This window comes from Echeneis naucrates, chromosome 20, assembly GCF_900963305.1.
Source record: "Echeneis naucrates chromosome 20, fEcheNa1.1, whole genome shotgun sequence".
NCBI lineage: Eukaryota > Metazoa > Chordata > Actinopteri > Carangiformes > Echeneidae > Echeneis > Echeneis naucrates.
This window is the reverse complement of record NC_042530.1, coordinates 10,781,725-10,925,117: the sequence shown is the minus strand read 5'-3', so window position 1 is coordinate 10,925,117 and position 143,393 is coordinate 10,781,725. Positions and strand designations below refer to the sequence as shown.

General features: G+C 40.2%; 7 protein-coding genes across 7 annotated transcripts; 3 read left to right on the top strand and 4 right to left on the bottom strand.

Annotated features, from left to right (window-relative positions):
- Positions 1-4,592: 4,592 nt before the first annotated feature.
- On the top strand, positions 4,593-17,461 carry dap (death-associated protein). The gene is made up of 4 exons (XM_029529561.1): positions 4,593-4,786; positions 5,736-5,832; positions 11,802-11,844; positions 14,987-17,461. Exons 1-4 carry the CDS (start codon positions 4,732-4,734, stop codon positions 15,104-15,106), a joined length of 315 nt encoding a protein of 104 aa, XP_029385421.1. The 5' UTR covers positions 4,593-4,731; the 3' UTR covers positions 15,107-17,461.
- A 4,341-nt stretch (positions 17,462-21,802) lies between these two features.
- On the bottom strand, positions 21,803-34,736 carry ankrd33ba (ankyrin repeat domain 33ba). Its single transcript, XM_029529329.1, has 6 exons — positions 33,995-34,736; positions 25,867-25,996; positions 25,483-25,623; positions 24,742-24,883; positions 23,896-24,094; positions 21,803-23,234 (listed from the first exon to the last, which is right to left on the bottom strand). Exons 1-6 carry the CDS (start codon positions 34,424-34,426, stop codon positions 22,689-22,691), a joined length of 1,590 nt encoding a protein of 529 aa, XP_029385189.1. The 5' UTR covers positions 34,427-34,736; the 3' UTR covers positions 21,803-22,688.
- An 8,285-nt stretch (positions 34,737-43,021) lies between these two features.
- Positions 43,022-46,472, bottom strand: ropn1l (rhophilin associated tail protein 1-like). Its single transcript, XM_029529526.1, has 5 exons — positions 46,342-46,472; positions 45,497-45,620; positions 44,499-44,660; positions 43,700-43,875; positions 43,022-43,076 (listed from the first exon to the last, which is right to left on the bottom strand). Exons 1-5 carry the CDS (start codon positions 46,470-46,472, stop codon positions 43,022-43,024), a joined length of 648 nt encoding a protein of 215 aa, XP_029385386.1.
- A 1,309-nt stretch (positions 46,473-47,781) lies between these two features.
- Positions 47,782-59,725, bottom strand: nup58 (nucleoporin 58). The gene is made up of 13 exons (XM_029529402.1): positions 59,335-59,725; positions 58,742-58,908; positions 58,392-58,661; positions 57,949-58,114; positions 57,715-57,780; positions 57,186-57,360; positions 56,907-56,986; positions 56,518-56,636; positions 56,172-56,254; positions 55,735-55,936; positions 50,452-50,535; positions 49,676-49,774; positions 47,782-49,252 (listed from the first exon to the last, which is right to left on the bottom strand). Exons 1-13 carry the CDS (start codon positions 59,412-59,414, stop codon positions 49,083-49,085), a joined length of 1,761 nt encoding a protein of 586 aa, XP_029385262.1. The 5' UTR covers positions 59,415-59,725; the 3' UTR covers positions 47,782-49,082.
- A 721-nt stretch (positions 59,726-60,446) lies between these two features.
- mtmr6 (myotubularin related protein 6) lies at positions 60,447-72,896 on the top strand. The gene is made up of 15 exons (XM_029528930.1): positions 60,447-60,625; positions 63,001-63,132; positions 65,217-65,379; positions 65,539-65,696; positions 66,659-66,787; positions 68,126-68,260; positions 68,814-68,946; positions 69,097-69,206; positions 69,438-69,563; positions 69,660-69,709; positions 70,014-70,107; positions 70,229-70,335; positions 70,885-71,019; positions 71,122-71,248; positions 71,574-72,896. The coding sequence occupies exons 1-15, from the start codon at positions 60,602-60,604 to the stop codon at positions 71,928-71,930; spliced, it is 1,980 nt and encodes a 659-aa protein (XP_029384790.1). The 5' UTR covers positions 60,447-60,601; the 3' UTR covers positions 71,931-72,896.
- A 7,520-nt stretch (positions 72,897-80,416) lies between these two features.
- Positions 80,417-85,345, top strand: amer2 (APC membrane recruitment protein 2). Its single transcript, XM_029529207.1, has one exon. It carries the CDS (start codon positions 80,542-80,544, stop codon positions 82,621-82,623), a length of 2,082 nt encoding a protein of 693 aa, XP_029385067.1. The 5' UTR covers positions 80,417-80,541; the 3' UTR covers positions 82,624-85,345.
- A 1,645-nt stretch (positions 85,346-86,990) lies between these two features.
- LOC115060999 (beta-1,4-galactosyltransferase 2-like) lies at positions 86,991-90,569 on the bottom strand. The gene is made up of 2 exons (XM_029529208.1): positions 89,562-90,569; positions 86,991-89,036 (listed from the first exon to the last, which is right to left on the bottom strand). Exons 1-2 carry the CDS (start codon positions 89,943-89,945, stop codon positions 88,368-88,370), a joined length of 1,053 nt encoding a protein of 350 aa, XP_029385068.1. The 5' UTR covers positions 89,946-90,569; the 3' UTR covers positions 86,991-88,367.
- Between the last annotated feature and the right edge of the window lie 52,824 nt (positions 90,570-143,393).

Sequence of the window (143,393 nt, the reverse complement as noted above, 5' to 3'; positions counted from 1 at the left end):
GAAAGAAGGGCGGCGCCTCATTCAGTGGCAGGATGGATGGGTAAAGAAGAAATTCAAAGGATTCTGGTAGAAACAAATCAAACCTGTTTACCACAAACATTACAAGCACCTGCCATTAACTTTGTTTTTCGACAAACAACCTATTTTACATTACATTATGTGTTGAGTTATGGTGGTGGGCATGTGTGATGAAAAATTGGGTGTCATGTTCATGCTTTAGCCACAGTTTGCTGAAGCATAACTGAGAATTTGCACCAAGAAGTGTGGCAAGGGCAGAGTATGAAATATGATGGCAACTACATTACAGAGGACTGAGATAAACGGTTGAGGTTAGTAAGTGTAGTCGAGGAGTAGTGGGGGGAAAACATTCAAAACAGACAAACAGAGCTTCAGCGCAGTCGTCTCAAATTCTCAAATTTGAGCCAAGTTCATGTACCTCTGATTTTTCATTTCATCTGCTGCAATATATTTTGCAGCAATCTTTACTGGCTCGGCACGAAGGGGTGAAAATGTGGCAACATGCCCCGCTGCAGCAACATGTTCAATAGCACTTATGCCACGCCCTGCAGGTATCGTATTCACCTGCAAGGCGTGGCGTGATTTTTCTGTTGCAATCTTTCATAGAGCACTGAGGGTGAGCACTGCTCGTATAAACAGCCCCAGACTACCAGATATCAACAATGAACGTAGACTTTGTGCTGCTGTAACTAGATTCACTGTAATAATTTGACAGTGAATGAAGAAATCTGATGTTTCTCTTTCTTTTGGTTGGATGGACATATCCCTGTAAGGTAAGTCGGGAGTAATTTATCAATATTATTTTAGAGCAACTTTATATATATATAGACATATACATGAATTGTGTAAGTCAACACTGTAAATATTTCCAATCCGTCTGTATCTAACATAACTGTCTGTTCAGACCGTTTTCATATGTTAATTAGATACATTTCATGGCAACATTATAGAAATGTATATAAACCGGCTGACTTGCTGCCTGTAATGGCAGGAACATGTCTGCATTTGTGGGATTGTATATATAGTTGTGTGTGCGTTTTATTGCAAAGGAAAAGCCAAAAATATCACACTGACAGAAGTATTTTAACCATTTTCTAGCACACTTGTAATTTAGCTCAGTCGCCTCCTCTTGGCCTCTTGGTTCCTGTTTGAAATGATTCTTCAAAAGTGATTGTTGTCCGTCTCTGGTAAATTTAACTGATTGACCGCCTGCCTCACAGCTGACAATGCATATCAAAGCAAGAACCAAAAGATGAAAAGGACTACCTGAGGAGCTCAGAGAGAGGGCTGTGTCAACAGGCATGTCTGCGGATGGATACAAAAGAAACATTTCTGCTGCATTGAAGGTTTACAGTAGCACAGCCACTGCAAAATTTTTAGAAATTGAATAAGTTTGAAGCAGCCAGGACTCTGGCTAGAGCTTGCTACCACTCCAAACTGAGCAATTGGTGAGGAGGTGGCCAAGAGCCTAATGTTGTTCTGGCTGAGTGCATGGATATGGGTAAAACTCTGACTAAAGGCCATCATTATTCTCCGACCCTGAATGGTGGAGTTCTGCAGACTATGAAAAGGAAGCCTCTCTTCAGGCGTCTCTCATCACCTGCCCAATACCATCCCAAGAGTGAAACACAGGCAGCATCATTGCGGAGGGGATGGTCTGGAGAGACATGTAAACGGTATTCGATTGACAGTACCATCCAACCTGATGGAGTTGAGAGGATCTGCAGGGAAGAATGGGAGAAAATCCCCAAATCCAAATGTGCAAAGCTTATCACGTCCCAAAGACTCAAGGCTGTAATCGCTGTGCTTCAACAGAGTACAGGATCTGAATATGTATGTCAAGCAGATATTTCACTTTTTCCGTTTTCATTAAGTTCTAAAGTTCCAAAACTACAACATTTTGCTTTGTCATTTTGATGAATGCAGTCACACAGTCAACATATTTTACCATGACAGAATGCGACCACTTTCTGCAACCCCTTAATTTGATCCAATATGCAGAACACAGCACAACAATGATGTGAGAGCGATGAATCTGTGTGTCCTTGGTGACATTAAAATTATGCTTCTTTCTCTCGAGTGCACCCAGTTTCGAGGCAACCGGAAAACTGCCCTCACTGCAAGTACCCAACTTTTTTAAGTGCTTGTGAGGAAAAATAAGTTTCAGATTTATTGTTTCCCAGCTGAACTTGACCGAAGCCCTGTGGTGGAGAAGAAGAGCAGAGGGAGCAAACTTACAGTGATCAATAAAACTCCCACTCCTTCGAAATTCTCTTCTTCTTCAAGTGCTTCTTTGCCGTTTCCTCTCCATTTCCTCCATTTCACTTTGACTGTGGTTGATATCAACACGTGCAATTAAGTTACGGATGCATGATTCTTTGTTACAGGCACAGTAACACACCCACACCATAAGGCACCACGCCAGGTATTGAACAGTCAATGCTGCAGAGCAGAGCGGAGCAGAAGCCTTGGCTATTCATGTGTGATAGTGCTGCTGCAGTGTCTCCCACCGCACTACACGTGTGTGTGTGAGAGAGAGAGAAATGTATCAAAGTATATATATATATATGTCAGAGGCATGACTCTGTGTGTGTGTGTGTGTGTGTGCGCACGCGTGTGTATACACCTGTCAGCTTGAGCAAATTCACTCACCTGTGACGTCCTCATTCTGTCTCTCTATAAGCCATCACAGACAGCACTCTTCTCAAGGGCCCAGGAAACACACATACACAGAGTCCTATCAGCAACGGGCAGGTGCTGAGATCACTGACTTCTGAAGAGGATTTCACCAATGGCAGTTTGAATATGTGCCATGTATTTTCACCCATGAACAGTCTCCCTCTTTCTCCATCTATTGTGTGTGTGAGTATGTCAGAGAGAGGGAAGACAGAGAAGGGGGCCGAACACTTGAGAGTGATGGGTTGAGAAAGAGTGACAAAGAAAATGTGAGAGAGAATAAAAAATTACCTGCATACAGATTCTGTGTTTGTCTTTTGCTTCAGAGTTGTGCGGTTTTGGTGTCTCTTCATTCTTCGGTTTTTCTGGGACATAACAGGCCAGGCATTGTCAGAGTGACAGCACTGATGAATACTGCAGGACGCAAACTCCCACTTACACAACTGGAGATGCCTGTCTGACGTTGAAAAGCTGCATTCTTCCATCTAGTGGCCACACATGTGCACACCCTCGCACGTATTGATGGATATATGCAGTGAGGAGCAGAATCGGGGTGGGCTGGTTGATTTAGCTGTCATCAGTTTTACGTTACAGTAAACTAACTGTTTTTATTAGTTTTAGTGACATCATTCATTTGGACAGAAAAACGTGTATCCTCTCAAGCATACATTTTTGATTGGGGAAAAAATAACCCCTGTTGTGTCATTGTGTTTGCTCATATGGTTGCTCAACACCCTACTCAGGGAAATGAATGCAAGTAACAGATTTCTTGCACTGATGACAAATATGATACTTGGACCACCTCTCCACTGCCATAACCCATTGCTCGTCATCTTGTGCACGTGTGTATACACGTGCACAAGATAAAATGTGTGGTGATAATTAATTGTCACATAAAACATGAAGAAACAGATTTTGGAAATTGATTCATTTAATCTGTATTCCTAATATATTTTTTATTGTTTATATCAATGAATAATTCAAATGTAGTAATTAATCCAAAATGGTATGAATGCAGCTTTCTGTGTGTGTATACATGTGTGGACTGAAGGTGCCCTGCACATCACTTCTGATAGTCTGAGAGAAAAATGTTGCTGTCGCTTCACAATGAAGTACAATGAATATAGACAAGTGAACAAATTTACGCCTTTTCCTTTTCCTTTCCTCAATGCAGTTTTTTTAAACATAATAAAATTTGGAATTACTAGCACAAGAACATGTTGATGTCAACGCAGGAGCAAATGTTTTATTTAAAATCTACTTTTATCCCTCGTTTTATTTACATTTCAAATTAACTGCCTCAAAATAATTAGACTGTAACTACATACTGTAGTTTTGCTATACCTCTTTGTAATATATATCTACATACATACATGTATATATTTATATTTATAGTTATAGTAAAGTTTCAACTAAAAGATTCAGATTGTACATTACTTCAGAATGAAACAAAAACAATATTGCCAATAAAGTCATCCTTCAGTGTTAATAAATGAAACTTGCATAGGCAAGATAAGTTCACGACGACTACCAAGAGAAATTAAATTATCCCAAATCTTTGTGACAGTATAAGAAGTTCTACCTGCCCATGTTGGAGCCTTTCTTTGGCAATGCCAGCTGGGATTGGCTGAAAAATAAGCAGTATAGATAATGAATGGATGGACTCATGATACTGCTTCAATAAAATATGAAGAAAAATCAAACCGGAATGGACTTAAAAGAACTTAAACATCTTTAGTGACCAACCCTGACCGATCATCAAAAAGAGCGCCTGGATTGCAGCGGAGACGCGGGTTTTATTAATTCCCGATTTTATAAACGCACCTTCGAGCTCAGTTTACGGGTGACGTCAACGCGCCCCATACGTTTTTCCAGCTCTTTACGGGCTACGTGTGACGTCACCACGCAAGGTTTCCAAACAATGCTCAGGAAGAAGCCACGTTGACGGTCCAGGCTGAAGTGTACGGGCACAATTTGCAGGCAGAAAAGAGCAGGAATAATTCGGCCACACGCTTCACACTCCACATCGGAGCAGAGATGTCATCACCGCCAAAGGAGAAAGTGGAAACCAAAGGAGGACACCCCCCTGCAGGTAAAAACTCCCCCTGAGGTGTTGTGTTGTTTTTGAAGGCCTTAGTTTGTGTTGTGTCACGAGACAAAAATCACACAACGACGGTGTGCAGCCTCTGAAGTTGCGCACACGGTGACTAGCAACGTTAGCAACATTACATTTGGTGGGATCTGCCATATTTTCCAATGTCGCACATTTGCATACTTCCTGGTTGACGTGGATCTTCCCACATGGGTGAGCTCACAGGCTCATGTTGTAGTGATCGGGGATAGTGGGAGTCATATTTCAGGGTCCCTGCTGCGGCTGATGGGTGCTGGGTGCTGGCGGTGACGTGGAGGTCACAGGCCTCCACAGGCTCCCGTCCTGTGCATGTGGGCTGGAGAAAACCAGATAAGGTGTACGTGGACATGAGGGAGCAGCGTGGAAGGGCAGTGAGCCACAGCAGCTGCGCGACTGATAGCACAATAAGATAACAAATGCCCCATGGCACCTAACCTGTGAAGGGGAGGAGGGGGCAAAGGACACAGAGGCGGTTTTTAACACGTAGCTTTGACACCCACACCTCTGATATTATCACCTTTGTACGGAGGTCAGAGGTGACGCTCAATAACAGTGTCTGTGGAAGAGAACTGAGTGTTTTATTGATGGTCAAGTTTGAGGCAGATGGTTTTAAATGATGAAGAGCCATCTTTAAAAACCGCTCCATGTAAACTGACGACCAATGGCCTCATCCTGTTTTTGCTCCCTTGAATATGTTTCTGATTAAATGAAACAGATATGACTAGATCCTGATGTGATTTATAAAGTTCAGTTGGCAGGAGAGTAAACAAAAATAATGTTTTCCACATAACTCTGCAATTATGGTTTGTCTGAAGTCAGTTTCCTAAATGCTTTAAATGACTAAGTAGTTGTGTTAGCCCATGTAGTAATCAGTGTGTGTATTTGTTTTCTCTTTGTGTGTATGTGGCAGTGAAGGCAGGAGGTATGCGGATAGTGCAGAAGCACCAAGCAGCTGCTGCCCCAGAACCTCCGCAGAAAGATGACGACGAGGAGTACGTGAGCAGCAGGTAACACAACCACACAGACATGGAGAGTCATGGCCTGATGAGCCCACAGGCTTGTGACAGTCCCACCACAAAATGGATAACTGCCTCAGATTCAAATTGACCAGAAAAGTCCAGAATTACAACGAGAGAAATAAACTATCATAAAAGGATTCAAAATGAAACCAAGAAGATAGACAATGATGTCAGTGACGTAAAATGAATTTCCCTCCGGGGATGAATATTTCTGATTCTGTAAAGAGACAAAAACTAACTGCAAAATCACAGAAAATGACCACAAAGAAGTGCAAAGCAACATAACACAGCTGTTGCTTTGTTTCTCTTTGATTCTGAGTCTGGATCCTATAGGAACAAGAGGTGGGGGCCTTTGTCATGTTAGCATAGTTAAACCACACGCGAGCGCCTATACCTATTTACTGAAATTAAACCAGTTCAATACTCTCTGCAGTCTATTCATAAGACAAAAGTAAACACAAAGCAGTTAGATGGGGAGACCATCTGTGCATGTACCACAGTTGTTTGTAAGCAACAAATGTACACTGTGCAAATTGCCAGCTTAGCAATTGAGCTGCTTTCACTTGTCTATACAGCTACACTGTAGGCAATTTAGCAGTAGAATTGTTGTGTACTGTTGCTAGCTAAGTCAGCAAACAACATAATTACTGCATAATTACAGCATTAACTTCAACAGCCCATTCAGCAGTCGCTATTGTTTGCAATGAGCCGTCTTGGTTTGCATATTTTGTTCTGTTTCCATATTAGCACTTTTGGCTTTTTCTGCTTGAATGCATGGCCTGTACTGAGATCACCCTATGTGTATGTGAGTGTGTGTCTGCGTCCGCGTCCGCCTGCTGCTACGCCCACATATGTCTGCTCAATATTCATGAAGACCCATCAGCTGTGTGTGTGACGGTACAGGTGGCATATTCACACCACATATCAGTTTATGTGTGTGTGTGTTAACGAGAGGTGATAAATGAGAGCTGACAAGCAGTGTGCAGGGTTCAAGAATACTGCCAACTGCCAAGAAATGTTGTGCGCACGTACTTTATACATGCAGCTTCTCACACACGTCACTTTATTAACTCTAGCGTGGAGGTTACGTTTTCATCTGTGCATGTTTGTTCAATTCAAGCTAAACAGGAAACTATCTTTGTAACATTGTTCATCAGTTTCACAGAAAAATTGATCTTGATATAATAATTTATGTTGTAAATATTAAAAGTTGCACAGTGGTACAATTAAAATCTAAATGTGGTCATGTTCACGATTCAAAAGCTTCGTCAAGGTAGTCTATGTGGCTTTTTAGTGTGTCATATGTTCGTCCTTCCTTTTCATTTTGCCAAGATGGGCTGCAGTTGGCAAAGGCATTCGCAGGAAGTGAAACAAGAGGTCAAGTAGATAAGAGTACAAAAACAACATGCAAGGCTGGCTTGTTCTGTTCAAAGGTAAAGTTTAAGGACAGAAGCACTTATGGGTGTTGTTCTTCTCTGTATGGCAGACAGTGATTGTTGTTTGACTGCCGTCACAACTGACTTTATTTGCACTTCCTCACTTGATTGTGTTGTCTTGTCTCAGGATATGAGGTCATCATGAGAATCGACCTGGCGTCTGATTATTTTTCAAATAATCCAAAAAGTTTTTAAAAAGCGATAAATGATCACAGTCCAAAGCCCAATTATTTTCATTGTAAATTCACTTAAAGCACACCAAATCAGCAAATATAAATAATAAGAAGCTTGGGCAATGTGTGGTGTTTTTAAGAAATAACTGAATCGATAATTAAAGTAGTCAACAATTAAATTTACCACGTTCAAAGGAGTCTCTTGCACCTCAGCCCTTACATTCACAGGGCCAGTGCTCTTAGAACAAGACACCGCAAATAGTTTGTTGTTCTTGGGCCACTTCTGAGTGACTGAACGCAGGTCAGTAGTTTATATTCATTCATCCATCCATCCATACCGCTTTTCCGTTTCCGGGTAGTGGGGGGGTGCTGGAGCCAATCCCAGCTTACTCTGGGCGAGTGAGGGTGTAGTTTATATTATGCAGTGGTATACCATCCAGGCTCAGTCATTCAGAAATTACCATTGAACCTTTTGTAATCCTTTCAGGAGATATTACAAAGGGCAGAAAATGTACGAATCATTCGTATTTAAAACAAATAACCCGCTGCACTCCTACAATTACATCTACTCCTTTATTGCTTGCTTTGGTTTCTTACCAAAGTTGGTGATGAATGTGTTGTAATAATTTGCACTTGTGGAGAAGCCAGTGAAATGGATGATTTGTAAATTCAATATAGAAGTTTGTGGATTTAAATATATCTTTCCCCTCATGCATTAACTGAATGTTGGCCTCGCTGGACACATACAGGGTTTAATCATTGCCTGAGCGTTTCTTCCTGCAAATATGTCTTTTTTAGAGGTTGCAGCCAAAGGAGAGGAGCCATTCATTTGAAAATATAGATTAGACGAAGTACATTTTAATCAGTGCAGAAACGCATTTTAAATCAGCTTGCAGCTTGATAAACTCCACTTGGCCTGGTTGTGGAAATCTAGGTTTGCTTTTGTCGTGTGAAATGTTTATCTAACAAAAAATGATGTTAGTGAATGAAAAAGAGAGGGTCAAAGTCACTGCACTCCATCAGTCAATGAAACTCGCTCACCCATACTCAATCTGACTGTCCATCTCAGTCTCATTGATTGACATCTAGCAGGTGGCTGCTGGATAAATTTCACATTAGTAGGAGCCAGTGAAGCGTTGTAGTTGAGGGAACACCTGCCGCACCCAATCAAGTTTAGATGGACAGATGGGGCAAAGGAGAGGGAGGTACCCAGGATTATGGCGAAGAGGAGAAACTAGGGTTCTTATGGCAAAGTGGTGCCCCAGCAGAGGCCCCCCCTCTGTTTGCCAACCATCAGGTCGATGTGGTTCTCAAATGCAAATCAACATTCATACATGAAAATAAATCATTAGATTTATTGGCTGCTCACACATCGTTTTGGATAGTCAGCTCAGTGTGTTAATAAAATGAGGTGAATGTAGGTCTGTGTCAGCTGCACTGTCACATCTCCTACGTGTTTTGGTGAGAGATGGATATGTTCCAGAGGTTCAGAAAAAGAGCGGGCGGTGCTGTGTGCACCCTTGACTAAATCACTGCACGCACGCACACACAAAAGTGCGCATTGTATGCAGGAACTGTGGTGAAATATGCGGTAAGCTGACAGCTCGTGGTGAAAAGTTGAGAGAGGGGGAAGGGAAGAGAGGAGGAGGAGGAGGAGGAGGAGGAAGGAAGAAAAGGCAACAGGCATCAGTTTCTATGGCAACCATCACCTCGCCCACAGCAACAAACTTCCTGTTCTGCCGAAGCAGAGACACAGAGAGAGGGAGAGAGATGGGTGTGGAAGTGGTGGTTTGGTGGTTTTGAAATTGAAAAGAAGGCGAAATCACCAAACCATTAACTTGAATTTCCCTATTTGACTTATTTAGATCTTAAGTCTGGATCTCCCTCCTTCCTTTCTGTCCTTTCTTGTCATCTTTTCCTCTTCAACTCTCTCTCTCTTCTGACACAGTGAACACCTCCTCAGGATTCCCTACAGCCCTCTACTGCCCCCTGCAGGCTCACTCTGCTTCCATATGCAGCCACCTCCCTTCCAGTCTTACCAAACCACAGCGCAGAATTCTGTCTCCCTCTCTCTCTCTCTGTCTGCCCTTTGCAAAGCTTCACTTTCCGTTCTCTAGGTAGACAAGAATTTTTAGAAAGGCATCAGTAAAGAATCTAATGGCCATTTCTTTTGTCATGCAGTTTCATTAATCTGAGATTTATTAAAAAAAAAAAAACTATAAATAAACAGACGCCTGTCAGTGCAGTCTCCGTGTTTAACTCCCAGGTCAGGTGAAAAACTTACACTCATGCCTCATTTTCAGTCTGCCTGAAAGATTTTTTTTTAATAATTTGAAAGGCGCTAGATGCTCATTAGCTGGATGCCTTAATTAGACCCACCCTGTCTCATCTGCCTCCCCTCTGCCTCTCTGGCCTTAAAGCCCCATCCCAATTACAAGAATCTTTCATCCTTTGCCAGTCAATATTTCAGAATTAGTCTTCAGATCGGTATTGAAGAGAATAGAGACGTGACAATGCAGTGTGGGGCGGATACCAGCCCACACGCTCTTCATGTGAACACAGTTCCAACCGAGTGGGCCTGCTCCCCTCGACCCCTCTGTGTCTCACCTCACCGCAGCTTCAGCTGGAATAGAAACTGATGCACCTCTCATACAGATGTGCAGCTTTCACTCAGTGGTACATGAATAAATAAATACCTAGAACACATAAAGATAATTGACCTGTGATGTGCATCATTCAAAACAAGTTTCCACACCACAGAAAAGCTGCTTGACTGGTAGCGGTAGTAACAGCTGAGTGTTAATCAGAGAGCCACTCTTCACTTACCTACCATAATGAAAGCAGATACCTCTTCTCTGCAAGTTGGTAGTCTGTCAGTTGCGTTTAAGCTGAAAGTTGGTCCAACAGGTTTTTGCACACTAAACATTCATAACAAACTTCCTGTCAGTTTTCTTTTCATTCGGCATTTCCTATGTGGAGATTTCTTCTCCATTTATTTCCATATCATTCAGTTATTCAAATCTGCACTTTCGTGCCAAATGCTTTGCTGGAAGCTTTAGTGAGACCTCTTCACAGCACAGGAGAGCATTTATTTGAATAAGAATATTGAGGTGTTAATATGCTGTAGTTAATTGAATTGCTAATTCAAGACCTCAACCTCCCATTTCTGACAAGTGGCTTGTTAGTAATAATCATCACATTCCAAACACTGAATGGCAAGGTAAAGATTTTCACTGAGATGAGTAGCAGGAGGCCATTTGGTGCCAAGATGTTGATTGCAGATCGAGGTTAGTCCAATGTGGGAATCCATAACTGATGAGTTATGCATGGATCCAAAAATATGGAAACATAAGTAGCAGATGTGATGGTATCCGGTATGATTAGACTCTGGCTCCTGAGGTTGCAGTTTGTCATCTGCATTCGAAACTTTTAACATTTATTCAACATGTTTGGGTTATTAATGAGGTAAGCTACAAGTTGGATGTGCCTGCTGCGATAGCTAATGACTTTGAAGGGAGTTTTCAAGGTGGCTACCACAACTGTGCTCTTTTGCCAGGGGTGACAATGGCGTAAAATTAGCCAGTGCTCGTTTGTCATGTCAAGGTCGATACTTACCTCTGGTTCCGCATTCCTCCTCCCCATCTTTTTCTCTGCCTCCATCCTTTCCACTACATCGGCGTGACTGCTCGCCTCCCTCTGTCCTCCATGTTTTTCTCCCATCCTCTATCAGTCTATTACTATGTTGATGTTTTTCTCCCATGTCCCCCATCCTGTCCTTTTCACTCTCTCTCTCTCTCTCTCTCTCTCTCCGTCCGCTGTGACCTGTCCTCTTCCTTTTCCTCTCCCCCTGTTCAAATCCTTTTTTTTTCTCATCTACATCCTCTATTTTTTTCTAATTTTCTCTTGCCCCCCTGTGCCTCCCTTCTCATGCTTTCTACCTCGAAGCTGTGAGCCCCAGTGCTTGGCCAGGATGAATGGGTGCTATTTAAACTGCTGGCAGGTCCATCCGGAGTGTTTATGTGTGCGTGTTTGTCTGTGTATGTGTTTGTTTGTTTCCAGAGAGAGTAAGACTGTGGGTGTTAGGTGTTATGACAATTTAGGATGTTGTGTTTTGGCTTGTGTTACTTTTGGGGCTTTGAATGGAGCCAAATGGGCAAACTTTTGTAAATATTGCCATACTGTATCTACAGTAAACTGCACCCTTGGCCTGCATGGTGTATAACTGAATGACACACACACAGTTACAACAGAGTAGAGCCTGAAGCACCCACCCTGGATATTGCCCTTTGATGTTATGAACTTTACACGTAATTTGTATGTTTTATTCTTTCTCTTTATCTCTTTTCAGTCCACCAAAGGTCCCAGTGATTGTGTCTGGAGTGGTTACAAAGGTAAGGCGCATACACAAACACACACCAGCAGCAGTGAAATAAGATGTTTTTTTTTTTATCTGGGAAAGGAGCTCTACAGGGAGAGATAGAAGCTCAGTTCAGAGATAAAACAAGGCAAATAAATGAACAAAAAAGCCGGGGAGAACACTGGAGGGCCAAATGAAGAGAAGGGAGCTAAATATGACAAAGGGATAGCATTGCAAAGATATCTGTAATTTAAAATCACATGTTAGCATCTATTGTGAGATAAAAAATTTTGTTGATAGATTAGTGAAATATACCCAGAGAGCAAATGAAACGCTATTGAATAACCATTCATTTTATCTTGTTTTTGTTGTCCCATCCCAAATAAGAGAAAAATATCAACACTGCTTGACTGAAATGTTATATTACACACAATATTGGCACTACAAAAAAAATAATGTTGGGGGATTTCTATACATTTATATTGGTAAATGAACAAAGTTATGAACCTGCACCACATTGCACAACATTAAAAACTGACCACCAGCACAAGCAACACTTTTCTGACTCACAAAAATAGAAAAAAAAAAAAAAAACAAGTGATCATTCAGTTATGTAGTATTACTATGTGCATCAGTCACAGTGTTTGTGTTTTTGTAGGTTTTATCTGCCTTGACCTGCCGCTTTGAAAAGTGGACTAGTCTTTGAATAGCAAAGTTTATTTATTTATGACTGTATGTCTGAGATTTATTGTGTAGGTGTTTGTGTGTGTGTGTGTGTGGGGGGGGGGGTGTCCTTGAGTTCTTAGACAGCTCCATTCCCTGTGTTGTGTGTCGGTGTGTGTGTGTGTGTCAGGCCAGGCAGATTGTCTGTGGAAGATTGCAGTGATATCAGCAAGGTGGCAGGCATCCCATTTATCCCCTGATCCTCCTCTAGCCTTCCCTTTCCCCCCTATCATTGCCATCAAACGCAGAGGCAAGCGCTGACCAAAGTCTCAGAAAAGCCTTTTAGGAGCTAAATGTCTCAGGAGAGTTTGTTGTCTGTTGCTATTTTTTTTTTATACAGTAAAATAAGACATTTCCCGTTTGTGTATTTTCTTTTCTCTTTGAACTAAATAATGAGATTCAAAACTGCTGTGGTCTAATAACTGTTACTTTATGTAAGAAAGCACAGGCTAGAGCAATTGAACTTGGAGCTGTAATGGAAAAACATTACAAGAAGGTCAAGTAATAAACATGTTTGTCGTGTCACAGGAACCTTGAGTTAGATGTGCAGATTTTGCAAAAATGACCCACAGTTATCCTCCTGTTATAGTGAAAGAAAGCAAGTCCTTGTCAAGACATCGAATGAAAATAAACATGGTTGGGTGGTTTTTGTATTGTAAACAGTTTCTCATGAGATGCTAGAAGTGATGCATTAATAAAAAGGTCAGTCTTTGGCTTTTTTTTTTATGTACATGTTGAGGCAAATATAATCTAATCTTTAAACATTTCAAATTCACTTCAAGAAAAAAAAAATATTTTAATTGCAAATATTAAATATTAAGCATTATTTCTCCTGACAGATAGTTCAGCATTGTTAGACCAATGTAAATGAGGAAATATGCCCCGCCAATCTCCCTGACTTTATTCAGTATGCCGCAGTTTATTTGTTCCATCCATACTTTTGCTTCTGTGGGATGGAGATAGAGAAAGGCTTTGAGCTTCAGAGAGAAGAAGGGCAATTGGAGGTCAGGTCTATCCACCTCCTTTGCCGTTAGCTGTGGAATTGGCTTTGAATGAAAGAAACACGCACACTATAAATGTTTTGTGTCCACCTACACACACACACACAGAAAAACTAGCACACAACCACACAGAGACAACAAAACCAACACACATACAGTGAGGATTGGGGTCAGGAAGGATGGGTGGGTGAAGGTTCAAGTTCAGCCAAAAAAACCCAGAGATGCAGGGAATGTGCGTTTCCATGAGTATGTTTTTTTGCAGCGCGTTGATTAAATTGGTTATATAAACTTTATCTAGTTGGACCTCTTAGAATTGGAATTGAGAATATGAAAGTGCCATGTGTTGGGCTATTCTATTTATTTATGCTGCAGTAATAACATTCACATCTGGCAACATCTGGACAGTTACCAGCAAAATACCATCTCAACTAAATACTAAAGTCTAGTGCTGCAGATGAAAGAATTAAAACTGCCAATAATAATCCATGTAATCATGCATACAGCAATGTAATGGGAGCTTAATGCATGCTTTAAACAGCTGCTTTTCCAGGGCTCAACACCACAACACTGTTAATTTCATTCATCCTTGAGCCAACGTTTCCTTCTTAAATGGGGTCAGTTTGAAATCGGCAACCCACAAACCAAACCAGTGAAGAAGAGTGGAGACATGATGGGTGATAAAAGGAATAAACCCCGACACTGACAGAAGGAAAAGAAAAAAAAGGAAGGGGGGAAGGAACCGAGTCATCGTTGTAGAAAGTTGCTGATTGAAATGCTGCATTCCTATTTGAATGATCTGATTCCTGCTTTGATCCAATTTAAAAATCATTGCTGTTTATGGGAATATTTCCTGGAATAAGAGATTGAGGTTGCAGAGCAGATGAGCAGGGGCGGTTAGTGCTCCATACTGCACTCTTCATGCACTTTGGAGATTTCCTCATTGTTTTTATGATTATTAGAGCAACGGATTTAAATATGGGTCATAAAGTCACATACTGTATGCATGCGTAGGCAGCAAATTGCATGTTACATTACATAGTTTCAGACTTTCTTCTCATAAACAACCATTTGGGTAATTCTAAAAAATATATATTTAAACACTATCCAACTGTATCCTTTGCATTGGTGATTTCTCTAATTGGTGTAAATTCTACATGTATTACTTTTGTTTGGTGAACATAAGCCTCTTACCATCACAACACTATTGTTAGGTTAACTGGATTAATATTAGCTGTATTGTGTGATATTGCAGTGGCAGGTTTCTAATAGAGAAGTGGCAGCTGCTAGGTGAAAATAAAGCCCAGCTCACAAATTTAACATGGAGAAATTTGAAGCAAATATTTGTGTTCCCAGCAGTACTAATTGTGCATGAAGTAACTATACGCTTCATCCAAAGCAATGAATGCTGCTGAGTCTTCTCCTCTAACATCCTGCTGCCTGTGTTCTGTTCAGGGTGATAAGGATTTCACCCCAGCAGCTGCCCAGGTGGCTCACCAGAAGCCCCAGCCTTGCATCCCCAAGCTGCCCCCTGCCCAGCACATCAACCAGCACATCCACCAGCCCCGCAAGTGAGCCAGGCGGCACGCTACAATGGCTACGCTAACTCCACCAGCCGGCCTTCCTAACGGAACACACAAGATGCAGACATTTCCCAACTAGGCACAGATCTCCTCCAAATAATCAGTCATTTATTTTTGGTAGCCTGTTGCGGGACAAGTGTGAGGATTTGGCCAGCAACAGACAACTATTGCCAGTGTAGCCATTTTAGAAGTCCCACTCTTATATCTCCGCTGCTTTGATGCTGTATTCTTAGGTCTGTTTCCTCTCCTTAAATTGGATTGCTTTGACAGTTATGTAAATTTAAGAAGGTTTAAAATGCTGGAGGGTCTTCTAAAATGGCTAACATTGATGAGCTGAGAAATTGATCTTGGATCTGAGTCTGTGGGGGGAAACTCTCGCTTTACCGATGTACTGACCAGTACTACAACAATGCAACCAGCCAATCACAGCAACCAGTCAAATCCGGCCAACTAATCAACCAGTCACTTTGCAGTGATGAGCCCAGGCTCCAACCTTCTACCTATGATTATCACAGACCAAACAATCCAATAAAAAGTTTTATATTATCATGAGAAAGCCAAAAAGAGAACGCAAGATAACTTAAGAATCACCACTGAGACTCTTGCCAAAGTGCACATGTACAGCGTGGACCAGAGGAAATAAAACAAGCCATTTACAGGACAGCATTAACCAATTATTAGCCTGAATGCTGATGTTACCAGCAACTGTGACAAGCATTCTATATGAACCCTTCCCCCTGATCCCCACAAAAACTGTCGCCCAAATTTAGTGATGTAGTGATTGATTGGCCTGCAATTTAAATCTGTAAATAAAGTCACTCGAGGGAACAAACAGTATTCTTTCAGCGTCAGAGATGGCTTATAAGGAGAACAATTAAGAAGTAAACCATGATCCATTCTTCTGTAATGATAGCTTTCATTACTTCAATAGCCACTTAATTCACATCATTACTGTCACTCAAGATAGCCGCTTACTGTTACAGCTGAAGCGAATATTGCTTTTTCATCACAGCTAAAGCAAGTTAGGCTTTGCTACAGCCTCTGTTTATGTAACTGGTTATCTTTTTTTGTAAGCAAGTATTCACCAATTTTAATGAAAACCTCAACCTGCGTCATTCCAAGTGCCTCATTGCTTAGATTTGAGCAACATGGTCATCTGCCACGCACCATCCCAAGTCAGCTGGAATAACAACGCTGCGGAAGGTGTGGCGAAATCTAAGGAGAGCTCATTACTGTGCCGCAGCTGCAGGATGCCTTGTGTTTACATTAAATGACCTTAATATCGCAAGGGAGCAGTGTGCCTCAATACAAGCAGGAAAAAAACATTGTAGGGAAGAGCGGTTTAGAGGAGTGAGCCTCTTGAATGTAAGATGAACATAATCTAGATGTCTAAGGTAAGAGTGCCCAAGTGCAAAACTGGCAAATTCTACATTCCATAAAAGTGTGATTAAAGATGCACCACAAGCATGTGAAGGTTTACTGGAAATGCAGTGCTTCTTATAATCCAGAGTGCATGCAGATATGGATCTTGGCATATCAGAACTATCTTATCACCCCCTTAAAATCTAGATTGGCGTTTCCCTTGAAATGATACATATCAACACACACCACCTTTTTCCTTAATCACCACCTCCCTTACACAGTCGAGTGTTACATGTGGCAACACTAACGTTTAGGTTTCCAGAAGAGACAGAAATTTTCCATTGCCAAGAATGAATGATCTCCTGTGTTAATTTAAGTTTTAAAGAGTTTTATTTTTGTTTTTCCTGAGATCCTTTTTTTTTTGTGAGTAAATTGTTCAAATTGTACAAATCATAAGGCATTGAGTGAACTTAGGTATTAGGTGTGGTTGTCATAGTAAATAAAGATGTAGACTATCTTAAAAAAAAAAAAAAAAAAACTCTTTCTGCTTGTCTTTATTTGAGTGAAATACAATTCAGCTGAAACATTTGAATAAGAGAGATTATGTATCTCAACTCAAACTAAGATTAACACTGTAGTTCTAATGTGTAAATTTAGGGGGGGGAAGTTTTAAAAAGTTCAATCTACTCCTGTTCAACTAGCGTATTTGATCATCCATGGTGAATTTGCAGCCTGTGCTGAGGGATTAGGGCTCAGCTGGTGTTTTGAAATGGAACAAAAGCATCTCTCCAAGATATGTCTGCTGTTTTTCCACACACACACACACACACACACACACACACCACAGTGCACCAGGTGTTCAGTGCATGTAATCCATCTTTACACAAGCATCTGCAGCCAGATGTTGTGTCAACTTATGTTATCCCAATAAGCCAGCCAGCAGCTAGCTCGGTTGTTACCAGACTGTCAGCAAGCTGGAAGACCCCATTAAAAAAGATGCAATCTTCTCCATGTTTGTATGCTGTTCTCTTTGTGTGGCGGGCCTCTCATCCCTTTCCATGTATTATTAGACCAACCTGAGGAACGAGAGAGCGGAGGAAGGAGCTAAAAATGCATCATAGGGCCGTGCACAACAATCAGTCTGAAATTCACTAAAGATATCAAGATTTATTCTTGAGGAGTTTTGACATGAATTGGGTGTCATTGCCAGCTGATAAACATTAGGTCACAATTTAGCACAACACTGCAAAGATGAGTTCACTTTTAACTAAGATCACTGATGCAGGACAAGCTGCCAGTCACAATGCAGAAAAAAAGAAATCTTCCCAGAAAGTTCCCATTAATTTGATAATATTTCTCTGTATAACTTTACCTTGTAAATTAAATTATTTATTAACTAAGCAATAAACAACTTACTCCCTGGAAGTCCATCCATCCATCTGCCGCTTTTCCGTTCCCAGGTCACGGAGGGTGCTGGAGCCAATCCCAGACGGGGTACACACCGGACAGGTCGCTCCCTGGAAATATAAAAAATAAATAAAAATAAAAAAAATATATATATATACAGCAGAGGTGGGGGTTATAATGTGAATTTAAATTTAAAGCATCTTTATTTTCATAAAACTTCAAAAAAGTTGTCTTTCTGCATGTGGTGTGAAGCTGTGGAAGTGCTGGACTCGAGTGCTGTCCAAATATGAGCCAGTTCAAAAATCTGCTCAAAAATATGGTTTTCATGAGATACAAGGAGGAAGAACGGCTGATTGATCACTGAACATTTACTTTTTGTTTATTATTATTTATTTTCTACTGTCTGTAATTTCTAGATATATGCATATATACATATAGACACCTACTGAAGACAAACTAGGATTGACTGACTGTTGAGTAGTGGAGAAGGATTACGTGAGATCATGCTTCTTTTTGGACATGAAGTCAACATGGCCTAGCATTTCTTTTCTTTTCGCTTCAACCATTTCAATTTGTTTTGGTTTTTTAGAATTTTATACATGTTTTCTTCACTCATCCAAGTATGAATTACTAGGCACGCAGGTTTACTTTTAGCTTATGAAATCTGTATTAAACCCACTCATTGACTGGCTAACAAACATATGCCTCTGAGCAAGGCACTACCTCATGCCCGTGCATTGTCAGGGAAAGAGGCTACCTGTCTATGTTGGTCTGACTGTAAAACATTTAACTTTATCTTCCAACACCATTAAGCAGTCACTGTTAAGGCACTTTAGCCTTGAGCACCAAGCTATTCACATTTAGAGGCAATTTGTTATATTGGCCTTGAGTATAGACCACCAGCTGTTGGCCATGTGGGCCTAAGAATCATTAAAAATGGTTTTAAGTTGTTGAGACTGAAAGCCTTACACAGATGGCTCAGTTTACTCGGTCAACAGGCAACAGTGGGGGGGGGGAGGTATTTATTTCAGTCAGGTCAGGACCATTATGGATGTGATGTACTTTGTGGACATGACAAAGTCTCAGTGACATTTTGGCTGCATTTATATGAAAATCTAACTCTTTTCTGTCCACTTTATTTCTTTCTTTTTTAAGATTTTTCAAAAATAAAACCGTTCATTAACAAAACTAACCCATTCTGCAATCTTGTAAAAAACAAGATTTTTTTTTTAATCAAGTTTGGTGATATCAATATATATCTGAAAGATCTTTTACTTTTTTTTTTTTTGCTTAAAGAACTCTTTTGACAAGTTTTCCTCACTTTTTATTAACATGGGCACCACCACAAGTTCATTTTCCGTTCGTACATAAATCATTCTAATGCTGATTTAATTTTAAGAGATGATCATTTATTCATACTGCTCAGTTTTTCAGATATGGAATGTATTAAGAAGGACCTACTTTATCTTTGATTGCATTAGAGTATAATTTTTAAGGATACTAAAAAAGGAAGTTAAAATTATGTATATCTCTAATACCTTGAGAAATGAGAGACTACATTTGGATCTTGGTAAATCAGAGAAAATATGAACAAATTAATTGAAAGCATAATCTTTCGACATTTATTGTTGACACATTTGGTTCACTACTGATAAATTAGCAAGAAATTAAATAATTCAGTCAGTATTATTTATAATGATTGTTTCTCTGTGCCATATATTCAGTGACATGATACTGATGAGATCAGGCATGGATACGTTTGTTTTCTTGCATAGCAACGTTCCTAACTGAGTTTCAAGGTGGCAGCCATAATAAGAGCTGGTCTAGTTGCCACCATCCTTCCTAAGTTATCTCTTTCAGCATAGCTGACACTGGACCTTCCTTTACAAACAAACAGATAAAGCCGTCCTGCACTTCCTTGCAACAAAATCAAGGTCAAGTAAGTGTTGAAAAGTAATTTATCTCACCAAAGCTTTTCACTCACCTGAAAGAGCAGGAGCACAGATATTCTCCAGAAAGTGGCAACAGCTCAAACACAGCAAGAGGCCACATTCAGTGACCGGAATGGTTAGAAGTGGCAGCTAGCACACAGCTGGCAGCCAATCAGCTGTGATGGCACCCAATCCTGTCCTAAAGTGTGCACACTTCAATCGGGGTTAACTGCAAGCGTTGATAAGACAAAGTTAATGGGGTGAATGATATCAAAACTCACAATTTTTCAGTTTACATCTGCTGTAAAGTGAGACATTTGAACTCAGGTGTATGTGTGGACTGAACTCACTTTTGAAGCCAGATCCAGGTGGCCCCATAATGAACTGCAGCCCCTGGCTCTTCCATGCAATGAAATCACAAACACAAACTAGAATTTCAACCTGGCGTCTCAAACATGTTCTGGAAATAATGCCACGAAGAACAGAAGATGGTTTGAGAGCAGACATACACTCTGGCCAATAGTAGCTGGATTTTCCCCATAAATCGTCTTGTTGGGGATATAGAAGTTACAGCTGGCACATCCTGTTTATCCCACTCAGAGAGAAGGAAAATGATGTGTGTGCAGTATTTCAGTGACATCCTATCTAACTGACTCAATATGTCTTAGTGGGGGATTATCATCATGCTTAAATATGCACAGCATATGCTTAGATACACCATAAAACACGCAGACATCTTTACATGTAGTACCAAAACCCGCCGGCAGAGGGCCCGGTGACCAATGTTCCTCCAGCGCTAATCTGTTGGGTCTAGAGTTTGGTCTAGACCTGCTCTAAATGTAAAGTGCATTGATGTAACTTTGTTATGATTTGGCGCCATACAAATAAATATGATTTCATTTGATTTTGATTTAATCCAGAATCAGGTCACCATTTCTAACTCCTACTTTGGAGCATAACAGCATGACATAATAGCTGTTAGACCAGTGGAGAGTGCAAGATTTATTTGGCCACTTCAAAAATTCTGCGAAGGATTTAGGTCAGTGTGGCAAAGGGAAGGGGAACTAGTGACACGTCATAATCTCAGGTTACAGTCTAAACCAACATCTGTTGAAAATAGAGTGATGACCTAAATATTATCTGATGAATTATCACAAACACAGTATGAGTGAACTTGGACAAACTATGAAAACACAGCTTGTGCTGTTTGTGAAAGTGTTTCAGCTATATTCTGTCTTCCTGAGCAAACCTTCAACACCTCACCACTAAACTGGAGAAAATGCTGTGTACTGATCTTAATTTTACATACACCAATCCTGCAACCACTCAATAAATTCAGAGTTTGGTAAATGTGCTCATCTTTTGTCATGTTCCAATTACTCTGTCTGGGGAGTATCTAAGCAGGTTGTTATTCTAAAGTCAGTAAAGTTCATTTGAAGAAATGACTTGGTTAGACAGCAGCCCTGTAACCCTTTAGCAACTCATCAATATGCATATTAGATGCACTCTCTTGGATGGCACTTAAGATGCAATCACTTTGAGGAGTTAGGACCGTGAAATTGTGCTCTCAAAAATCCTGACAATGTTATATCACTGATCTCCCCCGTGGCCCCGTGTGTCTACTCATGGCTCATTTTTGACCCATTATTTTTATCTAGTCTTGGTTAAAATGGGAAAATGACCTTTTGCACTCTAATATGCTTGCTGTTTTTAATAGTGGGTACATATGTGGAGGATTATTGCTTCACTCTGCTGCTACTGTCACATTAATCAAGGCTCACCCTATTTTCTTAGAACTTCAATATAAATTTGACCTATTTCTAAAATTGTAATGACTGCAAATCAACCATTGTTACCTTCAAAACATGACACAAAAAAAATCCTAAAAATAGCATTTGTTTTGATGCTTGATTAGAATGAATGAATGGATTAACGGCTGATCACAATCACATTCAGATTTGCAGTTAACAGATGTATTTATTTCTTTCCCATCGCCCACAGTCACATCACGATACCTCATACTTCCAGGTATCATGTGGGTTCACAATGTAAACATCTGAGAGCGTTTAAATTTGCTTCCCACCTTTTACATCACAAACGGTGTTCTGCTTTTCAGGCTTGGTTTCAAACATTAAGACTCGGAAACACAACATTTTGCAACAAGTTAAAAAAAATCCATATTGAATAAAGAATAAAAAGATTGTCATCAAAAAGCAGTAAAATCTATAATATAAAATATATATGTGTAAGCAAAATACATTCATGGGTTTCTTCTGTAAGCATCTAAAAATATTGCTGTCAAATGACACTGGATTCTATAAAAGCTATGTTATACCTTCACCTAAACCTCCATTTGTTTTCTCCACCGAATGTTTTTAAGATTTGATAACTTGTAGAATGAATTGCTTCCATTGTTTTAGACAGAAAGATGGACTTATTTCTACTGTGGTTAAAGTCTGAAATAGCACGTGATAATACGTGTCTGCTCCAATGCAGAATAACACACTACAAAAGCGCTGCTGTGTTAAGCACCCAAGGAGTAACAAAATATAGACTGAGCTCCCATTAAAAGTTATAAATATGAAAAATAAATTATCTAAAAACATTTCAAGTATCCAATCCCCTGGGAAATCACTGGCTGACATGCCAAAGGATGCTGAGCAATGAACCCTTGTAACATACTGTCGAAGCCATTTTTACCAGGCCAACCTGCATCTCTTCATTGAATGTAATTCTGAGGATGAAACCATCAGTCCTCTGGGCTCATCATGAATTGAAAGATTGTAGGAAAGCATCGGCGTGAAATCTTTCCGTCAACAAAACTCCTGAACTACGCTGGGGTTGGTGTTCATTACATCCTCTCAGGCAATGCTTTTATTTCCTTTTCCCAGCAGTGAGGTGTTTCTTGGTTACAGCCTCCAGTCGCCTTCTCTCTGCCTCCTCGGCTTTCCTCCTCTCTTCCTTTAGCTCCTTGTACCGCCATTTTGGGATCTGCAGGAAGTGTCCCCCTCCATCCTTGGAGCTACTCTTCTTCCGGACCTTTTCTGGTTCATAAGTTGGCGCCGGTGCCTTGGACACCCTCACTTTAGGGATCCTGAAGCCCGGCCTGACACTGCTCCTCCTCAGCGCCATGTGCATGGGCAGGAGACTGGTTCTTCGCAGTTCCAGTGCTTCATTATAAGCTACAATACCCAGGCTGGAGCTTCTGTGTCTAGGTGCCAGGCTCTGGGCCTGGAGGCTGGCCCGGCGGTCACCTGAGTTCTTGGCCACTAATGTGACCCGGGAGTTCTGGAAGAGTTTGAGGTGGGTGTCTACTCGGTCAGGGTCGATGGAGCGGAGCTCCTTGGCGCGCTGCTGGCGGATGATCTCAGGGACTGCATAACGCCGTTTTCCCACACTTGGAGGACTGTCAGGACACACCTGAAACAAAACCAACCATCTGTTATGATATCAGTGCTATAATACCAGTAGCTCTGCAGTAGCAATAATAGTGATCATAACAGGATTCTATGTGTTTTATTACAGTACTGGTAATCCTGCATAAATATCCTGTTTAGCGGATAAAGCTCATTTCCTTTAATTACCATGAACTATCACATGAAAAAAAACAGGACTTTTTTTTCATAAAATAAAAGATAAATTAGTGCGTCTTAATGGAATTCTTATCATTAGTTTGCATGCAGATAATTTTTTATGTACTGGCAGACATGCTTTGAATGCAAAAACACTTCAGTGGAATTTCATGCCAGTGGAAGGAGATTTGCACATTTCATGTGAACAAGATCATTTGGCTCCACTGGAAGATCAGTAAATGAAGTTGAGTATGTGCAGATGTAACGTAGATGAGAGCTGCTTGACACGTTCACTTGAAAAAAGTGATGCCTTTGCACAAAATTATGCTTGCATGGCGTCACCGTTTATCTCGGCTTATGTGCAACAAAAGCTTGTTTTTGGCACTACGTGCGGAAGTTGTTGGTTTGAACAGTTGTTTTCCTTCATATGCTGCTGTGCAGTGTTTAATGCTGATCATGGATAACTAGATAACAGTCATTAATCATTATCGACGGTGTCAGTGCTTTACCGTATGGCATGCTATTGCAATCACAGGGTTCCTCATGGCCGTCGTAATTGAAACCATGTGGTCGATGACACCGTTGTCTTCAGGGTTGGTGACATTTGCGATGTTGAAGACGTTCCGTACTGAGTCAGACAGGCGTTTCAAGCAGCCACGCGGCTCCTGGGCTTTGGCCACCAGTGATGCCAGCAAGGGCCACTCTAAACTGAAAAAACAAGATTGCTAAAAATCCACTGCACAGACACAGAAGGGTTTACTATCCATAATCATAAAAAGATATTGCATGCTATCACAGGATTCCTGTAAACTTTATCTCAATATATACAGTTTGATTCTATATGGTGTTATAATGCTCAGCACGTGTATCACCCTTTGTTTGTCTCCGACTGTAGATTTCCTTATCCACTTTTTCACTTTGTAAGAAATAAAACTATTAAATTCTGACTCTGTTCGTGACCTTGGTTTGCATATCTAAAGCTCCCATGTTGCACCATTTGTACTATCATCTGTGGGCATGTGGTTTCATTGTAGGAAATGGTGTGCTGGGTTATGGAATATCAAGGTCAGCTCATAGTAGGACACTCGCAAAACTAATTGCAGTGAAACTGAATGTATCCAAAAACATGGAAGAGGAAACAGGATTATTTGTTTCTTACATATTCAAGCCACTTGGCTCCTTAGGTTGTGAAGCGTGAAGAGAAAGTGCTGGTTCAAAAGACAAAATAAGTTTTTCAGCCCCCTTGAAAACTCATAATGTAAAGGAGATTTGTTTATGAATAAATATCTCCCTCCTTCCAGTTTTCTCATTTGGAATCCAAATTTGAAATGTTATGAAACAGCTGTTAGTCTCACCTGTATGCGTCAGAATACTGGTGGGGAAGGGGTCGTTCCATCAGACGTGTAATCAGCCAGGCGGTTTCATAACGCCCCGTAAATAAGGCCCACTCCCTGGCAGTCAAGTGGCGGCCAAAGTCTCTGGCATTCAGAGCAGCCCCTGGAGGACACAGCAAATAGTTTGAAATGCCAATGAAAGCAACATCACAGGAGGTGGATACACAAAGATCTGGGTTAAAAGATAACAAGGAGGAGATGGAAAGAGTCAGATCTGCTCAGAGGTGGAGAGGAAGGAGGGCAAAGCTATGACTGAAGATTCAGAAGGCAGTGTCAAAGGCTGCTCTCTGCCTCAGTGTGCTCAGGACAACTTACGCACATCTGACTGGTCCAGTTACTATAACCCCAAAGTTTGGATGGATCGATGTAGAAATATCACTGCGATAATGAAAGTAAGCCTCTTATTTGGCATAAATATTTTCAATTAGTTCCACTCTGGCTAAAAAGAGAATATTCATCCAAAAACACACATCTCAACATCTCAATTTTCCATCTGTCCACAAAATTCTAGAAGATCTCTCCAGTTTTCCAAGCTGCCATAGTGGCAGAATAATGGTGGAATAAAAACACTTCGCGGTGGTGAAATTTGTGGGTATGAAATTCCCAGATAATTTGGAAAATCTTGCTTGTAGCTACGCTGCATTTCTGATACACAGGCGTGTGTTTTTGAGTAGGAAATCCCATCACAAACATTTGCCTCACCTGCCATCATGAGCGAGCGCACACATTCCACCCGGCCCTGCATGGAGGCTTTCATGAGAGCAGTGAAGCCGTGGCAGTTTCTCCTCTCAATGTCCAACCCAGAGTAGTAGTTCAGCAAATAGTTGGTGATCGTTATGTGGCCTTGAATGACAGAGGGGCAGATAGGCGTTACCATTGGCTTGGAAAAATAACTGCTGAATGCGCATTCACATTTGTCCACTGTATTTTAGACAAGACCTACATCAGCATTCCAGTGTAGAGTTGTGTTTGTGTTCATCTGTTTCAGCATTACTTCCATACTGTGTGTGCATGTACTGCAAACCAGCTTTTAGCCAAATAAATGAGCCCATGTTTGACATTTGTGTGGGCATACGAGGAACTCACCTGCTTGGGCAGCAGTGATTAGAGCAGTGTTTCCCTCACTGTCCTGCCAGTTGACATCCAGATACGGACACTGAGACAGCGCTATGACAACATCAACGAAACCCTGGTAACATGCAATCAGGAGTCCTGTCTGGGATAGAAAGTGACAGGACAGGAAGTGGAGATAGGGAAAGGGAGAGAGGCGAAAGTTTAGAATCAGCAAAACTGGTTCAGAAAAGTGGATTAAGTCAAACCGCCATGCTGACATGTAGGAAATGGCGCAAAGAAAAATACAATCATGGAAGTGTTAGTAAGAATCCATAAGACTGGAGAGAATTTGTGGATCCTTCAAACAGAATATCCATGAGTAAACATGACATCTGTTATGGTTTCATGGAGGCCTGAACTGTCTTGAGCTCAGTGGAAAAATAAGCTGTCTTTCAGCGTGTGCATAAAACCTGTTTGTGTGCTTTGTGTGTGTTCATGCCAGAATAGGTGCCCTTTTACGTGAGTGTGGATGAATGAGTAAATGTTAGTCTGTGACTTTAGGCGAGTTTAAAAGTATGAGAGTCGTGGAAAACTAAGAGTTGTAAAGTTTGAGTAGTTTCCAGAAGGTGCATTCCTCATCTGCCAAGACAAACACGTTTACAGCCGGCGAGAAAAGAGAGAGAGATGGTGAGCGGGGCAGTTTAGAACACACAGTTCTTAATATCTTATTTAAATTGTTTAAAGATTAGCACGTGAACCAGTTCTGCTCTAAAGAAATTTCTTTTGCTGGATGAGTCAGCACTTAAATGGACCTTTTAATTAATTTTTTAGCAATTTTGTAAATATATAATATGAGAATGAATGTGAACCTCAACAAATTGCAAAAACGTTCAAACACATGACGTGCAAAGCAGTAATTGTCTTGAAAGTTAGAATCAAATGATATGTTCATGATAAAGAATATTTCATTTATTAACTGGCAAACCACTTAACCCCACTGAGACTCTTTCTTGGTATTGTATTAAAAGCATGCGGGAAATGTAGTTAATTTGAAACCAATAGTGTACTGCCTTTGCGGTGTGTCATACAGGAAAGGACACGGTGAATTAGTATCAAATATCACCTCCCAGTTTCTGTGGTCATCGAATTAACCTGACTGCAGGGAAAGTCGGCATATAAAGACACTACATTGTATTGAACATCATTTAAATATAAGCATGTTGCCACGAGGAATGAATGAAATGGGAAAATGAATGCATGTAAAGTATAGTATTAAGTGAAGTAATTAGAATTTGTGCCACATTTAATAATCCTTGAGCTGGCTTGATTCATCAACCTGCTTCTGTGTCGTGATGTTCTCTTCATATTAAATGCACTCCTAAAATATAATTAATGCTCTGCAATTTTTGACAAAACAAGATTTTTCTTATACACAAGGAACATTGCAATACTCCAGGATATTATCCTTTGGAACGTTGGTATGGAGGTGAAGTTCAGTCCCACTGAAATCAATGAATAGAAGATTGATACAGATTAAACCTGAAGGTTCAAACTGTTTGATAAAGTTTCTGCCAATATCCCCTACATCCACTGCCCACATAAAAAAAAGACTTACTGTGTGTGTGTGCAAGGGTTAAGTTGTAAATGGCAGTTAAAAAATAAAAACTTAATGCCAAATACCTGCGGTTAATTTGATAGTATTCATTGTATAGAAATTGGGTGTGATTGAATTTAACCAACACCATAGATACACCACCAGAGATATTGTTTTCATCTGTAAACAAACTGAGCTTTAACTTTTGGCTACGAGAAACGAAGCTGTCAGCCAACTGGAGATGCAGCCACATTGGAGCCGTCAGCTCTGAGAGTTTTCGGGGGGGGGGGGGGTTGTAAAGTGGATGGAGGTCCTGTGGAGTAAATGGTGGATTGTCTGGAAGAAGTTCACGTATAATGGCAGAACTCCAAATAGCTCTATCTGCTCCATCCTGTTGAGACACACATGTACGCCTCGTCTGCTCCTCTCTTCGCTGTCTCACATACGCACATCCTTGGCAGCCCTCCAGCCTTGCTGTGATGTACTTTAGAAGCCATGCCCTGCAGCAAGTGCGGAGCGATTTCATCAGACGATGTCCTATTTTCTCTTTGAAACTTTCTCACGTACGCACAAACTCACACATAAGCATTTAATTTCTTTCTCTCCCCTTTTGTTCTTGCAGACACAAGTTTTCAACTCAGCACATTCCAATAGCACACACAGGAATGTATTTTCGTATTTGACGAATCCATTGTGCGACTTGTCCTTGTGGTCGCTGGATATGTTGAAATGTGTACAGATTACAAAGACACAGGAATTGAAAAAAAAAAGGCAATTGTGCTACACAATATTACCCACTCAATGACTAACTCGGGGGCTAAAAGAATAAAAATAACACCACAATCTGGCAGCTCAACAACCCTAAAATAATCAAGAGCTGTACTACCAGGGGTGGATGAGTGTGTATGAAGTGTCCATATTTGGAAAAAAGATAGAAAAACAGTAAAAACCAAAACAGAGAGTGATTCAAATCCTCACCTGCACATTTTTAAACCGACTTAAGGTTTAGGTCATATTGAAGACAAAGCATATATATATTTCTTAAATAGATATCTATCATTAGCAATTTAAGCTGCTACAGTATGTGATGGAGAAGGAAAAAGTGGAAACTAGTTATCACCTTGACCTGTAGTCCCTTCAAAACCAGATGTGTGTCAGTGGCAATGTCACGCAAAATCAATTGTTACTGTCCTGCACTGTAGCGATAAATGCTCAAAAGGTGACAACTTCAGCCTCAGGCCAGATCAAACCACGTATTTAAGGTTTTTTGGTTTTTCCTAAGTTGTTCTCTTGTGCGCTGGAAACAGTTTCAAGCTTTCTGACCTGACCTACAGTTGGCTGTAAAGTACATTTACATGCAGCAAAGTACCAAAAAGCCCATAGTAAAGAAGACTATCTCATAAAGCTTAGATGGAAGTAATGCAGGATTATAAATACTTAAACATCAGCTTTGCAAATATTTAATTAAAAAAAGGAAATGCATTTTATAATTTATTAATCACAAGAAGATGCATAATGTTTATTTAGTAACACTGAAACTTTAATATAGCCTCATTATATGATGACCTGTTGCTTATGATATGCTAAAGGTGTTATTTTTCCTGAAGCAGATATTTTGATAATTAAACAGTATCATTATCTACAAGTGATATCAAAATCCCCATGCAGTCCCCACGAGGAGTCACTAGTATCAAATATGTGATTTTAGTTCTGGTCATGACCAAAGGAGTACACGGGCCATCTACAATCAAGGTCAATAGACTTCAGCACAAAACAATTCTGGTGAACTCATTAAAGACAAAAACACACACACTGACACAGACACCCATAAACACAAACACACACACACACATGCAGCTATCCACACTCACTAAGTAATCTGGGGACTATCCAGAGCTAGGAATAGAAAGGCTTAGTGTTATCAGGGAGAGAGACAGAGAGAGGGGGATGGAGAGAGACATAACCAAGTATGTACAGTTAATGTGAGATGCTGTAATAATTGGCTCTAGTGAGAATGACACAATACCCAGAGTAACCCTTACAACGCATCATAATCCTCACAGTAAAAACAGGATTCCCAGCCGATCTTAATGTTATCGAGCGAATCTAATTCAAATAATAACGTACGTGTTTATGAGCACAGATGAATGGATGAACTTAATCTGATGCTGAAATCACAGAAATCAGAATGACTAACTGAGCAAATTCTCTAAATCTTTTATAAACAATAATAAAACTAATTCTTTTTTCTTAAAATGGGTTGTAAAATGCATTGAACTAATTAGATAGAAAGGAGCTCTATCTGTCTAATGAAGCCCCTCAAGTCCTGTGGCATTATCCTGGTCGAATGTGTGACTAATCTTCTCTGCAGCTTTTTATACAAACACAACTAGAATGGCATCAAAAACAAACTGTTTAACATCCACATAACAACTAAACCCTTGTGGGTTTCCTAAACTAAAGTGACTGCCTAAATAAACCTGAATCTAAATTCCTCCTTGTTTCCTAGTTAAGGATTTAGCCACACCTCAGTTTTTTCTCCAAATATGTTAAATCTTGCGAGTCATCCAAACTGCACCTCTGCCGCCTGCATAAAGCAAATGCTCAACTTTGCATTGCTTCTGCAATTTACAGCACATCTTTGCATTTAAGGGCAGGCACAAACAGGCAAACACACACTTGACTGCCCTAAATCACACACACTACTGGCATAGTAGGCCGTGTTTCTGTCAATAACCTCCCTGTTGCTCGGTCTGCAGCTGTGCTTTCACATGGCTGTATCAAATCAGATATGTATGACTGTCGCTTTGATTTTTCCACTTATCTATATTAGCTAGCAGCATCATGCTCGTTGCCATCTACAGTGCCAAATTTCTGTCTCCGCCTGCGTGTCCCTCATTTGGCCTGCTTGCTTGTTGGCGTGATGTTTGATGTGTGTGTTGGTCAGCGGTCCTTTCTGTTTGTCAGACGCTCTGTGGTTGATTTTGTCACTGGCACTGTTTTGGCAGGCGTGGATGAAGCATACTGTACTTGTCAGTTTGTCGGCTAATCTCAGCCCGTTTAGAGAATCTGGCTTTTTAAAGGAGTGTGTGTCTGTGTGTGAAAGAGATAGAGGGGGAGAAAGTCAGAGAGGTAACAGTCAGTCAGGGTGGCCTCATTCAAGTTGACTGGATTCTGAGTGTGTGTGTGTTTGTGTGCATGTGTGTACCTATATACTGAGTTTGTGAACATGTCAGCTTATCTACTCTATGAAGGACACAATTTAATTTGATATGTGTGACACACACACACACACACACACACACACACACCCCTTATATTTATTGCTTAATTCATCTTTGACTTTTTGCTACACAAACCTCACAGCCATTGCAGACACACCACTGAATATACTGACAGAATATATAATTACTATGTTTTAATCATATAGAGGGAAAATTAAATATAAATACACTTGTCATTAGGATTCTTGCTAAATTTAGTATAAATGCTGTTCAGTTGAAACATGGGCTGGTTTGTGGTCTTCTAAGGATACAAGGGACAGACTGTGTGTTTATGTAAATATTTAGTCTGGCTTATTTTGTTGCGAGTGCAATTAATACTGTTTCAATATGTGCTTTCAGCAGTGGAGAGGAAAGTTTTACTGCTTTTCAAAGCTTGGACAAGGAAAAAGGAAGTTTTGCAAAAAGGTATAATAAGGGTTAAAAAAAAAAAACTAAGAGAAAAGATAACTTGCATATGATGCAAATCTCTCTGCCAAAAAAGTTTGCTTATGAGGCTTGAAATATAATCATTTAGAGTGTGCTATGCTGTTCTTTGGGTGGTGCATATCCAGCTTCATAGTCTTACAAGCCCTCATTGAAAGATTTGATTCTCACTTCTGTTGTGTCACACAAGAGTTTCTATTCAATACCTGTTTAGTGAGCATTATCCTTCAATATGGCAGATGTTTCATCCACATGAAGGATAAAAGGGGCTTCACTTTTTGTTATGAGTCTTCGTTTTTAGCCACGCTGATATAGTATGGTCAGGTGTTGTCTAACAATTACAAAGATCCATGTGTACACTTGGCACAAATAGCTGCTGTCCTGATGTTTTCAGCAATGCTTGACATCCCACAAACACACATCAGTGATAGATGTGTTTGTCTTTCTGTGCAGGAGCTGCTGAAAGACTACAGGCCTCCATCGACCACAGACTCAGGGTCAATGTCATGCACTGACAAGTTCCAGCCTAGAGCAATCCAACCGTCCTCTGGGTTGCAGTGTTGAAGTAAGCCCTAACCTTTGACCTCCCTGCTGAGGAACAAAGAACCATGCATGGAATGATATGGTTGAGTCTTTTTCTGCAGTGTCCTCTAAAATAGTTGCTGAAATATGCTGTCTATAACCCCTACTATATAAATATAATGGAGTAGTTTCATCGACTGTAAATATAGCTCGACAAAACCACAGTAGTTCCTGTATCAAATAAGACGCCCTGCTCTCCCGCTTTTAAACTGCTGCTGAATGAAAAGGGAAACATATTATACAAATCTGTAATGTCTCACCCCTCTCTGTTTTACACATCTCTTTGGGGAGCTGTCTGCTATATTAGAATGTTAAAATCTCTCTCAGGATGTTGAACATATGTATTCACTAATGAGCTTTCTAGATTCATATCAGCATGCATTTCCAGCGGGTGTGTTGCTTTATCTGTGTTGTATCTGGGGGTGTGTGCATTTCTTAAAGGTCAGAGGTCAATAGCAAATGTGCTAACACACCCTGGTTATCCATACAAACATAACCTTCTTGCTTTACATTTCTCCCCGCTACACACACATTGCTTGCAAACACGTGTTTTCCTGGTGCAAGCCAAACTCTTGACCTTTCTTTGTTGAGCTTTTTGCAAAATGTGTATAACTCTGCATGCATCGTTCTGTTGTCAAACGACTGTTACATATACAGACCACAGACATCAGTAGGAATATGGAAAGCATGATGATATAACAGGTGCGTTGTTCAGTTGCTCGCCCAACTGAAATGCAAATGGTGAGAAAATGAGTGCATCCAGTGGTTTTTGGAAGTCTAATAGCTATCAGGCTCATATTGTGTGTAAACTGTGGAAACCTGTTCGAACAATATTTTCTCATCCGCTACCCTTTGGATTGCACAACATGTCGTCAGTCACAGCCAATAACTGCTCAATCTCAAGAAACAAGCCTCAGGCAATCCTTGACAGAGAGGCTCTCTGTGTGACAAAAACATCAAAACAGTCCGATGCTACATGCAGCGGCGTGCCATTTTTCTCCTGGTCTCCATGAAATATAAATGAGCGAAAACGCTGAAAAGTCCGTCTTCTACGTTCAATCTACACTTTTTTTTTTTTTAATCAGCATTCATATGTGAAGCTAAAAAGGCATACTTTTCCTGAACTGGGAGCAACATTTTACTGCAACACAGTGGCATTAACTGAGAACGATGTATAATAAGAACAATGTAATTCAGTATACAAGTTCAATTAAAATTAGTGAAGCCTCCAGATAATTAAAAACTACTCTTGCATTCTATTGTTATGGATTTGACCGTTTGCCCTGGGCTGCAGGTCTTTAGCTGGAGTTATTCCCCAGCTTTAGGAAGGAAATATATATATATATATATATATATATATATATATATACACTGACCACAGGGCAGGTATGTTTCCAACCATTTATTGAAGCAGTTACTATTTTGATGAATTACCTTCAGCTAAAAAAAAAAAAACATTAGCCCAACTGTCATTTTATGAACATGATGGAAAACAAATTCTAACACCCAGCCTGTCTGAATATTATGAACATCCATAATATAGAATTTCCATGTAGCTTTGAATTAATGTTATAAAACTAATTCAATAACTCGATTCCACGTTGCGCCGAAACTTGTAAGTAATGCTACAAACCACAAACTGAGTTCAAATCAAGAAAGTGAAATTGCAGCCCAACACACGCACACACACACTGAAATGTGTGCACTAACACAGAGGATAGTTTGTTCTGATGACCCTCAGAGACTTCATGGTTTTTAAAGAGCTTCAGTTTGGTTGCTCTCACACTTCTGCAGGAAACATTATAAGGCACTATATTTAACCCAGGCTCCTTGTAGGAATTTGACGCTGATATTATTATTCAATGCATTGTTGGTTATTGAGACTTAATTCGGTGTTAGAGGCCTGTGGGCGGGTATCTAAGTTTGCAGGGCCACTGGTCAGCAAGTGCTCATAACACAGTTAATCACATGACGTGCATTAAAGGCATTAAAGAGGTCAGAGCAGATACTTTTGCAAGATCTGGAAATAGGTGAGGAAGCCACTGCAGCACTAATATTCAACGTGAAGCCCCGTATCTGATCATGTTGCACTGAGTGATCGTTTGGCAGCATTACACAGTTCCTTGCTTCATAATATCTGCATCAATATACTATCATGTGCGATAAACTAAGGAAAAACTTCTGTTTGCTGTTTTCTGGCACTGCAGAGGTTTTTGCTGGTAAACACGTGTGTTTGGGTACTAAAAGTATTGGTTGTATAAGAAGTTCTGCCTCTTACCCGGTTGTTCCTGTCCGTTTCCTTCACCTCCTCCTCCTTCACTCCGTGCCGGATCATTATCCGGACGATGGCCGCGTTGTTGGTGCAGCACGCCTGGAAGAAGGTCAGCGGCTCCGGGCTTTCCGGAGACGGCGTGCGCTCCGAGTCCGCGAACGCATCATCAGGCGGGTAGAAGGAGTCGTCGGACGCGATGCTCCGACAGTCGTCCATGTCCTCGAAGTCAACTTCTTCAAACTCATCGTCGTCGTCGTCCTCCTCCTCCTCTTCCTCCTCGTTGTCCTCCTCGCAGGAGCCCAGGTAGTCGTCGTCCTCCTCGGCGATGGTCGGGTGGACCCGGGCGGCGCTGCCCGCCGCTTTGTGCTGCTGCTGGAGCTGTTTGAGCCGGACCGACGAGGCGCCTCCTCCGTCACTGTCGTCCGTGATCAGCACCATCTAAACCCCGGGCCAGGGCACCGCCGTCCGGGCATGAGACTGGCTGTCTCCTTAAAACAGGACTCCCCCTCCAAAAAAAAAATAAATAAAAAAGTCAGGTACATCACCTAAACGACACCATGAGAATGGATCCTGGCTCTAGGACATGTTGGACTTGTTGACATGTCCAACTTCTGCTGGAGATGTCCTGCAGAAAAAGCCGAACCTGGAGAGGCTGAACTTAGTTTTCCGCTGACAGAGCTCATGAATGGAGGCTTTCTGAGAGTCCCAGCAGAGGAGAAGTGCAGGGGACCCTGCTGTCCCGTGTGTGTGTGTGTGTGGGGGGGGGGGGGACAGAGGGACAGAGCAGCCTGTTAACCGACAGTCTCCTAATCCGATTAGACGGGACCTTTCTCTCCCTTTCTCTCTCTCTCCCTCTCTCCAGGCTGATCAGGGATTAAATCTCCATCCCTCTAAATGAAACATTAATGTCTCTACAACATCAGTGGAGGGAGCTAAAATATTTTTTCTGCTATTATGGGTCTGTTTACAAGTGTGAAAATATGATCATTTTTTCCTCTGTTATGATGTAATGATAAATATTATTATATTATGATATAATAAAACCAATTGCTGATATTGATTCAGTTCTCAAATGGTGTAGGAATTTCCTCCCTTTAGCCTGTTAGCAGCATACGGGAACAGAAAGTGTTCACACCTATAAGTCAGTTCAATCGCAGATGTAGAGATGTTCGACGTGATGTATTTGCCTCACAACTCATGCAAATTGAGTCCAAGTCAAAACAAGGAAATGCAGTCGAAAACATGCACAAGCGTGTGCTCCGGTACCTCAGTGTTTTTAAAGACGTTGAGGTTGCTTGTGAGGCCTGTCATCACCTACAGCGGAGGTCTCCAGCTCCGGTCCTGCATGTTTTAGATGTTTCCTGCTCCAACACACCTGAGTCAAATGATCAGCTCGTCATCACACTGATCAGGAGCCACTAATTTGAATCAGGTGCTTCTAAACCCTGCTCTCATTTCCTTTTATTCTTCAATTCATTCATCTTCTACCGCTTATCTGTTTCCGGGTCACCGGGGGTGCTGGAGCCAATCCCAGTTCCATTTCCTTTACAAAACACAATCTTCTACATGTATAAACCTACTATGGAAGTCTACATCTGTCCGATTAAAGCCCCACAAGGAAAAATACGGCATTTCATCACAGCCTGTAATTAGTGGTATATCTAAATAAAACAGCACTAAGGTTCAAATGAGGTGATGGCAGTCATTAAGCACATGGATTATATTTTCCATCACAACATGTAGCAGGATTTTAAAATCAACCTCAGTAAATTCTGTTAAATCCACAACTCTTTGTAACCAGTTACATCTCATAAAAAAATACAATCTAATTTGCATGAAAATATATTTTTGATCAGGTGAGCGTAAAATACCGACACTACAAATTGGCCAAACAGAAACCTCAAAGAGTGGAAATGAAACTATAATGGGCACTTTTGTACTGATAACTTTAAATGGTTATTTTAAATTTATGAGGAAATTCATTGAAATTCAATCTCCTTGTCACCAAGGACACAACTGAAGTCAGTGAAACTTGCTGTGCTGTTTCCACTTAACTGTTTTGTAGTAAATATTTTCTTGTTTTCACTACAGCAAAACCAAAACAGGGCAAAGCACAACGAAATTAGGATAATTTGTTTTTACCGGTCGGTCTGTGCGTTCACCACATTTTAACTATCTACAGAAAGAATATATGGCTCTGAGTTTCTGAGTCTGAGGTGCAGCAACACATAGTTACTTATAGGTCACAGCCAGATTTACAGCCATGAAACCTCGTCTCTGAGTAATTAACAACTTGTGTTCGCTGAGATCACCTGCTGTGGAAAAATGAGCGCATAACACTCCCAGTGTGCACCCATTATTATACCTTCACCTACCCCCAGCTAAGTGCTCCCCCCTCCTGTGCCACCTCCATCTCTGTGATGTCATTCGGCTGCTGTGAGGGTGGCAGTCTGTGCTAGCAGCCTTTGAGAAATGCGTATCTGTGAAAAGAATTACTGTCTGGGAAGGCCACACAGACTCATAAAAAAGATGGATGAGAAATTAGAATTCCTCATCCGCCTGTATTAAAGTTATTATCTACTGCAGGTGGAGTTCAGGGGGAAATTTGTAATCGTCCATTTTCAATGCAAACACCTCACAGATCTGCCTTCAATTCCCTGATTCGCTATTCATCCACTAATGTGGGTACTGGTCCCAAATGTGTTGATTTTGTGTGAGTTACATTGCAGGGTCTGGCCTAAAACCTATACAATTGTAATTTTAAACAGAATTTGTGCTCATAAAATGAAATAAAAAACAGGTTTCACATGTTTTAAGAATTTGTTGTACAAACTGACGGTTTAAAATTGGATATATAATATTGTAATGAAGATGAAATATATCTTTGTTCACATAATAGAGGTAGAGGTGTCTGTAGCCTTGTAAAGTATGCTGTCTTGCCCAGTGACCTTGATCTATTACATTAAGTATTCTGTTAGCAAAACGGTTCCAGTTATTAGCAGCAGGTCAACGATGTCTAGCGAGGATAAAATTGAAGGAAAAAATTCTTTGGTGGTAAGATGGAAATAAGCTAATATTGCTTGGCAATAAACAGATGTTTCAGAGGTTGATAGTGAATTGCTAGAGCCAGTTAAGTTACGACATTTCATCCAAATTGCAGATGACTCAAATTTAAAAGCAATATTTCCCAAGCAGTATGGAGAGCTGTATGAACTGACCAACTGTGAAAAGAAATACCAAGTAATACCAAAAAGCTTTTGTATTACTCAGTAATCCCCATATGATCTGCAGATGGCTTTATTAAGAAATAAAAATAGAAAATACAATGTCTTAGGAAATCGCAGTGGGCTAGCTGGCATCTGCATAAACTTAAGATAACCTGCGTGGTTGGGGTGAAGGCCTGAATAAAGCAAACTTTAGTGTAAGCCCGGAGAAAAGTTTAGAAAGAGTTGAAAAGAAGGCACTGAACTCTTTCAAAGGAACGGTACCAAGCCACTGATTCAGATATGTGGACGACACACGGGTCAAAATTAAAAGCCAGGAAGCGAAGGCCCTCAGAGAACACATCCACTCAAGAGACATCACGTTCACACGAGAAGATGTCTGAAATCAACCCCTTGCCGTTTTTTGATTGTGCCTTAAAAAGTGAAGATGACAGGAGCCACCACATTTGAGTATGCAGGAAACCCACTCGCATGCAGACTAGAAACTACTCTTTGACTCTCACCACCCACTAAAACACAAGCAAAGAGCTCAGTGCTCTGTAACACGGAGCTGACAATGTGCCAGCATGTGTTCAGGCTCAAGCGAGAGAACAGAAAGACCTGAAAAATGCACTTAAAACCTGTGGATACCTTGGCTGGACTGTCTTGAAATCAGCCACAGGATCCAAGAAGAACAACAGCTCTTGTAGGGGTGAAGAAACAAGGCAACACTGTCTTTCCGCATGAGACTGGAAGGTTTGATAGAGTAGACGAGTTACATCACAAAAAATATCAAAATAATTACTTAATGTGCTCATCTACACAAAACTTATCTGTAAATGTAAACGAAAAGGGCTTTTTAACATCAATACTCATACATCATTGGGATTTTTAGAGCCATGTTCTGCATGCGTGCTTGTGACTAAAAAATAAACAAATAAAGAGAGATATGAAAATAAAAACTGAATGCGTGGAAATGCTTTTGCGGATGATTGTACATAAATAAGTAAAACTGTTGACTAAGTAAGATGTTTGACATGCTCATCTTAGACCAGCGATGTGAACAGATGGTAGGAAATTTGTTGTTCATTCAAGGATTTCTCAGAAGGATAGAGGCCAGCTGAGATGAAGAATTAATGCCTTCTGCATATGTTTGAGCTAAAATGTTCCTCACGACAGCACAGGTGGTTGAGTGGTTAGTGTGCATCCCGTCTTACCATGGTGTCCTGGGTTTGATTCTAGCCTGGGACCTACTGTATGCTGCAGGCCTGTTTCCTGTTGGCCACTCATGAATTGGAAAAAAAAAACATTTAAAATATAGCACAGCATCACTTGTAGAGCCAGCTGTGTTAGTTTAACAAGGTTTAGAAGAAAAACATTTAAATCTCTTGAACCGATAATCGCGAGCTGATCAGAACCCTTCGAGGAGCATGTGAATGGTGAGTTCGGCGCTGCGTTTCCTGGTCCCTTACACATTCAAGGCTCTTGCAACTATACTTACCAGGAGTGCAGCAATCTGTTATGCATTTTACATTTTTAACCTGAGAGTAGCTCTTTGACAGATTCATTGGGCCAGTAAAAACAGTACTGTGCAATTTGCGTGATTGCTGTTGTCATCCCAGTCTCTTTGGTAAATGCCATTTTGTTTTCATCCATGTTGTGTATTATTTTACGGTCAATCACACTGTGATTGTTCATGCCACAAAGTAAAAGGTCCTCTTTGGCTTAAGAGTGTCACAGCTGCAATTTGGTCTACCAACCTTTCTTACCACGGCCCATGAGGAAGACTCCAGTTTCTACTGCAATACCGCGCATGCAAGCAGCATTTCTGAATATGTATGAGCAGAATGACTATCAGGCTGGCAAGCAAAAAATGCTGGTCGGACAGGTCACAGCTTTGCCTCTACCAGAAGCATGAGGAGTTTTTAAGTCGGGGTAGAAAAATAAAAAAGGAAAACAAACTACCAGACCAATGTGAACCTTCTCAATAAATTCGCTGCATCGCACATGTACCTCATCAGCACAACATGGCCTTGCTGCAGGGAGGCTTAGACAGGCTCCTTCAGTCATTTATTTAACTCCCCGAAAACCACAAGCATCCATACCGCTCCAACACACTGCAGTTCCCTCTATGGCATACCTGGAGCAGTGGTGCTGCACAAAGATCGCCTATGAGTCTCCTCTTCACACAGGCGCTGAACTGTTAGGTTTGTGTATGTGTGTGTGTGACGATAAATAGAATGTGTGACAAGTCAAGTGTTCATGCCTGGGATTCTGCTTGCCTTAAAATGTTTTTAGCAAAAGCCTAATGTACTGGCCAAGAACAGCTTGATTAGAAAGCCATAATTGCTTATTCAGTCAATGAAGTCTAGACAGACGTAACTGTCCATTTAGTAGCTAAGAAAATTATCTAAATGCAGTGGCAAACAAAGCCTGTGTTGCCAAGTGAATATGATTATTTCAATAGTTCATTCACAATAAATATCTATCAAACATTTGTTTTCAATCAGCCATCAATGGCCCTCAATCATGTTTTTCTGTGGGTGTGTGTGTTACATATGCATAAAAACAACATCTGGACAAATCAGCTTTCATCATCATATTCAGCAAAAGCTCTTAAACTGTTCCCAAAATCTGCATTAATATTAAATAGATAACATGAAACATCAAATGGAGAAGAACTAAAGTCTCTTGTCTTACACACAGGCACAAACATGCCATCACTGTAATGGTGAAGCTGAGTGCGAAGGCGATTGCTGCAACATACCAGCCCCAAGAAATGAAAGAATATCTTGAAATCAGTGGTAAACTAAACCATCTTCTTTTGAAATGCATACAAGTATTTATTTTCCTTGTTCACAAGGAGTCTCAGTAATTAATTTTACATCTGCTCATGCGTGTCACAGGGAGATTATGGGATAATTTTTATTAAGAACATAATGAGGCTTAAAAAAATATGCTTTGCAGTCCTGATTGGCAAGCGCCTGACAAAGGCAGCCATGGTGCTTTTTGCTCAGACATCCCACCTCGTCTTGAAAATGGTCATGAGCATTAAACAATAACGGTTGGTTTAAAATCTTTCTTGAGGAAAGTCTGGGTGGCGTCAGTAGCATACCACCCGTACCTCTAGGACATTATTACATCAAATACTGCATAATTGGAGGCTATCTCCTTTTTTTAAATACATGTGCTTCACCTACATATCTTCGTATAATACATATCGTTTCTTTCTCGTGTAGTTCTTATTCAGGTCCTGGTGTTGCTCTGGCAAAGTTTGATGATTCAGGATGAGTAATATCCCTCTCATCCCAAAAGATGAAGTCCGCAGGTTTTATCAACCCATGTTGGAGTTCCCTGGAAGAAACAGTATGTTGTTAGACATCTATGGCATTTATAGCAGTAATCCATAAACTGCACATACTGTGGAGAACTGAACAGTATGTGCGACTATATCTCACTATTAATTTACAAAATCATAATAATTTCTAAAAGGTTTCCCATAAGGTTAACAGTACAGTCTAAACCAAGAACATCCTGAAAAACACTGAACATTTTGGAGGAAATGCTGGGAGCAAAATAGAATACAACTGCATTGAGAACAATAATGGGCTGATGTAATCTGTGTTCTGCAACTTCATCATGACTCACGTTTTCTTGTATTATTACCCTGAAGTCTGTTAAGCTGCAGTTACATATTCTAAAAGGAAAGGCCTTACGTCGACTCTCTCGGCTCCAGTCTCTTTCACACTGCTCTGCTACATTCATCATGTCTCTGGAGATGTGATGTTATGAGCAAAGCTTGAGGAGACAGTAAAGGTTGTGCAAAAAGGTCTCACCTTGGAGTTGAGAGTCCTTAACAACTTATAGCTTTGAAATGGCATCATATTTCTCAACATGTCGCAACATCATGTACAGCTTTCCCTTCTGCTTATAGATGCAGCTAGAAGTAAACTTGAGCGTAGGCCTAAGGTTGCTATGTGACAAATTATAACAGCAAGAAAACAAAAAAAAAAAAAAATAAATAAATAAAAAATATGTGTCCTGTCCTCAAGGGTGTAGCTTAAGTTTGTCAGAGTAAATGGCGCATGAATAGAAAGCAGAATTTACATCAGATACCATTAGATTTAAGTGTTTTATTCTTTGTATAAACGAGCATAATTGCTCCCATTTAAACTATTTCTTCACCAAAACTCCCAGTATTGACTGTAGCAACAATAAGCATCTGCTTCCAGTTTGAGTGAATACTATACACAAACCAGTCAGCAATGCTAAGCACTGCAGACTCAAGCTCAGCAGTTACTTGGTCACTGGAAAGCACTAGCTCAGTAGGGACTGAAAGCTCCTGATTTCTTAAGAAACACTGTTTGAGTTCCTGGAAAAGCTCTTGAGGTCAAAACAGGTCTAAGTCCAAATCTATGTCCAAATCTATGCCAATCTACGTTGGCAAGTTAATGTTTTAAAACCCTGGAAAATCAGATGAGAATAGTTTAAAATGTAAAAATTTCTACTTAACTTTAATTAAAGCGGTGTCATGTCTCACTGCTGTAGAAGGTGTGGTAATAATTAACAAACCAAATTTGCAATAAGTTAAATAATTATGTGAAGCTCAGAACAATTTTGATGGTTGTGATATGCTGTCTTTCACTCTCAGGATAGTATCTCAGTTTTTAGATGCTACCTGAGGGAAACGATTCATCTATCACAAAGTGAATGTCCCTAGAGGGAAATTGCTCCTAACAGATGTGATAATTAATAAATGAATGCTGAGTTCAAATTATTCAATTCAGTTCCACTGTGGTGTTCACAGAAAGATCTGCTTAAGCCCTGACAGAATTCCTTCTTTGCTGTGTCATATGGGTGGGGAGCCTGCAGTAATCAAGTTATCAAGGGTTCTATCTGTCCTCCAATCCCCTTTGACTTGGGCACAGATGCAATCCTGCAAGGGGGTAAGCTTCAGTACGTGTGTGTGTGTGTGTGTGTGTGTGTGTGTGTGTCCTCCAACCTGGAAACCTACTGCCAAATGTGAATTCCCACTGATTCTGTTTCCTGTTGAAAGCTGATGAAATACACAAAACAGAAGTCTGTGTGATATGCTGACCAGAAAATATGAACCTTACATTGTCCCTCTGTGACACAGCTCTGTGTTCTTATGTAGATAAATAAAACAGTGCCAGTTAAAAGTGTGCAAGTGTTCAGTTCAGACAGACTGGCTGAGACTGAACATGTATGTATGGTATGTGTGTGTGTGTGTGTGTGTGTCTAAGATTCCTTTGTCCTGAGTATTTTAAAAACCCTAATATGCATTTATTCTTATCCATTTGTATTAATGCGTGGAGGGAGGGCTGATCAACCACAGAGGGTTTAGCCCTTTAAATAAGCTGAAACCAGGCACTTCTGCCTCCAGAGCTCTCTCTTTCATCTGATAGGTTAAATAAATACACTGACTGCGAGGCCAAATGCAACTTGATAGGTTGCGTGTATGAAAAGTGAACTTTGGCTAACCCAAACATTACGGAGCTGGCAAAATCCGTTATGTTTAAAATCAACCAGATATTCCACCTGACTTTGTGTCTCTCTTTTTTCTCACTGAAACACTAACCTGACTAGAGGACTAAAAGAAGCAGGCTCCTTCAGCTGGACAGTGATGAATAATAAACCAATGTGCTTCATGCGAACAATTAACGTAACTAATTTATAGGTAACGAAACAACAGCTGAGTTTGAAGGTGCATTAGCAGCGCAATTTATTAATTGAACACTGTCAGTTTTTTTTTTTTTTTCATTTCTTTTCTTTCCTTCTTGTCTTCCATTGTTTCCCATCTCTCCCTCCCTCACTTCCTGCTGATGTAGAAGTTGGAAACCTGAATCAAGCCGTCCTGCTTGTTGCTGTTGGGCAGAGACACTAGTGCATCAGTACAACAGCTCTACTCAGCAGCATAAGGATTTTCCCAACAGTGAATATCATTACCACGGCTTCATCCAAGTCCAGTGGACCTAGCCTGACTTTTAAACTGCCTGTGATTATGGGCCTATTTCCATTTAAATGTTGGGCAAAACCCAGTGAAAGTAGTTTTCAGCACACTCTAATCCACGTTCAGCAGCACAGTCTATACTGGGTAAAGTAAGTTAATCAAAACTAGGTTACATATTTGCCAAATGAAATTGGGAAAACTATAGAAAAAATATTCAGTAGTAAAAATAAAGTCTGCAATACTTTTTTTGAGTTTTTGAGGTAATATGAGTTTGACCTAGTTAAGCTGCTTGAGCTAATAGATGGATTGATACCATGTGACCCTGATGTCTGACAACTTCCACATACATAAAAGTAAATTAAGAACTTTTTACATCTCAACAGAAGCTCAATTCAAGGGCAACTTGGGGCAGGGGCAAGGGCAAATCTTTGATGAAATGATATGCAACATGCTACATGCTACATCCATCCTGCTTAGTACAACTTTACCTCTGTCCTCTTAGAAGGACATACAGTTCGCACAAAAAATGACACCTACACTTGTAACTGCAGGCTGCTGAGGAAGTTGTCAATGTGATCCTGTGGCATGTCCCCATCTAGGTGAGCGAGGTAAGTATAAAGTTTGACAAAAGTGTCGAATGGGATCCTGGCAGCACCGCCCTCCTCATCCTCTGTCAGGATTTCACAGGCAACCTTCAGAGAACTCATGAGTGTCTGAAAAAATGCAAACAGGGATGCAGCAAATCAGACACAAGAAATACATACAAAGATATGCGTTGAAGGATTATCATATCCACGTGAGGAACACAAGAACTTGCTGCAAATACACTTGGCTAAGCGCACTTTCACTTGCAGATGGTTAATAAAAAACAACCTAACCTTTATAGAACATGACTGCCCCCATGTGGTTAGAGTCTTCAAAAGCCCCTTTAACGGCATCATTCATTCTACACAACTGACGCTGAGCACAGTGTACATTATTCTGAGCTGCATTAGACATTTCCATCTAAGATATTCCCATCATCCCATTCACATATTCTCTTTGAACTGTATTTACTGCCCCTACTGCATTTTCTGAGCAAAATCCTTGACTTCAGAGCAGTGCAAAGAGTCAAGAAGGAGTCAAGAAGGATTTCTTGAATCAGGGAGAACTAACAGAGAAGTTTGAATCATACAACTTGTACAGACACAAGTTTACAGTCAGGACCGTTTCATGACCAAAATTGCTGTGGCTTTCAGATCTATATTCGTGCTTGGCCTCACATTGAGCTTTGAGGATTGAAAAACTGTAACAATGTGGTATTAGCATTTATATTTTGCCTTTTATAACATCTCACCCCTCCCAGAGCACTACAGCCAAGGGCAAAAAACTCCATCCAGTCAATATCTGAGCTGAAACTGCCCAGCGATAGCAGGGTCTCCAGCTGATCCATTGGTAGACACAGGCCTCTCCATTTCTTCTGAAGTTCCTCCTTGCTGCATGATTGCCTGGGGGAAAGCTGTGATTGGGTAATATAAGAAGGGGTAAGCAGAGTTGAGGAGAGAAAAAATCAGGTCTCAAGTTTACCAGATGTCGATCTACAAAATCTACAGTAGTTATTCTGTCTTATTTGCCGAAATAATCATATTATTATTACCCAGAAAAGTCTGGAAGCTGTGGATAGTGGTGATCTGTCTAGCCACAATCTTTTTCTTTATTTGTGTTAGACTTTTATATACGGAACTATGTTATCACGACACAGCGAGGAAATATAAGAGGAAAGAGTGGTTCAGTGGATTTGTTGATTTAATATTGTCAAATAAATAGTCAAATTTAATATTGACAGCAGATTTGTATCCCTTAGGTAAGTGGACTCATCTTGAATTTTTAAAAATGTCCATAGTAAACAGTATAAAAAGTTCAAAGTGGCTCAAAGTATTAATATTACTGGCATGAACACAGCAAAAGAGCATCCTCACATAGTTGAGATTGTTGTTGGCCTTTAAGGAAATATTAATTATTCAGTCCTTTTAACAGATACACCACACCAAGACGCCAGTAAATGCCCCAGGTGACATAGGTTTTCAGTAGTAAGATGATTTAAAAGGCCAAATGGGCAAATGTGCTCACTGCAATTTTCAAATGTGACTATTAAATTTAAGACGATTCACAATTGCAGTTAAAGAAATATATTTTACAAGATACTCATTTACAGCATGTATGCTGTACAGCACACGTGAAAAAAAAATAAAAACAGTAAAGCACAGTGGAAAAACACAGTCCTTTCAATGTTACGTCTTGCAGTAACAGCGACATTAAAGCACTGATTACGTGATGAATATTATGAGAGAATACCTGTTTGTTGAGAGTCTTAAGTAGACCGGGTGTCAGGCCTGTGTCTGTTTTCTGTGTGGCAACATTCATTTCCAGCCTGTCCTTCACAGGCAAACACTCTCCTTCAGACAAAGCACTGAAGTATCTGGGGAGGACACAGACACATTTTTAGCATGTATGTAATATATGTATACATATATTATTTTACCCTTTTCTCTCACCTGTTTCCTAAGCGTGATAATCAAAAGTGATGAAAAACAGAAGTAGCACAACTAATGTAATGTAGCATAAGTCAACTCATCATGTGGTGTAATTTTCTTTTCCTAAAGTTTACTGAAATTCGCTAAAATGCTAAACGACAGAATGCAGCTTATCTTGCTAGGGTTTAAAAACATTTTCATTGAATTTAGAGGCGACATGACATCCAGTATATCTCAGAAGTAACCTAGTATGGACTTACTTAAAGAGCAAATAAATATTTTGTAACCACAGAGACGTTTGCATTGTTTGTGTTTCACTACAATTTATTGCCCCTTGACACTCAGAGGCTAATAAAACTGTACAAAATATGACAGTCCTTAGGGGCACAAAAATTTATTTCAAATTCATCCACTACATTTAAAGTGCCTTTTTTCTGCAGAAGAAAGTCTGATAGTTTAACCACAGCAGTAACACTGAAGCCCTTGGGATCCAATTATAGCAAGTCAATGCAAAAATGAGAACTACACAGGTGAAAAGGGCTTGCCTTTAACACAGTGATGCTGCCTGGAGAATCAGCTCATGGTATTTTTAAGCAATCAAGATTGGAATAAAGCACAATCCCATCTTGCCTACTTGAACCGCTGCTGACAGATATTAAGACTTACGCTGCAGACCACAGCAGCAAATCCTTGGGCTGTGTTCGGATGGCTGCCTTAGTGAAGTTTTTGAGGATGTCGGGCAACTCTGGGGGAATGTTGATTTGTTGAGCACAGTACATTGTGTCGAAGACCGGCATTGCTGCAATATAAAACACTGCAACATAGTTGCAGTAAATAATATAATAATATAATAACAATAAATTTTGAAAGGGGGGGGTCTCTGGCCACTTGCATCAATACACAATGAAAATAACCAACCATTAATAGAAGCATTCCATGGCTTTGTGCTCCAATGTTACTGTTATACTGAGGGGGGCTCAGAAGAGAAAGCTGAAAGCTGTTTGACCCTGATAAAACGAGCTGTGCTGTCTTTAAAACACGTTCAAACAGTGACTACAAAGTCAAACAAAGCATTGTTACCCAGCAATGCAATATAGTGTTTTTAAAAACATTTTAAAGCAATTCAACTTACTCTGCCAATATGGAAGACACAGGAAACCACTAACCCATCAGGATTTATCAATTCATAAATTTGGCTTTTCTTAAAATGGAACACAGCGAAGTTAAAAAGGCATTTTTCTGACAAACTGTTTCAATAAGTCGCACATGAAAGGCTGAAACATTACCAGGAGTGTTGGATGATGAATGTGGGCTGAAGCAGCTGTAGATGCTCAGATGAAGGTTACTGTTCGAGCACTTCAGCGCCTGATGTGTATTGTTTAACGCTGTCGCCTAGCAACGGTGTTCTTCTTTGGGTTTTTTTTTTTAAGCTCCTGCCCAGCTGCAGGAAGCGCATGGTCGCCCCCATGTGCTTAGAGAATTACAGCCACAGCATTTAACTTTCTTTGATGAATAAAATAAGGGTCAATATGTGTATCTGATATGTGTATCTGATATTTAAGTTGAAAATCGTTGAATGCAACGAGCCACTCAGGAGAGCGACATCATCCATGTTTTATTCCCCGGTGTTGATTATTACACAGAATTATGCAATCTGGTCCTACTATAGACACCAGCCACCCTGAGGTCAGAGGTCAACTGAACAATGGTTTCATTTACAGCATATGCAGCAGGACTAGACTGCCATTTCAAATGTTTAACGTTGTCAGTAGGTGCTGCTAGCATTCCTGTTACTTGGAAGAAAAAAAAACTTTCACTTCTACGTGTCACTGCTCGTTTTAACATTAAAGGTCTTAACCTTACCTCGTCAAGAAAGTGTGTTAAGATATAATTATAGAAATATATCAACTGAATTTGATTGAACTATCAGAAATTGTGCAGATGGATCACACAATTTTTCATGGGAGGTAAACATTGAACTTTTCTTTTTTACCTTACCACAAAGATTTTCAAAGAGGTTTGACAAACATATATGGACACATGATGATAGCCATCATTCTGTGCCAACACACATTTATTGAAGTGATACCAGAAACAGGCAAAACATCATATTGAAGATTTTATTATTAAACAGCTTCTTGAAAATACAAGTTTACACAGAACGTGATTAGAAAATAATAGTACAACTACCAGTATTTGGTATCCAGACTGACATGGACAATTTAAAAAAGCAGAATATCTCCCAACCACAAAAGTAGCTGAGCAACTATGATAGACCAGATAGACAAATTCATACTAATGTAATAGCCACACATGCACATTCACACAATCACCGTCAGGTCACATTACACTGGCAAGTGCAAATTTTATCTAGCACATGTACAAATCAAGTCGAGTGGGTAGAATCTGCTCGTGAAATCCCTTTCAGATTCAGCTAACTTATATGTAATGGGAGACATGTAATACAGACAGCACAGCGTTTCCTCTCCCGAGTACTTGTGGTACACAGGGCAAACAAAATGTGTTGAAAAAGAAATGATTAAACTATGATAAGGATGGAGTCTAGCAAAAACAACACAGGTTACACGGACTACCCCAAAGTCTCCTTTTACCCCTCCCAAGTGTCTCTTTCTCCACTTGATAGAAAAATAAAACTGTGCTTCCCCTAAAACCCACCCAGACACTCCTGTGCCTATAAAACTATCTAGAATCAGATAATACCTCCCACTGTCAACTCTGCTGTTCCCAACCAACTATTATCTTATAGACCCCCTCTTCCCTTCATCTTATCTTAACCCTACCTGGACGACAACATGGCTCATCATTTAAGTGGCTTTAGTTTGTGGAAAATGGAACCAACTGTACTGTCCACCTCAAAATGCACAAAAACATATCTCTTTTATACAATATTGAGACTAAAACAAATTCTTTCAGATAGCTGTGCTGAAGCGATATCGACTCTGTCCATGGTCACCCATGGCTGGTGACCCCAAATGTATTATAGTGCTACAGGTCATGGTGTGTGGGCAACTTTTTGAGACAGTCGAAATGGGAAAATTTGACATCAAATTTTAACATATACTTGTACTCTGTATTGATAGTTGTAATTGTGGACTGTTAAAATGCAGAAAATATCAGTAACGTGAATGTAGGCATAACTTTGCATTAATATTATCTTAAACATCAAATCAGACCAAAATGTGAAAAAAAAAAGATAATGATGGATGGTCCTTGGGAATTAATTTTTCTCAATGTTTACGAAGCATATCAAGCCAATTGATTTAAGTAGGCAAGCCTGTGCTGCGGTTTAATGTAGCACTTTTATGCTTTGGGGAGACCTGGCCTTGCGCGGTGCAAACTCCAAGGTGGTCAGCTGATCAGTCATTGAGCTCTGTCTTTTCTTGGTTCTATCTTTTGCCCCTCTTATTTCCAGCAGGGGGCTTCTTGAGCTGAAGAAGGGGCCCTCCAGTGCTGAACCCTGCAGCAGGTGGATTAGACACGCCAAAGGTCAGACCGGCCGAAGGGTTGATGCCAGGGTTGCTGAAGTTGAAGCCTGAGCTGCTGCTGCTACCAAAACCTTGAGAAGAAAACAAGAGAAGACACACAAGTCAGCGTAGAGAAAAATCTGAGAAATCTTAAAGAATGGGGGGAAAAAAGACAAATTGCAAGTGAGGATACTATGGTAATATAAATATTTAAGCATATGCTAAGTTGTGAACAGACTGTCTACATTCTGCAAAATATCCCTAGTTTTGTGGTCAAACTGCCAAAACGTCTAAAAGACTGGAGAAGGATGACGATGTTGTGGCAAAGCCCATTTACGTCCAGAGAGGAATCAAGGAAGTTACCTGTAGTATATGGTGTGGTATATGGTATATGGCATATGGTAATCGTACGTTATATGTACAGGAAACTTTTCTGTCCAAAGTTGTACTATCATTTTTGTAGTTAATGCAAATTTGGGTGGTGAGTAAAGGGGGTATATACAACATGTATGTACCTGCACTCAGACTGCCTCCTGTGGGCTTACTTGTGGATGAGAAGGCAAAAGAAGACCCCCCAGTCCCCACCCCACCAAATCCTGGCCCACCACCAAAACCTGTGGGAGAAAGTGATATGGAAGTAAGTTTGGGCAAAGCACGCACTACACTAGGAAGAAATACAAACAGCAGGGGCTCAGAAGTACACATAAGCGAGCATTAGCACATATATATATGCAAAGCAACTGCCACAACCTAATCAATACCCGACACTGCGTATTCTAACTTCTGATAGGCACAGCAAAGGTCAAGGGGTGCACACCAACACACAGTTGGTGAGTAAAAGAGTAAACACCAATTCTGTGTACATTCAGACCACTTGTTCCCACTCTGACAACTAGATTTGCCAGTGGACATGCAGAAGTATTTTAAAAATATATACATTCAGAACTGTTTTATGAGGACAGTCAGGCAATTTTTTTCTTGTGCAAAATTTATCACCACTTGATTCACCTCCTCAAATATTATGGCAAACATAAAAGCCTCCATCAAGGGCTTTCTCTGTTTTCTGCTGGTGTGAACGCACCTCACCTCACGTACAAAGAATAACAGTAAGAAAACTGCAAAGCTTCAACTGCACTCCTCTCACAGAGAGATACACAACATATACATATATATATATATATATATACACATAAAGGCCTTAAACAAAACAACTGCTTAGCATTGAATGGTCAAGCATGTAAGGCAAAAAGAAAAAGTGAATATTCATTAAAACAAATAGCAGAGGTAATACCTCCAAGGGTAGAAGAGCCCAAGCTAGTGCCCACTGCCGAGGCAAAGGGGTTTCCAAACCCTGCCCCCAAGGGTGCCTGGGTCCCTAAGGCACGGAGAGAGAGCATATTCTTTACTCCTCTGAACCCGCAAATTGGATTACTCATCTCTGACAGAAAGAAACTAGTGACTTGTACTGTGGTCACAAAATGATAAAAATCACCTCTCTTTAACAGAAAGCATGCTCTTGTGTAAAAAAATTAAAATAAATACAGATTTTCAAGATTTTGCTTTTGCTGCCCAGCTGATGGTGTGAGAGAAATCTAATACATCGTGTAGGAACATTGAGTCTCTACTTTACACAATGCTTACATGGTCATTTAGATGTACAATACTACAATGCACCATGTGCCAACAACTGTAGTGTAAATTACACTTTATAAATATTAGGTAAAACGTTTTAAGTAAAACATAACAAAAAAATCTGCTAGTTCTTTCACTCAGAAACTTGTCTTTTTTCCTATGTAATTGAATTTTGCAAGGCTTGCAATTGGTCTGCATTGTTAAAACAACTTCAGTCAAAAAGAAACAAGGACAAACGTTTCTTTGTTTAAAAATTGATTTATTGTCAATTTAATATGCCATTCCACTTACATAAAACACAAACAAACAGTTTAGAACAGAATTGATTGTTAATTTCTAACTGCTACTGCATTTGACAAGTTTCCAAATTTTTCAAGATTTCTGAGAGTGAATGAACTAGCATACGCCAAAGAAATGCATCACACAATAGTTGAATATAGCTTAAAAGGCACACCATATTATATTTTAGATATACTGCATCAACAGGCATTGGTTATGTAAGATTAAACACACTCATCTACAATTAAAAGCACGCGAGATTAAGATAGAAAAGGTGAATTTGGCATCTATGGCTGCCTCAGTGTAAAATGTTTAAAATAAATAAAACTTAGTGATATGTTTGTCTGTGGAAGTCAATGCGGTCAAGTCTTGTGTCATCCTTCCAACAGGAACAGACTGACCTTTGGGGTTTGTGTTTGAACACTTTTCACCTGTACATTCTTACACAGAATCACAACCAAAGTTTGAGCTTAATGGTCTTTTTGTGTTGATTTTTAACATAAAACTGCACTGTGTTAAGTATACAAGTTTGCAAGCTACAAATGTGTTTCATTTTTGGATAGAGTCTGACTCAGGTGAGGTGACTAACATATTGTAAGAGATCAGTATAATTTTCAGATAAACGTTAGCGGAGGTCTGGCTTGTCTGAGATCACAAAATTATGCAACAGTAAACACAACCTGTGTTAGCAGTACCTCAGAGCAACCTATAGATACACCACTCCAACAACAGCATGTAACAACTATGTGCATGACAGAGTCAGGGAAGGGAAATTCACAAGAAAGGAAGAAAAAAAAAAAGGTGGCATTTTTAACAGTAAGAGCCAAGCACTCAAAAGACCAGACTGATTTTCTGGATTTTTGACACAGGCCTGTTTTGGTGAACTGTTGTGTTGCTAAATATTATACAGTAATATAACATATACACAATTCAGAATTTTTTAAATAATTAAAGTTAAACTTGGCACAGGAGGCAAATTGTGGTGCTACTACTGTACCATCTATTTTCTAAAAACATAAAAATCACATTTTCATTCCTTCACTTGTTTGAGAAAAAGAGACAAAAGGACTCACTCTGCTCTTATAATGGCATTGAAGAAAATACAGCAGTCAGTGTTTGCATACCTATTACTGACAGGTATTGAGAGAATACCAAACATACAAGAGTAGGGTGGTTAAGCATCTATCACATCACCTCCAAGCTGTCTACAGCTTTGAAAGGCTCATTATTATACTAATTATTATCATAATTGTGCCAAGTATGACTGTAGAGATTTGGAAGATGAGATGTGTCTATTGTAAGCTAACCTTCATAAATGTCCCAAGTTGTCTGGACAACTTGGGGATCCAGCTGGGTTCATGACTGTATCTAAATCCTACAAAATTGTTTAAGTTGCTTAACAGAAGACTGGAATGTCCAAATCAGCAGTTTATCATTTAACACACAGCGTTTTCTTCCAGAAAGAATCAATGAGGATCAATGAGCACCACTGTAATGAGCAGGAATATACAGCTGAGTGCAAGGAAGCAAACTGAAAAATGTTTATATCACAACACACAAACTACATCTTTCCATTGCCATGCCACTGAGTGCAAACAGGACTGAGTTCCCATCAGACTCTACATCAAGAAGTGTGTTTTTTGTTTGTTTTTTTCATCATAAAGAAGTGGGATATAAAACCACACACAATGAAGAGACATGATCTGACTGCAGTGTCCTGTATTTTGCTTTTGGCACCACTGGCTCTTACTGGCACTGAAAGACCAATGTAAGCAGCAAAAACCTTTCTGCAACTCTCAAAGCAAACAGACCATAGTCAACAATTTCGATTTTCTACAGTCGAGATATTTATCTCAGCAAAAGTATGTACAAAGTACCACCATCCCAGATAAAAGCCCAGGAATTGCAATTTATCTGGATTCGACATTTAACTCAACTGAATATGAAATGATCCAGCACTGTTACATTGACAGTAGCCCTTAGGTGAAATAGCTTAAATCAAGTAACAGTGGAATGGCCTCTTACGACCAAACCATGAAATGTATTTAAGTATTGAACAGTGACTATACAGACTGCTCTTTTCACTGGCAACTACACATACTATATGTGAACCTTCAGCATAAATAACTTCAACTGCAGCTCTTTGTTCACAACATTTGATTGTATATAAACATACTGAGCACACTATTTCAACGAGTGACAAACAACCAGGCTATTTTATAGCTTGAGTTATCAGCCTTATTTTCACCTCACAAACTAGTACATGCAGTAATGGAAAACTAGTTGTGTTTCAAATTACAGTTCAGGTAATTAAATAGATTATATTATCAGTCCTGAGTCTTTTGGCACCTTTCACTTTAAGTCCATTGAGGCACAAATCTGAAAAAGCTTGTGGCCTTCACAACCATCCCCTTCACCAATGAAATGGTGCTTACAAGAATCTTCCCTACAGTAAGAAGCACCCATCTGTACTTTAGTGTTGCATGTGCTGTGATAGACCACTGTCCACTATGCCATTCTAATTATGGACTAGGCGATGCACATTTGCAAAAAAATAAAGTAGAAATAAATAGGTAAATAAATACTGACAAGAACAAGACATTCATTTGTGATCAGGCTTTGTTTGAGTCAAATAGGTGTATAACTATTTGGCAAAAGGGATAAGAACTTTGATAAAATATTACTGACATTGAAAACAGCATTTAGGTAACCTAATACCCAACTCTGGGCTTGACAGACTTGAAATGCCTTGAGTAGTAATAAGTAGCAGTGTTTTAAAACAGTGTAATGGAGCGTAATTTTTTTTACAGCTAGTACATCGAGAGCACATAACTAAAATTCTCAAAAACTGATTTGGTTTTACAAGAAATGGAAAGCAACAAAAAACGTAGTGTGCGCTTCTACCATACAAGTAGATGTGACCGATCGTGGCAAGAAGTATTGTTTGTGAAGTGCTTTTTTTGCTGTAATCCGTGGTTAAGCAATGAACCTCTATAATAGCATCTTCCCTCCCTATTCAGCTTGATGGTTATCCAGAATAGCTTGAATGCCCTGGACTACGAGGAAATGTATGCAAACCCTCAAATATTATTACAAAGAAATTTAAAGTCAAATTGCTTATTTGGGTAACAACTGGTTATTAGAGCTGATATTTTAAGTACAGTTTTGTGATTTTTGTGAAAAGGAAGCAGGAATTTGTAAATAAAACTTGACTTAGCCACAAGTCTCTATAATTTGTCATGTGGAAACATTTCAACCATGCCACCTTTATAACTGCATCCAATTAAATATTGCTTTCAATCTTGTAAGTTAAAACTTTACAAGAGAAAAAAAAGACATCTGAAACACTCTAATATACATAGTAGCTTAGTTTGTTAATGTTGGTGCCCTGATATGCCAATAAAATGGCCTACAAAGCCTGCAAAAAAGGCTGAAATTTGTTTAACACCTCAGAGATGTGGCAACAACTATAATGGAAACTACTCTTAATCAAGTTATTTCAGTTGTAATATGTTAATTTGTGTGCAATTGAGTGCTTCAACTAAATGGTCATTTCAGTTGTCACATTGGTGAGTGGGGCTTAAATATTTTTTGGCATTTACCAATTCCTAAATTAATGACTAAGAGTAAACACTAAGTAATCAAACCGGTCAGTCTTCACTGCTCATGTCTGCTCATGCTAGGTATTAATACTGTAAAGGACAATTGTTTTTTATTTTAATTTCAGAGAGTTGGTTTAAATATTTGGAGTATGGTCAAAATTGGGTCAAGACATACATGGTGAGACCATGGCTTCTCAAAACAGGAATCACAGAATCTTTATCTTTTTTTTTTTTATATAATGATTAGGAGTCCTGTATTTTACATGAAAAAAAAAAATAAAATAAAAAAAAAATAAAAATCTGATGCCAATAGGCACTGATCGATTGGAGGTTTCTTACATGGAAGAAACTGCTCAACAGTCAGACTTGAGAGTAGGAACTGCATTACAATAAATCTATACTTTATACACTGACTGATCACCCAGACACATTCTTTTCACAGCATATATCTAAGACTCCTAAGCCCACTATTTAACAACATTCAGTGAGTGGGCTTGTTTCAAGCATCCGTTGAATAAAACAGTCATAACTCAAATAAGATAAAGAGGCGCTAATGACAACTTCAAAGCTCAAGTGAATACAGTTGAGATAGTTGGGCTTCAAAAATATCATTCCATTAGAGAGGGCACAGAGAGAAAGAGAGAATTTAATTTCTGATATCGTTGCTATGACTAAAAAAGGATAACATTCTCCTTGTACAGACTTGGCACTAACATTGCCAGATTCAGACTGTAGCCATGTATAAAATGTCAGTCTTGTATTGTAAGGCGAATTCCACTAGCATGCCTAACTCTTGAACAGAGTCATGAGGGACATGATGGAAAGGCAGCACAAAGGTTTCCTCCAGAGCTTAGCAACAGATTTCTTCTATCTCTCCCTGTCTCCCTCTCCTCTTTTTTCCCCCCAATTTATTTAATGTCCACCTTTTGGCCTTTCCACAAACGAGTTCACCCATTCTGTCTTCTACAAAATGATTTTTACATATTTTCATCCTCTCCTTCCTTCATACACTTTAGTAAGATGAAGAAGAAGAACTTTTTAGAACTTGTAGGCAGTCAGACCTGGAGTTGGCTGCTGTTGTTGGGTCAAGGTGGCTGCCATGGCAACCGCTGCAGCATTGGGCACACTGGAGAATGGGGCAGGCCCTGTTGTGACACGTGGCGTACTTTGCCACTTTCTGCTGGATGCCCGTTTGGACTCGAAGACATCTGTGGAGTCTTCCAGGAAGGCTCGACGATACGAAAGATATTGGTGTTTCAAGATCTGCAATAGAAGACAACACATGTAGCTCTAATATGCAAAACTTAAACTCAGCCATCTTGTTTTGTGTGACATTGACACAAGATGTCATCTGCTCTTACTCAACCTAAAGATGATATTAAAGATGAATTCATTTGAATGCAGACTTAATCATAATTGAATAAATTTTTCAACAGTAACAGGGCAAAAATAATATAATTTAATATAAATATAATTTTCTGACAAAGGTGGAACTGACCTTGACATTTTCATGCACTGACTGGAGCTGGGCAGCCTGTGCAACAAATGTCTGGTACAACTTCTGCATGGCCAGAGTCAAGTCTGTAAAACACACCCAACAATATCATCACCAGTGAGCACAATACTGGGGAGTTTATGGAAGAGAAAAACAGAGGGTGAATCATTAAATACTGATGAGCAAAAATATGGAGAAAAAAAAATTATTGTTTTTTTTTGTATGATTTTTATCACCGTTTAATGTGCTTCTTCGTTTAAAAAAAAAAAAAAAAAAAACCCCACTCCAAAAAATATATAATATTGATTAATGCTGAGGAAAAACAGTCAGACAATGCCAGTTGTCTTACCCTGAGGAGTGATGTGGGAGCCACTGCTCTGTGTTGTCAGATGGTTCTCCAGCTCTTCGATCTGCTGTCGGTACTGCTGCAACTGCACCTCAAACTGCTCAACTAGGCTGCGGAAATAACTGAACAGACAAGAAACACCCACAGATTTTAATATTCATCCAATCCATAACATTTGACAGCTCAGAAATCAGTTAAACATGCACAGAAGCTGCCACCAAATATAACATAAGCATTTAGTGCTTCCTCATTGGACTCAAATGGGACTAATCCACCTTCAGCTCAATATTTTGTAAAAAAAAAAAAACAATCAAACATAAAGAGGCTGAGATAAATACATCAGTGTTCCAATGTTTGATTTGCTTTGGACTTCTCTCTAGTATGTTACTTACTCAGATGGAGCAGTGTTCTCATGTTGTAGTCCAGGGGGAGTCTTTTGTGTACGCAGTGCAATGTCTGCATTTTTTAGTTCCTAAAAAACAAGCAAACAAGTCAATGTCAAAGGTCATTTGATTGTTTAATTTTACTTTAATCTTATTGTTTAAACATTACATAATAAAAGAACTCTCTGGCTCAATAAAATCTGCACATTGGAACTAGCACTTGGAAATCTCACACTAGGGCTTGAGTGTACACACCTAATATTTTAATATAGTTCTTTTTTCTTTTACCTGCGCTGTCTCCAGCTTTAGTTTGTCGATTGCCAATGCTTGGCGCTGCAAACCACTAGCACTGACAGAAAGAAGCTGTTTGAGACTCTTGATGTCATCTTGAACTTTAGAAATGGCCTTAGATGACATTCTGCTGATGTCCTCCTGAACTTGTTTTTGCTCTTTTACAAATTTTCTATAAAGGGGAAAAGGAAGGAATTAAAAGCATAGAAAAACAGCACAAGGTTTACAATAAGACATTATGCCATTTGTTCAATAATTTGACATGGCCAGATCACCCCCCTCTCCAAAACAAACAAAGAAAATTTCACAAATCGAATTGTATTTTATTTGGGTTATACACGTAGACTCCTCTTAACTATTTGATGGAATAACTTTTGGACTATACAGACTATGTTCTGTTCACATCAGTTTTGTATCTTCAGAACGATAGCACTCTTTATAAAACAGTTCAACATTTGTACATTCAAATAAATGCCATATCCCAGGTCCCAAACTTTGACAACACAAACACATCAGCAAAACTTACTGGAAATTTTCAACATCTTGACAAATGACTGGCGGCAGGTTCTCATCTTTTAAAGCTTTACTATCTCTGAGGGAGAGAAAGGGTGTTACTCATCATTGCAACAAACTACATAGTCTTTGTTAATAAGGTACACATTCACATTGACTATAGAGGAAGCCATTGAATACCCATCATTAAAATGAAGAGATCTTTCAAACAATTCCACTTATGTGTACAATGGCTGGCAAGACTTACTGTGCATTGCTTCCAGATGATGTGTCACTCTTATTCTCAGAGGAAGTGCTGAAGTCAACCCCACCAAGGCCAACACTGGGGGCAGGGGCAACTGATACTGCCGTGGGGGCAGACAGCAGAGAACCCAATGTTAACCCACCTCCTCCGAGACTGGTCTGGCCCAAACCTGCATAAGTTTTAACATTGGAGCTGTATTAACATTTAGAACTAGATACAAGTTAGGCTTCAATGAACAAAACTCACAAGCAAAAGGAAAGCAAAAAAGCTTGAATGTCTTCATGGTAAATCATTGCACTATACCTTTTCATAAAATTGCTATCATTATACACCTTACAGATAAATATTTTTTGTTGTTAAAGTGTTAGCACTTGGTTCACACAGAACCCTGTGGCCAATTCACCTTAAACCACTTGTTATGAGCTCATGCTTTGTTTGCATCCCACCTGTAGTTACACTGCTGGAGAAGAGACTCCCACCCAATGATGGGCCTGTTGAGGCTGCTGTGGTGCTTGTTGCAGCACCAAGACCAAGGGTAAAGGACGTGGCTGCAGGCTGTTGTGGAGTTGTGGACGTCAGAACAGAGCCAAATGTTAAACCTGCCCCAGCAGGGGCTGACGAGGACGTGGTAGCGGTGGTGGCAAGGGAGAACGGTGTTGCTGGAGCAGTGGGCTTGTTGAAAGCCAAGCTAAAGCCAGAGGCAGCAGCTGTAGTAGCTGAAAGAGATTACAAGGACATTAGGATTTATTTTGCAGTTTAAGAGTTGACTTGTTTTGTCTAAGTGAGGCATTATTACTTGAGGCAGGTGTGTTGAAAGAGAATCCTCCAGTAGGTTTCTGGCTAAAGAGACTTCCACCAAGGCCAAGAGACGGGGTTGTGGTGGTAGTCGCAGCAGCAGGGGTTGCAGCTGCCGTACCCAAGGCAGTCCCAAAGGAGAAACCACCAGTACTGGCTGCAGGCGCACTGAAGTGAAAGAAGGCAGTATATTTAGCCATATGATTACAATTCTCCTACAGCACACAGAATGAACATTAATCTTCAGTCAACATATTGATTGTATTTATAGCCATAAACTGTAAACCAAAGAGGGCTTAAAATTATAACTAAACACCTTATATAATTATACAGTTTAGAAACGTTCAACTTGGAGCTCACAGCAAGCTGTGAAACCTTGCACGTAACAATGTCACAATCATTCAGTATCAATACCAATCCATCTCTATATCGATCAACAAAACAGTCACTTGGAGTAATTGTGGACATAAAGCTATATCGTATCTAAACTAAAAATGAAACTTAACCGCGGAGCACACACATCACCGCCTAACGTCAGGGTAACCCTGCTTATGCTAACGTTAGCCAAGTCTGCTTTTTGAAATGTGCCATTACCTGGTTACTGCCCCAAAAGTGAACCCACCACCTGTGTTGGTGGCACCAAGGGCTCCTGATCCAAAGTTAAATCCGGACATTTTCTTTTAAGAGGCACACATTTATCACCAACGACCTATTTCGACTTCATCCACTCATCCGGAGGCTAGGTGTGCAATGGAGCATCGCAGCTAACACGATAGCTAGCTCTCAGAACACCCGTGCGAGGGCCGAAACCGCCTTATAATCTTCTCTAAAACATGTTTCGAACAAAACAGCACCTTTCACAAATAAAAGAGGGGCAATTTAACTGTAGCTTGTTAGTTTTTTGCCCCCTATACCGCTGTTTTTTTGTTTTTTTTTTTAGTTTTTTATAGCTGCCAAACGTCGTAGGATGTGTTCTCGCATGGTGCCACTTTTTCTATTGCCCGCCTGCTATTTCCCGAATACTATTGCATTTTGGGTAATCTTTCTTGAAACTGCGTTTCCCGTCATCCCCAACGATGTTTTTGTACTCACGCATGCGCAGATACCAAGTTTAGTACCGTCTTGCAGACGTGTCTCACAAATCCGTCCACAAATTACAAATAACCACAAGTTGGTTCCGGTATTAATTTCAAAATAAAAGGAAATTTAAGGCGTCAAAAATGCGAAACCATGTTTTTTTTGTTTGTTTTTTGCAAAAATAATGATATTTTGTTACTTTTTGCAAGGATTGATTACTGAAACCTCCAGGTTACCATGCTGCAGCTTGGAGGAAGTTATTTCCGGTTTGTAAATCGACCTGAAGAGCGTGTTGCTTTAATAATAGTGTACCCTAATATAGACCCTGAATTATGACCTAATCGCAAGGTCCAATCTGTGGAAGGAGCTCTCATTTAAAATCTAGTTATTGTATTACTCCAAAACATACCCTGCATGTGGTGCGATTTACAAAATAACACTGTGCTCAGTTAAAACTTAACAAACGTATTAATAACTAGGAAAACATCTTGAATTTAAAGCAACTGGGTTACATGGCAATCTAATTTGATGTTTTTTTAAATACCTGCGTGCACTTTTGCTCTTATTTTTTGTATCCACACCGGAACTGTTGCCGTGCTTGTCGGGATCTTTACCCGGATGGGGGAGTAATAAAATTAACAATAAACACATATCGTATGCCTCCGACAAAGTAAAGGTGGTCTGAGAGGCAGGTTCGGCTGTCACATTATCAATGAGACGGTTTTTCACCGGAAGGCATCGTTTGAAGCTTTTCCGTCGCTGACAGCTGCTGTGAATCGGAGAAATGGAACATATCCGAACGCCTAAGGTAGCTAACATTTTTAGCTAATTTCACATAGATGGGATGCAGTCAGCAGCCCGGCCTTGTCCTTCGGGGTATGTTTGTCAGTTTGTCGTGTGCCGTACATCGATGTTTTTAGCCCAGATTTACTTGGATCAATCCACCAGTGTGAAGGCTGGCAGGTGTCACCAGCAGATTGGACTGCTTGGACGTGACGAGCATCGATGAGCTGTTTGTTTGTTTTTTCCTCCGTGCAGCAGACATCTGCGCCTGCTGTTTGAAATGTAGCTGCTTTCACGCCCTGGTAATGCTCAACTTAACGCTGATTTATCGAACCTGCATGCTCATCTGGCTTAGTCCACAAGGAGAAATCAAGCTGTACCAAGTCATAACTACACGTTGACAAACCTGTCGGGAATGTCCTGATGGCCGTGTATCTGATAGCACTCACACCACATCTGATCACTGCAGGAATGACCTACACATGCAATCAAGTCCTCGCATCAATGGCATCAACTAAATGGTTTAGTGATCATCAACTTGAAGGCAAACAACTCAAAATAAGCAAGAATTGAAGGCTGATGCAGTGCAGTTTTAGCAATGCATCAATGCAAACTGTATCACATGCAGCAGGTGGTCTCTGATTTGTAGGCTTCAGACAGTGATGCAGTTCTAATTGTTTGCAAAGAGATATTTCATATGACATATTACTTTATAACACAACAACGGACAATACCAAAACATGTCAGTGTCCATATCTGTCTGTATTTCTGTCTTTATGGTTTAGGTGGTTGTCCCTCACAATTTACTATTCAAACCTTTTCCTCATGGGCTTCTGTAACTCACAAGCAGGTGGCCCGTGCCTCCTCATGCTCTGAATTTGTGTTTGAGCAGGATTGTTCACTGAAAGGTACGCTTCATTTTACCCTGTTTGCAAGCAGACTTTAGGATAATGATATTTTCTAGTTAGTAGCTACTAGAGGAGACCTCTACCAAAGTCAAACAACATAAACTGAACTAAGGAGATGCCTTGTATGCAAATGTCATATGAAGCCATTACGTCATATTGTACATTACTGCCTCCTAGTTTGAGGTATCATTTTACTTGCTGTTCTTAGGTAACTTGATTGCCAGGAATCCATGTAAAGTAGGTGTGGCATCACTGTCTAAAGCCTTGGTGTGCCTTGGTAAAACCAGGCAACACAAACTCTGTTAGGCAATTTTTAAGTTGGTCACTCTCTGCCAGAAAGAATCTGAATAAGGGTTCACTTATGAAAAAAAGGGAATGTGCATTCACATTACCTTGACGTCAAGCTTAGATTGCATTATTTTTCTCATTAAACTCCGTATGAGATGGAATGAGGTCTTGTTTCACCCTTTTCGACACTCACACATCTCACTCATTCATTCTCTCGCAGCTGACTTCCTGTATTGTATGTGTCCTGAACTCTGCCTGTGTCCTGCTGGTTGCTGGGAGACAGAGATAGGGAAAGAATTGACCGTTTCATCATATCTTGATGCTTGATGGCAACAGGAAAACGGAAACAAAGGAGAAGTCTGAGTCAGCAGGAGAACCAGTGCTGCGATTAATCATGAATTTGTACAGTTAACAGCGACAGCAGCAAACAGTCCAGTAGCCTTTTGGCCACAGAGGAAGTGTGGCTGGTAAAGATCAGCACAAACTGTTTCACTATACTTTTTGCAACAGACATTCTCGGAACAACTGCCCACCAGGTGTGGACTGACCTTGTTCAGCCATTTGATATTTATTCAGAAATGAAGTAATAGACAATATGTATATACTATTGGGTTAGGGTTAGTACATTTATTATTGACTGAAGTTTCTCTGCCAAACTTGTTAATCAGAATGAAATGAGCATTCTGACCACCAGAGCCTAGAAAAAACAGTGGAGCACAACTTACTTCCTATGTGAAATCTTGTGACTTGTGTAAATGTTCTACTATTGAGTATATTGCTGATGTGTTCATGTCCATGGGTGGATTGGGAATAGAGGTACTGCATAAACATAACGAGGCTACAGCTCAGTTTAACAGCAGATATTTTCAGTATCAGTAGGGAAATGAAAAAATATGAATAGATTTTTCACTTGAGTTCGTATGGTTTGGTTAAATTATTATTCATTTATCATAACTGATACATTATTCAGTGAGTTTCATTATTCAACCTTTTTTTTTCCTCTTCCATAACTAGGTGTTGTGCCAACTTGGAGCCAGTGCCAAGTGCTACTAATTTTGTAACGTGTCGCTCCTGCTTTCAAAATCAGTTTAGCATTTTTCAGTATACCATGAAAAAGTTACAACCAGGTGTAGGGGGTAATCTTATGGCGAGCTACCTGCCGATTGACGTTGGTATATCTCGTTTGAATGTGTTTTGTTTGTAGGTAGAGCAGGTGCGACTGTTGGATCGTTTCAGCAACAAATCCACCCCTGGAACACTGTACCTCACAGCTACACATCTCATCTTTGTGGAGAGCAGCTCCAACAACTCAACCTCTGCTGGTCAGGAGATCTGGGTGAGTAGTGTTTGTGGTGCCTGCTTTCTGCCAGTAGGACAGAGTTTACCGTGTCATACTTCACCAAGTACATAACATATAGCTGCAGACACTGTGACTGTACCTTTGGGACTTCATTGGAGAAAAAGTGCCAGGTGTTTCATATGACACTCATGCAGCCCGGTGACTACTACTCCATGTGCCAATTTAGCAAGTCAGAAGTGGGATGACATCATTTTAAGCACACTAACCCCTTTGGGTAATTGAGGATGCTTTAAGCTCAATGTGGACCTGTTTTTAGCATTCCAATTAATTTATTTTAGTCTGCAGCATTTTATCCTTGCACTCCCATACTGGAGTTTTATTCTAATCTGCAGCCAAGCTTTGGCATGAGTTTTGTATATTTGTTAAAGCTGTACAAAGAAAAAATAATTGAGTTGATTGACAAGTGAGTCAGTCCAGGCAAAAATTAGAGCTGTTCTCGTCAGTTCTCGTCACTTCTCGTGGCATAAGGAAGTCTGTAATCTCATAAAGATGGGTGTCTAAGTGTGTATCGTTAACAAAAACAGATTATGCAATCCTGTCTGTGCTAAAAGGAAGTTGAGCAGACATTCAGTATCTCCTTGTACAATAATAAGGTGTCTTGTTTGGCTTCTGCTTATGCGTGAGTCTAAAATATGTGTTTTTTCTGCTTCCACTTGAAATTGGATTATCGTTCTAGCACCATGAGAATTTGGCCCATAATGTCCACCACCAATAGGCATCCTGATTTGGTGGTGATGTCCTTTTTAATGTTACTATGGCAATGTATCAGCAGTGTTAGGCTGTGAGAGAAACATGCAAGGAATACAATAAGTTGGATGATGTACAATACAGTTATTATGGGCCAGTGGCAGTAGTCTGAGGCTTGGAAATGTTTCGCCGGGATGTGAATGTGCAAGAGTTTCTGTTTTGTGTGATGCAATTTTTAACCCATGATTTATTTTTTTTTTATCTAGTTCTGTTGTCACATTGCACACATAGTCAGAATTTAACTGTTTACCTTCTCTTCACTGTAATATAATGTAGATATCATAATTATAGTAATTAATAATAATAATAATGTTAACAATGCCACAGTAGCTAATCTGCACTGTTGCTGTGTGAGCATGGTATTAAATGAATTTTGCAACAGGGCCTCCACCCTGACCATCCCTCCAGCTTATGGGCTTTTGGGCTTGGTGAGACTCGCAGTGTTGTCTCCTACTGTTTCCCAGTATTTCTTTGTTTAATCTGTCCTGTTTTTGTGCGTAGTTACCTGTATCAAACGGTAATGCATTGTATAGTTGTATAGATATATTTGCATTGTGGAGGCAGTTTGTTGTGATTTATTGTACTCAATAAAATATGAAGGGCAGATACTGTCTGTTTCCACTGCTGATTAGAGCAGGATTTACAAGTTCCATGCAAACACCAGCTTGGCATTACACATTTATGAGTATTTTCTGACTTTATTATTTATTTATTTCAGTTTTATTTCTGATGCAGATGTACTGTCCATCTTTCTGTACTGGCCTCATTTTCTATACTCTATGTTTTAAGTACCCTTGATTCTTGTTTACTTATGTCTTATTTAGGGGATTTAGATGCAGCAGCACCTATAAAGGCCTTCGAGGCACAAATATTATGAGCACACTCTCCTCATTAGACGGATATCTATGTGCAGCAGTTGAGCCACTGCCAGGCTGATAATTTAAGATTAGTCAAAAAGAGCATTTTATACACAATGACATTCTTTCATTTTAATTTATGGTTTAGTTTTAGCTTAGTTCAGGTGCAGAAAATATTGAGAAGTTTTCAGTTTTCAAATGACCGTTTATTTTCTTGGTTCCTAAAATCTTCCCTGTCATGCTAAGCATTCAGCTTGACTGTCTTTTCCTGGTATTCACTGAATACTAATGATCTCCAGTCACATACAGACTCATATGTATTATATGGGTATACTTTGCACGTAGCACATGGTTAAAAGCACTTAAATTTATAGTAATATGCTGAAATTAATATATTGATTCAATCAAAATTATCATCTCCTGTTCCTCATTCCTCTGTTTCCTGCTTTCCCAAAGATTTTGCATCACCATATCGCCTCTGTGGAGAAGCTCTCCCTGACCACAACAGGCTGTCCTCTGGTCATCCAGTGTCGTAACTTCAGGGTGGTTCATTTTGTGATCCAGAGAGAAAGAGACTGCCACGATGTCTACAGCTCACTCCTGCGTCTGCGCCAACCTGGTGGGTTTCAGCCTGTCTGTCTGCCTCTCCCCCGCACCCTTGCTTTTTTGCCCCCTCCTGTTTTTACCCATTCTGTATTTTTCACTGGTACTTTACATCGACATATTTGTTTGTATTTGAGGCCATATCTGTTTTTTTTTTTTTCCCTCCTCTTCACAGTATCCTATGAGGAGCTGTATGCTTTTTCATACAACCCCAAACAGAATGACCAACAGAGAGAGGAAGGATGGCAGCTCATCGACCTGGGGGCAGAGTTTGAGAGGATGGGCGTCCCCTGCGACCAATGGCAACTCACTGATGTCAACAGAGACTACAAGGTAAACAGTTGTGTACAGCTGTCTTTAGCGGGAGTATAAGTGAAAAGAATTCTTTATTTTAGCAATTTTATGTCATTCTTTGTTTGCCTTTGATGTTGAAGCCTCGTATGTGCTGAGAACAAGAAGAAACACATAGTCTCTACAATGTATCAGTATTTCTTGTTCAATTTCACAGCCAAGATGTGAGAAGTTATAGTTAAATCTGCAGTGGGCCAGAGTTTTACACTGCTCTTTTTATTGCATTACATCCTGCATAATAAAATGAATTAACTCCATGGATTATGTCAGCGGACTTGCTTTGAATATTGTTCACACAAATAAAGTGTAAGTAAAATGTAAGGCTGATTTAGCAAAAAAAAAAAAATGCTCCCAAAAGGCACTAAACAAGCCCAGTAAAAATTGGAATTGCTGAGTATTTGCTGAACTTTGGCACCTTCTCTCTGTGCAATAAGCTTCACCTGCCACAAAGAAAAAAATCTCCAAAGGGTAGGCACTTTTTTATCTAGCTGTGGTGCATACTTTTGTAGTATGCAGTTGCGTTTTTTTACTTTTAAGTTCAAAAGCACTTCAATTGCTTAATGCAAACATTGCGCAGGCTTGTCAGCTCAAACATTAGGTTGTGTCATGATATCCAGGCTGGTAATAAAGGTGTGCTCACAGGACACTCGTTATTATAGTATATAGGACAAATATATTCCATATTGACAAGCAAAGCTTCAATGCAAAATCAAATGTTTGTCTCTACAGAAAATTGATATAGAAGAAGAAGAAGTGATTTCTCATAGGAAAGTGCAGAATATTGTGGACCCCAAACACAGTTGTAATATTAACATGTAGACTTTTCAGTGAGCATCATCTTTTTAGTGAGTGTCTGATTAATGACTGTTGTAATCTTCATGTTTCAGAGCACATGTGTCTGCGTGTGTCATTGCATATGTGCTGTTTTGTTTCTGGTTTTCCAGGTGTGTGAGACATATCCACGTGACCTGTATGTCCCCATCACAGCCAGTAAGCCCATCATTGTGGGGAGTTCCAAGTTCAGAAGCAAAGGCCGGTTTCCTGTACTCACATATTTCTACCAGGAGAAAAAGGTACTTAATAAATGATATTAAACATTCACAATGTGTTACATGGCAAAGGAGTTGTCGCTCTGTTTTATTCTAAGTTTGGTTTGTCATGACGAGAATGCCATTAAAGGTGTTGCACAGTATAAATATAAAAAATATTGGAAGGCATTTTCACTGGGCAATATTCATAAAGATAACTGTGTAGGAGCTTAAGTGAGCACACGCTGCACTTACTTTTTTGAGGTCTTCCTCAAATAGTATCCACAAGGTGACAGTAGAGGACAGGCTACTGAATTACTGATACTGAAAGGGCCTATTCTCTGGGTTGTAAGCCTATGCTGTGCAGATTTCATGGCAATAAGCACATTGCATTATACAAAACTTGATTCTACAGGGAAACTCATAAGGTGTCCAACATAGAAAGGATTTGTGCTCTGCGTGCATGGATGGGCTTGACAAATGTCACGGAAATCTGCTCATTACAGTTTGATGGTTCTTGTGAAATATAAATATGGAAATTCTGCCCTTTTATTTAGTTTGATGAACAATCAGGGCCAGGGAAGGGTAACCAAGTTTTATTATGGATCACTGTTTGAAGCCCAAAGAATGTCAGGGGGAAACCTTGAGTGTACTTGTCAAGGCCATGTGTTCTGTTTAAAAATGTAATTGGGGCTGATGAACAGATTCAACTATTACAAGGCAACACAAAGCAAAACTATATCAAACACATATTACAGCAATGTAGCTAAAGAAAAAACTTCAATCAGCATCATCTCTAGTAGCCTGTTTGAGATGATGAATTTATATTGAAAAGATAAGAAATCTCTGCCTTGGCCAAAACAATTTTACATGTGCTTTATATATTCCACATTTTCCAAAGAGACTGCTTTTCTATCCTGCTTTTCTGTGTCACTTTATCTTGGATTGTGTTTCATTTTTCAAATTGTCTGAATCTGACTCCTAACAGTGGTTTGGCAAAACAAACAGTCTGCACTCTGCAATGAATCTGTGTTTCTTGGCATAAAGAGTAGACTGACTACAAGCACCTGCTATATACTGTAGGTCATGTCAATGGTCCATGAAAGGTGATAGGATGAAACACAATGCTCTCATTTCCTGTTTGAAGAACAAGTGGTTTTGGATTTATCAGATAATATTAATGTTATAATCACTTTGAACTTTGGCTGTTAAATTATCGATGAGATGCAAAGAGAGGGAATGATTGTGGGCCGTTGCTTTGGTTGTAGGTTGTAGTAACAGTATTTTGTTGGGGTTTTTTTTTTTTGTTTGTTTGTTTTTTGGGTTTTTTTTTTTTTTATTTCTCTTCCTGTTTTAATTGATATAATCTATTCACCCTGACAGGCAGCAGTGTGTCGATGCAGTCAGCCACTCTCTGGGTTTAGTGCACGATGCTTGGAGGATGAGAGCATGCTGCAGGCCATTAGCAAAGCCAACCACAACAGCCGATTTGTCTACGTCATGGATACCAGGCCGAAGGTAAGGTTGTCGTAGCCAGACAAAGAATAACATGCCCCCAGTTCATTAACATTGCTAATTTCTAATGAAATGTTTTTGAACAAAAGAAAAAAAATTCTGTATTGGTGAAAACTCAATACAAAGTTATTTTTTACCCTCCATTAATATCGGACAGCCGTGAACTCAGGTGTGTAATTACTACATAAGAAATGTGAATACAATTAGCAGAGTAGCGAAAAGGATTTGAGTAAATCCTGCTTAATGATCAGCCTCTCAGTCAGGATTTTAAATGAGTGCTGTTGTCTTTAAATGGAAAGAGACAAATATGTTAATGAGAACAGATAATGTAAGAAGTGAGCTGCTAAAATGCTGTGTATATATGACCACAGAGAGAAGAAAACACATTAAAGCCTGAAATAAATCATGATTATGCTACTCGGGATATAATGTCATACGGCAACATTTAATATCTACTTTGTGCAGGTTTTAGCTTCTTTGATTGATTAAAGCCGGTTTTGGTACAATCCAGCCGTATCCCACATTTTGACGTCATCGTGTTCTTTCTGTCCTGCAGTTGAATGCGCTAGCTAACCGAGCAGCAGGTAAAGGTTACGAGAACGAAGACAACTACTCCAACATCCGCTTTCAGTTTGTGGGCATTGAAAACATCCATGTAATGAGGACCAGTCTGCAGAAACTGCTAGAAGGTTTAACACTTAAGCATCCACATCAGCGCACCTTAACAGTTTTTCATATTATTTGAGACCATGAAGTGTTCTTTTATATATATTCAAAATGCAGACTATTAGTAAGTGATGAATGAGAATTTGCTTTCCGTTTTTGAATGTGTCTCTCAGTGACTGGGACTCGGTCTCTCTCCATGAGTGACTACTTGGTTGGCCTGGAGAGTAGTGGCTGGCTGCGGCATATCAAGGCTATTGTAGATGCAGCTATCTTTCTCACCAAGGTAATTTGTATTTATTTTTTTTTTTTTTTACCTTTTTTTTCTGAATATATATTTAATTATACATTAAAATCTTGATGATATTCTAGTGTTTTCCTGAAGGTAATATTTGACATCTTCCTACAAATGTTTTTGAACTGGCCACCTAATTATTTATATACTAATACTTATATTTTGCCCATGTCGTTGATGTTTGAGGACTCTTAAACAGTCTGTCTTCACTCTTGATCCCAGGCAGTGACAGGAGAAGGAGCCAGTGTGTTGGTTCATTGTTCGGACGGATGGGACAGAACAGCCCAAGTCTGTTCCCTCGGGTCATTGCTCATGGACCCTTACTACCGTACCATCAAGGGCTTCATGGTACCTATCTTGAACACACACACAGACACAGTCTGACAGCGGTTTAAAGGCAAAGTCACGACCCATTAATTGCTTACCCTTGCATTTGACTTTTAGGTACTGATAGAAAAAGACTGGATCTCCTTTGGTCACAAGTTTGCAGACAGGTGAGTTCTTTTGGTTGTATCAATCTAGAGACTGTTTGGAAGCAAACAGTCTTTTTATTTATATGCATTTGCATTTTATATTGTATGACTATGTATTACAGATAGACTCAGGGGTCAGTAACCCCTGAGTAACGTCAGTAAGATGTCCTTGAAGCGTACTGAATTAATCACGATAGTGCTTATTTAGTGGCCTAGCTGGTGCCCTTCCATTTAAATGAGATGTCTCATTATCCTGAGAGAAAAAATGATGGAATGACGATGATTTTATGATCTCTCATTATGTATTTGAATTGCGTCCTTGTAGGTGTGACCAGTTGGATGGTGACCCAAAGGAGGTGTCCCCTATTTTTACTCAGTTCCTGGAGTGTGTCTGGCAGCTGACAGAGCAGTTCCCACAGGTGTGTGAGCCACATGATGTGTATTCACAAATTTGCATTACTTTACAGATCTGTTGTATGTACCTTACATGCAGTGCAGTGTGTTATATTGTGTTGTTTTAATAATAATCCTTCTCTGTAGTCCTTTGAGTTCAGTGAGTGGTTCCTGCTGCAAATCCATGAGCATGTCCACTCTTGCCAATATGGAAACTTCCTTGGCAACAATCAGAGACAGAGAGAGGAGTTGCAGTAAGTAAACACACACACATCTCCAAATCATTATTTCACTTTTGCTGAAGAGGAAAACATATTCATCAAGAATGTTGTGCAGCTCTGTAGGTTGAGGTTGTTACTGCTGAAGGAGGTTCAACCAGTTTCTAAGTCAAAAGGTTCACTTACTTTTCAAAACACACACCCAAACCCTAACCCACACAAAAAAAACAAATAGTTGTCATGATTTCCCACACAGGGGTTTTATTGTACTCTGTGGGAAACACTCTATTTGTGATTATAGATTCACAGGTGTCTGACATAGAGGTCATATTCTCAAATTACATTGCCTGGTCTCATTATCTGCTCTGCTGTATGTTATCAAAAGATCAATAGAGCCAAACGATTTTGCACTTAAATAAGGCTGTTACAAAAACAAGTACCCATATCCCTGTTTTTGACTGTATATCTGTCGGCATGAATATGTTCGGAAGGCAATAAAAAAAAAAAAACCTAGAAGCAGTGTTTGCGTGAAAGAAGAGAATAATTGCACAGTGACGTAACATAACTGCTATGTTAATTTTCAAGGCTCAGAGACCGGACACATTCGTTGTGGGCATTTCTAATGAGTGAAAAGCAGAACTACTTGAATCCATTCTACAGCCCAGCGTTCTCTGAGCTCCACCCTGTGTTGGAGCCCTCGACCCTGCCTTACCATTTCAAGTCAGTGCCACCGACTACAAATATTTATTGATCTATATTAAAATTTTTGCTGTGATCTTATAAGAAATCGTATCTTTTGGTTTTTCATCATCCATCTCCAAGGTTCTGGAGGAACATGTACCACCAGTTTGATCGCTCCATGCATCCACGGCAGTCCATCCTCAAAACTATTCTGACCCTGAGGGAGAACAGCCGTAACGGAGAGAGCATGTTGCAAGCACTGGAGAATGTGAGTGCACTTACAGAGTTTATTTTGGAAGGCCATAATTAATAAAATCCTATTCCTACAGAGAAAAACAACCACAGTTAGGTTGTTGGGCTTTTTTTTCCTCATTATTGCATGATCATGATTTCATTAACACGTGGATAATCAAGTTGTTGTTTTTTTTTTGTTTGTTTGTTTGTTTGTTTTTTTTCATGTGATATTTGACAACGAAATATGCCAGAACAAGGTGACATTTATTCAGAAACAACAAGATAATGGTATCATTACTGCTGTCTTGAAATTGGATAATAGCTGTACTGTGGTCTTCTCTGTCTGTCTGTCTGTCCAGAGGCTGCAACAGCTCGGAGTGACTCCTGTTGCAACCTCGGAACCCCCTGCGCCTCCACCCACCAGAGATCAGCGTTCAAACGCCAACACTCTCCCACCGCGTCCCGATTCCCTCATCCTGGGGGCACCCATCAACCACAAAGAAGTGCAGCGGCAAGTGGAGGAGGATGGGCAGGAGGAGGTCGGTGAAGAGGCCATTGAGGGCACCGACACAGAGCGCACAGTAGAGGGCAGCAGTGCCACTGAGAGCAGAAAGCAGAGGTACGGAGAGCTGGAGGGGACATACAATAGTGAACTGGCCAAAGAAGAGCCAGCTGTCGTCAGTTTGGAGTTCGGAGTTGCACGCATGACCTGCTGAGACCAAACAGGAGTATTACGGGGAAGGGACAGGGGACTGAGAGAGAAGGTTTAGTAAAAGTGTGTGCATGTCAAGGCGAAGCTGTCATTCTGTACGTGACTGCTGGTTAGGCAGAGGTCCTGAATGGGCCAAGTGGATGAAGTTGTATGTCTGTATAGTCTAAATTTATGGCAAGTCTCATTATTATATCATATATAACACCTATAGGAAAAAGGCTGTTTTTTATGAATGGTGAAAAGCACTATAGGGAGGTAATAAATAGAAAAAAAGAATAAATTCATCCGAAGAAAATGGTGAGTCTCTACTTTGTTCAGATGTCTAACCCATATTGAAAATGTATGGTCATGATGTTCCTAACAAATCATATTTCTCTACATGAAATCCCACAAAATCACCGTTTTTGGCACCACAAATATTTCATTACATCCAAAGGCTTGAGTCTAATGTAATCTGAATGATGGATGTGACCTGAGCTGATTTTGCTCCAGTTGGACTGAAATGAAAAATCACATTCTGTATCATTAAAGATAATCCATCATAGCAAATCACTCTAAGCCAAATTTTCAGCCTTACCACCAAATGCATCCAACCAAATGTTTGGTTTTGTTTTTCAGTTGGCAGCAAGCATTTCTCTTATTTAACAATTGATCTGACAACTGACCTGGTTCAGCTGTCAACTGTTGCGCTCATTGACCATTTAATCCTGTTCTACCTCTCAGATTGATCAGATAATCCAACTTCCTAATGTGCATTGATCCCAAAATCCTATTGGTCTGCTCTCTCTGCCATGTCAGTGGCTTATGATTAATGACAGCTGGCCGTTATTATGGGCCACTGCCAAATGCAAGACACGTTTGCTGGACTTTATAAAAATAAGAGCATTCTTCCTTAACTCAATTTGGGGGAAAAAAAAAAACAAAAAATACATTTTCTTTCATTCTTATTTATATGCTGTTAAATTAAAAAGCACAACCCAACACATAACACATGGCTTACTATGGATGTTAAAATACTTTTTAAAAAGCATATCTATGTAAAATATTGTAGAACCACATAATGGAATGGAAAAAAAATAATTGGGCCTTGTTTGGTCATTGCTATGTCTTGAAACAACCTTGGGGATGTCGAAACTGAATTTAGGGCAAAAGTTGTAATTTCTCATTTATTTTTGAGTCAGTCTATGTTTTGGCTTAGCTTTTATGAGCCAAGAGCCTAATAATTTTGTGTTTAGGCTTAAATTGTAAAGTTGCTTCAAATCAAAGCTCAGAAAGGATTTGGTCTTCACTGAATTTAACTTCTTGCACAAGGAAACATTTTCCCCAATCAGAGAGACAGCAGGTCAAACCTGGATGACATCAGAATGCAAAAAGGAAATTTGTGTTTGTCCTTGGAAATATGAACCCTCATTTCCATGATACAAAACACCCTCTGTTATTTGTGTTTCCTCTTATCCTTGTTTGTGAACTGAACATCCCCTTTTGCAACTTTTATTAGTTTCTACACATGCTGGAGAAATATTTGGAGTTTTGTACTCACACATTCATACAGCCATTGGACGAATGAGGAAATCATCAATATCATCAAATTTGTGAGAGCCGTCAAATCATCAATCATCAATATTCAGTAATTAAACTTGCAGTGAAGATTACCTGACAGTGTAATGTGGCATAAAGTCTGACTATCCAAAGCTCCTAACTCTTGTGTTTATTTGAAAAGAGGCATGAGAAATGTCAGGAGTTATCTTTTCAGAATTTCAAATGTGTTCTGACTTTCCTGTATCTTTTATCTGTTGTTCTCTCACAAGGCTTATTTCTATATTTAACAGGAATTTTAAACATTTTTAGAAACCGAAATTAAAAGCTTTAATGTCATAGTATTGAATATAACAAAGTTACACATGCCCTTCTAGTAGGTGCTTTAAAAGCAGTCAAAACATAGAATAAAATAAAATTCATGTAAGAGATGAAGCAGATAGGGACGTTATAATAAATTTAAGGGAACTTTTGCATTACACTCATGAATCTGTAAGAAAAAAGGGGATTCTAGTCTAGTCAGACAGTGTAAAGGCAATTCTATCATCTACATCATTCAAGCTGCTAAATCACATATATGAGTTTGTGACACATTTTGCATGCGAGCTCACCTGTAATGCTACGTGACTGCTGCCTGCTGCAGAAGGCAGCCTTCCTGCAGCCTCCTTGTGCACATTATCTCACATTAAACATTGAGAAGTTTCTTCCTGAGACGAGCTGCCGAGGGCTCTCTGAGGGTTTTGAATCATTCAGCTGCGTATTGCATGCTATGCTGGTAGAACGCCACTGAGAGCAAGGAAGGAATGCTGTACCTACACTGAACAAACAAACGCATCCATTCAAACATTGATGCACATGCAAAGGACAGTAGGCTTGGAGTTCAATATACTTTGCATTTAACTCCCTGTTTCAAAGTTGCTAACTGGTTGGAAAAACAGAAAGACAAGCATTCAAATGGGATACTTTTTACACGGAATTCTGCCAAATAATAATAAATAAATATAGGAATTATTATGATGATTGTTGTGACTTTAATTTCATGTTATTTTTGTTAATTAATTTATGCAGTGTATGTGAATAATAACTCTCAATCACACATTGTTGATTTTATAGGTTTGCTTACTTACTTGGGTGTACTTACTTGTACTTGGGTTACTTGGGTGTCTTAACAGTTGGTACCACTCGCTGTCTATTACCAAAGTAACAAAGGAGCACAGGAGGTAATCCCAGGGGCTTTAGTACTCTACACATACATACACAAACATGAACATGTGTGCTGACACACACACAATAGCTTAATTTAATCTGTAGCTGGAATACGATAATGGAATGTGTGTGAACGGTTCCTGCATAGCAATGATGGAGAAAAAGAATTCACCACAGCTGAATCACGGTGAGAGAGGTGGTTGGTGTATTATCATGGATGTAATATGTGTGTCAAATGTATATTATTGACTTTGCTGTTATTTCCTTTGAAAGGATTTATAAATCATCACCACGCTCACACACACAAGATCCCTGTGGCATAACACATTCCCTACCCCTGTGCTCAAAACCAAAAATCTGTCTTAACACTCAAAACACTCTTTCTATTTGTTCCCACATTGACACAAATCCCAGTGTGTCAATATAGGTGGGGGTCAGTGTGTGGAAGTCCCTCACCAGGATACACACATGATTGAATCTGATTAGAGGCTAATTCAACAGCACAATAGATTAAAACTTGGAGCTCAAGCTTCCCCCCCTGCTGACTGGCTCTCGGCAGGTGTTTTTTTTTATCACCTGCAAATGATCAAACACCCGCTGACATGACTGATTTGGCTGTGCGACTTCAAGCTCATTAACCCAGCAGCAAAGTTCAAGCTATTGAATTTGTCATGTAAACACATTCGTCTCATTATCTCTCTTAGTGTGAGGGCGCATTCAGGGGGAAATCACTCAGCTGGACCTTGCTCATTGCGCATTTGTCAGCAGTTTGGTTTGAGTTGAATGAGGCGGGGAAGAGAGGCAGACTGTGTATTTAAAACTGATCATGAAACTTTTAAAGTGAACTGACTCAAGACAGTCAGATAATTGAAACTGGGTGATATGTGTCGCTCACTGGTCCCTTATGTCTCTGTGACTTTGACATTCAACTCTTGTCTCCTGTCAGGTCAATTCACTTCCCATCCCTTCTCATGTGATCACCTGACCCTACCCTAAGGTGTTGCACCTGTGTCCCATAGTATCCTCGGCCTCAGCCATTTGACCCACTTCAACTTGTTCCCTTTGTGAGAGCCGTCAAGCTTTTGTTCCTGTGTAAATATTTCCAATGAACCAGCCCGCTGTCAGTTTCTGCCCCAGGCTTTAACCTTTTGCTTGCTGGTTTTTCTGTTCGACAACCTTTTAAAATAAATACTGAAGTGCTGAGTGAAGTGCTGTGCTCAGCAGCGGCAATAAGTCAAGGTGCTTTAATAAATCACAACAACATGATGCTCTCAATTTGACTGGGGGCTTTTCTCAAGAATGTGACTTAATGGCCGCACCCAGGTGTAGAAAAGAAAGCTTATTAGCGCAAACTCTTCTGCCTACAAACTGTTTGCATCTCTAGATTCTTTCCCTGGGAGGTGCTGTGCTCTTTCAATTGCAAATAATGATATACATAGTTTGCATCCACCTAAGCCAGAACCATTCTGTGATATTTAATCTGGCTGTTTTAAATTAGTTTGGATCACTGCTTTTTTCTCAGGATGACTGTAAAGAGAATGAATGACTTCAGCTTTCAATTCTTTCATCATATTCCAAAAGTGTCCAAATTTGGATTTCATTTAGGCATTATTCATGTAATAAGGATGACCATAAGTGTCTCACAAGAAGATGACAGAGCTGGTATAGGCAGGCACGCTTGAAGGCTTCCTCTCTCACCCAGTTCAGTTCGTGCACTGCGTTCTGGGTTTAAATCAGAGAATTTTTACTCCGGCTAAATGATCCTGAAATAATTTTCCTCTCAGCTTTTAAGGGTTTTGTGGTTAACTTTTTAGATCTTGGTTATTTTTGGCTGCATTTTTTTAACAGATAAGAAATTACGCAGCATGGGTCCAAGCAGCATTTTTTTGTTGCAGAAAAGCCCTGCTCATCCCGGGTGCCCTCTTCAAAAAGCACAGCAAATGGGTTTTGTTTCGATTAAATGTTCAATATCTGCGCATAACTGCTCCCTCACTGCAGTCCGTGTGTAAAAGGATGTAGTTAAAAACTGCAGCAGAACATCAGTACCTCATATTGGCATTCTATCTTTTATTGGAAACCATTAAGGTGCCAACTGAACACCATGTGATAAAACCCCTATACACATTATTTGCAAGTACAACGTGTACATTATGTCCTCTTCCTGGATCAAAACCTGCTGCTCTGCCTTTTGCTCAGTTGACCTTTTTTTTTTTATATATATATTAATGTCCATCAACAGAAACTAGAACTTCAGCACCAACTAAGGGATAGTGTGACCAAACAGGTGGGGCTAGGTGGTTAACAAACTGGATTTTGTGCATCTAGTGTGGAAAGCGTCTGTATTCTCAATAGTTGCTTGTCTGCTGTATCTATTCACATAGAATTTTCAAGCTAATTATATGTGTATATACCAATGTTTTCCTCTGAGTGTCATATTCAAATTTAGTGTGGACAAAGAAAACTGCATTGTAAAATTACTGTGATTATATCAAGGAAAATCAACAAGTCTCTTCTCTGGCTACTTTTATTGTGAAACGCTTGAAATCCCCTAGATTGGTAAATAAATAGCTGTTCAGACTAATGTTGGCTATGTAGCTATAGCAAAATATTCCAATAGCCCATTTAGGATAACTAAGTTTCCTCCATACAGGTCTTAATACTTTCAGTATTATATCATCTTACCAAATAACATATTTATGCATCCATCCATCCGAGCTTTAATGCACTCCTGCTGCTATGTGCACATATTCTGCCATGTGCTTTTAAAATAACGTCAATATTTGCACCATAGACCTCCAGGCTGGAAGAGCACATAGGGTTTGAAAGCACATTTAGCAGCTATGTACAGGCAAAGTGAAAAAGAAAACGTCCTTTAACTGTCCCACTTAGAGCCGAGCTTCACTCAAGGGGCTGAAATGGGAACCCTATTTAGACAGATGGGTGTGTGTGTGTGTGTGTGTGTGTGTGTGTGTGTAAAGATAATAGGGTGTGGAAGTCTTCTGTTGCATGTGCGCATTGTCTGCCTTCTCTTTCACAGTCGAAAGACACAGAGATGAATTATTAGGGTTGTGGAGAAAGCACATGTTGCATTCCACAAAGCAAATCCCAGAAATATCCACCACAACCACTATTCTTGATTTACAGGGAGGAGCCATATTTAGTTTAGCCTCTTAGTTATCGCAAAATGTAAAGTTCAAAGTCAAAGGCTAGGCATGTTGGTATCATGCTCTACCACCAAATGTAACCAATCCAAGCTGCCAGATTAACGGCCATTGTCTGCAGAGTATTGAATATTACAGTGCTGTCCTGATATCCAATGCGTTAACAATGGGCAAGAACTCAAAAGCAAAATCCTTTGTCTCGCCTCATGATAGCTCGACCCTCTCGACAGTCTCCACTCATCAATCCACCAGCCATCTGCTGCTCCGTGTCAGCTTCAGTTCCACGCAACAGCCAGCTGACCTGCAAACCAAGCTGTAGGGCATTCTGCTCTACCTGACAACCAAGACTCTGGGTGACTGTCTGCTCAGCAGCCTGACCGGGCGACTGACTTGTGGGCTGGGTGGGCAGATTATCTTTCTTATTGGGGAAGAGCAGAAGGAAGATATGCTTCGCCGCCTCCCTCTGGGGAAGCCCTCAAAATGTGTGCATGTGTGTGTTGCCTTGGGTGGATGAATGCAGACATTGTTTGATAGCAGTGGGCTGGAAGAGGAGAGCCGGTGCCCACAGTGCCGAAGGAGGGAGGAGGAGGAAGAGGCGAGAGAAAAGGAGCCGGGGAGGAAAGGAAGGAGGGGAGAGGAGGCTTGTAAGTGGGTCGGGGTACTGGGGAGATTCATGGGGGGTTGGGAGGAGAGAATCGGCAGTAAAAAGAGCACCCACGGTGGATCAGGCTCAGCACGCAAAGCAGGATAAAGACTCACTAAAAATCTATTCTGTTTTACACTCAGTTCTATCATTTATTTATATTCCTATAAGTCAGAATCAATTCTTTCCTCAACATACAGTAAGACATTTTACAATGACATTAGTTTATGTATATTTTGGGATGACAAATAAGGAGAAGAAACACTGCAAAAAGTAAGCAGTTAGTTGTTCTTTAAGTTGGAGTGAACAGCAGGGGCTTTACTGGCGTACAGGCCCCCCATTCCTCATTTCTCACTTTTTTTTTTTTTTTCCGTCTTGGAAGTTATGTCAAACGTGAGAAAGATGTAGAACATGTAGAAATATTCATCTATTTAGAAACAGAAATAATCATCACATTCTGTGTGTGTATGTGTCTAGATGAACATTCCTGCCATGTTTACAGGATGAAAGACATACACAACACGACATAACAAGAACGGAATAAAATCTTGTTTTCCATTGCATTCATTTATATTAAACAATAATATTAATGGAAAAAACGTCAGGCAAACCAGCCTCAAGCAAAACTGATCAATGACTGATGGCTGAGGATGCCCCGATATGGACCGTAAACTGGTTTTTAGTTTTTAGTTTAGTTCTAAGCTTATTTCAGTTTTGTGATGTTCTCATAGCCCACCTCAAATCTGCCCACGCCTGAACTTCTGTTCGTGGTGTGCTTCTGTTTGTTATTTTTTTGTCTGTTAAAAGAAGACACACTCTTTTACTACCCACAGGTCAGCAGGTTGATGTTGAAGTTATACTGGGGTGCATGGCCCAGTGAAAGTGACATCCGAGTAACACCCAATGTTAAAAGAAAGATTTACGATATGTTGTGCGAGTGGTTAGAAAAATATAGTCATGTGTCGTCGCACTTCATAGGATGACAGGATGACAGGATGACAGTTAGATGTTGTCATAGCTCTGTGTCCATATGGAAGAGGGCTCGAGGCCATATGGCCTATATGTCTGGCCCAAACTGTTGGAGCCATGTCTGAGCCTTCCCCGAGTGTGTGTGGTGTGTGTGTGTGTGTGTGTGTGTGTGTGTGTGTGTGAGAGAACAACAATACTCAAATACTTTTTTCTAAATCCATATCCCAGTTTAATCCGTCTCATACTGTTAATCAGTAAGTCTAGTACTTGAGTTCTCTAATTCAGGTTCCTGACACACTTATTGGTGTCTGAGCTTTTCCATGCTTAAACACACACACACACGCAGAGGGCTTGTTTCAGTTACGCTGATAAATTTGTAATGCACAGCTGGATGGTATTCTGCGACAAATCCACAAAAATCAAGAGCATATTATTAAGTTGTCTGCTTTCACTTGTTAGCGATTTTCCTTTCACATGACACATTTCTCAATAAATTTGCATCTTATAATTAGCCAGTCCACCGTGTCCCATGACCCACTGAGAGAGCTGGCACAAACATATTGAAGTCACGTTTAATCTGTCATAATTCACCAGTGGGTGTGTGTGACTGCTCTGCCCAACCCACTGAGACATGTACATGTATAAACATGCAGAGATGCATGCAGGGGTGGAGGCCGCGCATTGTGGGCTGGTAAATTGACGAACAATTAGAATAAATGAGCAAATAGTGAATTGGGGATGGGGAGGGTGGATGAGGAGAAGAGGAGGAGGAGGGTGGGGGAGGGAGTAGAGGAAAGCTACTGGCGCCCTGCCAACATTGACGAAAGCTGCTTAGCCCACCCAGTTGCCATGGATACAGCGAGGAGCAGCACCCAGCATGTGTATGTGTGTGAGAGAGAGAGAGAAAGAGAGGGAGGGAGGCAGGGAGAGAAAACCAGCAGGCATCCGTTTGAGCAAGTCAGAGTGGGAGTGAAAGAGCAGCAGACAGCAGGGTGGAGAGAGAGGCTGAGTGTATGTGTGGTCACAGAGGGAGAGAGGACAGCGAGGCAGCCAGAGAGCTCGAGTGAGGCCGTGGAGCAGGAGCCACTGAGCGCTAGATAATGGAGGTGCAGTCGGAGTGTGTGGAGCCTCCTGTGGCACCGCAGTGTGACCCTCAGCCCACAGGGAAGATCAACAAAGCTGCCTTCAAACTCTTCGGAAAGCGACGCACCGGCTCTGGGATGGCCAGTTTCTTCTCCTTCAGGAACAAAGGCGCCACAAACAGCAGCAACAACGGGAACTCGGACAATAGCAATTCTTTGAATGGGAATGGCTCGACGGCATCGGTGGAGCTCGTTCGGAGCAAAACGCATGATGGACTTACGGGCTCGAACAACGACACTGATGGACAGAGAGGGGAGGGGCCCGCTGGCCTGGAAGCCGGGCCGGTGAGGTCTCTCAGCAAATCATTGAGTTTCTTCTCTCTACTCAGACGTGGGAGTTTCAGGTCGAGTGAGAATGGAGGGGCAGGGCTTGTCAGAAGAGGGAGGGGCCTAAAGGGGCTTTTTAGCAGCATGCGATGGAGACGTAAGGAAAAAACAAACGAAGGATACGGGGAAGAGGTGGAGGCTAACAAGGAAAAGGATGGGGACAGTGCAGACTCTGAAAAGGTAAAGGATATTACTCTCACCCTTGAACCACCTCCACATCATCATCAAGAGGATTGTGGGAATTCAGAATCAGAAGCTAACCTCCAAGCAACAGAGACTCCCGTTTCTAGTGTTACCATGACACCGCCTCACTGTGTTGCCATGCCAGGGCCATCTGTTGAGCCAGACTCCCCCTTTCCATACACACCCATTGACTCGCCACTGCGCCCACCTATCCAAAAAGCCAAAGCCTCCATTTCCAGCCTCACCCCATCTCTTGCTACACCCCCTTTGGATCGTTGCAGCACCGGCGACCCCCCCTCAGAGCCGTCAGTTGACAGACTCTGCTCCCTCCTCTTCACTGATGTCACATCCCTTAAGAGCTTTGATTCACTGACTGGATGTGGTGACATTATTGCTGATGCAGATGATGAGGGGCCAGGTGGTAACGGGGGCAGTGGCACCAGCAGCAGCAGCAGTGGGGGAGGAGGGGGCAGTGTCAGTGCAGGTGTTGGGAGAGCTGTTGGTGGCAGCAGCGCCACATCTCGGGGTTCTCCATCCAAACCTCCTCTATCTGCTCAGCTGGCCCAGCCCATGTTCTCTGGTTCCTCAAGCTCAGTGCCTGCCACCCTACCAGCCCGGGCTCGTGCACCGCCTCCACCGCAGCCCCACCCAGCTGGTAGTGGTGTGGTGGCTTACATGGGTGGTGGGGAAGAAATGGCCAGTCCAGAAGGGGTGGACGATGCAGACATGCAAGGGCTGTGGCACATGCTGCCCTCCACGGGGGACAACTCTCCTGCTTTGCCCAGATCACACCAACCCCCCTCAAACAACCCCACCTCAACATACCCCCCTCACAACAACCCCTCCAGCAGCAATGTCCCCTCAGTACCTAGAGGCTCAGATCGAAAGATACCCCAGGTGAAGGCACTGGGGCTCAGTAAGATTCCAGTAGTTGGTGGAGCAGGAAGTCGAACAAGTAAACCCCCTCTCCCTCACCAATATGGCCGTCATCCCACATCACCTGGTGAAAAAGAGCCACTCAGTGATGAGGGCTACTGGGACACGCCCTCAGCAACACCCACAGCAACACCTGATGAGAGCGGGCTGCAGCGTAACCAGAAGATGGCTCTATCACGTGACAGCTGCTCTGGAGACCAACTGTACGACCTTTACAACGACCCTGAAGAGGAAGGAGATGATGAAGAGCAGGGGGGAGATGAAGATCTAAACAGCACCCCTTCTCCATCTACCGAATACAAACTGAGCCCCACATCTCAGACAACTCCTCCTTCCTCCTCCTCTTCTTCCTCCTTCCGATCGATGAAAGGCAGCACCAGCCTTCCTCGGGAATCCAAGATCCCAGTGAGCACCAGACAAACTCCACCTTCCCACTCTGTAAGCCAGTCAGCTCTGTCATCTGTCCTCGAGGCTGAGTCCCCACCACCAAAGACCCAAGCACCTCCCCCAGCGCGCACCCGAATCCCCGTCTCCAAGGTGCCCGTCCGTCGTTCTGGAAACAAAGCTGGCAGAGGAGCAGCCCACAAGAAGTAGTTTCTGTCAAACAGGTGGTTTCCTCCCACTAATGTATGAACTTCTTTACAGTTGTTTATTGAGAGCCAAAAGTTTTCCCAGACTGAGAAATATGTTGAGCTGTGGCGTTAACAGCCTATAAATTCCTCTCAGATGTTGAAAGCACTCGTTCCTTAAGTGTTTTGGCTTACAACAAATAGAATAAGCGCTTTTATTCACTTGAGAAAGTCACAAGGAGACTCCAAAAGGTTGGGTTAACACTTCACGGCCCTCACAGGAACTTTGGAGACTCTTGACAATCCATGGACTTGCATCTGACACATTCGCCTTGTAACTTCCTGGAAAGACTTCTGCCCTACTCAGAGTTTGACGAACACTTTGATGTAGCTTATGACTGCACACTGCACCAAGAAACATAAAAAGCAGAGCACCTTTTTATCTCACATTTTTTCTTATGGAATTCCACATGGCATAATTCAATTTGCTTATAAGGACCTAATTTAATAAAAGTTGTTTTTTGTTTTTTGTGTTGCTGAGACATCTTGTCTAATCTGTAACAAATTACCTCCTAATCCTCTGATGTTAGAGCCAAAGTAAAAAAAAAAAAAAAAAGGAAAAAGAAATCAAAAGAAAACGTCATTTTATAGCCTCTGGAACAGACTCAACAATATCTACAGCCTGGGATAACACACTATTTTTTTTTTTTTTGAGGGTTTTTTTCTTGTATGCTTTTTTTGAAAGAGGGTTACCTTCTGACAGCACACTGGTAATCAAACTGTGCATAAATGAAATTGAATAGTGAGAACTGAACTAGTTTTAATACTTAACTACTTTGCAGCTAGAAATGTGGCAAAGCTTCCTCGCAGAAGGCCACGCATTTTCTTTGGCTTTTTAGCAGGGGTGATGGCCTCCACCTTGTTGACTGGCTAATTTTCCGTTGTGGAAGCTTGGATTTCACCCAGAATTCACCTGTAGGCCATTGCATTTCTGGAAACACGTCCATTGGATGTCAATCTCTGGGATTTACAACTGTTGAACTGCTGATGGAATCCTGGAATGGAAACTAACAAAACTATCGCAATACTCTATCTGGAGGGATCCTTTGCACTGAAGCTTCAAAACGCGCACACACACACTAACAAAAGTTCATACATGCACATGTTTTCTCTCCCTCTCTGCATGCAGTGCCACATATTCAATGCAAAGGTCAGGAATATCATCAAACACTGAAAGAGCTTACATACACACACTGTTTCACCTTCGGCACTGTCTTTGTAGTCACATGACTTTCTTTCTTAAGAACAAGCGACCAATTTTTTCTAGTTAGTATTTTCTTCGTCACTGGATTTCATACTGTTTTATAGGCCTTTCCTTCCTGAATCATATCGCACAGATCTGAAACTGTGAAACTGCTTCTGAATACTCTGCTTTCTGTTATAGTGTAGGAGTATAAAAGTAAGTGTGAGTTTTAAAAAGGCAAAACTTGGGGACAATTGTTAAATCAGAGTCCTCCACCCTTCTTTCCCTGGCTGTTGTACGTTTTGTACGACCTCATTAAAGGAGTCGCTGGAGCTGTTTGTGAATCTGAATGTAGCTTGACATCACTGTAGATCATCCAGCAACTGCGTTGGTCTCTTTCCCTCTTTGTCCCTTTGTTGCAGAGGCAAGACAAATGGTGGAGTGTACTCTAAGTCCCCCATGCACTGAAAAATGGAGACAAACTACTGCCCAGTGTGTGCAGCCTCGCAAAGCACCACTTGTATTAAGAATGAGTGGTGTGTATTGCAGTGCTAAAAGGCCTTTGTCAGTTATTCAGTGAGACAAGTTACAGGGAGCAGAGAGTTCCCTACCCTTTAGAGAGAGACAGGTTTTTATAGGAAAAGACATTTGAAATGCTGCAAAATTTCTCTAATTCCAAACACAAGGGCCCCAATAACACTTGAGGGTCATTGTAGTTCATGATAGCTTTCTCTTTCAGAATGTAATGATTGAGTCACGACGCTGCTTAAGGGTTGAGTTACCTTCTCAGCTACTCAATGGTAGAATAGGCCAAAAAGTAATCTGATCACAGGTCTGTAAACAAGCATTTCACCACACAGAAGGGATATGTTTAAAGTCTCTTGTAGAACAGGAAAAGATCATGCCTCTTCATGTTTTATTTGCTCACACTGTACTCAATGCTCTTTTAAGTGAGTCAGTATGCAAATATTTCCATTCTCCTTTTCTCTCTGACGCGAGGAGGAGGAGGAGAAATCAAACGGGAACTTTGGAGGTTTGAGGCTTTTGTGGTCATTGAGGTGGGCGACAATCGAAGTGTACAAAGTTTTCCTTGAGAAAATTTAAAGAAGATTTTCTTCCTCATGAGAGGGAATAGCCCATTTCATCCATCAAATTACATTTCTACTAGAATTAAAAAAAAAAAAGAAGCTACAAGTCATTGAACCAGCATAGATGCTCAATACACAATATATTTTGCGTATTCTACTTTGCTGGTGTCAAATCTGTTCCACTTATAATAGTTGAACTTTTGAATACCTAAATCTCTCAGATTGCTACTGCCCAGTAATGCCATCAAACCTGAGGCTGCTATCACCCTCTTGTCTTTGTGGGGAGGAGGGGTTTTGTTTGTTCTGGTCCTTCATGTGACATCGAATGGAACATCACGCTTCCCTCCTTTTTTTTACCATGTGTTCACAGAGTGAATCTTTCCACTTTTCATATTTAATGAATAAAACTGTGTTTGCGCTGAGAGATGAGCTCCTGACTCTTTGTGACACATTTACACAGCACTGCATGCATTTTATTGTCCGGGGCAAATCATACAGTACAGGTGCATGAAGTATTGGTATTGTTAGAGAAGCCCTTCTTTCCTCGATTCCCCTCCTCTATCACTCTTTTCCCATATCTTGGTGGCTTCAATCTGCAGGAGCTAGGTCTGGTGGGAGAGAGGATGAGATGGTTTGTGTTGACGTGTTATTATTTTGGTGTCCAACTTGCAAAGAGCTCTACTGGGCTCAGGAGTCACAGTATAGCTTATCAATGCATTTTATTGATCACTGAGGTGAAAGCCAGACGGATGTGTCATTGTGTGCTGCTGTCCCTCGTGGGAAAAGACACCCATAGACAAGGGCAGTCAGCAGACATGATAACAAAGAGAGCCAGCTGAGGCGCAACAGAGGCACAGCTGATTCATCTAATATTGAACCTGTGTATGGGTTTGTGTCATTGTTTCCAAAATACAGTCCAAAGAAGGAAGGCAGGGCTTCCATTCCTCTCTGTTTTGAGAAAAACACATGTTGCTGGAATAAGATCACGTGTTGTTGTGTTTTAGGTGTACATGCACGGGTAGTGGGAGGAGGATTTGGTGCAGTGCGAATGCCCTTTGTAATGGTGCAGCACCCCCCCCCCCCATCCCCCTGTGTTCAGCTCCCTCTCTCTGTCTGCACGCTGAGGTCGGTGTAAAAGCCTTATGTAAGACCATAACACTCACTTTTTCCAGCCTACCAGATGCAAGCTGGTGATGCTGACAGTGGGAACAGTGCATGCTGCTGTGCGCATGTGTGTGCTGAGCTCATCATTAATCTGCTGCTGCTGCCATTGAGGTGCTGGATGTGGACTGTATGTGTGTGTGTTTGTTTTGGTGCATACATCTCATATAAGTTGATGACATGGTGCATTTATTCTGCACTCAACAACAGAGCACTTGTATAAACTGGGGGGAAGTGGTAGAAAACCACTGAGAAAAAAAGATTTATGGAGATGTGAGTGTTGGCCTGGCTTCACTTCTCTTAAATGTAGCTTTTAGCTAGCTATGCAGCTTTTGATGACCAGCAATAATAAGGAAATGGCACTCAAATCTCCGAGAGAGATGTTATTCAGTCATTTAGACACTGACTTGCAAACATCTTACGAGCGATTTAAGGTTTCATAACATTAGCCTCTATAAGCCACTGAGTAAACCAGACCAAAGGAAGTGATAGGAACCAAACCCTGCTGTTGCACTGAAGTGAACAAGGTTGTGCTTCTGTGTTAAATGGGCCTTTTTTAATATAACACTGTCCCAAGTGTATAAATGTGCTAATTTCCCTCAGAAGTCATTGTGAAAAGTCATTATACTAAAAATTGTTTAGTCTATTCTCAACCTAATTTGTCTCTTCTGTTAGAATTAGTGAAAATATTCTTATTTTCACTTTCATATTGTGTTACAGTTCAAGTAAGGGTCTTTCTAACCCTAAGCTATATAAGTCAAAGACATGGCTGAAATGGTAAAATGGTATTTATACTTCATAGAGATAAACAGGAAATTCTGTGTTTAGAAAGCCTAATTTGAGATTGCCTCCATAGAAGACATTAGTAGTTTATAATTCCAACAAGGAAAAGTACTGAGCGATGATCCAAATCTTTTTATTGTTAAAGAAAATAATAACCTTGATTGTAGAAAGGGTTTCCCACCTTGATAAATGTGAATGTGTGTGTCTGATGGGGGCTGTATCACCATTCATAGGCTGTACCCCATATTCTGCATGGCAGCCTCTCCACAGCCGTTCCCATAGTAACTCCACTAGGTCAACCAATGAAAAAAGGGGGCTGGGCAGGAAGGAGGATGGGCGAGTGTTGGGTCTCAGTGCTGACGGAGACGTGATTGGAGCTGAAGTGGTGCAGTAAAGCATTTATACAAATAAATTCACACGTGCACACACACACACACACACAATAATCTACGTGTGGATGTGCAAATGAGTGTGCTGTATTCATAGAAAAATTAGGCCCCTTTGGCATGTGGCCACACACTCAGACAGTCAAACAACCCCTAACACTCTATCAACAGACATGTAAAAAATGAGAAACAACAGAAGTGAGACTACATTCTCCAAAGAGCGCCTGATGTTCAGCTCTCATCTTCTACACACATAAATTCTTCATACTTAGGGCAACACCGTACTGCCAGCATCATCAGCACCATCTCTGTTGATTTGTTCTCCATCCTCCCTCTCTCGTCATGCTCTCTCAATGCTACAGCTGAATAGCTGTCATATTGTGCAATCCTTCCACTTATCAATAATTCATTAACACCCAAGCTTTTGATTGTGAACGAGAGGACAGAGTTGGTACAGTATGATTCTAGTTGGATCCTGCATAGCTCTACAGGAAAATCTAGCTTTGCTCAATGAACTGTTAATAATGGTCACACACATATGTACAATATATGCACAATATACATACACAAGCATTTGTGACTAATTGAACAGTTACCTGTCATCTAATGCTATCTAATTAGATTTCACACTGAATGGGAGCTTGTGAACAGCAAACTGGAACATAAATTGAATCATGTAGCCAAAAATGAATTATTAGTGAAATTTCCTCTGACATCGTGAGGTCAGGACAAGTACGCAAGGAAGTCAACGTTCTGATACAGAGAACAATACCCAGATGAGATAGAATGGAGAAGTGAATGAACATTTCAACAGACTTTGCTTTCAAATACGTGTGAGATAGAGAATTCCTCTCTTGAATACCATGGTGAAAACAGTGAGCACTTGTAATATTTCCCTCAAGTTTCCACTGAAAGTGACTTTGATGTAACATTTTAGATTATGGGATGCATTTAATCCAAACCCATAGCATGTAGTCAGTGATATATACAATTAAATGTCATATATGCCCACAGGTTTGCAAATATAACTCTAAAAACAACCCTGAACAGACACCACTTCTTTTGGACTCAGATAAATCAATAGCCAACACCAGGACCTTATTCACAGTCAGCTGGGTGGCGCCTGAATGTCTACAGTGATAAGAGTGTACAGGACATCCTTCATAACTTCCTTGACTGTGTATTTGAGGGAATTAATGCCATCTTTGTCCATGGTCCACTTAGTTTTTTGAATTTTATGTGGATTCACTGGGTTAGGTTCATTGTGTACGTCTCTATCATGTCTGATCATTTTGTATTTTCCTTTAACAAGGTCGGGCCGAGAAACAGACATCCCATGGTAGATAATCCTCCTAAAGATGTCATCGTCCTCACCACCCCAGCCCCAGTAAGTGTTTGGGAAGCCATTGATTTTTAAGAATTTGTCCTTGGACAATGAGGAAACCCCACCAAAGTAGGTCTGATAGGGCAACTGGAAGGCAAATTTGTCCATAGCCACAGCCAGGTGTCTTGGATTGTTGAAACATCTATAAAGATTACGGTCATCCATGGGAACCAGGTCTACATCAGAGAAGACAAAGCATTCATAAGCATATTCTTTAAGTGCTTCGGCATAGCCAACATTCATCAGTTTAGCCCGGTTGAACTTTCCCTCGCCATCCTGGTTGATGACATAAACACCGTAGTCCAACTGCTGACGCATCAGTATTGGATGGAGGTAGTGCAGCCAGTGCTTCAAGTGCTCGTGTCGATTTCGGAACGGGATGATGATTGCCACCTAGACAGATGATTTAAATCTTTCATGCAGGATTAGGGAAATCACACATTTCATCATTTACAAAGTCCTTTACAACTCTATGAATATCAATGAAAGTTAACTACAAAATATGAGATTGATTGAAATGTTTCATTCTCGGTTCTCACTCAGTTTTTCTATTTAATTTTGATTTATACTGGTTTAAATGTTAAATGAAAAAAGTGATATATTCAATAAACACCTATTTATATTAAGATAAGATAAGATAAGATAATTTTAAAGGGGAAGAAGAAGCTATAAGAATAGAAACAAAACATTAACATAGTAACATAACTTATCTAAACACTTCCCAGTTATAATCACAAAATGATGTGTAAAGATGCTACATAAGGAGCTTATAAAGGTAGCTGTAGTTGATATAGTTTTCAGCACTTTGTACATCATACAAAAAGCACATATATTGAAATATAAGATATGTTCACGTCACTGTATTTAAAGATCTTTTATCATAATTCACTTTTTATGCCTCTATGTTCATTCACCCACCTTATGTTTGGAGATGCAGTCTGATGGTTTGAATCGCCCTCCACTCTGAAGAACAGAACCGTACTCCTGTCTGATGTCATCCAAGTTTCGCTGTTGATGAAACTCCACCAAAAGAGGACCGACAAGTTTTGGAGGGTTCTCAGGGCAGGGTCCCAAAGTGACGTTCCGTGGTGGCTCTTTGTTTGACTTTGGGATTTCCTTCTTCACCTCCAAAAGCTCTTTTACATGTTCCTTTATCATCTGGGAAAGTATCTCTTTTTTTTTTTCCTCTTTGTTGATTATTGAATTTAAAATTCTGTTTTCTCTGTACACCAAAAGTACAACAGAACACACAAGGCTGAGGACAGCCAAAAATGCTAGGAAAAAAAAGATGTTTTTAACCATTTTGGTAATGCCAGCAGATACTGTAGACTCAGCGTCTGTCTGCCGCTACTACCTGCATGTCCTTTTGCAAGTCAAAGATAGCTGATACAGGAGCCGACAGGCAGCTTTTCTGTTTTTTTTTTTTTTTTCCAGCCACTTCCTTGTTCCACCCAGGTGATCAGATTAATGGCTCACATCTGTCGTTAATAATCAATCATATAGATACATTTTACTCAATTAGTCATAAGTTAATCGATATTTAGTGCTAGTTATAGTTAGAAGTGCACTGTTTATTTACAGGACCAAAAAAGAAAGTATTAACATAATGAATTAAGAATTATTAATTTAATTATTCATTTAATAATTTAAGTGATATCTGTAAAAACTACTAAGAATAATAAGGCAACAATACTTCCCACATGTTGTCGAACTGTGTCCTCTGTTGGTGTGTGACTGATGAGTCCAGGGAAACTTGGGAGACCAGGATGTTAATCACAAACTTCCAACAAGTCCTCAAAATGGCAGCACAAGTTGTCAACCCCAAAAGTTGCTCAGAAGCACATCCTTGAAGTTAAAACTTGAATCTGTTCCAGGTCCAGAAACATGTCCTTGCATGACTCTGAAAAGGTGTACACTTGGGCAAAGCCTGTTGCTACCAATCTTTTAAAAATGTGCCAGTTGGTCTGCAAGTCAATAGCGTTTAAGGGTATTTCCAGCTCCAGTTAAGTTTTTTCTATGGAATTTCTCTGATAAGTGTCCTGTACTGCAGCGAACTTCCTATTTATGCAGCTCAGTCTGGTGGGGTGCCTTCAAAATCAAAGAAACCATCAGTGGACAATGGAGACCATCAGTTATGCTGACCTCACCAAACATAACTTTGGTGAGAACAAGACCTGGATGAAATGTTCCTGTTCAACAGTTTTTATTGTATATTACACTGGTTTTACATCAGAACCGTATCAAATACAGTGTTTGTCGAGTTCAACAGAGCATGTTCAGGAAAAACACATACAACAGTCAAGTCAAGTCAAGTCAAGTAAACTATTTTAATCTCAAGTGGGTTAGCAGTGATTTTGACTTTACACCAATAAGTGGAATATCCTGTATCAGTTCCTTGCTGGGTATTTTTTCCCACACATTCCAGCTCCTAAACTTAAACTGAGGGGCATCGGAGCAGAGCTGTGAAGAGAGCAATGCCTTTGCACAAAGTTCCCATTTAAAAGAAAGCAGGGATGTTCATGTCATGTGAAAATTAACAGAATTTACATTTAATTATAGAAACACGTAGTAATCTTGATTATAAGAATAATGATGGTGAAACTCTTTGTAGTAGCTTGAATGGGTGTGTCTAATAACAACAATTTCCATAATATTTCCTTCAAATTCTAGGCTTGGTTATCTCTATACTGAAGTGCATTTGGACTTTTTATAGATCTGATTTATAAGTAAATATGTTGATCATACTTAATGATATGCTTTGCTCATGTTTTTTTTTTTTGTTTTTTTTTTTTTGCTTTGCATCACTAAATTAAACAGTACAATAGATGGCACAGAAGTAAGTAGCTGCTAAAGCTGTTTTTAAACAGTGACATTTTGTCAAGACAAGCGTTGGTAAACTGGATACAACCATGTACTGTAGCCTCAGCAGTGTACCGTGCAGCAGGTTGTTATTAAACCAGACAAACACTGACATCTAGTGGGACAAGGCCTTCACAACTGGGCCTACATTCACTGGAAATAATGAGCTCTCAGAGCACAAAAAACAAGGTTCAAGAGGTCATTAAATTTGCTACAACACACAATAAACCAACACTAAACTATATCACTTATAATAACAGAGCAGAACAAAGACATTTAAGTGTTTGAAATATAGTTGTTTTTGTTTTTGTTAATTAATCTTAATTTAACCAGGATAAGACTCATTGATATTAAAACAGGGAGAAGCACAGACATCAAAAGTTTCAGACAGACAGCAGCCATACATACAACCATAAGGTGCAGAGATGCATCATAATAGTTATCTAAGCAGCATAACATCTAAAAATGGAATAAAATCTTAAATATATCACACAAAATATCTACAGCCATATGTGTCTTTGTCCAAGTAAAATCACATCTGCTTAAAAGCAACCAAGGAGACCAGCTCATGAAGTTCCATCTCTTTTCGTAGTTTGTAAAAGGGAGCCGCAGACTTGAATGCCTTTTTACACAGTTCATGTCTAACTCTTGGAAACCAAAAACAAGAAAACATCCAGGGACTAAACACTGTAAGATCCAGTACTGCTCTAATAAAATGCCAAGATATCTGTAAGATGGAGCCTGTTTGATCTTTGCACCCTGAGAATGTGATGTTGACACCATGTTGTGCCATAAACTCCAGGAAAATAAGGTAGTTTGAAGTTAGGATGAAATTTTAATTATTATTCAACTCAAGTGTTGTCCTAGATGCCACTAAAGATACTAGTTGTTTAAACTAACCGGCTAAATTAGTTTGTACATTGCTGAGGCTTTACCAAAAAAGCTAAAACGAGTTATTCGATGAAAGGTTCCTTGTGTGAGTTTATTTTTCTGCTTTAGAAACAAAAATAAAATTAAACACAAATAGCTATTCACCACCACCCAATCGCCTTAGAGATTTAGTGGTGATGAATCTCACATATTACATTATCTTCCCAACAATCTTGGCACTTTATATTTTGTTCTTTCTAAATGGAGGTGAGCTGAGACAAACTACTGTCTATTAAGGCATGACATTAGGGAAAATATAGAGGTTTTAAAAAAAAAAAAGCAAAATGTTCATTTACATTTTTCTATGATTTTGCTTGAGATTGTTCGGGACACTACTCCTCTACGCGCTTGTATAATTTACTATGGCCCCTCATTTTCTTTTTGTTTTCATTACTGCTTCAGTCATGTGATATATATGGTCAATATGTTGACACTAGCTCTCAACTGCTCTTGAGTTCTTGAGGATTAAATAAGGTTTAGTGCCAACTAAAATGTTACATGTTTGCTTAAATCATAATTTTGTCATAAAGTGCTCAGATAGCAACCACAAAGCTGACCATTATAACAGCTTAAACTGGAGCAAAACTGGAATGTGATTTAGGTATTTTTACAGCCTCAGAAATGTTATTAACATCTTGTGGTAGATGTTTGATTGACAGGCTGGCTTGCGGAGAAAGTATTTCATAATATAATTATTAATCCAGTGGAAGCATAGTGTAAAAACAGTTTATTCTCATCAGTCTGTTTCAAAGTTCGAACTTAAATGAAACTAGAGAAGAGGTCGTGATATAAATGACTAATCCTCTACTCACCTGGGGGGACACCAAGGGTCATTTCTTGGGAGGCCTCCAAACACAACAGGCCAAAGTGAAACTGCTGCCAGACATTGAATGGACAACATGTGTACACCTGTAGGCAGACGTGCAGTCTTATGTGTTACCACTAGAGGATACTCATGTACCGCCAAAGAACACACGCATGCACGACAAACTGTGCTGAAAGTTTCTTTGAGATTATTGAGACTTGACATGCCTGTATGTACAACGCCCAACACACACACACACACATATACACAGACGCACGTATACACACATTGCAGACACACCCACGTGTATGAATGCTAATGCACATGTGTGTGTCTTTCAGAGGGAATTTAGCTTTTTAACTACGCACGTTTGGATAAATGAGCTGCTGTGAGCAGAGAAACCTGATCCCCAGGCCTCTATAGATGGAATCCAGCTTTGGTTTGAACATTTTCATTGAATTTCATAGATTTTTTTTTTTTTTAACATCTCTTCCCACTTTCTTGCTTATTTTTGTTGCTTCAGATGACTTGACTCGTGAAACAGATTTGTATCCTGAGGTGGAGTTTTGTTGGATGGGCATCCAAAGCAAACTGAGTGAGGAAGAAGACCGGTGTACCCCTGCTGCTTTGGCCACACAAGTCTTTTCTGGTACTGTGGCATCCCTTTGGAGGTGGGCGGGTGTGCTTTTTTTGGACACATTTCATTTGGCATGTATGCTTGTGGAGTCAGAAGGACATCTATGCCTGTATATTTTCTTAATTGAGTAGATGAGGGGAATTTTAAAAGCTGTGTCTTGCAGTTTAAATATCAGTGATATAAAGTGTCGGTTTTAATGTTGTTAGAAATAATCTTGATACAATACAGCATATATATTTGGCCACTCTTAATTTTGAAATTGCATGTCTTTCTTTTCATATACACAACACTCATCTTAGCGATAGAAAAAAAGGAAATAAACAGATATAGCAGAGACTGCAGTGATGCCAAGATTAGAATAACAAATACAGATCTGGGGTGAAGATGTGCAGATGGAATAAAATATAGATGTAACGTTTAAAAAGTCCAAGCTTTAAAGGAGCAGGGTAGCACATATTCTAAGACTAGTGAAAATGGCAGCACAATGCAAACATACAGTGCATTCTCTCCAGACATGTAGACAGATGTGAACACACATACACACAGACAGACACACTAACATGCACATTTATACTAAACCGCAGCTCTTAAAACAGCCCTAGTTACAGCCTAGAGAGCTCAGCAGTTTAGTGAAACATGATGCCCAGACCATAAAAGTGAGTGTGTGTTTGTGTGTGTGTATGTGCTTGGTTTTGAGTGGTCTCAGCTGTGTGGGACACATTGCAATGACAGCCAATCAGAGCTAATTCAGAATCAGAGTGGTTTTGATGGCTCCATGGTCTATCTGGGGGAACAAAGCAGTTTGTGTGTGTATGCATGTGAGTGTGTGTGAGTGTGTATGTGTGCACACCTCTCAACCTTACTCTGCACTCCACCTGCTTCTCATTGCCCAAATGGCCTGACAAAGTCTGCTTTTTGATATATTCTGCATTTATATTCTACAGCTTTTATTTCATGTGTACAAAATCATAAAAAAACATTATTTTGGATTCAATATAAAGTAATCAAATAAATGAAAGAGCTCTCTTTGTCAAGATTTGCACTATGAATCCACAGGACTAGGTGCTTGTCAATTCTTGTTCTAATTTTTATGAAAAATAGCATAGTTCAGCTTAAATGGGAAATTTCCCCTTGAAGTCATATTGATTTGGAGCAGCTGTTGGAATCATCCATATCTCCCAGCCATGTGCAAACTAACTTTTAGCTGAATAACTGTGTAATTCAAGGCTCATGTTGTTGTGCCAACACCTGCAGTTTGATTTGATTTAACATCACTTTGTGTTTATACCAAATTGTTTGGTAAATATAACACCATGTTATTACTAAGTAAAGTGTTCCTATTAAACCACTGGTTTAATAGGAACTGAATGGAGAGTTGTCTTTAAGAGGTAATTGTATTTAACTATTTGCTGACACAGAAGCACAGTTGTACAACAGGGTTACGGTTAACCCTTTTCAGTACAGCGCCCCTTCAGGGTCGCATTGATAACCATGGATCATTTTCAAGTGATACTTTATTCTTGTTCTTCATGTGGACATTTTTTAGTCCAGGGAAAGGATGCATATTTAATAGTTGAAAAAAAAAAAAACTGTGCGTGACATCAACGTCAAACTACCAGTGTGTTTATCACCTGTAGGTTCTTTCTGAAGAACTTCCAACGACTGATCGAAGAGACATATGATCATAAAGTTATATCAACTGAGAGGACTGCATGGAAAACTTGTCATCCCACATTGTTAGTGCAGCCCAGACATAAGTGGGAAAATGTAAATAAAGTTGACTTGTGTGACCTTAAAGCATTCATGCTGCATTACAGGGCTCAGAGGCTGTATTTATCTTCAGCAGTGGTCTGACCCAACATAGAAATATTTGGACATGACCGTTAGACCTCATCACTCACAGAAACAAAAATGGCTACTTGAAACAGAGTGAGGAAAAGCTACCACATCTCAGGAAATGGCGGCAGTTATTAGAATTCATACAGGTGTCACATGTTCATATAAATGAACCAAAAATAATGAGCATTCTTTGAGAAAGGTCTAGATTTGCTGTTACCGGCAATGTTTAAAATTTCAGGTGAAGTACCTTATTCCTCCACTCTCATATCCAGGATTTTTCCGGACTGTCCAGGTATTTGTCTGCCACTCTCGCCTTCAGGCAGGGCTGTGCTGGAAACTTAATTTCTTTCAAGAGTTGGAGAAACATCAACCCTGAGTCACAGAGCTGGGTTTGAGAACTCAGGGATGGGAAAGTGACAAGCGCTGTCCTCTGCTCCCTTCATCATCGATTGCTCTTGTTTCCTGTGTGACATGAAACTGGCATTCACCCAATAGGCCCTGTGGCGACAATGTGTCAGCGGCAAGTGGAGGCTGAAGGAAAAACGTTCAATTAGGGGCCCATTGACGTATTGCCCTTAATGCCTCACTATCTTTTCCCATACCTGATAGGTACCGTAGCTCGGTAGACACTCACACTCTCACTAGTTCACTCAGTTACACACTAGCTATCCTGGTCATTGATCAGTCATTCGCTCTTCGTTAATGCAGACCAATTCTACGTCAGGTATAAAATCTTCCATCCCTGTTCATTTGTTGTCTACTAAACTATGGCCCTGTCCATCAGGCATTGCTGAATGAGAGTAGCTGTTCATCAACACTGTCATTAAGTATGAATTTGAGCTGATTGTTGCTGTTGACATTACAACAATATGTACAGATACCAGGGCTAATATGAAAAGATTCATGCAAAGATAAAAATGAATGAACTGGAAAGCATAGCAGCTCTAGTTTAACACTGCCATACAACAAGAAAGTTCTTGTTTTGAAACAGATTTTAGTTCAGTATAGCAGTGAAGAGATTTATTTTTACATGCTGAGTTTTCTCTGGTTTTCTCGTCCTGAAAGGTCATGAACAGCAATTCAAATAGCACAAATACAGTATCATGAAAAACATTCTGTAAAAGCAATTTTGAGATTTCTTCGTTCATATTAACCTGTTAAATTTGAACTAAGGATGAACATAGCTGTTCCCCCTGTTTCCGGTTGTTTTGCTGAAATTGAGCTCATGGTAGCTTAAAATGATCATACAGACATGATATGGTCAACTTTTCCAAAAAACTCAGCAAGACACAAATACTAGCAGAATATAGCAAATACTAGCAAATATTAGCAGCTAACTCAGGACCAAATATGTTCACAACCCATCAGATCCATACAATATGCATACTTTTTACTGCCCCATTTTAGCTTTCTGACCAATGTACTGGCTGTGGAGTGGGCAGTGTCGTCTAGTGCTCAAAATTAGTAACCCAAATGAGAATCTACATACCAGTAATTTCCGGTTGAACTAAAGGACCTTGGTTTCTTCCTTAGAGCAGAACCAGAACTTATGGAGGCTCTGTGGTGTATTACTCATGTTTTAATAAACTAGCCCCAAGCTAGTTCATCAAAATGTATGAGTAAAAATTAATAAATTCAACACAAATTAAAAAACGCTCTAGGCCCTATTAGTGTTCTGTTGAAATTAGCTTCAGTTTGTGTAGTTACTGGTCATGTTTTTTTTTCTTTTCTTTAATTTTTTGTCTGCATTTGTCCTCATAGTTAACAACACAAGGTGTTCATGAACTACATTCATACATGCACTTCCAAAAACACAGATGTAAGTAATCCGTTAGGTAAGGCCACATTCCATTCTTATTTACTAAAATATTTAAAGTCATGGATCTATGAGGATGATTTTTTCTACTTGGCTAATTAAAAAGGTAAATTAAAAGGAAATAACAAATCTTTTAAAAACATGAAAGAAAAAGGCCAATTGATTTAGTTCATCGAGTTTATATAGCTCTGAACTGACTATGCGGTGGTGGATACATCTATTATGGCTAAACCTTTCGCCATTTTAAATGCTATACTTAATCTTTAAAATTTCAATGTAACTTTATTTCCGGAAGGAAAACCGGAAGGATTACCTCCCTTTTATAAACAGGACAGAAAGCAGGTAAAGGAAGTGGCAGTTGAATTAACCAATCACATTTTTGCTAGTCGTGGGCGGGTCCAAATTTCTCCGCCCAATAGTCGCACGGGAAGTTTTCGTCAAGTTCAGGTGGCGCACTTTCCGCTCACTCCATCTTTATCCCTCCACCCTGACAGCTCGTGAACGCGAACGCTGCGTTTTAAAGCAGAAGGTAAACAACAACAAAACAGCACAGGGAAAAAACAAAAACAAAAATAAAAACATGAACAACGTAAAGAGCCTTCCACACGTGTCTTGAAAAAAAGGGGAAATAGTTTCACGGATGGTCAGAAGTGGACTTAAAACGACAGAATCCATAACTTTGAAGGACTACTTCCATTAAAAACACGAAGGACACCTGCGGGCTAAATGGCGTCGTTAAGGTAGGGGGGCGCCATCTTGTTTATTTACAAAATTGAATCTGAATTAATAGCAGTTTTTATTCTGAATCGAATTAAATCTGAGTTTATTTGTGGCGACTTTGTCCAGAGGTGGGTTTGATAGGTGTTGTAAGGCGATATTGACACGTTAAATTCTTAAAACATTTTATCTTTAGCATGTTGCTACACCATTTAGAACAAACCTTGGGTTTATGGCCATTGACCAGGTGGATTTAAGAGGCTGTTGGCTTCTTTGCTGTCTCTGTTCAAACCTCACATGTTATTAGCTAAGTTGTGGAAGTTGCCATGCTCAGTGTGAGGATACTGGAGGGTTTCCTTCCGTCTCATACTAGTTGTGTTTTAATAGTCTAACCTGTAATGATGCTGGTTTGCTCTGAATTGACTCTGAAGAATGTGACTGCCTCCTTTGGCTTCCACTCATTATTCATCTTGGTTGACATCTCTAAGTCTGTTTCATTGGCTCAGTTAATTTCTGGGGCTGTTTTCCTGTTGCTGTGATGTTTGTGACATGTATATGCTGCTGTGCTGAAGGACCATTTTAGCACATTTGCATTATCGTGCTGTGCTGCTACAGGAGCTTCTTACTCAGTGGTATTATTCTCATCTCACCTGCTTGTGTCTGTTTTATTGAACTTGCCTGCTGTTTTTCTGTCTCCACCACTCTGAAGTTTTAATAAGTATAGTGTTGTGATGGTTGTCTTTGAAAGGCTTGTTTATGCTTTTTTTTGTGGGAATAATTAGGTGATGGGTTTTTTTTTTCTGTCTCCTATGATCAGTCATCTACAATAAGTACATGGTCTTATTTTTCATCAAGATACAGTGCTCTTTTTTGGGATAGACTTATTTTATAAGGAAGAGCAGTAAGTGGTTAAAATACAACTTGCAACAAGGTTTTTAGTAAAATGTTTCCCATTGTTTAGTTCTGTAGGACTTTGTGCAACATCCATAAAGACTTGAGTGTAAGTATGAGCTGCTTCAGAAAAAGCATAGACGGGATGTGGATGGCTTTTTTCCTCATGAGCAGTGTGATCAGAATGCAGATAGTTTTCAAACAATTCAGCCCTTTGGGGTGCCTGGTTCACCTGCAAAATGGTGCAGAGATGTTGCCAGTTGACATGGGCAACAATAGGATGCAGCTTCCACTGCACAGCCAGCATGCATCTGTTCAGTGTCTCATTCTTAAGCTAGGTATAATATAACTGCTTTTCTTCATGATACGTTTTCATTGCAGTCAGGTAGCTTCACCTGTGATGCATTCAGATACTTTTAGTGCTCGCTGTTCAGACCTAAAAGAGATTATCTTTTAGGAGAAAGAGATTATCATAGTCTACTTTCATCTTTGTGTAAACCTTAATTTTAATGAGTCTAAGTATTATACACTGTAAACTATTACTTTAGATTCTGTTGCATTGTAACTTGTAATTGCTTTGACAAAGGAAGCAACAAATACATTTAAATATCAAGAAAAAATTTGATATGTAAAATTTTTTGGACTAAAATTTTTGAAGCCTGTCGCCAAAATGTATTTTTAAAGCTCTTTGTCAACCTAATCTCATGCCTTACTTTGGCTATAGCTGTTCAATATATAAAACCCTGCATAATTAAAATTGGAAAGGGTTTAAATCATTTGCAGCTGCCCTTAGAGACATAATGTGTCATGTGCCACATGTCACCAAATGCGAAGCCTGTCTCGGTCTTTGCTGCCTGTGATGTGTTTCAGTAACTCCACTGCCGACTCTACAAGCACACTAGGAATCCATCTTTGAGGAGCTGGATATCTCTCATCCTTTTTTATTTTACTGTGCTGAATTAATTTCTAATAATTAATGGGAACTGTTCTGCATGGTTAGCATCTCTGACAATCTTTGAATCATCTCTGAGCAGCAGAAGAAATACCTTTATTACTGCTCCTCTTCTTTTCCCCTGCTTGTTCTTTTTCTCCCTTCCTCCCTTCTTCCTCTTGACATGTGTCACATTTTGGGCTTCTGCTCTCGAGGGATAAATGCCAGATTACATGGTGTTGTATTTTTATCCGTAGTACATTAACCGGCGGAGCTTACAGCATCAAAGCTTGGAGGAGATCAGCACGCACGCACACACACACACACACACACACGCGCGCGCACATGCATTCTCATATCAGAGCGGAAACAGAGTGTAAAGTGGCTCCTTTGATCTCTCCCTCCCTCCTATTCCTAATTTTCCTAATTACCCTAGTGACACACATACTACACACACTCACATTGCATGGACGACCCATTGCATGTACTGACACATGACCACAAAGAAATGTTTACATCCAAGGCAACAATGAAGCCTAAATCACAGACACAAAAAGTCGAATTAGATGTCAGATGTTCATCTGCAAAAACCTTGTCGTGTGTGATTACACATTAGTCATTGTGAAACTGATAACGTAGCTGTCCTCATTTAATGTTTTGAGCTGATTGAGCAGAAAGATATCTGTAGCCTCTAGCCTCTTAAATCGGGGTGTCTACATTTTTGTCATAAATTTAGTCATCATATATCTCCTTTGGCATCGATTACATTGTTCTTTATGTAGCAATAGACAGCATTTAGAAAATAGGAATAAGAATTGGCTGGAGGTCTCACTGCCACAAACAACAAGAATGATTCAAATATTGCACGCTGGATTAAAATGATCCACCATGTAATATTATCCATGATTTATGCTCATACACAATGGTATCAGATATGCCTTTCTTTAGTTTGGATGAAATGTATTCATTACAGTTACAGTTTTTGTAAAACATAATTGAATTACAAGAGAATAAAAATGTTTTATGAGCAGTTTGAAAAATAATGTATCTGACTTTTGTAAGTAAAATGACAAAATAACAAAGCAGAGGCTGTTTCGTGTAATCCAGCAAAGTGATGAAATGGTAGCATCTTCACTCTGCCAATACCCATTATTAATGTGATATTCAACAACATTTTCTGGCATTACGTCTACCCACGGACGTTTTAAATGTAAGATTATTACTGCCCTGACAATTGACAAATGTTTTTTAAAAAAAGTTAGCATTGTTGTAGGTCAAGGACTAAACATAGAGGAAAGCATAACTTGAGGTTAATACTGTATACATCTATTCTATAGCCGATCAATAATTGAATGGAATCAGTCCAAATAAGTGTTAAGTACTTGACTTAACAAAAGAGGAGGAAACTGCAGTGTCTCAGTAGCTCATCAGCTGTCAACATGACTGTATGTGGGCCATTCAGTCTGCTGAGAGCGCAGACTTGTTGACCTTTGGGTGCTGTCAACTCATCAACGAGGGGATATTTCCCTTTGTTTCCGTGGCTGTTGCTAGATATGTGAAGAGCCTCATGCTGCTTCATGAAGGCGTTTAGAGCTTGGAGTGCTGGGGAGAGGTTTATTGCGTGGCATGTGCACGTGATGCTGCGAAGATTGAAAGAGTGTGCATGTGTAGGGGAGCTGCAGCATCAGTGAATTGTTGAGAGGCTGGATTGGCCCTACAGTACATGCTGTTTAGGTGAAATCAATAAGGATCTATTCATTGAGTGCTTCACTCAGACTTGTATGTCATATCCTGTAGCAGGTTGAGAAAAGGTGTTCTTGTGTTTGTCTCTCTTTACAGATGGTGAAGGGTTTGCCTGATTGAGTTTTAACCCCTGTAAAGAAATGTTGATATGGTGTAACTCTGACATCACAGTCAACAAGTAAATGATTTTCTGACTGATCATCAACACAAAATATTGAGCAGTGATTTGTTTCAGTCATAACTTGCTTTGATTTAAGACTGATGATGAGAAACCTGTAGAGCTTTCTGGCTAGATTAAAGAAATATGTGAGCCAATGATAAACAAATTACTTGATAATTAACGCAATTGTTGCCTGCAACTGTTGCATTAAGTTTATTTTGATTGGCCATGCATGCCATTGTAACGTGCTACTTTCTTGGCTGTTTGGTTAAATGAGAGTCATTTGAGGTTGAGGGGAGTGTTCATGTCTGTCTCTTTTTCTCAGTGTGGGGTACATACTCCGACCAGGGGTGGCTGACAAGAGATGACTGTGGCTTACCACACACTGCGAGTGCTGCTCTTCTTTAATCTCACTCCTTCTCTTTTTCTCTGTTTTTCTCTTCCCCATCTTAATTTCTCTCAACTCTGAAGTGTAAAAGCATTCCCGCCCATCTTAACTGCTGAGCTAATCCTTCTGCAGGTTTTTGGGGGTATCGTGCTGTTTTGGGGCTCTTCTACTGACACAACGTTTTAGTATCATAATGGCTCGCAAACACCTGTCCAATTAGGCTGATTGTGATGCACCTCAAACTACCAGACAGATCCTGTGGTGTGGCACAGAGATTTAGCAAAATGCACTAAGTACTTCTGCTCTGGAGGGATGTTTTTGCAGTTTTATGACAAACGTCTTTCTGTAAATCCAGGTTTAGTGAAGGGTAATTGAGGGGACTTCAAGAGTCAGTTGTCAGAAAAGCACAAAAGTCTCTCCACTAAATTTAAGTCCCAACGTCAGTTTGCTCTGTGTCACTAAAATTTAGTAAATGATTGGCTGTCTAAGGTTCATGAGAGTGTTTTTTGAAAACCCTTTTTTATAGAGTTGAACATGTCTAAACTACTAAAACTAACCAAAGTAGTGTGCTGGCTTAACAGTTTTTGTGTTTTTAGCTAAAGAAGACAAGATAAGAAGACATTTTAGACATACCGTATTTGAAACTGAAACGATCACACGGTCTAAGACATTAGGACATTAAGTTTTTGACAACTCACTCACAACACTTGATATCCATATTAGCATATTGTAACAATGCTCTTTCAACCCTGATCCTAACCCTACACAATAGAATTATAAAAGCCGGGCCTACAGTCTTAACATCATATTTTCTTAAGTCATTCTCGACAGGAACACTAACAAAAAAGTTGTTATGGAGAAACAACAAATTGATGTTTGCTCAGGAAATGGGATGTTTGGGGAAAGGAATTGGTTGGTATTAAATTCAGAGGCAGGATATATATTGTTTTTTTTTTTCTCTCCAAATAAAGCTTGTAAGTGATGTGTTTGCTTCAGTAAGTGTGGAAGTGGGGGTGGTCTTGATGGCAGTCCGCAGGCTCTGGTGCTGGATTAGGAAGACATCACTCTCCAGGCCAGGCAGATAATGAAGCACAGTGTAGAGACAGATTTATGAACATCCCTCACTCTCGTTTTTTCCTCTCTCATTTGCTCTCTTGGTCACTCTTCCTCCAACCTCTCATCACACACAGTCTCTCACATGCGCACACACACACACACACACACACACACACACACACACACACACACACAGGAAATGCAGTCATTTTCTTCCTTCCAGCCAAATACTCTTGTTTTTTTTGTTTTTTTTCCTGAGAATGATTAGAAGAAAATAGTTGGCAGGGAGAGAGAGATGAATGAAGACATGAAGGCACATGTCATACCATTCACAGGGCACTAGGTCTGACAGCAACCCTCGGGACATGACACTCGTTTCAACTGGGGTCCAAATGGAGGTGGCACCAGGCTGTCATTGCTCTGTAGTTAATTAGAAGACATTGTCATTCTGGCTCAGAGAGGGCAGTTGGAAATCACAGTCAATTACATCGAGGTTATCACATGAGTTTGGCACTGTGACTCAGCTTGTTGAAGCTTGTCACAGCTGATCTGAAGCTGACCATAATGGCTTCATACTGTACGCTGACAGTCTGTATGTTTTCTACTGTATAGAAGTGCAAGATGGTGGTCAAAATTAGATGTCATTCTCACACAAAACAGGCCTGAACACAATGGGTTTGCTTTTACTTGTTTAAAGCACAATGGTTCATTAGAAGAAAACTCATCAGTGTAAAGCCCATTCCTGAATACTTGCTACCACCTGGTAGCAAATGCTCTGAACAGGGGAGACCCTGGCTTGACTCCCGGCTTGCTGAACTGTTTAATGCATGTCAATCCTCCACTCCCTGTCCCATTTCCTGTCACTCTCCATTCTACTGTGAAATTATATTTCTAGAGTCTTATTAGATCGGCAAGATTTAGAAATGTTTGGACCGGGGGTTCCTGGAAGACCACAGCAAAGAGAGACAGTGATTAATTCTTACTATAATTCCATTCATAGGTAATACTATGATGGATTTTATGATTATTTTGGTCAAAGGTTTCAATACTTTCTTCTTTATAGTTTAGCAGTCTACTGAGGAAAAAAGTTTGAAAACAACTGATTTTGAAGAAGTCATATTCTCAAACTTAGGTTTTAAGCTAATGGTAATGTGTTTAGTGACCCTCCCACCAGCCAAGGTTTTTCGTTGAGTTCCTTTCCTTCCAGTGTTACACCTTTTTATATGCAGTCTGCTGTTCGATATAAGCAAAAATAAAACATGCGCTACAGACGAAAACAAATATGTCACAAAAGAGAGTAAGAGAAGTATATCAGTTGCTTTTATTATCTTTGTTTGTACAGATGTGAATCTGTGCATGAAGTCTCACATTTGGCCTTTTCCAACAAGTTCAGGGAAAATTTCTCTGCTCTGTATGCAGAATCTTTCAATAACACCATCAGCAGCGAACCACTCAGTGTCTGATCCACACCTCTAAACACAAAGGAAAATGCCTGTCAAATCTTGAAAGAAATGATGTACCTGTATTTGAAAATCCATTAGGCAAGGCAAGGAAGCTGGAGTAACTGAGAGCAGTGGAAGCAGATGAAAGGGTGACTCATTTGATGGTGCTGCTATGTGTTTGGAAGATGGAGCTCAAACTTCGCCACATGGGCAAAAATAGAAAAGTTTATGGACACATGGTCATGATTGTGTGTATGTTTGCACAGATGTCGGAGCACGCACGGAGTTGTAGATATGGACATGTGCTTGCACGGAGGCATGCACATTGCCCTCTGTCACTCAGACCCCCTGGTGTTGAAACGAAAAAGCTACAGGAATGCACACAAATCACTGCTCATAGATAGAGCAGTTGAGGAGGGCAGGAAGGGTAATCAAACAAGAGAGCACTTAAGGAGAAAATGCTAGCCTGTTGTTCTAGTGTTGTTTCTGTAAAATGAAGACCTGCTTGTCCCTCTCCATCACCTTTGTTGTTTTCTGCAATTTCCCATCTTTTAGGCAAAAGTAGTTCCCAGAGAACCACTTTGCGCACACACACACACACACAAGGAAAGATGAACATTGATTACTTTTATGGGCAGAGATAAAAGTTCATTGTCACCTCAAAAAACATGTTAAAGTCAGATGTGAGTAGGGATAAAATGAAGTTATGATAGTTTATATTCAAATGGTCTGGCCATTATTTAGTGAGAATGGACTGTGATCATATTTCTTACAAGATAGCTGCCTAACAGAGGTGTACAACTGTGAGGTCATAATTCTATTTTCTTTCTTTGTGTAAGAAATGGTGTCTCCAGCTTTATAACTTTTCCAACATCTGAGAAGACCAGCCCCCCACCCTACCCCAACAACCCCACCCCCTTATTTCAGATCCCCACATTTAATAACCATAAAAAGCACAGGAAATATTTGGTTTTGAAGTTAGCCTCATCTGGTGTTATTTTCCTCTTAAAACCACTAAAAGCCAAATGAAATCGCTCAGGGAAAGATAAGTGAGGCTTGCAAACAACCAGAGAGAAGGGAAAGAGCATAGACTTTGTATCCACTTGATTGCAGCTTGAATTGAGATATAGGATTGAATAGGATGAGTCAATTAATATCAACAACCGAGAGTTCAGGGCTACCCCCTTTTGTGTCATACTAGGATTTTTATGAATACATTGGTCCTCTCTTTTTCTACGACGCCATCTGTTACCTGTGTGATGTTTGTTGAACTATTGTACCACTACTGGGAACTTCATCACAGTTCTCTGTAATGGCAATTGGGAGAACCTCACCCCTGTGCCATTTGTGCACTGAAACAGTATGAGCTTGTGTTCACTTCTGTTCCAGTATTGGACCTCGAGGACTGAGACTGACTGATTGAGCTGACTATGAGCTATCCCTTTTGATTCAGTGTGCTTGGTTGAGTGTGTGTTAAACCGAATATATTTATATTTGCTAAATTGAGCAATTAATGCATTCCTGCTCTTAAAAGTAATCGTTTGTTGAATATAGATTTTGTTTTTTTGCCCATTTCAGGACAGATTATTTTACTATGGGTGCAACAAGTAACATTGCTTCTATCAATGAATCTTTTAAGATATGTGAAAATAGCTATTGTAAGCTATGGTAAATTGTGATGCAGCTGATGTTGTTATGTTTTGTCTCTTTTGGAAGATCAGTTATGCATCAGATTCACACAAGTTTTCTACAGGTCCATCTCAAACAGTGCTGTTTTTCTGCACAACTTAACAGCATCAGGAAATAACTCTGATATAAGAGGGCATCCTCTTGTAGATGCTTCAACACGACTAAACTTCCGAATGGTTTTAAATTTAAGTAGAGTTCTTTATTTAGGAATTTATTGAAAACTGTATGACAGTAATAACAATAAAGCTTAATTTTTCTTTTCAGTTGTTTGGAATGTAGTGTTCTGTGGCTCAGATATTTGCTGAAGGCGCGTCATCTTACTGATGAGCAATTCTCACACACAACTCTATTACTGAATTTGTGAAGCATTAAGTTTTGTCCGTTCTCTTTGGCTGTTCATGAAAGATCCACTGAACACACAGTTGTGATAATCTTCTTCTCATTTCATGGTATCATTTGGAACTTTCCTCTTTAGAGATTGAATGGTCTGCAGGATGGTCTGCTGGAAACGTAAACACACAAACGTAAATCAGTTGCATTAGCCTGACTGTCTTGCCCTCATCTCAGCATTTAGATTTTGCCCCCACCACATCTGCCATAGACCTTAAAAAGAAATCCATTATTTCAGACATATTTTGACCCCTGCTCTGATTGCAGATATCTTGTGACTTGTTTAAAGTAATCTACACATCAGTGTAATCAAGCAAGATGTATGAGTGTAAGGACAGCATGAGGAGAAGTAGTAAACATAAAATATATACAGTATAAAAGATACATGATAAGGCTTAAAATAACATTAAGAAATAATATTTATGGACACATTTAGGCCACACGAGCTGCCTACGCAGCACTCTACAATGTAAATGCACATTAGCATATATTATGACTTGGTGAGCTATGCAAATAAGCTGCTTTAATTAGGGATAAAAAGTAATCTTTCCCTCTCAAAGAAGTTTTCTCCAGGCAAGTGGGGCGCTTGACTGTCAACAGGGAATTAACTAAACAAAAGGCGTCCAGAAAAGCACAACTTTTCCTTATCTGACTAATTCCCAGTGTTTTCTGAGTTAATGGTGTCATGATTAGTGGCTCACTCAGCGGTCTCAAAGCTCCTCAGTGTTGGACTCAGGCTTTGAATGGCTTCAAACCCCAGCCAAAACAGTAAATGTGATTGGACGTTTCTGGGTTGGCTAGATGGCACGTTGGATTAGTTGCTATATTAATTATGCTCTTCGACAATCAACAGCTAAGACTAAGGTTCCACTTTGATACTGAGCTTCGTTTCTGTCGTGCAGAAGTGAAGTCCTCCTTGGATGTGCAGTAAATCAGAAACATGAATTTTTTAAATATAGTACTTCTTTTGCATACCAAAGACAAACATAAAACTTGTCAAATTAGTAAGATTGGCTTATGTGACTTATTCCTGTTTATTTTTCGGAAAGCTTTTCCCATTGCAGTTTTGATAAATACAGTACATGAACTCCCAATGATAGTTTGTTTTTTAGGTCACAATTGATAGGAAAGATTTTTGAAAGAAAAATTTATATTGCGATCTTCAAATAAACACAGTTATTTATCACCTAAATAATGATAACATCTGAATGTTTTTCATGACAATATTCTTTGAACTGAAGCATTTCTACTCATATCAGGTTGGCAGTTTGATGATTCAGTGAGCGAAGTACTGGGTGGAAGATTTATTTTTGTGGGCCAACCCCAGGAACTTGGCATCACTCTGGTTCCCTCCACAAAAACCCAGGGGGAGTTTTCCATCGTTGCAGAAAATATGACCAATAAAAGTCTCTGTTATTTACATAATCTTAATAAATAATCTTAATGAATAAATACCCATTTTTTTGTTATTTGGTCGCATGACTTCAGTGTTACCACCGTGAACCTTTCAACTTGTCATTTGGTTTAGTGCCCTGACCTCTTCTATATTAGCCCTTCCTTGTATAAAATAATAGTTTGAGAGAGTAAACATAGCCGATTGTAAAGATTGATGTTTTTTGTTTTTTTTTTTTCCCCAGTTTGATGATGTTTAATGTCCCCGACAAACTCTGTAGTCTTATTTAACCGCTTCATAGTAACCACCCTCTCAAGACACATAAAAGCCTGACTGGGATATTTATGGATATATTATAAGTTGTGAAATAAATGTGAAAATGTATTGAGCCTAATCTTAACTTTAATTTCAGGCATCCAACTAAAAACCCCATTAGAAAATGCAAAATCAGTGCAACATCCATGTCCAGCTGACTCCACAAGAGTTGTGTGTTCCAATGAGGTTTTATCGTCTGTTTGCTCTCCTACTTGGCCTTTGGTCCAGGCATTTTCTACTTTGGTGATGTGGTCATTATTGATTTTTCTTCCCCCCCCCCCCCCCCCTATTTTTTTCAGTGCCACTGGCTACTGTGCATCACCTGGGAATAAGGAGTTGTGTGTTTGATTTCATGGAGTTATTATAGAGACACAGGAGGCTTGGGGTAGTTTGAGGAGCCTATGTCATGCACGTGCGCGCACACAAACAAACACATGCACTCACACATGCATACACATCTCTGCTTGGTAGGGACCGATTGTTTCAGATGATGGATGTCACACTCTCACCTGTCAACACAGTGCCCCTGCTGCTTTTAATTGCCCAATCAGAAAGCTAGAACATTTGTTATCGTGGGGCAGTTAGGGCCAGATGGCAAACCATGCACCTTCATCTGCACGCACAGACAAACGCACACATGCATTACCTACCTTTCTTTAATCAGTTACTTTGACTGAGGGTGTCTGAAAGAATAGAAGTTATCTGTACTTTCCGTATGCACAGTGTGGATGACAGTGCCTTGCTGTTGTCACAACACATTAAAATGCTGTGACACCTGTAAGTACATGCTCTCTTCATAGCTGTCCACTTTAATCACAAAACAACAAACACAATTTAGCAACCAGACGTAACAGCCTGGTTGTTGTGCTGACACAAATTCATGACAAAACATCACATTTTAAGACAGATGAAAAGCAACAGAAGTATAGAGGGAAAATAAGATCAAATTAATTTTGCTTTGCCTTCACACACTTTTCCTCAGCGATGACTTCTTCTTTGGTGCTGAGCTCTCTGCCAAATCTTTCCATTGCAAAGTCAATAAACTCAACCCAATCTGGTTTACACTGTCAAACTCTAAACTCTAATCAAAGTTAGACATGTTGTCTCGATGGGGTGTGGATGTTTAGTTTCATGTGAATACTGTTCTTTGAAAGATGCGGGACAGAAGGTCTCATCATCGTCATCCCTAAAGGCACAGCTGAGTGACAGTGAAAGCCATCCTGCGCATGAACAGAGGGGGGCAGTATAACACCAGATAAAAATAGACTCAATGATTTGTAATCCTTCATATTTCTCTCTGTCATTTTATCCTCTCCCTCAATCCTGTCTTGATATCACTTTCCCTCAGCATATTCTGCTTCATCTCCTTCTCTTTGTATGTATGTCTGTCTTTCTTTGACTTAATTTTTTGCACACACAGTACAATACAGTACAATAATGCACATACACACTCACACATATGCACATGCCCACACGGAAAGCCCCAAACACGAAAGGATGAAGTAATCTCAAGTCTGATACACCCGCTCAATTATGAACTACAATGCGTGTAATTAGAAAAGAATAAAATGCATTTCAGTTTTCATTAATGAATTTCATTGATTGGCTCTGTCTCTTTGTTCCTTGTTTTGATGAAGTTAACTTTGAGAGGAATAGACACAACACTTCCAATGCAATCAGGCCAGCTGTGGACGTGTCTGTCTGCTCATGTGTGGGGGCATCGCCTGCATGTGTTGTCATTGGCCGATTTCGATGCTCTGTCTTTTTAATCCAACAGGGGAAAATAGAATTGGGCCCAGCCTCAAAGCAAACAATCGCAACAGAGAAAAGGAAAATTAAAATCAGAGGGAAAAAGTAATAAATCATGGGATTTGGGTGGGATGGGGGCAATGAAGAGTTATAAAAAACCAAACAAACAAAAAAAAAAACACAGGAGGTGAGAAGAAAACACATAATTGTTACTGTGTTTGGGGAGATCTTGCTGAAACACAGTTAAGTAAACCACAGCTGGAATAAGAGAGATGGACCCAAACTGAGCGGACTTGTGTATATTTTTGACCAATAATGTCTGTATGAATGAGAGACTTGCAAGTGTGTTTGATGGCAGGAGTGCATGCCAACTTGCTGCATATGTATGTGTGTTTTTGTGCCAGCAACCGTGCCTGGATGGACCAGTGCACTGAATGCCCACACCTTTTGTTTCCATGCATTTTGTGTGCGTGTTTACTGACGCCTTGTCTGGATGTGTGTGTATGTGTCTGTACCTCCCAAGCTCTCCCTAGTGTGTGGGTGTATGTGCACGTGGAACAGAGGCTCTGTGTCAGCAGTGGTGTGCCCTCAGTGAGCCTGTCTCTAATTACAGTCTAGGGTTTCAGCATTTCAGCCCGTCCATCTCCCTGTTTAAACCCGGCTAAGGCAGCCAGGCCCCACTGAGCCAAGGTAAACCATACAGCTAATTAGACAGACCAGCTTCCATCTCTGTACCAACGAGGGAGGTGGGTGGGAGGTGGTGGTGGTGGTGGTGTAGGGGGGCCAATGGAGGGAGGGGCACAAGTGGAGACACGGAGACATGTATAGAAAGAGAGAGTGAGAAAGAGAAGGCTGAAAGATGTAGGAAAGAAGGGAATAAGGGGAGAAGGCTAGAGAAGGATGGAAGGAGGAAGGGCGTAGTGGAGGTGGAAAAACAGGCAGAAGGCTGATAAGAAGCAAGATATGTGAGATGAGCAGATGAGTGTAAAGGCAGTGTCAGAAGTTAAGAGCCTGTTCCATCAATCAGCCCTCCTCATACAAAACAGCCCAAACACTTAATCGGAAATCAAGTTTTTTAGATTTCATTTGCAAATGCTCACTGCTGTTTGTAAATGTGGGGTGAGCTCGCAAGGGGGATGAGGTGGTTTTCGTGGCATTACAATGTTAGTCAAAAGGTGTTTTGACACCCGCTAGTGCGTTTTGAACTCAACAGTAATTTGCATATTGTAAACAAAAGTGAACGGGGGAGGAAGGTCATTGGTCAACCTGGGGCAAGCTAATCTGCATAATTGGCTCCGGTAGTTCAAATTATAGCCTGCTGCTGCTCTGCTGAGAGAGGGAAACAGAGGGGGAGAAAAAGGGAGGGGTGCAATTATGGTCATATGCAGCCAATGAAAAAAACCCCATCGTTTTTCTTTTTTTTTTTTTTTTTCTCTGCCTTCTCCTCTCCTCCCTGGCTTCTTCTGACCAATGAGAGCGCTCCTTGCTACCCGACAGCAATCAGAAATTCATCTCGCTCCACGACAGCTAAACCCCACCCCCCTCACAGAGAAAGGGACAGCGAGAGATGGTGAAAGTGAGGGAGACAGGAAACAAATGAATGAGAGAGTAAAAGAGAAAAGAAGAAGGAAAGAGCAAAACAGAGAGCCTGAACATGGGAGATAGCATCAAGGCTCGCAAGTTCGGGTGGTACAAAATGTTGGAGTGGAATGCATAGGGGATGGTGGGAAAATAAGGATGATTAGCTCTGGAAAAGGCGCTAAAATGCGGAGAGGATCGAGAGCAGAGAAATGAAGGGGAAAATAAGATGCTACTGCAGTTGGAGATAGGGTGACAGATCTGTTCTCCTCGCCCCAAACACTATTTCCCCCTGCCTGTCCTGTCCCAAGTGAAAAAAGCCACATTTGCAGATTCCACCTTATCACTGAAATACTGGAAATCGTGTGTGTGTGTGTGTGTGTGTGTAGGCGCGCACACACGCATGTATGTGTATCTGCAGCAGGGAGAGGTTGGGTAAGGGCACAGTAAATAAATCATGGGGGGCTCATTGGAAGAAGGTCACCGGCTGGACCCTGCCTACACACACATGCACACACACACACACACGCACACACACGCACACATATCCACACGTGCTGACAGGCCCCTGCCCCTCATTTCGGGGTGCTCTGGGTGATTCTCCCAGCGTAATGGCTTCTACCCCATTTCCAGACTCCTGTCTGAAAGAAATCAGACACAGACCCTCCAACAGTAGCTCATACACACTGACATACACACACCTGGCCAGTTGGGCATTGGGGAAAGGGAACGGATGGAAACAGTCGGGTAAATACATTCTTCTGTAGATATTTGCTGTTTGTCTGCGTTGGCATGCTGTGTGTACCATGTATCCTTATCTGTTATTATTTTTCCACTCTACATTGTCCACAGAATTGTATATTTCCAGTTTTAGCTCTGTAGTTTATGTTAGTTTCTGACTGTAAACATGCTTTCATTCTTAATATATGTGAAAAGAGGCCACAACGACTTTGGCCTTCCTCTTGAGTGCGGCTCTTGTTTCTTCGGTGTGCAGCTTTGTCAGGGTGAAGAGCCCAGTAAGCGCATGCACAGGTACGGTAGAGCTGCAGCCAAATTTATTGCACTGAACACTGAGGTGAGTTTTGCTGTCAATCGGGATGTTGCAGAACCAGTTAGATGGATTTTTCAGCAGTTACTTGTCACACGTTAAACCTCGAGGTGGAGGAAAGTTGACACTATGAGGGATTTAAAATGGCTGCAGTGACTTATTGAAAACTCTCATGGTCCATTGAGTTGATTTATTCATGTGTACCACTCGTGTCCTGTCGTTGACACAGTTGACGTTCAACTTCTCAGAAAACTAGTCTTCAAAATGTCTTTGTTCCTTCTGGCAGGTTCTGTCATAAATTAGGACAGGAAAAAATTGCAATAATATCCTCATCAGAGTGAAGACTTGAGATTTGTGGTAGTTTTTGAAGCTGAGCCAGGCCTTCTATGCATGAGATCTCTAAACCGAGGTTGGCATTGCACGAGTTGTAATATTGACTTGTTGCCCTGACTCACAGTGTTGAATTAAAGAAGTGTTAATGGTTTATAATAATTGACATGTTTTCATGTAGAAAACTGTCTGACTGCCTGGATGGGGTGAATGAGAGAGACTGATGGGAATGCAAGGCAGAGAGAGAGAAATGCATATGTCTGGATTTCTATCTGTCTGTGGAGGGCGGTGAGTGGGAGGGTCTATCAATCATTCCCAATCATTCATATTCAGCGGCTCATATCACTTCAGCACGATTGGAAGTGGGAGAGAGTCAGCTCATTTGCATAGGGAAGAGTAACTGTTGAAAAGCTGTCAGAGTAAACAAAATATATGGCTGTGTTGATGTATACATTTGGTGGTTTTGTTAAGTGTGTAGAGCTGACGCTGAATGTGTGTGCCGTTTACGTGTGGTGACAGATGTAGTCTGACTACCTTGCGTGAAATAAAAAAGGCCTTTTTGATAACTTCAGCATTGCTTTGCCATTTTTTAGATCCTTTATAACTGCATGCAGAAGTCTGATAGTAATGTATCACCAGTTTATTACTGGATTTCTAAAATTAAAAACTTGAATAAGATTTTTTTTCTTTTTAGAATATTCTGTATTTAATGGAATTTAACCAAAGCCAAAAAATAATATATCATGCAAAGAATAGAGATGGTCTACAGCATAATTATAAAATTTAACTGGCGCCATCTCCAAAGGGGCAAAAAAGATAATTCACAATAAAAATATCACTCTATTTTACCTGAACGGACAGTATGGATAAGATCTCAAATCACTTTATACCTAATTTTGTGTAGTGATTTTGATATTTGTTGTGGTTTAATATAAATGATGAAACTGACATACTTGCATCCCCTGAATTTATTAACTATGAATAGAAATATATGTAGTTAATAAAATGCTTTCCTTTTTCTTTCCACTTTTTAAATAATAATAATACTACTAATAATAATAATAATAATTATTATTATTATTATTGTTATTATTACTATTAGATATAAAATTTAAAAATGGTAAAATTTCAGGTATGTTCATTCTACTTGGTGTCATACTTCTTTTTGGGGGTGTGACTCATGCGTCTGGAAGTTTAGGGTGTCCTTCACATAGTAGTAGTTCTTCATGATCACTCTTTAACGCATTGTAACTGACATAATACGACATCCAGGTTAGCCATTACATAGTTTGTAAAAGGCTTTTGACGCAGTCACAAGAATGCCTTTCAGGGAAGTGTAATAAAAATACAATCATGCTACACCTTCCTTGTGTCTTCATCTCTTCGTCCCTCATTCTATCCTCTATTTCTGCCCAATTCTGACTTTCTCAGTATGTGACCTTGTCTTCTTTCTGTGTTAGTCTGTGGTAATTGGGCACACCTAACTACAGGGGCTTAAGCATAATCATGTATTTAACTGCAGAAATGTACTGATGTACTGTTCCTCCTTGGAAAAAGAGAACTCCCAACATTAATTGAGGGATATTACTGTTGAGATCAATTTCCATGTTTCTGACAGTGATATTCATTCCCTTAGACCTGAACAAATATTTATGTCTGGGTGCAAAAAAGGTAAAGTGACAAGACAAGAATTTTTTATTTTTTTTTTTTTGGATTAGGAAAACATTTAAATTTTCTTTAAATCAAGTAAATCTACAATTACAATATTTGCACTGTAAATTTGGGATTTTTTTTGCTTAATATTTTGGTTAATATTGCATTCATCTATATATATATATCCAAATATTTGTGTATATGTAAATCTTTTTTTATTTTATTAAATTAAAATATTATCATAAATGTAAGTATAATCTACATAACAAATAGAATATTTTTCTGTACATTTCAATAATAACAAATTGGGAAAAAAAAAAAAAAAAAGAACAAAAATGAAAGATAGAAAGTGAATTGAATTTGTATGCATCATTTTGTATTTGTCCAAGTGGTAAGACTGCCAATAGGGGCCAGTGTGTAACCAAGTATAGGGCCTCAGTGAGGCCAGCATTCATTGGTGGAAGAGAGAGACAGGCTGAGGGGAGTAGGTGGGGGAGGACAGAGAGGAGGGCTATTGTTGGAGGGGTTACTGTGAAATAGGAAACGGAAAACAAGGCGGTCTTTAACTCAGCTTATAGAATATGTTAAAGTGATGTCTGTGATGCGCTGTGTGAATTATTTGCCTTATCATAAAGTGCATTTATGACGCACGGCCATAAATATGCATCAGTACCAGTGTTTTCAAATTTGAACCTCTCCTCTTTCTTCTTCCCCTCCCTCCCTGTTTTTTTTTTTTTTTCACCCTCCCTCCTTCTTTTCTCTTCGTGCTAACAACACAAAAACAACATTTTTAAAATGCAACCCACCAGTGGATGTTTTGGAAACATTTTCTATTCCCTCCCCTCTCCTGTCTTGTAGCTGCTCTTTCTCTCTCTCCCTATCTCACCCTCTCTCTCTTTCCTCCCCTCTCCTGCTAAATCTGCTTATTGTATTATAATGTGGGATGATTTGAAAAATATTTTGAAGTCAGAAAGTAATTAGAAAATTCCAGGAATCGGCACCATTGTACTTATAATGGTGGTACTACAACTACACACATAAACTGCTCTCTTCCTCCCGCTCGCCCTCCCTCTCCCTTCCTGTCTCAAATTTATCATAATCAAAATCCTGTTTCTAATTTCTATGGATTTCCTGCCAAGAGAAGCCATGGTGCTGACCTCCTTAACTCGGACATATAATGTTCTTAATATCCAGATTAAAATTTTTTCTTTAAGCTCTTTTCTGCAAAATGTGAAATTATTTCTGCAATCAACCACAAAGCCAACCCCACCCACGGCCTCTGTTCTTCCCTTTCCCCCTCCATTGTGGCCTGGCCTGCACAAACATAACTTCTTAGGCAGATGCTCTCACTGCACCCGCAACACACCCAGCCTCCTGCTCCTGTCTGTTTGCAATTAGAAATTGAAACACTGCAATAAAGGTGGCGCTGTATGAGGATGGCAGTTAATGAAAGAAAGGATTATGGGTAAAGGCAGCATCAAGGGGAGATTAGGAAAGGACAAACAGGTTTTTGCCGAGGCAAAAGTTCCTACAGATGGGAGCTGCTTAAAACACACACACATGCAAAAACACATGCCATCTCCATGATGCGTTCACATGCATGTATTTATGCAGCCATATTCATAAAACACATGCATGGAGGCACTCTCCAAAACAGACAACAATTTTACACCAGCCCAAGCGCACTATTTGTGGCTGCCTTAACAATTCCAGTGACACATAGTAACGCACAGACCCTACAGTAAAGGATTTAGCCAAGATGTTGTCACATAATCCGTGTGAGCTCAGAATTAGAGGATCCCCCCTGAGTTCAGAAGAGTCTTGAGATACTAAGCATTAAAGTTTTCAGATCCAGACAGCAATAGTTGTAGGTGGGGCACTTATATCGATAGGGAAGAAATTTAATCCACAAATCCAAAATCTTCTGACAAGACAAATGGAACTAAGCAAGAGAGGACAGAATTCTTCTACTTCCAAAGTGTGTTTGGTCAAGTTGACAAAATAATGCAAATTAAGACCATAGATAACAATCAATAATGCTGACATTATTTCCAATGAGAAAACGATGCACGTGAGTGTGTTTTCCAGGCTCTCCAGCACTCGGACTGAAAACCTTGCCCGTCCAGCAGAACAACCCACCATGTGACAGGCATACAGTCTCTTTAAGTAGAGTGATAAGCACTTCGGCCTCGATGCTGAACAGGGAGCAAATTGAAAGTGAAGATTGCCTTCCCATAGACTTTATCTTTTCCCACTAAAACAGGGAGCGGGCGGCTACGACTACACCTATTGATTTTGCAATTTCAGCAAATTAAGAAGGAGACAGCCAGGCCTATTAGAGAGCTGTCTGTGGCTAGGACTAGCATGGCCACTGTGGTCTCTAATGGTATGGATACTGAAAGGAGACACAGAGAGTGAGAATGTGTATCCATCTTGTGCTGTTGTACAATTATATTCTTAACCTCAGTTAGCAGGTATGTATATAAATACATATATATGCCACTAATCTCCTGATCTTATGGAATATAAGATGCCACCAGCAACTGCCACATGTGCTGCAGCACTGAGGTATAAATATAACACAAGGCAATCAGGATGAATGAATTACCTATGAATGTGGCCAACCACAGGATTTCAGTAATAAAAGAAGCTAAAGGCCAATCTGTACCCCTCTAATATCCATAGCAATATCCTCTGCAATATGAAGAGTAATGATAGGAATAAAAATTTCTATAAGGGGTAGGGGAAAAAGGTGCAATTTAATTATATACATCAAATAATGCGAGACCCTATAAATGTGCTATTGGTTTGCACATACACATTGGAGCTTGGGGGAGTGTTTTAGTTGTTCTCTTACTGTTGTAGCTGGCTTGATTGCAACAGGAGGAAGCACAACACAAGGTTTGTTCACCTTCTAAGAGGTCAACAGATTTGTTTATTTATTTATTTATTTATTTATTTATTTTTGTGAGGAAGTAACCATCCAAGTGCACTAATCCGTGATATACATTTATCGGCAGGGGGTGAATTTTTCTCAATTTTCAATCTGATTGTGTTATCAGGCTATATGACTTCCATATTGGAGTTTTAATATGGGGAATTCAATAGGAGCAGTGATGGATGATTTCTCTGGTAAAGGGTGTGCATTTTTCATACTGATAGCTTTTTGGGTCCTCTAAAAATGATGAAATATGAGATTTTTTTTATTGATCATTAGTCTCAAGACTGCACCTGCTTCACCAATTTGTTTCCAATCAGAATTGGCATTAAGATTCATATTTGGCATCATAGCCACAAGATTTTCCCATTATTCATTTGATAACTACAGGGAATTACCAAGACAAAGAGCAATACAAGACACCCAATTTGTTCAATTTCCTCTATTGTGATTATTTTTTAACATTTCTTTCCTGTGCCTGTTTTGCATTGAATTTTAAACTGCTGCCCTAAGGCATTAGTTGCGTGTGTCGAGAGGGAGAAATGAAAATCTTGACCCCTTTGCTTACAGAAGGTGCAAAATGGTTTTACAATCCACCTTGGGATACGGAAGAAGCTAATTGGGCGAAGTGTGAATTAATTCCTATTTTCTTTGACATGTATGTTATGTTATGCTACATGGGGGATACAGCGTGTGTGTGTGTGTGTGTGCACGCACGTGCAGAAAAAGTGTCAAAGAATAAGTGGGAGAAGTGAGGAGAGCATGAATGGGAGGCTCTCGGCTGGCAACACATCATGGGAATCACAAGCTAATTCATTGATTGCCCCTTGGAAGAGACGGCTGCTAATTGTTAGGTAATTAACATGGCAAGCTGTAATTATGTTCGCCTAAGGACCCGATTAGTGTCTCTGAATGTCTTATGGGCACTGAGGGGCTGTATCTGTGTGTGTGTGTGTGCCTAAGCCTATCTATTGGCTCAAGGACAGATGGCACATTGTCAAAAGCTGACATGTTTTGTTTTCCCTGATGTGTGTGGAGAGAGACAGAGAGAGAGAGCAATGCACAGAGAGACAGAGAGGGGAGACGGGCTGTGCTCAGGAACTTGTCCTTTTGTTTCAGCGTTGTTAATTAAGTGCTAATTGAGTGTAATTATTTACATCATCATACACAGCGAATGGAGATGTCAAGTGGCTGAGGCACAAAGACGGTTGATGGGAGGCTGGCAGCTTGGAGCCTCCAATCTGTTGATGCCTGCATGGTTACAACCCACCAGCAGCTGAAAAGGAACAATTACCAACAAGCTGGAATTGCACAACAAAACTGTGGCCAAAGAAAAAAAATTGTGCACACTTACGCAGTGCACACTTGAGATGCTCCTTGTATGATGGAAGCCCTTCAGAACATTTATTTACAAAGAATTGCTTGGTGTATGAAATGCAAATTGAAGAGGCAGAGAGAGAGAGAAAGAGGAGGGAGTGATGAAGATGAAAAGGAAGCGAGACAGAGGAGTGACATTTATCAGTCAGGAGGGGAATGAGATGAGGCAGTATCTAATGTGTTAACACCTACAGCTAATCAACATGACAGAGTTCAGTCCTGGCCCAGACACAATACATGCACAAGTAGGGGCCAGACAGTCAAACGTTGGCAGTATAATAAGTTCCTCAGTTGCTCCCTGTTGGTAAATATGCATATAGCTACATATATAAAGTAAGTTTGACTAAATTGACCTGACGCAGTTCACATTCTCTGTATCTTCATCAGAAAATCACTGAACCCGAGTCAAATATGGCAACAGCTGCACTTCTTTCCTTTGGCTTTGTGAAGACAAATGATGGGCAATGAATCTTGATTATTTGCTACCTCTGTCTGCACATAAGCACCTTAAAGACTGCAGAAGGCCGAGCGTCTTTTGGTTCAATGATTGCGTAAAGCACGAAGAACAAGGAAATTTGAATAGCCGCAGCCCTCGGTTAACAAAGACAAAGTGCGCCCTGTGACAGTAGAACGAATGTCACTTAAATAATAAGTTAACAAAAGGTCACTTAACAGCAAACCCAGAATAAAATAAAACCCAAGGGTCTCAACAGACATGCATCACGCAGTGTTTTTGGAGCATAGTGTTTAATTTGAAGAATCGCAGTCAAGTAGCTGTGACATATTGCTGTTTTTAGAGTTTAAATGTATTAAGAGGGAGCCAGCCTATATCGATGTTGTAAATCAATATTGCTGGAGAGGGGAGCTAATGCTGTGGTGTCAAGTGTTCCATTCAAAACGTACACATTTTAACAGGCTGTGTGCTGAGCAGCGGCATACCTTCTAACAATATTATTTGTTGGTGCTTTTATATGGATTATGCTGTACAGAGAATAAATCCTAGTCAGATGTATGTATTTAATGACAATTAAAAGTTTGCATTCTAATGAAATGAAGATGTGTGATAACAAACTAACTTTCTGGAACATTTTGTGGAACTTATTACTTGATTGCAAGAGTTCACATTACATCATTTCAGTTTATATTAGAGAGCTTGATGAGAGAAAGGAAATGCTTTGGTAAAATGCAGTGCTTAGTTTGGCCAAACGCTAGAGCTTGGTGTCTGCTGACAGGCTTGTGATCAAGACCGAATAGTGAGCAGCAACAGCAAACAAGGACTACTCCATATTCAGTATGTGTGCTTGTGAGCATGCATCAGCCTGTGTGTGTATGTATGTGTGCATGTGTCTTTGTGTATAAAAGCTTAAGTGTGTGTGGGGGAGTGTGTAGAGGGGGTTAAGCAGTGGGGTATTCTCGCCTCTGGTCAGAGGTGGAATTAATTTTAGCTGGCAGTCCCATGCTGCGGTCATTTGGTTTAAAGGAAGGTGTTATTATCCTGATTTGGCCGTAACGGGATTGGCTATCCAACTGGCAGTTAGACACTCTCCTTTAAAGACAAAGGAACCGTTGACTGTGGGTTCTTTTATGAGGAATGAAAAGTATGGAAAAACAGCCCTTCAGGAGTGTATCAGTCAGTATCAGACGGAAGGAGGCCAAATTTTAGTACTTCACAGAAATCTACAATGAGATTTAATGTCCAATAAACATTTTTGCTTCATAATTTGGTGAAGAAAATTTCAATTCTGTTGCCTGGCAGAAGACCTTTGGAAAGACTTATCCTCTGTGCTGCAGTTAGCAGTTCTGTTGTAATCAGCTTTACAGTAAACAGCAGGTGACACTGCAGTAATATTTTAGGATGAATGATTTACACCAGTATTTGCGATCAGATGCTGAGGAACTGCTGCTATGTATTTGCATCACCAAGTGAATGCCTTGATGTGTTCGTATGCATCTCCCCTGTCTCCCTAAATACGTATGATATTATCTGTGTGTGTAAATACACAGCAACTTAAAACTGTTAGTACAGAGACGTTTGACACTGAGGTGTGATATATGTGGACTGAGCTAAAGAACTAACTAATGTGTTGTCAAAACACAAAAGCTAAAATGACATAATCAACTCTGCAACAAGCTGCGATATTAGAAGGTGCAACTTGCATCTACCCCTAACCCCTCCCCCACTGCCACACACACACACACACACACACACACACACACACACACACACACCACACACAGAATACAACTCACCATAATCAGAGATGGTGGTTGTACAGTAATTCTATTGTATATTCTTCAGAATGAACTTAAGCCCCTATTTCATTAAATCAAAGATCCATTTCATGACAGAAATACCCAAATGACCACATACCCCATTTTAAATACCAGCCATCTGCCAAGGAGGGCCTTTTCAGCAGCCCAATCATTTGCATAACCAAAAGATGATTATTTTTTCCCTATGAAAGTTGAAATGACTGAATAATTATAATGTAGTGGATTAGAATGAGGAAAAAACATGCCTTGATGTCAGAGAAGATTGCCGAGTAGTCACCATAATCGCTGCTTAGGTTTTTAATCAGAGTGAAATATGGGCCATAAATTATTGCCTTTCATGCAGACTTGTGTTTATGGACCGGCGCATCACAAATCTAATTTTTCAGCATTTTTAAGAGGCTTAAAAGATAGTTATTTTTGTTCAGGAACTCTGAATGAAAAATCATTTGGATATACTTTCACTGATGGGAACAAACGCTCCATACCGTACATTCTTTTCTTGGATTGGCGTAATACACTTGAAATAACCTGCCTTTGCTGCTGCACATCTGCCTAAAATACAAAGACTGCATGACATGGACCTTCAACTTCCGGCTCATATTGTGCAATACCTGGAAACATTGCTCTTAAAATCCTAAAAGTGTGTGCTTTGCGACACCGAATGTGTTGCACCACTCTGGAATCTACAACTCATAAAAGTGCATTCTGTTAAATCTTAAAGTTGATGTATAGTAGTGCTACAGTGTGGTATGAGTTGAAGAACACATACATTTATTTAAAATACCTTTCAGCCAGAAAGTGAAAGATAGTTTTAATATTACAAAACACCTCGGGACCCTCCCGCTAAGATAAGATGTTTTGAGTCTGGAAGAGAAAAATGGCACACATATGTTCAATGGGTTTATCTATGAGCTCCCTGCTTGCTCCAAACACACTAAACACAGCAAAGTCTATGATGCCTGCACACTCCTTATCCTTAACAAAGCAGCAAAGCCAATCCATTGTGCCGGATCCATCTGTAACAAATTCATACATCCATATTGACACACCAGGAAACAAGACACCCAAGGAGAGAGGGATAGAAGGATGAAAGGGGAGATGGATGGATATATTTCTCCTTCTCTTTCAGTTTTTTTTTTTTTGTTCGGGTGGGGGGATTAGTAATCAGAACTCCATCCCGCTCCTGCTTAGTCTTCATTTTATGGCTTTAAATTGCTTTACCACCTCTTCCCCCAGTAGTCTGTCCTGCCAAATCTGCCCATGATGTATCATTATCACAACTTTGGGTGGAAATCCATAGAATCAATAGGTTTGTCGGGGAAACTCACGCCAGTGATTGCTTACATGCTCTGAGACTTGTTCGTGCACTAGTCAGGCCTATTCTGCCACAGGCAATGACAGAAGAATGTGTGCAAAGACATGCCCAAGATGTATGTGAACACTCATGCACACATGATCAAAAACATGTGCTCTCATATATGCAAGCAAACCAGTACAAATTGGCAGTACCACAAGGACACAGGTATCAATCTACATATCTCTATAATCTATTATCTGTCTGTCTCTTTGTCTGTTCTGCTCTCCCGTCTGCACTTCTGTTTGCCTATGTGGCCATGTTTAGGTTCATTAGTCGTGCTGGTCAGCAGGAGCTGGATGGACGTCTCTTCCCATGTAATTACTGTCCGGTAAACAGGTCAGAAGGGGAGAGTCCAGCCACAGCTGCTGCAGCTTTCAGCAACTCACACACATATACACACATGGGCATGCACAACAGGCACGCACAAGTGCGCCCGCACACACACACACACACACACACACACACACTCAGTGGCTGTGGGTCCTGAGCTTTCAGAGTGGTATTGATTGGTTGGGCTGTGACATCTCCTAAGCCATGTCACCCCTCTGAAAGAAGCCTCCAAATTGACCAATAATAAAGTGGTGGAAGTTGTAGTGGCACTCTCCTGGGAGCAGTCCGTGTGAACTGTGTCACCGTGTGTATGCGTGTGTGTATGTGTGTTTTTGGAGTGTGTAGGTAGCTGAAGGCTGTGTCTATAGATGTTTATAATTGTGTGTACTGGATATATGTGTGTGTGTGTGTGTGCCCTCTTTCCTTTCTGTCCTCACCCAACAGTGACCATTCCTATTGCAGCACATTTATACATTTAAGATCTTTTGCAGCTGCTGTCATCCAGAGCAACCTACAGTAATAATACACGTTCACCCACATTTAACAATAGAATATAAGCAAGTTACTAAAAGGGAATAAAGCAAATGAATAGTTACAGTTTTTTCTTTTTTTCCTGTGAGTATGTGTCATTTGTGACAGCATGCCATAAATGAACAGAGAATAATAGTGGTTCAAAGATTGATTATAGACAGAGCATCTATTATTTGCTGTCTGTGTAAGAATTGTGGTGTTGCTATTATGGGTGCAAATGGCCATCCGACCAGACTTTGATTCAATGATTGCATAGAAAGGTGAGGATCATACTCTGTCTCTTGATCTCTGATTCAGCCATTCACTCTGAGTGTGTCTAGTTATTGCACCATTAACTGGCCACATAGCTACACAGGGTATGTAAATATGCCTGACTCAATGTGGTCACACTGAATGTACATTTATCAAGGCCACACATGCACTACTTTTGAAAACAATACAAAGACTCAACATGAGTGGAATAAGCACTGTCTATATGTTTGTATGGACATTTGGATTAATGCATTCCAGCCCAAAATTGGTGGCGCAGTCTGTTACGTTGAAAAAATCTGTCTTGTTTCCGCAGTTTGCCACTTGACACAAAACCCTTTGTGGTATATTTTTCCAGAGACGCACTGATCCACTGCTTGACTTGAAGTATGTCAGTTGACTGACGGCTCTCAGAAGATTCGACCCGAAGGCTTTTAGGAAGCAGTCCTCTTAATTACTTGCTAATTAATCAGATAATAAAGTTGTGGTACAATGTTTTTGCTATGGGCTTACAATTTTATTACAAAGCTTTATCATTCATAAAAAAATCAGACTATGGAATCTGGATCAGAATGTGGATCAGCAACATCAGTCTGATATCCAATGAGTGAATAACGTCAGTATCAGCACCCGATACTGGATCAGGATGGTCCATACTCAAATTTTTCCTGTCGTTAGGTAAAAAGCTAATATCTACCTGTCATGGCTAGAAACATAAATATGCCACAGCTTCATGCTGGGAGTCCTCAGTCAATATTTTGGTAAAAGAAATGAACATTTTAAATCGTTTGAGTACCATCATTCAGAAACAGCTTTCTCCATGCATTCTTTTAGCTCATCTCTTTAAACCCAATGTGTTAGGCAAAAAAAGCATTTGGTGATGTTTAGAATACACATGCAAAGATTTGTGAAAATGATGAAAAACAATGAAAGCTCAGAGGGTCAGAGTTCACAAATTCATAACTACAGTAAACAGGCAGTAGGAGTTTGCAAGATCCTGTGAATTTCATAATTTCTTTTTTTTTTTTTTTTCCTTTTTCTTCTTTTGGGGAAAATCCATGACATGAACTGGGAAAAGGTTTGAATTCTGTATGAGCCGACTTGGAATGACCCCTATGTGAACATGTGTTCATATAGATACTCATTTACTGAGTCATTAATCTCCACTTTGAGAGAGAGATCAACCTTTTATACAAAAACAAGTGTTTGTGTGTGCGTGCATGTGTATGTATGCACACGCGTTCCAACACCAACCTCATTATAACGCCGCTTTATGCGCAAAGACTGTGGGGTCACATTGATTTGACTCTCTAGAGTATTAGCATGGGATTACAGCGCCTTCATTGATGTGTGCGTATGTGTATGTGCGAGCGAGTGAGTGAGAGAGATGAGAGAGATGAACCAAGGGTAATTAGTCCATAGAATGGTCCGACATGCTGCGTCTCTGCCATGGAGAGTGTGTTTGAGCGTGCGCTACTGTGTGTATGACAATGTGAGTGAGAGGGCGAGTGTATTTGTGTGCCCTCATTAATTCTTTGTACTAATACAACCACCACCCTGCTTGAAGTGTTGGACTCTTTGAGAGCTTCTCATCTTTATGATTTAACACTTTGATCTGAGAGTTTGATTGTGTGTGGGCGGAGGGATGTTGGTTAATGCTAGTGTGTGTGCGCGCGCTCCCCTTTGTATTAACTTGTGTGCGTGTGAGCAAGTGTGTTATTATACTTGTATTCATTGACTGCGGATGAATGTATCTATGTGTGTATTATATCTTCACCTGTGTGTCACTGTGAGTGTAGCAATCAGAAAGAAAGTCATCCAACATTTCTCAATCAGCTTATCCACAGTGCGCACACGTGTTTGCGTGCATGTGTGCGCACGCATGTGTGTGTGCATAATGACAGCCATTTCAAACACTTGGTGGATTACTCATCATCACCATTTGCATAACTTTGAAGTATTCATAGCATTAGCGAGGCAATTACAGTAATTAACATGGGAATCCATGTCAATGGGCCACAGCCGCGAGGCAAGTGCAATTACAGCTATGCTAATTAGGGTTTGATTAAGCGTTTAAAGAACAATTGGCTTATTTAACTGAACATATTCAAGAGGCTTTAGAGACATTGAACAACCCCCCGCCACCACCACACACACATACACACCCACACACACTCCTGCTTGGAGTACTCTTTCACACCCGCCTGTTGTATGAAACACCCACATATACACGGGAACACACATGCGGATGTAACTATGTAGAAGCACCAGGTGTGCAAGTGGTGGATGCACACATAGCTCCCTGTCCCTGATCTGTCTACAGACAGATACGCACATACAAATCCATGCCTGCATGCACATACACACATGGCTGCACACTCACTGTCTCCCCCATCCCTCCCTCCCTCCTTTTGTTTTGTCCGCCAGTCTTTCTGTCCAGACGAGAAGACAGGATGTTTTTTTTCCCCTTTCTCTTTTTTTTTTTTTTTTCATTGAACAAGAACAATTTGCTGTCTGATGTTGGAAGCCTCATTGTAGTGACGGGGCCTAAATTAAAGTGTGGGCTTATTAAAGCCTGTGTATGTGTGCGCTCCTGACACTGATCCACCCAATAAACTCACTGTCCGTGACTAAGAGTGCGCTCGCAGCAAGACAGACACAATTGCCTGTTAAGTCAGTGTTGCTTTTATTGGGCCTCCCTGAACTATGCCTTGATGTGTGTCATGGCTCAAACCAACATCAAGACACACAGAGATTATTTTAATGAATTGAGGGCCTTCCTCTTTGCTGTGAGGCCATTTTCTGATCTATACACACTTTTTGCACCTTCCGACACCTTAAAAATTTGTTTAATTTTGCCATTTCTCCTGTATATATTTTATTTTTGCTGAATTTCTTTTTTTTCTTTTTTTTTTTAAACCAAAATAAAATTTTGCTTTCCAATAAATGTTAAGTCTTTTTAAACCTGAATGGTAACCTGAATTGGATTCTTTCTCAGTGAGTAGTTCTGGACGCTTGGAAGCTTTTGGTATTTTTATGGTCCAGCTTTCAACGTAGAACGAAAATTGCTCTACAACTCTATCCTATTTGACCCAAGCCTGAATAGAAGTCCCTTTTTTTCAGAACACAAATGAGTAATTTAATCTTTTATCACAGTGCTGATGCTCATTAAAATAGATTACTTCTTTTGTCCAGTGGGGACTTGTCAGACCCATGACCCATTTTTTTGGTCCAAACTCGTAGCTGAAGCCAACAGTTTTAAACGGGCTCTTGAAAAGCACCATTTGATACATTTTTCATTTTATTTGGGAGACTGCATTATCACAACTGCAATGGAATTAAATCAAAGAAGTGAAAAAAGTCCAATTGTTCGTCTTACGGTGTGAGCCAGACTGGGTCAACTTGTCGATGAATGTCACTCACTGCCTTGTCAGGGTCACTATAGAGCAAATAAAGCACCGCCTTGAAAAGTCTATAATAGCCATTGACAAGAGGAGTGCTGTTTATTTGTTATGACACACACACGGATGAGCACACATGCTATGTCTGTGCAGTGTATATACGTACTTATACACAGAAACTTACACACACAAGTAACATCATTCAGCTTAAATCCATCTCTCCTCCAAAGCTCCCATTTGAAATCACTTTACTCAGATTGTGTATACATATATTTTTTCATTTATGTTTATTATATATATTTATAATATATATCCACATTTCTATGTGTATGTGTGTGTGTGTGTTTTTGTGGGGACAGAGTCTGAGGTATGTGTGTGAGAGACTTTACATACATGTTTGTGTGTGTGTGGTTGTGCAGCTATCATCATTACCCTAGTCAATGCCCATGTGTCCACGTATCGATCACTGTATTGATGAGCGATGAAAGATCTCAGGCTGCAGAGCTTTGTGGATCTGTTTAGACTTTTACTGAAACCACACAGTGAGAGCAGCTCAAGTTCAGCTAAAGATCACTCCAGGGCAAGATTATTGCCTCTTAGATGGCTTTACAGGCAGCATTGAATGCACATCTGATCAGGGTGATCAAATAAAATATGCATATCATCACACATTCAAGTCTTGCCTTTTTTCAAAAACTACATGAAAAAAATCTATTTGCCAGATTTATCCTCTGGACATAGATATATGAACACATTAATATTAAATTACAGGTATCACATTTCTTGATTTGGATCCCCATAAGTCTGCACACAGTGGTTGTAGTCTGATAAAAAGTTTATTGCAGTTGAAAGTGTAAATTTTAAATTAGAGTTGTATGTTTAGTTTTCCTGCTTTATGGATCATTAAAGCTTTAGTTACAAGCATTAAACTTGCGCTTTTTGTTGACCGACAAAGTGCGGCACATTTGTGTTAATTAATGCACACAGGGTTAGGGTTAGATAAAATGAATCATTGATCTTTATTGGCCACAAAGGAAAGCCATGTTGTAAGCAACTGCTGAATTAAAACTTGGTAAAACGAACAAATGTGGTGTAAAGGATGCTTTTCCCCAGATATGTGCTGCACTTTACATTTGATTTGATAGCCATTTTGGATTTAAGCCAGAAATTTTTCATCTCCTTCAGCCAAAATGAGAAGTTCAGTCTGTCACCCTGAGATGCAGGCCAATTAAAACATATTACTACTTGTGACATGTGGAAACTAACCAGCAGCAGGATCACAGCCCATTAAAGTCCCAAGCCAGAATCCACGGAGCCAACGGGTAGTTTCTGTGCATAATTATCATACTAAACATACTGCATCTCTGTTTAAACTCTACTCTCTGCTAATCTTGATAATATGTGTGTGTACGTGTGTTCATTTTGACCACAGGTCAAAATGTTTAGAGCACATCCATTTTTCAAGTTTTAATTGAAACTTCAGCAGTTCAAGTCCACTGAGTAACCTTAAAGTCCAAAGGAAAGGGGTAAGCTTCCCGGGGGTAACACAAGGTCACCAAAAACAATTTCACATCTAAAATGGGCCTCTTTCGGTGAGTGAGTGCTGGGCTTAATTTACAACTTTTCTGCAAAAAGTCTTCAGATTCATTGTGACAAAGACTTTGATCATTATTAGAAGTACATCAGGACTTTGAATGTTTGTAATCTGTTCATGCAAGGCTATTATGGAAATGGGTACAGTTGGGTACAGTTATTTGGAATTGAAAAAATGTCTAATTTTATTATCAGCAAGTTTAAAAGTTAGATATTCATGTGTGGTTTTAAAATGCAACGATAAATTGCACTTTAATAGAAAATAATGCTTAATCCAACACGATTCAAACAAACCGTCATTCATATATATTTTCATGGCTTTTTGCTGAAATTGACATTTATATTCAGTGTGCTGTGGCAAATGTATTGTAGACAACCATACAAGCACCCAAAAGTTGTGCATTTCCAGTTTACACAGAACTAGGCAATGTGTGAATGTTAACAACACAACATTGAGTACATTTCCATGACAGCATTGTAACATAATGTGTGTCAACATAGTCAGTTTGTCTGAGCATAAAAAAAGCCTGCAGGCCTCTAATATTTTCTCCCTCTCCAGCTTTCAATTTCTGACCCTCCCATCCTCTTCACCATCACTTTCCTTTCTCCCTCCTCCACCCCTGCCCAGACCTCTTCCATCCCCCCAGGGTGTCCTGAGACCCTTCATTACTGTCACCATGGTAACACCTCAACCATTTGACAGTGGTCCCGGACACTCCTCCCCACCCACCCATCCTCTTTTCCCGACTCCTTCTTTCCTTCTGTCCTTGTCTTCCACCCCTTTTTTTTTTTCTCTCTTAAACCTAACCCCCCCACCCTCTCTTCCCTCCCCAAACTCTCTCCTGCTCCTCTCAAAACATGGCTTCCGGACAAAAATCACCAAATCACGCCAGCAAGTGGGGCATATGATGATGGGACGACCCCCTGAGGTTTTCCTCTCTCCCCAACCACTTCTTAAATGGCTAGAGCAATCATAACGACCTAACACTTTGAAGTCAAGTCCCAATTCCACTCTTTTTACTTTATCCATCTGTCTGTCTGTCTGCCCGTCTGTCCGTCTCCCTTTTTCTTACACGCTTGCCTCGAGAGTCAAATTGGCAGACATGCAGACCTATATTGGCGTGACAGAGGGATGTCGTGCTGGCTATTTCTGTAACAAATCAGTTGGCATCTAATTAAACATGGGAATATTGATCTCATGCCTCATTTCTGAGGATTAGCCTTCCCTTTGAAACATGCTCTGTTTGAAATGTGGCCATGATGAAAACACACATAGACATAGAGGCATACGCGCACACACACGCACACACACATGCAATATACAGTACATGCTGAGAGACATGAGCGCTGTTGCCTGTCTGCCCTCCAGGTGTGACATGCTGATCGCCTGCCATTACAGCTCGCCCTCATGTTGGTGACGGCTGATGATGTCACCCAGAGATAAGGGCCACTCCTGTTAGTGCTCACACACACTTGCATAATGGAGCTACATGTGCATACACAAAAAACACACATACTACTGGTTCAGATCAGTTCTCCCTGGCCACCTCTGCACTCAGTAGCAATGTTTTAATCATGATCAGGTTTGTTTGTAATTATAAACACTCTGAGATGCCCATATCAAAGAACTTCATAGAATTCAGGCCTATGGGTATCCTTGGTTGCTTCTGAAAAATGCACACTGCCCCCCCCCCCACCCATTCCCCCCGACACACACACTTCACTTCAAAAGCAGAGCCTTCTTTTTGAGCTGTCTGCACAGCTTTTGCATACACCTTGAAGGCCTTTTGCCACGAGCCCCAAGGTCAACACAAGTTGTTTGTGCATGTCGTGTCGAACTGTCCCCTGGGCTCAGCTGCTTCAGAGACCAGGCGCTTTTTTTTTTTTTTTTTTTTGGTACAGCAAATGCTCCATCCTTCAAAGTCAGCCCCAAACATCTGAGAGAAATGTGACTTTAGGGGCTCAAGGAACAATCAGCGGAAATTAGTGAACTTTAATTTAAATGACAACAAAGCTCTACTCATTTAACGGCAAGCTCACAACTTGTACATTATGTACTGGGCATTTTCACAGGGATATCAAGAAGAGCATTATTACTATCTGAGATGAGCTTTAACCCTACTGTTTATAGTGCTGACCCAAGAAATTGAGGAAATTAGGCAATAGAGTGTAATGATTATGACCACGATGAGAATGTTTATCTGTATCATCAACTTCAACTGAATACTGAGCTAAATGTAAAATCCTCGTGTTAAGATACAGATTTCTCATCTTCTCTTCGAACTTGAAGAGGAAAATAAAACCAAATGCTTCAAATTAAAGTGGTAAATTAAATTCTTTGCTGCCTGTTAACCTTTATGTTGCATGATACTCACTGTGCATAAATAACCTTCATTACTAATTGTATATGCTGCCTTCTTATTGAGAGCAGCCCTTTCTCAAGATAACATGTAGTATTTCTGCTGCATTGGATGATTGGATGTAGTTACATTAATTATCATAAAAGGTGATTTTTTTTTTTTTTTTTTTTTTTTTCCCCCCTACATTTAATTACATTTTTTTTAACCTTGGAAGTGTGGCTGTTTTGGTGAGCATGTACCCTCAGGTAAATCTTAAGCACACAAGAAGTGTGTTTATTTTACAAAAAAAAATAAAAAATCCATGAAGTTGAATTTACTAAGTGTTTGGGGCTTTGAGGCGTTTATGCTATAAAATAGATAGATGAGAACCTTTTATAAAAGCAGACAGCTGTCGGCCATTTTATAAAAGTTTCTGAGAAGATGTTATTGACATAAAATGGATGATGTGCGTGTATGTGTTTGTGTGTGAATTATGTAGCATGCCACTAATCATGGACAGGTAATGATGAGCCTGAAATGCTGTGTGGGCGTTCAACAGTAATAACATTTTCACTGTTGCGTAACCTGAACAAAAGCTTTCTGTGTTTTTGTTTGTTGAGGGAAGTTGTTTACTTATTGGATGATTAGTTTCATTATCGTACTTACATGAATAGAAAGCAGGGCTTCCTGCTGAAGGGGCCCCCCAAAATATGAACCGTTCGACCAATGAACTTAAATAAAACATTTGGTGAGGCCTGTGGTTCAAGTTGAAGACCTGCATCTAACTTCAGCATGAATTATAAACCTGATGTCTTTGAAAGCGACCTTGTACTTTCACTTTACTTTTTTCCCACTCTCTGTAAAGACCATGAAATGAAAGAAATATGTGTTGTTGTAGGGGCAAAGGAGTGCATGGTGTCTCCAGAGTCATTTTCATTCACAGATAAACACACGGCAGCATCGGTAAACAAGATTCACGGGGAAAGAGTGAGACACATTTGATAGTCATAAAGGATTTTTTCCCCTCAACGAGCAGAGATCAAATAAACTCTGTGTGTCTGAGGTGCCGCATAGCCTCAAGCAGTGAGGCATAAATTTAGAACAAATCTTGTTTCTCTTACAAGGGTATTACTTTAATTTCGATGCTTGGGCAAAATAGAAAAAAAAAGAGTAAGGGGAGGGATTATGAAAAAGCTGAAAAAATAAAATAAAACGCCCATGACTAACATGTCTTCCATCTATCCTTCCCTTCAGAAAATATGCCAGTTATCCCAGTTCAAGTTGTCACCTCATATACCACCTGACCCTGTAACTCCCGTCTAAAATCAGTTTTGTTTCAAAATGAAAAAGCAATTTTCCTTGGGTTTATAATCCTCAGTAATAGTCAACCATCATTTTTAATCTTTAGATGCATTTTAAATCCAAGCTGTAATGTCTTAACTCTCTGCCAAGGTCAAATATCTTAGCAAATAAGGCTTAAGCTTTGTTTTATATGAAAGAATTACATGATTAATACCAAAGAATTAATCACGTACTCTTCAGATCTCCCAGATTGGGTTTGTGCTACAGGATTATGCTGTCCTACTTTTTCACGTCATAAATTGACATAGAGGTTTGTTTAGCAAAGTACTGCTAAATACATTCTTCCTAACTCCTCAGTTGCTCAGGGAGCCTCGATTGCGGGCCACAGCATTCAGTGATATTGCATTCCTCCGTAACTTTCAGGATAATCTTATCTTGTCATTAACAGTTTGTCAGTGCTGCATTATTCAAAAAAATGACAAGTACGTCATGAAGGGGGCCTGAGCAAATCCATACTTTTAAGAAAAAGGTGAATTATTTTTAACGATTTATTTTTGCCTTTATTTTAGTCAGTAACTGGCAGAACGGTGGGCTGGAGATGACCTGTAGAATAGGTCACTGGCCTGATTCGAACCAGGAATGTTGTGATTACACGGCAGCTGCTCCAAACCACTCCACAACCATCACTCAGAGTAAAGGAATTTGAAATTAATGAACAAAAATAAGACATTTTTAACACATTACACAAAGGGGTCACTCTTTAAGATGGAAATACGAGATGCAAGAGTTCACTAATGGTAAACCAGGAGACTGTCAAAGGGCTCTTAAAGGGAAAAGAATATGCTGGACCACTAAGTTACCTTGTCATTCTCTCGGCTCCCTGGCGTACAGCTTAGTGAAGGAGCTCTTCCTGCTCACAAATACTGATTTGGCATCTGAGACTATAATGTTTTAGACGCTTCCTTTTAAGTGATGAAACTTCAGCTTCCATTCTCTCTGCGGAATCAGTCATCATCTGAAACTCCAAACCCGAATCATCAGCTGCCACCTCGTGTTTTTGTATTTATGACCACCCAGGAGGGCATCTCTTATTAATGCACACTTTTATAAACTGGACAGCAGTTTTCACTCCTCTGCCCCCTCCTGTACATCCAAACAAACCATGATTTATAATTTCTGTGATTTATGATCTATCACAGTGCTGAAGTACCACCGTCTACTCAGCCATTCGTTTATACATGCATCCACTACAAATAAAGTAAAACTAGATGTAGATGCATTGGATGATTTCATTCAAAACCTGCTCATGTGTTTATTATGCACAATAAATCTAAAACCACTTGGAGTGTCACAGCAATCTGTTGCCTCTGCTGCACTTTTATTGCTGGGTAAAATGATGAGTTGCTTTGTAAATTGCGGGCATAGCGACACATGCATATTAATGGGGGATTTTGGATGTCCCTATATTTTGACCAATGGGAAATAAATAATTGCTGAACGTTTAGTGACAAACTTTATATTACAGTTGGTGCTATGGTTACTTAACTTAAAGGACATTTATATGGCCAGATATCTGCAGTTGAACTAATGCTTGGTTTAGTGTTTAAGTCTGAAGCGTTCATGACATACAGCTTATTTGTCACATATTTTCGAAATGCTCACTTATGATGACGGACCCATCACATTTAAAGTGTGAAACAGCTCTTTGGTTTTTGAAACATAAAACTACGCCTCGCTCTCTTCAAAATGCTCTGATCCAGTATCCTTTTGTTATTTTCATTTTACATTTTTATGAAAAATCTGAAATGGGTTTTTATGCCGTTGGTGTGACTGTATCTGATTATCATATGAAAGGTTATGTTTGACCCTCCAGAGTCAGTTGCATTTAGCATCCATTTTGAGACGCTCTCCCCTTTTGTTCTGGATTACCTTGGATATCACCTGGCTGTGACTGTGAGTTTAATGAATGCTGATGTCTCTATACGTGACGGGTATTGCACAATAAAAATGTTTCAGTAAAGCTCAGTATGTGGGGTAATTGGTGCTGTTTAAAAATGCATCAGGTTCAGCGTGGCTGTGTAGACACATGCGCAGGCAAGCACGCACGCACACACACACTCACGCACACACACGTAGACACACGGTTGCACGCCAGGCTCTTTCTGATCTGACCCGTCAAAACTCATTAAGGCTTAAAACATATTTCCAAATGACATCCGAAGTCTCCATTAGAAAACCGCCAATTACTGCTGAAAGATATCACCCCACCTGCCTGCCACATTTGCATATGATTGGAGCGATCAGTTAAAATGAGAGCGTTTTGGCGCTGCTCAAAAATTCCCAGTACGCCGCCAGATCAAGGGTGGGAGGTGGGGAGGTTGGGAGGAGGGAGGGAGGGCATAGCAATGTGAAGTCAGCGCTTTAAGAGCAGGTTTAAAAGTTGCTTGAACTGCGTGGGTGAGAGTGGGGTTACATCCTCAAAATCTTGGTTGCAGATATAAGTTGGACAGCGTCATCCCATCTTTGCTCCGCTCTCAGCATTGCACTGTTTTGCCTACGCAGAGTGGATCTAAACATCTCTCATTTAAATACATTTGAATACATGGACGAGAAATAATAGGCACTGAACACGTAGCGCTATTGTTGTGGGAGTAAAGAGTGCAAGCAGTGCAGATTTTGTGCAATTATGAACATTTTAATGGCAAAGCTATGCCCATAGACTCTTTTTTTTTTTTTTTTTTTTGCCATGGTTTATGAACATTAGAATATTTTGACCGTGTGCATGTGTGAAAGAGAGAGTGAGAGGGAGATTTAGGGTCTTTGCATCACAGTTTTCAAAGAAGACAGCACTTACTCCCATTACAATCAAGATCATTCATTTTCATCCCATCCTCTCTGTCCCTCTCTCTTGCTCTCCTCTTTATTCTGTTGTCTCTGTCTTTCAGTCTGATTGTCTGACCATTACCGCCTTGATAAAGTTGTCTGAAGATGAGAAGTCAAGTCTTCAATCACTGCAGAAGTAGGCCAATAGATGTGAATCCAAGCATATGTCAATCAGAGACGTAATCACCAAGCCATTGGCTGAGATGGGAACTGTAACAGTGGATCCTATGGATACACACACACACACACACAGACATTCTGGTGCACACAGTAAGACTCAGGGTCAGAGAGCTTGATGTGTGATGATAGGTTTATTATTACTTGTGTTTGTGCATTTATTTTATGCAAAGTAAATTTCTATACACTTGTCATACACTAATAAGAGGGTTTATGATTGACAGAGTTTCCAATTAGATGTCTCATTTGACAGCTTGAACTTTTTAAATGGAATATAATATGCCGGCCTGTGAGTACAGAGTATCCAGAGGTCAATGAAAGGTTCATCGATGTTATTTTTTTTTAAATGATAGATATGGAGATTTCGTAGAATAAGGAGGAAAAAAAGAGGGGACCCTGCAGTGACTTCAGGCAGATTTCATGGCAGCCACCATATGCCGAGTCAAAATGTCCCTGAACAGAGCCTCAAGTGTACCTGCTCAGACGCTGATTAACAGCACTTTCAGCTAAATGCCTAGTGCACAATGTAAAAATATGTGTATTGTTTTTTTGGCTTATATAAAAGATAACAATCAGGATGATGACATCAAGGCTAATTCAGGAGCTGCGTCTCCGAAAGATCCATATGAGCCTGTAGCTATATTAAAAATCCACGTTTTGCTGCTGGAGCTTGAATCACATTGCATGATGTCAGATTTTGCTAAATGTAAGAAAATGAAAATGTAAATATAATATGTAGAGATAATGTGAATTAGGCTATTACTCTCCTGTTGAAAAAACGGTGATGACATTGATTGTAAGGTGTGACACATTTTCTTTATATGCAACAGACAATAATGACCGGGCTGATGGCAGGAGGATCATTATCACCATAATCATCATTGGTATAATCAGTACTGTTTTCAGTAGAAGATTGCTTTGAGTTTCCTACTGGTCGTTCAGTGTGATAGGGAGATGGAGGGACGGACACACACACACACACACACACACATACATATATATATATATATATATATATATATATATACACACACACACACACACACACACACACAGATAAACCCAGCGGCTCTAAACGAGGATCTTCATTGTTTCCCATGTGATTAAATCCGAGTGTCTTATATTGTCATCAGCCTGCTTTGTGATGTGTGCTGTTTATGTGTGTGTGTGTGTGTGTTGTGTCTCCCTGCAGTGGTCATGCTCTAAATGAATGTCAGCTTGCCTTAGTCCAAGCATGGGCCCCAACGCAGCCGATCGATACTTCATTAGGCCTGGATTGTCTTGTGTCCATGCAACCTTGAAGCTGTTCCTTAATTACCCCAGCATTAAGGCCCTGGACAGCGCTACAGACCACGCTACACTGAAGATGGCCAGACCCAACAAAGCAATGACCCCCCTATCCCCAACCCCCTACCCTGCTGCCTCCTTCCATCAGATGTAAAAATGCACACGGTTATATATACAAGCATACAGGCACAACACATATTAATGCACATACAGGAAGTCCACACACACATATACACACTTCTTTTATTTATATATACATACATACGCACTCACACACAGAAATTCATAGCACCTTGAGGCAACAGTGGAAGGAGGAGTTAGATGGGCTAAGAAAGGGAAAAGAGGAGGGGACCAGTGAGGGACAGAGGGCAGGAGACACTGTGGGAGAGAGAGGGTGAATTGAGGGCACTGTTGGGGACATAGAGACAGTCAGCAGGAATAAAATGAAATGTTCAAAGTGTTTTCCAAGTAATAACTGCAAATACTGCTGCAGTGTTTAGCGAGTTGGATGTTTTGATCAATTCAAAAACTGGTTTTGGATCAACTGTAAGATGTTACATGTTTTTAAATTTTACCGGCTGCCGAAAAATCATCGAGAAAGAGGAGGAAAAAAAATCTGAAATATTTGATGTATGGTGTTTAGACTGCAACTTGCATTACTAACCTCTTTTTCAAGCTCAGACGCAGACAGCACACCAGATAAAATGCTTAAATGTCACCAGGCTCGACATTTTGACCGCTTGTGTGTGTGTGTATGTATGTATTTATATGAAGAGTCTGCATGTGCACTTCGTGCTTGTGTGTTGTTGTGTGTGTGTGCGCCAGTCTAATCCTTTCCATTCACAGTGAAAAGAGATTTCTGGGAGGAAGGGGAGGTGGGGGGAAGGAGGAAAAAAAAAAGTAGTGGGAGGAGGAGTGTGGAAAAGATGATGTGGGGATGAGGAGGAGAAAACAAAGCATGTGTATGTCTTATTTCTTTCTTCTTGTGCGCTGAGTCAGAAATGGCTGATTTATTTATTTTATTTACAAAGCTTGAATTACCGTCCCACTGTTAATGTAAGTAGGTGGAGAACTGAGGTAATATCGGTAAAAGAGGGACCAAGTAAGGCTCCATGATATGAATGATGAAGAAAGATGAGAGACCGTAGAAGGTGTTCAAATAGATCATTACAATAAAAAAAGAGAAAGCATGGAGAGACAGGCAGACAACGACAGAGGTAGAAGAGGAGGAAGTTGGAGTGTGTGCGTGGGAAGGGGGGCGGGGGCAAGAGAAAGGGTGAGATGTGGAAGAGGAGGCAGATAGGAAAGAGGGGGGTGGGGAAGGGGGGGGATGCAGTCAAATGGCACTCATGACAAATGACATCCCCTGTCTCCCAGTCCCCTCTCCTCAGCACCATGATTTGTCATCTCCACTTCTGACATTTTTCATCGCACTATCAAATCACCCTGACAGAATGATATTTTCTAATTCTCCCAGCCTTGGAGCACGCCAAAAATAATGGCCTCCACATGCTATGCACACTCTTTCTCTGTTTCCCTACCTCTTGCTTTATTTTTCATCCTCTGCCTCACACAAACATCCGGTGATTCTTTAATAATGAAAATGCAGCATCGCACATGCATTGTTGCAGGACTTGACGGAGAGCTATCTGCTTCTCAGAGTCATTTAAGCTGTCTCATTTAAGAGGTGGCACATGTACCTGTCATTTTCAAAATGCATGCCACTAAGTTTTTGGATTTTTTTTTTTTTTTTTTTTTTGCACCAGATCTGTAAAAATAAATATAGTAAGGACACTTTTTTCTGCTAAGAGAAAGGGGGGGAGGGGGGGGCTCTCAGATCTCTCCAGACAGAGGGCTCTTATACCGAGATTATGATTTACTGCACTCTGAGTGACTTATTTCTTCAACCAGTTCCCTCTTTTACAGTCAGCAATTTCATGAATATGCTGGAACGGGTTGATTTGCTTTGTTTTTTTGCGGTGGACATCGTGATAATTACCTCAGTAATTCTTTATCTGTTTCATTGCTAACAGAACTTTGATAAGTTCCCACCTGCTGAGCCTTTGATTCTCCAACATATCATCTTCCATTGTTTTATTGAATATTAATAAGAACAATGTCATATCTGCCATGACCCACCTTTTCCATAATCCGGGTCATGGCACTGCAAATGAGTCTATGGCTAATTCCATCTCAGCAGGAGATCACTATCACTGTAGCCCAAAGGCATACAAAGAAATAGGGATTTCTTTAACTCCTTGTGTGACTGCTGGCTTTGGATCTTTTTGATAACCATTGTTCAGAACTCAGCAACATGCAGGTCTTTAAATCTCAAATGCGGTTTTTGAGGAATAGGAAAAAATAAAAAGCCGATAGCTTAGACACAGTCTTCAAAGTTGCCAGCAATTTTCTTCTAAAGCAGTTAAAAGTTTCTTAGCTTATTTAACAGCTAAACCTCATCCTAATAGAAAATATCCCCTATACAATAAATGCTTTTACTGTGTTTTTGATTTATTGTGTTATTTCAATATGTGACATATGTGACCAAACAACAAATTAAGATCTATTTATATGTTAATGTCTGTTGAAGAGCATGAGAAGAATTGCACTGTTATTCAAAAGCAATTTACTATAAAATGTTTGAGCAAGCATGCTAATCAATATGTCCTGACTGATGTGTGATTGTATTGTATTATAAAGTGGCAAAGGTGTAAACACCCTCCACATGCTGTTCATAAGTACCCTAATAGTACAACACGTGTGGTCGCACAAACATCTTCAAATGACCTCTGTGTGTGTGTGTGTGTGTGTGTGTGTGTGAGAGAGAGAGTGAGTGAGTAGAGACAGACAGGCACACACACACCACCAGTATGTGGGAAGAGTCACTTTAAGACAAGCACTGACTCAGATAATTCACCACACACATATACCACTCATTTCACTGACATCGATATGTGTATTTAATAATTTCTAAACACAAGCCACATTGTGTGTGTGTGTGTGTGTGTGTGTGTACTAGTTTTACAATGTCTGGGGTAATTATGCATTATCCAACAAGGGATCAGTGTCTTGCTCTCAGCAGCACCCGGGTGTTGTTGTTTAATGTAATAAATGTCATGTATGCATGGCTTCACATGCGCTTCGTTAGCAGTTTAATGCTAACCGTTAAGTATCACCAGTGCCTCCCAGCTATGAGCCAGCGTCTGCTCGTGACACCAGCGTTTAGTTCAAATAATCACTCGGAGAAGGACAAGCACAGCTCATGAAGCCTTTGCGTCGCTGCTGAGAAACTTAAATTGTTTCCAGTTATAAAGGGCAAAAAAAATGCAAACAGAGTCACATATGGTATATCAATTATGAAAACAGCTAATTATAAAGCCCATAAAATAAAAGTACAATACATGTGTGTTGATTACCTTGGCGGCAAGAAACACAACTAAGACAGTCCTACATAGTGCAGTATTGTTTATCAATGGGATCAGATTGCTGTTTAGGTTGGTGAAGCAAATCTAATGCCAAGAAAATTTCTTATTAAACTTCCAGTTTCACACAGAGGTTGGGTTTATATAATTCAGAACAGTGGATCACCCACCACTGCACTGCACATTCATTTGATTTCTCTTCCATATCATGACACAGACTGATATGATAATATTACTCAGTGTCACACTGTGATTACCCGTCCTCAATAGTGACACCGTGCATGATGTATGAAGCTTGTACTGTATTTTATAAAGGGATGGAAAAATGCCTAACACAGGCAGAAACTGAAATAAAAGATTGCTTCCAACACATTAATTACAAGTAAACTTGAACTTTGTCTTCAACTTCATCCTTTCTGCTAATTTCACTTAATTAGTGTGGATGTCAGCTTGGTCAGACAGAGGAGTTCAAGTAACAAGAAGGATTAACTAATAAACATTATTAGTCTTAACAGCTTGAGGGAGTAGTTGCAATGAGAGGTTAATGAAATGCACACAATCGCACTAGGGAGCGACATTTACAGACTTATTTAGTTGGCTGGCACTGGGCTACTGGACTTCAATATCTTACCCCTGAGTGCTTTGTTGTGGGGAGGAGGAGGAGGCTGGGTGGGTCGTCACTCTACTTTATAAAGTTAAAAAATTTTAAGTGAACTTGATTTTTTTTTTTTTCTTTTCTCCCCCCCCTTGTTAGTCAACCGTCTGACTGTGCTGTTGTAATACAAAGTACTATACTACGCAACACGCTCAAACTGAGAGAATATTAAAGCAATTTCAGCTCTGCCTGCTCTGAGATTGGGCCACAGTAAAAAGTAATACCGAAGCAGAAGAGATCAGTTTTCTATCATCTGAGAATTCTCTAAAGATGAAATAGGCCTCATAAATGAGTCTCAATGATAACTGATGTATAGTAAATGATATAAAAGAAGATAATATAGGAAATTGGGAGAATAGTGTCTGGAGACTGAATCAATTCATTTTGAAGTGTGGGTCTACTATCGGTCCTACTATTTTTTTTTTAAGGTACAGTCTGTGCTTTGTCGTGGATTTCATATTAACTTGCACATCATCATTTACACACTTCTAGCCTGTACGGTCAAGCACACACACACACACACAGACAGACACACATGCATTTTGTGAAGGGGAATAGAAGAAAGGGAGCAAAGCGATTGGTTATACAAAAGATGCCTAGCGGTTATCTACTGACATATCACAGGGTGAGTGTTTGCGCTCAAGAGCACATCAGCTGTGGCACAGGGCTGTTGATGTGCTCTTGAGCAACATGCTGCCCGCTTACCTATTCTATCTTTCTGGGTTGCTCTTGATAAGACTGTTTGACTGAACTTTAGTGTAAAATGTTGGGGAGCGGGACAAGAGAGGAGGAGAGCAGAGTGGATAGATATGAAGGAGGTAAAGGAGGAGAGGAGAAACCAAAGGAAAGGAGAGGAGTAAGGAAGAGAGATTGATTTGGTCAGCCAGGAGATGACTGCTGATGAAGGCCTCTCATAGACAGATGAATACAGCGTCAGGCACCCGCTCCTATAAGCTCTCAGCCTAATCCACCCCAAATTTCCCTCTGATTGCTTCTAAATTGCCTTCTCCCATAGTTTCCTGCTGATTTCTCACCGTGAACTCCTTCCCTGCCTGCCTGCCTCTCAGAACAGGGAATGATGTCTAGCCAGCGAACTGTTTCCTTGGTTTGACTGAAGAATGTGCTAAGAGAGTGGTGGGGATGGTGCGAGGGGTGATAGCTCCCGTCCTCTTGTGTGTGTGTGTGTGTGTCTGTCCCCTCATAAAACCAGTCTTGGGTCAGGATCATTCCAGTCTGTTTTTCATATACTTTTTTACTCCATCTCTTCAAGGGTGTGGAGAGGTGCTGATGGAGGAAGAAGAAAGAGGGAGGGACCTTCTTCTTCTCGTTCCTCCATCTCTTTAATGTCTCATTTTTTTTTATTCACCCACCTGCTTTAATTATATGGTTTCTCACCAAATTTCCCATTGTGTCTTCTGCTCTGGACCTACTGCCCCTCTCTTTCCACTCATCTCTCACTCCATTATCTCTCTTTGTCTTTTTCCATTTCTCTTTATGCTCTCGATTTAACTCACTGCGCAGAGTTGGCAGAAATTTAATGCAGAATTATTCCGAATGGGGACACTGTTTTCTTTGAGTGGCTCCTCCCCCCCACTCCGTTGTGAGATAACACAGCTATAGTCTAACACACTTTGATTTGTTTCCCACTCATTTGTCATGTGACCTTTCCCTGCGAACATTAATAAAGAAAGAGAGGGGGAGATGGACAGAAAGCGAGGGAGGGAGAGGACAGACATAAAGAGACAAAAGCAAAACCAAAGAAGCATACATTCAGAGATGCAGAAAGAAAGGTCAAGTGAAGAGACAAACAAGGTAGGAGGGAGGTTTAGAGAGTATAGAGGGAGTGTGAAGAGAGAGAGAATAAAATTGAGAGAGAGAGATAGCAGGCAAGGAGCGGAGAAGATTACATTTTAGAATTACTGGCCAACACCTAACAATTTATGCCCTCATGCAGTGCTTGGCAGCAGCTGGAGCTTGCAAAGCCTGCAGTGAGCATAAAGGTAAGCTGTATAGCTGTGTAGCAGGGACGTGACATTATCAAGGAGCATTAACAGAAAGTTGTCTGGTATCACTGCCTCTCTACACCGGTGTGGTTTTATTCAGTAAAACAAAGCTCATATCGCGGCAGTGGTGGCGTTCCCACAGTAACAGACGGCAGCGCAACAAAAAACATGAAGCTATGTGACTATCTTATCCAGTATCTTATATCTTGTCCCTTTTGATTGTGAGATGAACCTAACCAGGCACACTTTTATAACATGACATAATGAGGTACT

Excerpts from the sequence above, each read along its gene's own strand:
- dap (XM_029529561.1), top strand. The coding sequence starts at position 4,732 with ATGTCATCACCGCCAAAGGAGAAAGTGGAAACCAAAGGAGGACACCCC. Across the intron at positions 5,833-11,801 it reads GAGGAGTACGTGAGCAGCAG|TCCACCAAAGGTCCCAGTGA; the intron begins GTAACACAACCA and ends ATCTCTTTTCAG. Across the intron at positions 11,845-14,986 it reads TGTCTGGAGTGGTTACAAAG|GGTGATAAGGATTTCACCCC; the intron begins GTAAGGCGCATA and ends TGTTCTGTTCAG.
- ankrd33ba (XM_029529329.1), bottom strand. The coding sequence starts at position 34,426 with ATGGTGCTGATCACGGACGACAGTGACGGAGGAGGCGCCTCGTCGGTC. Across the intron at positions 24,095-24,741 it reads CAGTATTCTGACGCATACAG|TTTAGAGTGGCCCTTGCTGG; the intron begins GTGAGACTAACA and ends TTGTTTTTTCAG. Across the intron at positions 23,235-23,895 it reads TTGCAATAGCATGCCATACG|GTGTGTCCTGACAGTCCTCC; the intron begins GTAAAGCACTGA and ends GTTTTGTTTCAG.
- LOC115060999 (XM_029529208.1), bottom strand. The coding sequence starts at position 89,945 with ATGGTTAAAAACATCTTTTTTTTCCTAGCATTTTTGGCTGTCCTCAGC. Across the intron at positions 89,037-89,561 it reads ACTGCATCTCCAAACATAAG|GTGGCAATCATCATCCCGTT; the intron begins GTGGGTGAATGA and ends TCATCTGTCTAG.
- amer2 (XM_029529207.1), top strand. The coding sequence starts at position 80,542 with ATGGAGGTGCAGTCGGAGTGTGTGGAGCCTCCTGTGGCACCGCAGTGT.
- ropn1l (XM_029529526.1), bottom strand. The coding sequence starts at position 46,472 with ATGCCGGTCTTCGACACAATGTACTGTGCTCAACAAATCAACATTCCC. Across the intron at positions 43,876-44,498 it reads GCTGTAGTGCTCTGGGAGGG|ACACTCATGAGTTCTCTGAA; the intron begins GTGAGATGTTAT and ends GCATTTTTTCAG. Across the intron at positions 43,077-43,699 it reads AGCAGCCTGCAGTTACAAGT|CAACAAGCAGGACGGCTTGA; the intron begins GTAGGTGTCATT and ends TCTGCCCAACAG.
- nup58 (XM_029529402.1), bottom strand. The coding sequence starts at position 59,414 with ATGTCCGGATTTAACTTTGGATCAGGAGCCCTTGGTGCCACCAACACA. Across the intron at positions 56,637-56,906 it reads GAGAACACTGCTCCATCTGA|TTATTTCCGCAGCCTAGTTG; the intron begins GTAAGTAACATA and ends TTGTCTGTTCAG. Across the intron at positions 50,536-55,734 it reads ACAACAGCAGCCAACTCCAG|GGACCCAGGCACCCTTGGGG; the intron begins GTCTGACTGCCT and ends TCCGTGCCTTAG.
- mtmr6 (XM_029528930.1), top strand. The coding sequence starts at position 60,602 with ATGGAACATATCCGAACGCCTAAG. Across the intron at positions 65,380-65,538 it reads CCTGCGTCTGCGCCAACCTG|TATCCTATGAGGAGCTGTAT; the intron begins GTGGGTTTCAGC and ends TCCTCTTCACAG. Across the intron at positions 66,788-68,125 it reads ATTTCTACCAGGAGAAAAAG|GCAGCAGTGTGTCGATGCAG; the intron begins GTACTTAATAAA and ends TCACCCTGACAG.